Below are 123697 nucleotides of genomic sequence, written 5' to 3' on the forward strand. Positions count from 1 at the left end.
AGTAAGTCTCCAGGAAATTAATGTAAGTTAGTGTAATGGCCAATTCATGGAAACCAGTGTGTGTTTGTGTGTGTGTGTGTCAGGTAATACACATGCTGTGGGGACCACAATCTGTTTACACAGTCACATTATGGGGACTTGCTTTACTTATGGGGACAGAAAGCAAATGTGTTTGAAACATTATGTGCAAAGGCATGAGAGAAGCAAATATAACATGTGTGTGTTGAAAAGCAAACTATTCGTGTTTGTCTCTGGCTCTGTGCCTCCTCTGTATTGACAAAGGAAAAATAACCCAATGAACTGTGTGTATTGTTTGTTACTCGCAAATTTTGTTTGTTTCCCTCTGTATACACTATATGTCAGCAATAGGAAAACTGCAGGTGAGTCTCCATCTACATTCTATATACACATAGACTATGTATGATAACGCATGTTGTCTTCAAGTTGCAAGTTAAAACTCCACTCCTTTGTGCCATGTTTTATCATCTATTTTCATCTAAATAGCGACAACATTTAGAATTGATATGGTGTCCTATTGAAGAAGACCTAAAACTAATGATTGAGACCAATAACTCTTCAGGAAAATGTTTACTGTTATTAGTGAAAGGTATAGGCTAATTTACCATAGACTGCCATTCAAACATTTTTGCAACCAGTGGAGTCGCCCCCTGGTGGCAGATTGTAAATGTAGACGTTGCAGGTGCTCAGGGGCTGAAATCAGGAAAGAGGATGTACACGGTTCGTCATCCGTGGGTGCATGTGTGAGTCATGTTGGTTTCATTTTGTTTGTTGCTCGTCTTTTAACCTTTTGTATTGGTAATGCATCCAGAGTTTTAAGTGTTTTCAATACATGTAATTATAAAGTTTCATGGTGGATCCCCTCTTTTTTGCATCAGTGTACATTGGATGAGCTTTCAGGTTTTCGCCAAGTGGATCATTTTTGGTTGTTTGATGCGACAAAGACTACAACAACAATTATGGAATTAATTGATTGCTTAATATCTCCATTCAAACAAAAAGACTATACTGGTACAACTGACATTACACTGACATTATTGATGCAGTCATGCTAAAGATGGCAACAGGCTGACTTTATTTTGAAATGATCAAAACCTTTTTTGACATTTATGACTATATGTAGATATATTACCTTTAACTTATATTTTTAATGTCATATGCTTCTCTCTGGAGTTTCTTATCTTCCCCCCCGATGATTGCATTCATTCATTAGGACACTAACAGTAGAGACAAGTAGCTCCCAATTTTTTTTTTCTTTTTTAGAAAAGTTATATCTAACGTAAAAAGTTTGGGAAGCAGATTAAAAGCAAAACAAATTTCTGTTGCTTTGAAGTAATGAGCAAAAGACAGAGGGGAGCATTTCCCAGTCAGAAGCAAAAGATGTGACACATAAAATATTAAAGTCTCAAGAGAGTCACAAAGAAGTGTCTTTTTGCATTAGACCACAGGTCCTCAGATCCCGCTCTTACACGAAATGTCTGTGATTTAGGACGGGAAACAGTAAAGATGGACATGGAAATCATAGCTATCTATATGTCTATCTCATTTTTCATCATTTAATCGCCCTCAAACGACATTGGCAGTGGATTAAAACATTAACAATAGCCACAACACACATGCAGAATACAGGGAAGAGGGAAAACAGATGAGCAAAGAAACAGAAAAGCAGAAAAACTCCACAATACTTAGAGTTGTTGTTCATGGTGGAACCAAAACAATATCAAAGGAACCTGTGTTTTGAGGCCGTCTGTTTAGTTCTCCTCTGTGTCTATACATATTTCAGTGGGTCTCAACAAAGCGAGGCAGGAGCATATTTTATCACAAAGGCCTCTGAACACAGTCCCACGTGGATGCTGGACAACACACATGCACACATACAAAGCAGCTCAATTGTCCCGACACTGGGTGAGGGTGTAACAAGTTGAGGCTCAGCGTAAGTGCCCTTAGGTGAAAAAGAAGCTACAGAGCGAGCAAGAGAGCCCTCAATTGTCTCTCCAAGGAGAGGAAGACTTACAGAGAGAAAAAAAAAACCCAGAATGTTTTCATCAGAGAGATGACAATACGAAGGGCAAGTTTTTCAGATAATCCTCACATTTCTTTTCTATCACTTGCTGCGTCTTTCGAGCTAAAAAAGAAGAGGGAAAAAACAAAACTCTGCTGGACTTGAGCTTATGAATCCTGTTTCAAAGTGATGACACGTGTTTGTTTTGTGCACATATGTTCTGCTGCTGTTATTCCTCCCGATGAGTGTACGATTTTGAGAAATTGGAGGGGCAAATTGCAAATTCCCCTCCCCATATTTCTTTGAGAGGACCTGCTGGTTCACTGGTTACTGAGTGTGCTAACCTTGAGTCGCCTTCTTTCTTTGTGTGGTTCATTCAAAGGCTTCACTCTGTGCCTGCATTTGTGACTATAGACAGATGTGTGAGTGTGAAGGCAGGACCTTCAGGAAGACTTGAGCTGCATGGACCTAGACCCTGTTTGGCTCTCGTACCAAGGTTGAAATTCTGTTCAGCGGTCAAGATGAGCTAAACTGCCTCTACATTTAAAAGTATTGGCATTGTAATAATAGTGTGTGCATGATTGAACCTCTTCTTTGTCCACTTGAGGGCAGCAGATATAGGGTGTGTACACATTATTGTCCACATTTTCTAACCCTATGTAGAAACCTCATGAGCACAGTTTCTCACATTCACTTAAATGTGCAGTCTGTAATTAGTTTTTATTATAGCTGTTGAATTCATCTTCATGTCATCCGCTCGTCTGTATAACTCATAATACTGTACCTATAAATTAGGACCACTTGCAATGATTGTTCTGCGTACCTGTATGTCACTTACCTGCACACAACTTTCCCAAGCTCTAGCAGCACATTGGGTATTTTATTTGACAAAATACCCAATGTTGAGTTGCATCAGTTACATTCTGTCAAACGTGCTATTTCTTGCTTTTCAGATGCAAGGATCATCACCACCATCACTGATGGAGTTTTGTGTTACAGTCTTGTTCTCACTGTCCTTTAGCTTCTTTTTTACCAAGGGGAAAATCCTCCTCTTTAGCTGCCAAAAGCTATTAGCTGTAGGTGCTGATAATGATGTGATACATGAGAGTGAATCAAAATGGACTTTAGCTGCTTGGTAAAGCTGAGCGGAGCTGCAGGTGATATTCTAACAATAAGAATGTATTTACAATGTTTATTACACAACCAATTCACCACTTACCAGTTTTAATGCTTTGGCTGATTACTGTCATTTTGTCAAAGCACGGGGATTCCCTTTCAGTTTTGTGGCTTTGTGCATTCATGTCCAATATTGTGAATATAAAATTAACCACGTGATCAATAGCATTAGCGAAACAGTTTTATGTAATTCACTAGTTTAAGCAGTGATCAGTGTAAATTACAAGTATAAAATATACATCCTCACTTAAAGCTTCAACAGCCCTCAGCTGTAGTTCACTGTAAATGAAAAACACTGATCATGAGCGAGATGCTTGCCTTTATTCCATGCATAGCATACAATAATGGTAATTCTCTTTAAATAAAAGCAACTTAATATTCAAATTCATGAGTATTTTAAAATGATATTTTCCAGTAGGAAATATGTGTTTTACTTGATTAATGGCAAATTACGTTCAACAGCCATACGGTGCTGTTAAAGAAACAATTCATTCCACAACAGGACTAATATGTAGATTACGTCGCCATATGCTTCTGTAAAATAAAAAAAAAAATTAAATATCAATTGTGCCCTGACAATAAAGGTAGACAAATAACATACACACAGAAAACATGTATAATTTACTTTTAAATGGTTATCCGAAATAAAGTGGCAGCTGATTTAAAACATTAAAAAAAAGAGAGAGTTACAAGGAAATAAAGCACATACACTTTGGACATTTTACATTGTGAAATCAGACAGGAGCCTTTTTACTGTACGATCCACTGTTTTGATAAGTCAAAATGCAACAGAACAAAAAAAAAAATCTTCAATCTTCAAACAAAAACATTGCACAGTGGTAGCAAATAAAGTGTTTCATTCAGAACAGGTCTAGCATTCTCATGACGTCACCGACGCAGCACATTTATTTACGTCGTTCTGCGTCCGTTCACACTGACGACGCAGTTTCATTTCTTTAACCCAGAGTGACAAACAAATGGTCACTCAGAATGTTTTGCAATGTAATTGCTCTGTAGTCCTCTCCGTGTCACGACACATTACATGTACATGGTTGTGTCTCAGTGTCGAGTGTCCGGACCATCATACAAAGCTCTCCTCCATGTTGGAACACAGCAGGAAAGAGTCCACCAGCCGCGGTTTGATGAGCTGCTGGTGGTCGGCTGCCTCAATGCTGTCTGGACACCCTGCTGCCAGTCTCCTCAAGGCAGCCTAGAGACACACACACACACACACACACACACACACACACACACACGTGTGTTAAAACATGTGTGTGTATATTTTTACATACCAAGATATTGCAGTGCTGTGTGTACATGTTAATATAAATAACGCTTTATTTTAGCAGCAAAAGAGAACACTGAAAAACAAAAAACTATTTCATTTCAGTTCAACTACATCTGGGATCTCTGTAACACAACATAGCTTTTTGAAAAATGGGTGTAGTCTTTGTGACGTCTGCACCACGTTCATTCAGATTTTAGTGTCCAGCATTTACATTTAACATTACAAATGATCTGTGAAGGCTCCAGCGTCCTTTGAAGATACAAATCCAACACCTACAAACGCACCCCTTAACCCTAGGGCCAAAAGGATTAAATATAAACACTAATTTGAACAGACTGACGAGTGTGGTTACAGTGAAGAGGAGGAGGGCATTCCGCAGCAGCACAGCGAGGCAGTCCAATTAAGGCCCTGACCGTCATGCGGCTTTAATTTCTTCATCGGCCCTAAGATCTGGTTTTTAATAATAATGATGAGATTCAGATTCAGATAAAGTATGAGCAGGGAGATTATTCATGATATGTACATATTTAAACACGGGACATTTGATTCACGTCATTTGAGATGATGTGAATCAGTCCACTACTTAAACACGACTTATAGATAGAGGTGGAGCTATACACGCTCATGGACATGTATATATGTTCAGTTTCAAACGTTACCCTGTGGATGTAATTAAATCGGACAGTCATTTGCTGCACTCGTGCTACACATGCAGGCCTGTGGTAGAACATCCTGCGTTTGTTCTTTTGAAGTCCTATATAGTATGCACAACGGCACATTCTTGTGAAGTGAAATGGACAATTTGAATGCTCACATTACACATTTTGTATTCAGGACATGGACTAATTTACACATATGTGAAAGTGCACACACACACACACACACACACTTTACACCCACCAGGCAAGCGACCAGCACTGAGTCGCTGTTATTTCTCTCAGTAGGGGACCGACACAGTTCAATAAGAAGAGGAACAGCTAAGACAGGAGAGAAAAAAAGAAAATAGTTATATTATATGCTTGTCCCATTGTTAGATATTGATATCAAACACGTGCAAAACAGCTGCATTTGTGTACCGTATGCTTCCAGAGTAAACACACTGTTAAACTATAAATACTAGCATATTAAAAGTTATTATTTGCTTTCACATCCTTTTCTTTTACGAATACCAGAGTCAATTAGGGAAAAAATACACTTTTTCTTTACATGGCTTGTTATGGAGTGTCATAGACCAAAATGTGAGATTTTATAAAGTATTCATAAAGAGCTAATTCCCATGAGATAATGAGATATGCAGAAGTATGGAAATGCAAACATGCAGTATTTACGAGAAGAGTTTCCTCTGACCAGTGATCAGATACATGGTGGCATTATCACAGGGAAATAAGAAGTAAGAAAATATCAGGATCAATAATTAATATTAATATTCATGGTTCAATAGTATGTTGGACAAGGGAAATAAATTCAGTTGGTGATTAGTTTATTGACAATTTTAAGTCAGGCTGCTATGCGTCATTCAATACCCACCATTATTGTACATACTCTTCAGCTACATTTTAAAGGAACAGTTTATAATGAGTTCAACTTTACACATTCATTTTTTTTTTTTACAATTTCTTTTTAATCTATAAAATTGTAACAGAAGCCTTCAGATGTAAGACAGTCACTTCAATTCTTCATCATGAGAACAAATATTTTTTATTTGTGTGGGCGCCCTCTAGTGGTTGCAGGAACATACAAGAGGTCACATATGTTCCGGGGACTGTGGTGCTGGAATTTCCCAATATTTCTGCTGCTGAAACATTTGTACTTTAGGGACTTTGTGGTTTTTAATTTAACTGCTTTAAACAAATCAGACAGGGTGCGGCACCTTTTAGCTGGATAGCCGTTTGGGCAACATCAGGGTCTCTGCTCAGACGGGCCAGCGTGACCGCAGCTTTCTGCTGGACACGCTCACAAGCAGCTCCCTCTGATGGACTGGAAGAGGATGGCTTTTCTCCCAAAAAGAAGAGCAGTCGCTCTGTTCCTAAAACACAGGAAAATACAGTACCAGAAAAAATGAACACACGTGCAACAAACACCAGAGTCACGTCAGAAAACTGTAAAAGAAAATAAAGACATAACAATATATGACAGTCAAAAATATGTTTACCCAACACACAACAGATGAAGTTGACATCAGTCAGCCTGGCGGATTCTAGCTCTAAAACGATGATTTAGAATTATGATAAAAACACATACATCCACGTAAAATTGGTTTCAGAAATACAAACATGATGGACTGCAGACATAAAATGTCTATTGGGACCAGAAAATATGAAAATGATGAACATCGATCTCGCCCAATACTGCACAGAGATTACCTGGTGCTGCCATCATGAGGATTAAAGAAGAATTGCACTAATGTGTCATTGAATTGGCAAATGAATGCAAAGAGTCGTTGAGTGGTTTCTGACACCTACAGAGCTTAACACATGCATTAGACCACCAACCAAAGCCACAGCTGCACTGAATTAACAGCATCATGAATTATCAAAAATTATTTTTTATCTTTCTGTAATGGTTAATACACCAGTATGTAGAACCAAAAAAACATTTTTAATGCGAAAATCCACATTTTTATCAACATTTTTATGTCTTTTAATTGTTTTTTGTTGTTTTAGATGTATCTTATCAGCACGTGTGAGCTTCTATGTCTTTTATTTATTGTGTCTTTTATTTAATATTCTGTACAGCACTGAGGTTGTTTTAAAGTGCTTTACAAATGAAGTTGGATTAGATTGGATAAAATATGATTATTATTGTTATCCATGACTTTTCAAATTTACCGTTTTACAACAAATCAAGAGAAACAAATAGTAAAGCACATTATTATTTCTTGATTAAGATGTAAAATTATACTTAACGAACAGAGACATTTGTTCTCTATAATGAAGAATAATTGCATATAACATTCAGTGATAAACGATGTTTGAAAAACACAATAGATCACCTTGTTCCTGCAGGACTTCAGAGGCACACTGCTCTAAGACGGACAGGTTTGCCAAAATTGTCACCACCTGCGATTCAAACAAGAGACAATTAAACACACACATACGCACACTTTTCTAACTAGTATGTTCAGAGAGTGTCATTTGAAATGCAGTGTTTTGAAATTGATCAATTCAATTTTCACTTAGAATACAGTCCAAATCCTCTGCTGTAGAGCTGGAATCAAGCCCTAAGTCCAGGTCATTCCCACTGACCATCCCCACCACAAACAATGACAAACTGAGAGTGATAGAGCTGCACATGTGTACCTGGTCTTTGGAGTACGGTGTGTCCACTCTCTGGCGATCTCTGCAGGCCTGCAGCAGGATGTGGATGGCATTGAGCTGAAGGAGAATCTCACAGGCCATGCTGTCAAAGAAGGTGATGTTGGCCAAGGCTGCAGATGCGAGGAGGAATACTTCACCACAGGAGGCGCTCTCGCACAACTCTGAGGGAAGAAGGCGACATGTGCTTAGGAGAGTGGTTCAAAGGTCAGGGTCGGTATGAGCGTCATATCTACATACTGATGAGCGAAGTGACAATGTCATGCATGCTCTCCAGGAAGCTGGCGAGGTGCTGAGTGGACGTGTGGTGAGGCGAGGTGATCTGGGCCACAACTGCCGCCGCCTCGGCTCTGGCTGCTTCCACACTGCTTTCATCAGTCAAGATGTCTGCCAGACACAGGATCCCATCCACCTGCACATTAGGCGACACACAGTGTAAGTAGAATAACTCATCATGTCTTACTCTGTTGATAGTGTATGAATAGCCAACTGTTGTTGTTGACATTATGTGAACCTTGTTATACACTGAACAACAAATGTGTGTGAGTTATGTGGAAGTGATGACTTTAAATGACTAAAGGTAACATTACTAATGAGCACAAACAACATAAAGTCTGTTGTGTGAGTGTGACACACAATGCACCAATAAGAGGATCCTGTACACTCCAGTCAAGACTAACAGCTACTTCATGGTCACAACAATGTATTATTGATTTTTAGTCAGTACACTTAAATCCCTGAGCTCGCCCCACCACCAAGCCAATGGTAACTTCTGGCTGTAAGGATGATTGGAAATCAACCTAAATAAGACTGGACCATTTAATATAAGAGCATTTTCAAGGGAATACATCTCAAAATGAGTCATACTTTAATAGGCGTTTTTCCTTTAGGTAGACGTGTATATGAAAAATGTTGATATTCCCTGACAGTGGTAGATTTGGTATATTTTCAAATTATATCATTGAGATAAAACACATCTTTACTCACATATCTACACAGTTGTGAAATCAAATTTAACACTTTCTAGGATACAATTGCTGATCGAACATTATATGATCATCATACATCTGTAAATTCAACACTTTTACATCAAGGTCCAAAATGAAATCATTTTCACTTGATAACAATAATATTGCAGCCCAAAGTGCTTCACAATAAAATGCAAATCAAACAGAACACAAGGTGGAATAAAAAGGAGCTAGTTGAATGCTAGAGTAAAAAGATAGGTGTTAAGTCTTCTTTTAAAAATATCTAGTATTCTAGTGTATAAAATATTCTTTTATCACTTAATTGAGTCATTAATGAGCTACAGTACTGTGTTTCTGATCGGCTTCCACTGTGGAGAGGCTTTAAAATGTTGTAGGATGGGTTTTTATCCACTTGGGGGCAGTGTTGCTCAGTTTGTACATCTTAACATTAGCTGCTGGTGATGGCGATTGTTACTTCACCTGAATACAACTCCTGTCTGTGCAAGTGTTGATAATCACTACTCACTTCCATTTTAAATTCATTGTTAATACCTGCAGGACTATGATACCCAGGGTGGTGACGGACACGTAAAGCAGTCCTTTGCCTTTGATCACAGCCTCCTCTCACTGATGTCAATTAGGTAAGAAAAAAAGGAAATAAACCAAGTTTACAGGGTGACGTAGACAGTCAGCTCTCAGCCCTCCACACCTGTCAGTCTTTTGTGCTTACGGGCATCGGTGCACTAATCTTCGCAGGGTGAATCACTATTTTTGTCTTGCGGACGTCTGCAGCCGTGAGCCCGAGCCACCCAATGACGATGAACCTCCCAAAAATAAACTGCTCTCCAACGCTAGCGAATGCCATTCATTTTGATCTCAGGACCAACGATGAATAACTGTCAACATTCATAGCTAAAGTGTCACTGTTGCTTTCAACCATCTTGGACTGTGATGAGGTGAATTAATTGAATGTTTTTGAGAAAGAGGATTTGTCAATTGTGGACATGAATATAACGCTTCCCACTCCCAAAGTAGATGTCACCAAGAAGTCCTGCTGAAATCTAAAAAAAGAGTAGCAGGGTAACACTGCCAGGACATTGACAGCATCATCAGGAATCATATAGATTTTACTTTCGACACATGTAGTCTGTATGACATCATGTCAACTGAATCAACAATGTAGACCATGGAATCTATTTTACTCCACAGGAAAACAGAAAAAGTGTAAACCTGATGTATCAAGTAGGTGTTTTAGGGCTCAGTCTTACATTGAAAGAATTGTCAGCTTGACATTATGACAAAAGCTTATTTGATTAGCACCACAAATTTGCTTGCAGGGAAACCGAACAACTGGTGTATAATTAACTAGCAAAAAAAAAAAGCTTTTTGGAAATATATTTTTGCATTGACAGGAAATGGAATGAAATTGTGATTGTGTACCTTATTGTAAAATTTTATGGTGTAGATATGTGAACTAAAGCTGAGCACATGAATGTGATCAACTTGCAATCCCTCCATTTAACACTTATCAATGACGGTGTGTAGGATTTAGCAACATCTGTTGCAGCTGAATCTCTCTCTCTTCACCCTTCCCTTCCAAGCATGTATGAGAACCTATGGTAGCCTTCATTTATCATTAAAAATCAAAAAGTGTTGTATTGTATTGTAAAACCGTGGTGGTCCATAATGTAGAGCTGACACCACTCCTGATTTAAATATAAAAGGATCATTGTGATGTCACAATTGCACTAAATTAAGTATAATTATTTCATTTTGAATATCTGCCAAATGAAATGAAAATAACTACATTTTACACACTGGATCTTTAAAATACATCGTCCAACATGGTGGCCTCTGTGGAAATAAAAATGGCTCATTTTGTGGTAATAAAAAAATAAATAAAAATAGAATTCATACACTCAGGGGATTGCATTATAAAAAATAAATAAATGTATATCTTACATACTGGACCTTTAATGTGGATGTTATTTTACTTTGTGTGTAAAATGTTTCCCATTCACCGAGCTCTGATGGCATGATGTTTCTGTTGGGAGTGAAACTAAGAAGCATACTGTATATTCACCGGTGAGCAGTGTTGGTGCGTACCGGCCCCTTCTCTCAATCACCCTTCAACAGAGACAGTTGTGTTTCTCAAGCTTGAGCGGTCGCCGACAAGCGCTTGGTAGCGCACACTTGCCTGACAGCTTCTCCCCTGTGAGATGAGGATGCTAATCTGGGGCGGACTTTGGTTCCCGTTAAAAAGTTTTCACACTCAGATGATTCATGCCGTCCCAGCTGCTCCATACATGTGAGCACAGACACCACTGTGGCATCATTATTCGCCGGAATCAGGTTATATTTGTCTTCCTGTAAAGGCTCACTTGACACAGGTGCGTATGTTGTTTATTTTAGTTGAATCCACAAAAGGGAATAAACAAAAGAAAAGTTTTATCTCTCTCTTTCTCTTTTAAACACATATCAAATGATTTGACCTCTCAGCTCAGAGGTCAAAAGTTCCCATGTTACAATGTCTGTGCAGCATGGTAGAACCTGTATAATACTGAATCTGTTTCCTCAGTGCTCTCTCTGGCAATGCAGTCAAAATGTATTGCTTTAAAAAAAAGAATAAGTAAAGTAATAAACCTGTATGAGTCAGCGTTTGCCTCCGAAACAAATGAACGAGCTACATCAATTATTCATTAAGAGATATAAGTTGCAGTTAAGTTGAAAACTTATCTTTTAAGACAGGCTTTTACTTAGGGTTGATTATAATTTGTGTATGACAAATGTGCGTAGTATGTGCTCTCTTATTAGTAGTATTTTATTTGTGATTGTAGAGCACATTGGGATTTTTATCTGCGAAAAGTGCTATATAAATAAACATTACTTACTAAATTCTAGCTGGTGAGATCACCTTGGACATGTGTTGTCCTCAGTAAAGGTTAAATAAGGGAAGAAAACTCCTCAAAGCATAAGTGAGGTCTATATGTAGTGATAATGCAATGTATAAAATAATTATATTAACACACTTTAAAATAAAAGCAGTGTATTCATTACATTTTCCCAATAAAGAAAAAGTTGTGTGTTTTTTTTCTGCTAAAACCTTAATTCAGCTGTTGATCCTGAGTTCACAATGACACTTTATTACTGAGCCAGGCCTCCAGCTCCTTATGTCATTGTTGTACATTGGCCAGTGAAAACAAACTACAGCCATAACATGGACAGAGAGAGTGGAACTGAACGTGTGCTACAGACAGAATATACTGTGCTGCTGGAAAGAGGAACAACTGCCTGTCTGAGTTACAACGTTCAGCTGATTAGTGTATATATAATCTGTCTGTGCTGGCAGTAGCCAAGGGATTTTACTGGAAGTGCTGTATTTACTTACTTTTGATTAATGTTGAATAATGTCCCTCTATCTCTCTTGTATCATACACATCCAAATACCCTTTTTAATATTGCAAGAATGTTTGGATTAGTGCTCATACTGTATATTCCACCCCCCTTTTCATTGATTGGTTATATCTAGGCCTAATTAACAGAGCGAGGTTTGCCTTGACGCCGGTTCAAAACCCAGTTTGACCCTGTGTGGAGTGTGCATGTTCACCCCGTACATCAGTTTCATACCAGGGTCCAAAAGCATGCAGAGGTTCAATTGGACACTAAAATTGACTGTAGTTGTGAGTGTGAGAGCGAAGGGTTGATCATCTCTGTGTGTCGGCCCTGTGATGGACTGGTAATCTGTCCATGGTGTACCCTAAGTCCTGTCCTATGTCAGATGAGATTGGCTGAGAGGGCGAGTGAGCTTTGCCTTGAAGGCCAAAAGTTGCTCAGTGATGTACAATTACTATGTTTTCGGTATCTTGTGCTTCAGTTACTTTGAGACCGACCTTGTCCAGCTGGTTGATTCCCTCCTCCACACAGCAGATGGAGGCCACTGTTCTGAGAGCATGTGCGTAAAGGTCTTTAAAGCGGTCCTGCCTGCAGATCTTGAACAGGGCCACCACAGCTCCTTCCTGTCGAGGGAAAAAAAATTGACTTTATCTTTGAGCCTCTTGAAAGTACACAATGCATAATTGTGTTTCAATCCTTAATACAATAAAGGTATGCCATACATCACTATCAGAACTAAGAAAATCTGAGTTAACTCCCAGTTTGACTCAATTGAACAAGTAGTTAACAAGTAGCTAATAAGATAAGTGAGTGTTAATCATTTCCTGCTGTTTAACAGTCACAACCATGACTGTTAAACAGCATTTACGCCTGGTACCTCAGCTTGATACAACCTGGCTTTCAAAGCAGGTATGTTTAGGTAGACATGTACTATGCTCAGTTTTGTTTTTGTTTCCCTGTTCCAGACTGTTCCATCATATTTATTGTAATATAATATAAACAAAATGCCGTATTGTGAGGAGGACCTGAGAGATAAAGAGATTAGAGAGTACTTTGGTACAGTTAGTTCTCTTTTGGTCTTCAGCATTATTACTTAGGGCAGCGTATACAGGTGGATTGTTCGGGACTATACATATAATTCGGGACTATACATATAATTGTACACACGATCTATCATCATCTTTAGGTCTTGTCCTGACGCACATGGGACTGGTCAAAATGACCGAGCAGTGACCATCATCAGGTCCCATAGACCTAAGCTAATAGCAGGATGCTGCTCGTAGAAACCCGACGAGACCTGAAATGGCCAATGAATTTGGGCAGCTTTGCTCACTATGCCTGCCAAACCCAGAGCCAATCAAATGGCTCAAGCATTTTGTCACGTCTCCCAACAACAGCCAAAATATATGTATGTACACATTTCATGAATGGAAAACATTGCAGAGAACAAAAAAAAAGCCATAATAGCAGAGCATTTTCTGTTGGATTATGCTTGTAAACATACAAAAATAGCTCCTGTATTGGCTCCACGTCTACACTAAAGCACCGCACTGACAAAAAAAACAAAAAACATTTGCAGGTATTGAATTCTATTCACTGTGCAGATAGACAGAATTACCAGGAGGAAGACGTGGCCGATAACTACCGCCATTATCCTAATAAGGCCATTATACGAGGCTGGTATGTCTCATGCGCTGTTAAGGCCACGCTGCTGAGGTTTGGAGTGGCTAATCATTCTGCTCTCTAGCCTGACCGCTCCTCTCTGTTCTCTGCTACATAATATTGGTCCGTCATCTCTGGAGGAACTGCCAACACCGACAGACACTTTTCAGTAAACCTTTCAAAACTCCAGAGTGGCTCACCAGCTTATTTAAAGGCCACATAGACCGGAAGCTCCAATTAACGCTGCGTGTGTGTGTATCTGCGTCATTACCTCGTATATGAAACCCTAAAGTTTCAGAACAAACACTTCAGCCACTGCTGAGAAAATAGGGTTGTACTGTTTTCCTGGGCTCTGCGAAGCGGATCGGCACTTCCGTAATTTGATGTCGTCATCATTAGCGCCTCCTGGTGAGGGCACTAGTCCGGGCACATCCGGTTGCGTACATTCAACCGCAGAGGAAGAAGAACTACTCTTGTTGGAGCTGCTGAGATGCAGAGCATCCACCAAGCCAGAAGGGGGAACTTTTTCTGCGTATCTGAGAGCTGGCCTATCTATTACGTCACTTCCAGGTACCTGGCCAATCACAGGACAGTGGGAAAGCTCTCGTTGGCTGGCCAATCACAACACAGTCCACGTTCTGGGGGTGTGGTTTTGGTCTGAAACAGCGCGGCTGACGAGAGCGTCAGTGAGGAGATATTTTGATCGGCTCGTTTGCAGCGATTAGGAGGTTTTTAATCATGAAAACAAGTTAATATATGTAAGTAGACCTCCATAACTAACATATATGTGTGATACAAACATTCTATGTCACCTTTAATCTATGCTTGGGCGTCTGTGATGAAGAGGATGTTGAACCTGTTGTGTAATGTTGCTTTAGCTTTTTAAAAGAATGTGAAAGAATCTCAAAGTGGTCTGATGTTCTTTTAAAGCCTTAGCTCTTTGGTTCAAAATGATAATGATTCAATGATTTACTGAAAAATGTCTGTGGCAGAACTTGAATAAAAGGATCTTCTGACCAGGTGATGTCTTTGCCGTGCTAACACCATGTTGGTGTGTGCAACACTTTGGTCCAAACTAAAACATTTTAACGACTGTGGGATGGACGGCCATGAACTCCGCTCCAGATGGTGCACATGAGTCTTTACCCAGATCCTCTGACCTTTTCTCTACCTTCACCATAAGGTTCACATTTGTGGTTGTGAGTGAATTACCGACAACAGCTGTTTAAGGGATTGCCATAAAATACGGTCAACATTCTTGTCCCTCTTTGGATGAATTGTAATAATTTTTAGGATCGGTTGACTTCTCATCTAGAGCCAACATCTTAGCATTATGTTAGTATTTAGCACAAAAGCATAAGCAGGCTTACAGAGATACTAGCACACTAATTCTTAATTTAGCTGCAGCAGCATAAACTATTTGGATCTCAGTACTTGGGACTGGCACAAGGAGTACACTGGGGTCAATGTACAGTGTCTAATTAACAATAAGCAATGGGGATTTTGCTCAGGGGTTCCCTGCAGGGGACTACCCTTTCTACTACAGCACATCATAATAATTACCAAAGTTTCAAAATCCACTCCAAAAGACAGTGAGAGGAGAAACTAACCAGGAGAAAAAACAAAAACTACTACCAGACACTTGGAAAAAACAACAACAACAAGCCCAACGATTTGTGAAAATCAAACCACTTGCAGTTCCATTGTTTCCACTGACTTCATACTCATCCTTTATACAAAACCCATTCAACACATTTGTTCACACACTCTCACACCAATGACTTTTGGTACTTGTTGCAATAACATCATGCTTTAAAAGGTGACTGCTCATCTAAAAATGCCTCTCAATCTGTGTGCTTGCATGTGCAGGCCCATGCAGTGTGTAATTTATTTTATTTCTTTCCATCCCATCATTTTCTGCATCTTTGCTTTGGTCTGTTGTACTCGGAGTCGAAGTTGCGAGCGATTGCGGGCAGTTTATTTCTAACTGGTTAAGGGAAAAAAATATTTTACTGTGTTAAACAAAAGGTGGGTGGAGAGTCAAGTCCAAGCCAAACCATAAATGAATCCTTATTCTAAATATCTCCTCCCTCTCTGCCCATGTAATTTTGACGACATATTGACTGTAGCCAGACCTGAGTTACTGCCACATCATGCTCTCCCACACCCTGCAATCTAAAGCTCTCAGCGTGACAAGAGCTAGGACACACACAATGAGTCTGTCAACATGGACACATTTAGATCAGTATCCATCACTGTAGCAGCATGAGGCAGCAAACTGGTTTGCATGTCATGACGCAGTTGCTCTTTAATATTAAATATATTGACATGATTTATGAGGTGTCACATGTTTCTGTATTATGTCAGTTCATAATATTGTTCATGTGTTTATGCTTTTGTTTCCTCTCCCGCTCATAAAACATGCAAGACGGGGGAAATAAATGTGCGTCTATCAATCAGGAAAAGGAAATTCGGCTTGAATGACTTTGGTGGATTAAGGAACAAAACACTCTGTCTTTCAATATACAAAGTACTAGTTTTATCATCATTAAGTATATATACATATTTGTTTATACATATATATATATATACATATATACATATATATATATTTACATATATACATATACATATATATATACATATATATATATATACATATATATACATACATATATATACATATACATATATATATACATATATACATATATATATATATATATATAGGAAGGAAGCTCTTGCTCCGTGGCTGTCTTAGAGCAACCACTACTGTATACATGATACTTTTTTATTGACATTAAGCTCCACCCATAGAACTAAATCGACATAATAAACCTTAAAATCTATAAATACACAATGATCCACCTCTCTTTACCATGTCTGCTTCAGTGCCACACATTTAAACTATACCTCCCTCTCCTCCCCACACGCAGCACACCATTCACTAAACACCGTCTTTCAACAGCCAAGCTGGTAAAGAGATGGAGGAGACCGAAGTATCAGATCCCCACCCAACCATTTAAAAGGCTAATTGCTGTTATTCAAAACAAGTGCGTGCAGGCTGCAGAAAACGATAATGAGCAAATAGCTCGGATATGAGCCAGATGATACGCTGTACTGTAAATGTTGTGTGCGACTGACAGACTTGTGGAAGCTAATTAATTCAGATGGCAGGTGGATGATTGTTTTGTGTTGGGTATTCATTAGCAGCCATTGGCAGGATGGTTTCCCTCAGACAGTTCTCTGACAGTTTGATAAGCAAAGCTACAGAGAGAGTAAAGAATGTTGGAGCAGACTGAAAGTAAGTGATGCCTGAGCAACCTGCGTTTGTGATCAATGCTTACTCCTAATGGGAGCTGACAGAATTGATCTGATGATCTGTAAGCAAAGAGGTGTGTGTGTGTGCGGGCCAGTATGTGTGTGTGTGTGTGTGTTCTTGTATTTGCAGCTTTGTGAGGACCAAAAAGTGTATAAACCATATGGAGTGAGGACATTTTGGCTGGTCCTCACTTCTTTTTGGGGGTTAAGACCTGGATTTCAGATAAAGGTTAGGGTAAGGCATTTAGTTGTGATGGTTAAGGTTAGGGTAAGAGGCTAGGGAATGCATTATGTCTATGAGGGTCCTCATAATAATAGTAAATATATGAAATAATAGTCATGGTGACTAAAATCAGTGTGTGTGTGTTTGTGTGTGTGTGTGTGTGTGTGTGTTGTTTCACGTGTGAGCATCAGGAAGAGTCTCATCAAGATTATTCTGGACACAAGCAGTGACCTAATGGCCACCTGAGACGTACTGTCTGGTCTGTCTTATCGCACAATGAAATAGAGCAGCTTTTAGAAGCATGTACAAAGAGATAACTGCAGTTTTTCTCAGTAACGCAGAGGTACAAAGAAGCATGTCACTTCAGTCAAGGGCTCTTGCAGTGAGAAGAAGAATGTTCAGTTTGTCTCATTTTTGTACATTTCACAAGTTCAAATTTAACCTCCACATCATTTTGTTATGTATGCCCATCATGAACACAATTTCCAGTTTGTCAGTGTTTTTGCTCACTCGTGTGAATGATTCAAGTGTTTAATGTTGATTATCACACACATTTTATCTCAGAAATCCCATTAGAATTAAGATGGTAGTGTAATATTACCTCCAGATTACTAAATTATTGCCACACTACTACCAGCCCATGAGGTGCCACTGCTCCGACACCTGGCCCATGTGTGTTTTCATTACTAGAGTTCATATAGACTATCACTAAAATAACTAATTCTTCTACTTCCATGTTGTTAAGGCACTGTAATGTTAGGTGTTACCAATTTATTACTTTATTAAAAATGTGTCAAGAATTGACAAATTGCTCTCTGATGAATCTTGACTTGAGTTATAGTGAAAGGGAACCAGTTGCCTGGTCAACCAGCTCCATAATCACTCACTGGTGCAGAGAGAACAGGTATCTAATTCAACAACACTGTGCTAGAACACCGTATACATTCTGTTTGCTTGATGACACAGTGCATGATATATTCATTTCTGACATACAATCAGACCATTGTTAACAAAGCAACAATTGCAGTAAAATGTAAACATGGATCCTGTCCATGGCTCTTTCAGTCTCCTGTACATAGTAATGAGTAGCTAATATACAGCATGTTCATTAACATAAATATGTACTGTTAACAGATAAAATGAAAGTGATACAGTCATGCATGTCATCAGTTACGTGACGGCTTTGCAAATGTTAGGAATGGTTTGATAAATGTACTAAAGTGAATGAGAAAATCATTTCAAAACCTGAAAATCTCATTTAAAAGCATCAGCGGAGGAGTGTTCATCACAGACGCACTCATTTCAATGGATGTTCATAAACTCAATCTAAGAGTGAATATCCACTCAGATAAATCAAAGACTTAAGTTCAGCCTGTCTTCAGTACCTTGGCAATGATGCTGCAGAGCTGAGGTCCATCCTGCGTGAGGGACAACAGGTTGCTAATGGCACTGCCAATGATGTGAATGCTGTCCGACGATTCAATCTGTTTGATCAGGACCTGCAAAGAGATCTGTGTTTATTCTCATTTATCCAGGTCATAATTCTCCAAAAGAACCATTGACAGACAAATGCAGTGAAAACTACCAAGGCGACACTACTATTGTCAGTTTTACTACAACTACGCTACAGGTCCCTTTTATAGACTGTTTTTCCAGCATCAGCAACAACTGCTTATGCTACAAATAAACCTATACAGGACAGAGTCTGAGAGAGTTGGACAATCAACAAAAAAACTCCATTATCAGCAGAGAGTTTCAGACAAGGAGTGAAAGCTCGGGACAGAGAAGTGTGATCTCTTAGTGATTTAACAGCCTGTGGCTGAATTTGTTTCACTTTCCTGCCTACTACAGTTTTAAGATGATCTATAACATAATTTGGATGACTCAAATTTTCCAAAGCTTATTGGTCACATGATCACAGATGTTTCAGAGAAAACAAGTTGTGTTTATTTGTTAAGCGTCTCACAGTCTCATCAGTGCTTGTTTTTATACTTAGCTGGCAAAGTGCTGGCTATCTGATATGCAGTGCAATTTAATGTGAAGTGTGTGACCTTTAAATAATGAGAACATATATTTATAGTAAATTACTCCATGACATGAAATGTATTCATGCAGTCGTGGATTTATTATAATGACACGATCATTCTGTCATTCCTTTTATCTTGATTCCTTATTATACAAAGATGACGTAATCCTCCATTAGCACTGCTCACATAATGGTCACACAGCACTCGTGTTTACATTTCGACTCAACCGTTTATTGTTGAATGAACTGGGAAACAGCACTTTAATTGATTCGCTGAATAAACAGATCGAATTTTCAATTTTAACCCCAAAATAAACCAAGCGCTGGCACTAAAACAGAGCATAACTGTGGCGCATCATAACCTTCAAATAGAACAATACCATGATGGTGAAAGCAAACCACATATTACCCGGATCTCATTAGCTAAGGCCATGTCGATCATGTTGCTAAATGAATCGCTGACATCAGTGAGGATCTCATGGATGGCCTCCCTCATGGATTTAAGGAACAATTCGTCGTCGGTGTGAAGGCACCTGGAGGCGAGGCGGTGATTAACACGGCATTTAGCCACTATGCATCAATCCACGTGTGCTGCTTTTCTTATGGTTGCGTATCAGCCATTTACCTCTCTGTGATATTGGTCAGCTCCATGCACTTCTCCAGCAAAGATGTCTCATACTGCACAGGAGAAACACACAGACAAGAAACAGCATGAATGGTCGAGCATTATTGCCCCCTTTAAATACCCTGATAAATTCACAGTGTGGTTAAATAAAACAAAGTGATCTATATTATTCTTTAACTCATGTATCATGAAGTCTTTACTATATCCTTTCATTTATAATTTCAGCTGAAAATAATATATATGCTACTCAAGCATGTTTGTGATGTATAATCGGTTTAAAATTAAAATAGTTTGGCCTTTTACCAGCATCTTAGGGCAAGGGCCTTGTGTTATACATATACAAGATATACATCTTGTGCCACCATAGCCTGAATGCACATGATGTATTGTGTTTTGAAGCAGAGGCTCACTACACAAATGAACAGTGCAAAATGGCAGAAAGAGTGGGAGAGTTCACATCCTTTCTGGTATGTTAAGATCACCAGTTTCCTGATGCACTTGGCGTGTTAATCGTTACCTTCTGCATCTCAGGTGGTGTGCTCCGTGCAGCACTGTACTCGTGCACCAGTGAGCGAACGTGACAGTTAGCTCGTACAGCTGTGCTGTGGACCCTTTGCCAGCGTCCTTTCTCCAGCCGCTGGAACATCTTGCCGAGCTCTGTGCTGACCACCAGCGCTCGGCGGAGGAGTATCTGCAGGTTGTTCCTGGCCACATGGTCACCTGCGCCGACCCCGGTGCCTACAATCAGCTCGCCTTGCTGGGTGTCCTCCTCCACCCCAATGGGTTTGGCCTGGAGGACACACATACACTCCACCTCTGTCATATGCCGGAGATCCTCCATCCATCGCTGGACAGAGTCCACCTGAAGGGTTTGCATCCGGGTGCTGTGGGAGACAGGCACACTTACAAATAGCAGATGATTGCCATGCTCTTCATTCAGTGGTTACAGAATAACACAAATCCTTTGTGCCATAAATTGGGGTTATAGGGGATCAACGTAAGCACTGTTCAAACTGTTTAAACATCATAATGACATGTTTAAAAACAATACTCTTGTAATTGCTGGGTCGGATTCTTGCTGTTTGAGTCACTGACAATCAGTGTTCCTACCCACTCATTAAGCACTACATGGGTTCAGGGTGAAGAGTAAAATGAAAGAGGCAACATTACAAGTCAGTGACTCATCTAAATTACTTTTAGGCGATTATTTTAGGGTTAAAAAGTTTCTTAGGTTTCGGGCGGATTGCTGTTCCGTCAGTGCCCAGTTTGGCATGTACGCCAGGAGAAACTGACATTAGGAATGGCTGTGGTTTACTTCGGGCGGGTGTACCAATGTGTGCATGGATTTCCATGACTGCTCAAATTTCAACCGACAGTCCAAAGAAGTCAAATTAGGTCAGATGGGATGGAAACTAAACATGCCTTGAGTTGATTCACTCGCTGATTAATGTTCAATTCACAGCGAAAATTCAGTTTTCCTTCTTGTAAATTGATTGGCTAAAAGGAAATCAACACATATTATTGACTTGGTTTCTCAATAGTCACTTATTATTGGCAATGGACAAGTACAAATGACTACATTTGTATGACACAGACGTTGTATGTCTACTATGCAGAGTCCAGTGGAGATCTGGGGAGTCATCTGCACCAACTAATGCATTTACTTTATCACATTTGCTACCTGCACAATTAATAACATGATTAATCAGTAAAAAACTATCAGGATTGCTCTCTTTCATTTTCCCCAACAGCTCCAGGTTATAACACAAGATTGGCCTGATAAAACAAAACCACCATGCACAATGTGGGTTAACATTGTCATCTACAATCCCACAAAATGGTCACATCAGCCTTTAAACATACAAATAAAAGTAAAAGCCCATTAATGCCATGTTGTTTAGTGTTGATTCCCATTGGAAAGAAAAGCACCAAGGCATTCCTAAAATCAGTGCTGTGTACTCAAGGTCAATTAACCGCCAATAATTGCCATTTTCCACAGCTGTAAGTTTAACACATCATTTCCTCACAGCGTGAACGCAGATTCAACAATGGGCTCATCGAGCAAACACGACACCCCGCCCCGCCCCCACCATCATTAAACACTATGGCACTTCTAAGGCCCTTAAGCTGGGGTTATGAGGGCAATTCAAAGTCCTGCACCAATTACTGAAAGCTCCCTGAAAGTGGACAGGTCAATGGCTACAGCAGCTCTGCTCCGAGTCAACACATGGTAAAAGGTCTGCAGTGAAATATCAAATTTCCCTTTTGGCTCTCTACTATTTGCGGTTTATGGAAAAGGGCAGCTCACCAGAGACACAGGGATATTGCATGGGTATTGAAAATGGGTTCTTATGGTCTAATAGAAGCAATGTGGTTGTGTGTACGTACTCGAAATTATTGTTTATCGTTCAAACAGCAACAACCAACATATTAGCATGTTAAAGCTCAGTACTGGGTCAATCCAAACCCGGAGGAGCTGTTTTCTAAAGAAAATCAATATTTTTCTTTTATTAAGGCCTGAAAAGGGGCTCTCATTATCGGCTGAGAGGGATTAAACCATCTGACATGTGAAGACATATAAACCACTCTAAATGAGGACAGTAGGAAGGAAGCTAAATTGGAAAATAATGAAACAGGGCCTCCAGGAGGATAATACTATAGTTGACATAACATGTATTTGAAGTGAACCCTTTGTTCATCAGAATTCGGATCAGCATATGTATATAAACTGTACCATTGTTGTATTTTTCAGCTGAGAAAGTGTAGTAAAAAAACAACACATTTGCTGGATGCACAAGCTGACAAGTTCAAACCTTGTCACCAAATAAATCTCCTTCACTTGAGAAAGAGGATGAAGATGTAATTTGGAGTAAATGTGGAGTAACTGCACACAGTGCCACGCAGCGCAGTTATTATTAATGCAACGCTTGTTCGGGTAAGTGGAGTAAAAGGATTCATAGTGATCTCCATGACACCTGGAAATACATGAGATACGAGTTTTAGTTCAACGAAAAAGAAATTAATTTCCTCTAAATGCCCCTTGAAAAATAACAATAAAAAAGTCTGACTAAATCTGAGAGAGATAAGCTACAAAGCTTGATTACCAGTTAAATCCACAGCCAATACTACTACTACTACTACTACTACTAATAATAATAATAATAATAATAATGATGTACAATAATAAGTACAGTTTTTAGAAATATCACCTGAAACTAACCTATACATCATGTATTGCTCACACACGATTCTGTACATTCATAAGCAAACAACTAAATCTTAGGGTTCAGAATGTCCAACTTCTCTTCACGTCATTCCTAATGTGGTCATTTCAAACCATTTTCCACAGTTATATAACAGCATCACATAAGGATGAACCCATATTGAGTTACACGCCAAACAAGCCACAAAATGCTCCCCTCAACACCAGTGGAAAAAAAAAAAGATTATAATAATAGGTTTGTTTTCCAAAGGAGGGAAAGCGGTGCACTTCAGTTTGCAGGGAATGACAAATATTTACATGCAGGGCCAAGAGAGGGTCAGGCAACAGCGGCTCTATTATCCCAGACAGGGATCCTGTGGAGATGAATCATGAAGCATCAGCTCTACTTATCTGCCCGTGGCCGTCACTGAACCGAGGGTCAGTGGCAGCAACATAGGCAGGAGATGGTTAACAGGAGATAATGCTTGTTTTTGTTTTGTTTTTTAAACGCGCTAAAGCAAGAATTATAAGTTTTCTTATTGTTTCGGAGTTCAAACTTAGCAATTTACTCATTCATGAATTGACATGACTCATTTTCTTTAAAGGGATTAGTTACAATATCTGTGATTAAGAGTTTTTTTTGTTTTTTTTTTAAATGAAAAACAAAGTGTTAATAGATGTACTAAAAATAGCTTTTGACAGGAAGGAAAATCTACAATATCATCATCCTTAATCGTAATAAATGTGCTTGATTTAGTAGAATTCCAAGGATTCAAATTAAATAGTGGTAGGGTTGATGTTAATAGGGTTAACATAATAATTACATACATACATAAATGTAATCTAAATTTAGCAAGACATGTCTGCAGAAATGACATAACCTTTAATGGGAAGAGCCGCATGCAGACATCTGACTTTAGTGATCAGCATCAGAAACAGCTGAATCCCTTACAACCGTATAGGAAATGAGGATGTTTGTGTTGAGTTACTGTCACAGTGCAACACATCGACACTTCCTGTAACACAGCAGGTGGAAATGATAACTTGGGCTTTTAGATGATTCATTTTTTTCTTTACTTGTGCATCAAGTTGTTCTGCAGGATGAGTCACTGAGAGGCTGCCAGAGCGATGTGCGTGTGTGCGCGTGCGTGTGCTGCGTGTGTGTGCGTGTGTGAAGAGTTCAGGTCAGTTAAATCAAGGTTAACTGCTGTGGGATTAGGGGGGGAAGTAAATGCATTTATTATTATTTGTTGAGTAAATATTATATTTACAAACTGCTTTTTACAATTTGAGGTTGGACTGGATTATTTCACCCCCTCCTTCTGCATTTACTGCAGAAATAGCTCAACCAGCCATTTGTGCCACTTAGCACCGACTTTTTGGGGTTTATTGAATCAATAAAATGAATGAACTGAATCCAGATTCTGATCACTAACTAAATGTAGGGCCATAGTGTACATCCCCAGACACTTTCAACAATATCTGTCATTTATGTTTTGAGTTACGATGCAAGCAGACAGACAGAAATTGAGCTAAAAACAAGTAAAACAAATTATAGGCCATAAAAACCCTATTAACCATTACCTGTGAATTTGTTTGTGTGGTGCAACCTCTCTGACATTATGAAAAGCTGGATCCCGATTCAGAATATGAGGCTCATTGTGAAGTTTGAGAACAGATCTCTGAACTTGATATCATTTGTCACTCATATGAAATTATACAATCCCAGTAAGTTTTCGAAAACTTTTGTTCTGTCGCATCTGTTGAATCATCTGCTGACAGCAGTTCCGTGCTGAGGGAAACCCTCGCCGCGCAAAGAGGAAGAAAGCAGAAAAGCAGCATTTGATTTTATTGCACATGGGAACCTCTTACAAAATGTGTCATCACAGGGTGTGAGTCACTCCGTTTGATGCTAAAAACAGCAACTGTGCGTGTGCGGCAAACACACTGTGATCATGAATGTGTTCGCGTACACTGTCTGTGGATCGTTCACTAATCACATCATGGAAGTAACTCAATTAAATTACAATAAAAGTGGACTGTGAACCACAGTGACGGTCACATCTTTGCCCAGCACACTGTATCAGCAAGCGGGGAAGTAGTTGTTAGTGAGCAGCAAGCACACGTTACTGCACCTGTTGTCACTCAAGTATAGCAGTTACTGGACAGCAGGAACTCATTTGTTCTTCAAGGGTGGCTGCTTATTACTGGTTCATAACACTGGAGGCTTCATGTCAGTCGGGTACTTAATACGGCACTTCACACATTAGAATAATGTTTCTCTCATGCCACCATGATGTCAACCCCTTAAATTAAAGTGTAGAAACCCTGTGTGCCTAAGACTGGTTCAAGTTTAAATACAATTTAATTATTCTCTATGTACAGTTTTGCATTTTATGACCCAAAACATAACAAATAGCAGGAAGTTTTACATTTAACCCTTCTGTGACAGGATTCGGCATGCGTACTTCTCATTACCGTCACTCCTAGACCGTTTGGGATATCTAGAAAATTCAAAAACTATGGATTGGCGATCTGTCCAGGATGTACCCTGCCGTCCACCCTATGTCAGCTGAGATTGCCACAGCTCCCCACACGACCCTCATGTGGAGGATGAAGCAGTAGCAGACGGATGGATACCAGAAAGCAGAGAAATAGAGCCTCGAGGCCTGATACTTGTCATTACGGTAGCCCCCGGAACTTCCACGGAACGACTAGATTCACCAGCACATCACACATTTATGACGTCAGCTTATTCCTACACGGTTGAATAACTGCCAGATATCAAAAGTGAAACTTATCTTGGAAAATGGATGAGAAAGGGGCAGAAGCACTCACTTATTGAATATTTTTGGACAATACTACAGCCATAAAATCTATATAAATCCAGGTAGCCTAATTATTTTGATGGTCATAAGAGGCTTAAAAACCAGGATGATAGAATGTGAGCAAAGTGGATATAGAAAATCTTTTCACTTGAACTTGTCTCTTGGTCTGTTGGCGACAGGAACATAGTTTTCACAGAAAACTGACAACTAGATTTCAAGTCTGTTCGCTTGGTTCATTCCATTAAAAAAAATGGATTTGTGTCGTATTATTATGGCACAACACGAGAATTGTGTAAAAGTGCCCTGTCCTCACATTCATCCCGCTACTGCTGTGTCTTCATGAATAATACTTACTGGACCACTGTATTCTAATGTTGGCTATAATTGTGTTACTTCAAGAGCTCAATATCTTCTCAAGTGGTATTTGTTATAAAAGAGATCCACTGCACTAGTTTACTCGCCATAAACTGAATTAAAGGCCAACAATGTATGTGGTTTGACTCTATAGTAAAACTACGCGTATAAAATGATTTGCACAACTATTACTGTCAGACACTGATGTAACATAATGAAGAAATGGAAATATTTCTCAAATACAACAGCAAAACCACAGTGCACTTGGGCAGAGCCAATGGAAATGTGGGTAGAGCGAGCTGTGAGATTTGAAGACCAGACCATTGTGGCTTTGGCTTTAACTGACAAAGGAAACAAGGACACTCTTGTCCCGAAAGGAATTAAACATGCAGTCACACATACAAAAAGACCAAATAGGATATTAGTACATTCTTCTCCTGCTCAAGAACCAGAATATTGCTGCGCAGAACTCAGCTCAGAGTCTTAGATCCTCTAAAAACTAATATAATACTGGTTATCTAAATTCAGAGGTCTCATAAGTAAAATAATATGGCTTAGGGTACTTTTAAATGTTTAAAAGTCAGCCTTCATATTTGGGGAGCAGAAGCCTGTATTTTCCCGGCATAAATTGAGTGTGCACTCTTCCTGCAGTAGCATGTAAGGGGATATTGCGGCAACAGACGGGAACAGTTTAATCCTGGCAGCAGGGGCAGACATCTGATTTCCAGATGTTTCAGGCAGCCTCTCATGTGAAGCCAAGACCAGATTCACCTAAAACAGTACACACCACTCTCTAGTTCTCTGTCTCTAACTTGTCTATGCTTTTTGTTCTCTTTTTGTCTGATATGCACTCCTGTCATAGCACAAGCCTGGTTACGTGCACAACAGACATTGAAATACTGATACCTCAGGAATATGTGCAAGACATCATACTCTCTTTATCTTAAACTGCATTTCCAGCTGACTCTCACTTTCTTTGCCCTGCATCAGCGTGTTCACGCTTGTATAACTTTTCCATCAATGCTACAATGGTTAAATAGCAAATCGCTGCAACATGAAAAATAAACTTAAATCAAAGAATGACGCCACACAAAGCTGGAGGACCATGTGAGGGTTATGATTGCCCAGCTGTTTTCTGACTAACCCAAAGCCTAGATCGTCCAGACAATCCTTTCAGCAGCTGATTAATGGACATGTGCATGTATGCGTGTGTGTGTGTATGAGAGACAGACAAAGAAAGCAAACACACACTGTTTGCTTTCTTTGCTTGGCCATCTATGCCGTGATAGCTCTACTGATTTGATATCTGAGGGCATTCACTCTGCATGCTCTGCAACACTGTGTAAGTACTGTAAGCACAAAACTGTCAGAAGACATAGACAATCACAGCCACTGCAGCTGATGAAGAGGCTTTCCCACACCTGGCACGTTGGAAACAAGTATACAAATCTTCAGTTTTTGACTTGTGTGTCTGATATTTAGGACCATGAAGGTCTGAAAATGCAACGACACTTCACGATGACTTTTCTTTCTTGGTAAAAACAAGAGATGAAATCAATAAAGGCCTGTCCTCTGGCATGTCATATTCAGTGGTTCTGTTCAGGATTAGCCAGTGTCTGGTTTAGGTCAGCTGGCAGGTTTTTGCTCCCTCTGTTCTCAAACACACCCTCCTCTTTTTATATTAACCAAAGTCATGAAATCAATGTGTGTATGATGAAACCAGAGAATCAAATCTCAACTTTAAACAAAGACTATGACACTATAGTCCATGAGTATTAAGCAGCTATAATAGCAAGGTACTTCCCCAACACAGGTGTGTAATCTGTCCAGATTATATCTAAACATTTGAGGACAGTCCTGCTGTTGCACTCACGGGATTTCCTTGATTAGTGTTCATTGCCCGTGTTAATGTGTTTATATGAGTGTGTGACTGCGTGTCTGTCTGTATCTTCTGACTCATAACCTCCTGCTTTTTCCACACAGCTTTCTAATCTGTTGCCAAATAACTTTGTGCTTCATCACCACACACCTCTTCACCAACCGTGGACAATGAGTGGTGACACAACTAGAGCCCGTTACCGTCGTAAACCTCAATCTGTGCTCCTGTGAGAGCGGCCATGAAGTCAGTGTCTCTCACACCACCTCCATCATTACACTGCATTACCGAATCAAAAACGGAGGGCTATTTCTCTCCGTCGCGGTCATATACGCAGGGCTGCAAACCACAAGGAATGAGAGGGATAATACCTCATTTTACTGAAGTGAATGTACGTCATGAGCGTCAGTCTGTACGTCAGTCAAAATAAATGGAAGTGTTCTACGAAGAATAGCCGCGCAAACCTGTGTGTGTGTGTGTGCTCCAGGTATTTCTAATGCTGTGGGGATCTAAATCTGTTCATACAGTCACAGTCACATTATGAGGACGGTTAGGATGAGGTTAGAGTGAGGTTAAGGTTAGGATTAGGATTAGGCCAGTTGTAGTTATGATTAAGGTTAGAGTAAGTCTCCAGGAAGACAAAGTAATGTCCTGTAAACGTATTGAAAACAGACTCCGCCCTCTTTCTCTCTCCCTCTCTCTCTGTGTAGTCACACTATTGCCAGCACTTGCCTCATTGGAGATGAAGAGAGTGAGCTGCTCTGTCTGGAGCTGCTCAGAGGAGTTGCCATTCTGTCGGAGGCCATCTTACTTCAGCACAGCACCTGAAATAAAACACATAACATACACATGAATCAATCCATGTCACATGAATACGACCGCCTTTCTTTCTTTTTTTTGCTTTAGTTAAATGTGGAAAAATTATCAAATGTGGGGAAATGTTAACCCAAATAACCTGCATCCTTACACAGCAGCATCATTCACTATATGCTCCTTCACATGCTCCTGGCTGTGTTGCTTGCTGCCACAGTGTTATGCACTACAACAAATTTGTATTGATCCTCTGCCTCCAACCTTTCTATTCTTGTCTTTTTTTTCCCTACAAGTAATTCAATTATCAATAAAGCTCCCTGTTTTAAATAGCTGCAAGCCGCTGGTGTGCCAGTGGAATAATATTTCTTATCTTCTAATTTATTGGATGGCTGCCAGCCAGAGAGTCCCCTCCCTGCTTTGAGCCTGAGAAACAGGGCCTGACGCTCTTAAGTGCCCACAACTTTATTCCACTGTTTTATTGATGTATCCCATTTAGATTAGTCCATTTTCAATTGGGACAAGCCATGGATGCCCTCGTGCCTGAGCCACACTCTAATCCTTTTAGTTAATGATATCCTGTAGTGCTGCGGTTACAAATTTCATGTTTACTGTGGAGTATAATTAGCAGGTAGTTACAAAGTGAGATAATCTCTCTCACACCAACACAGATGCACACACCCTGTAAGTGTCATGGAGCAGGTTTCCGATGTGGTGTCCTGCTTTTTTACGAAGTGCTTCCAGCATGTTAAAGGATCGATAGATATAAACCGGAGGACTTGTAATAAAGCAAGTGGGACTAGAGGTGTGTGGGCTGCACACGAGATGATTCTCGTAACAGTCCCACGTCTGCCTCATGCTTTTTCTATCGTGCTGCGTGCAAGCTGAAATGCCACAATGACTGAACAACTGATCCATTTTTGTGGAGAGTGGAGATGGAAAGGATCAGACAGCGGCACATCAGAGGAATCACAGATTTGGTTTTACTGTTCGCTTCAACTGCTCCGAAACTCCATTGGTTACATAATTATGAGCAACAGGGGAACTATTTATTGATGGATGGATGTGGGTTTTTTTCCTTTGGGGCGGGGGAGGGGGGTTAGGGTGGTGAGTGAGTTAGTGACTTCGACAAGGAGATACCCAGATGGAGGCGAAGAAAAAGAAGAGGGAGAGAGTAAGAAGATGTAGCTGCAGAGAAGGAGAGAAAGGAAGATGGGAGGTCTTTTAACTGCAGTCTTGGCATGGCTCCTCTATGGCCATTTCCAGAGAGAGCATCACAGTGCATCAGAAATGATATCAGTACTGTGCCAGCACAACAGAGCTCTGGATGTCTGACAGTACAGGCAAAGCCGAGACAGCCCCAGCAGATCCCATTTACATGTGCCTACAGTGCTCTTCTGTGGATTACCATACAAATAGAGATGAGTTGTCCAATCAAGTAATTTGGTCCTGAGCACTTAAAATGTGCTGCTAAGTGCTGCGTTAAGGACCATTTCACTGCAAGTGATCTCTGTCAGTCTGGTGTGAGTGGCCACCAACTGCAGGGGGGAAGACAGTGAAAGGTGCCCTGCGATCCTGAGCTATTGTTTCTTCCAGAGCATCCTGGGTAAACTCTTTGTGGTGCAGATGTTGTGGCGTAAAAGCACATGAGATGCAACAATTAGGAGCTAAAGCTGTGCCTTCTAAAGACCATATTTTCATGAAGCTGCAGGCACAGAAGTTAAAACATCTCCATCTGTATTAAAGTTGCAAATGCTGCAGAAATAGGAGTTTCTTAAGCAGATGGTCAGCTTTGATCAGAACCTAACCCATATTCTTGCTGTGCTGGACATTTCTTTTCATGTCTGGGCTGAAACCTGAGTGGCCCGGTGGGTTTCCCAGTCCGGTCGCTGTGGAAAGTGTGTTGGTTGTAGGTAAGCCAAACAATGGACACCTCTGTTTCAGCCTCATGTCACATGCCGGGTAAAATAACAACCACTCAGTGACTTGTGTGTGTAAGGGAAATCACTGGGGTGTGCATTCCAGATTTACTGCAGCACTTGTATTTATTCTTTACATGTGTGCAGTGGGAGACTTAAATGTTGGCGTGTCTTTGTCAGCATGTTTCTGTCACTTTCAGTTTTCTAGTTACAGTTTGTTTTATGCCTGTACTTAGTTAGAGTCACGAGAAACTTTGCATTGGACACAAGCGTTATCTGGACTCTTTCTCATCTGAGAAAGGCTGTACCGCTCAAAAGCTAAACTGGAGCAAATAACAAAATGTCCAATGTAATAAACCAGTGTCTACAGATACAATAAGATAGAAAAAACACAAGCTCATTTGTGATATTAGAAGTTATACAACATCCAGGAACAACAGTATGACTCTTTGGACAGGAAATGGTAGTTGAGACTGTGATATCATCATTTCATTTTACTTTTCAGAGCATTGCTTTATTCATTTGGTGGAAGAAATGCAGCTGGCAAAACCTTTCCAGCTCAGCAGAGCAGCCACATAATGTGATTGATGGAAAAGTCTGAGGACTCAGTGTGGTTGTTTAATTACAGAGCTCGAAGAATGGGGATTAAAAATAATGCACACTGAGATTGTAATATGCCCATCAAACTTTGATCTTTGGGTGACATAGTGTTCATGTCTGGTCGATTGATATAGCAGCAGTGGAATATTCGGTTCAACGTGGTTCACATGTAGCTATAGCTGTAGCTGTAGCTATATACATCATTTCCAAGGGTAAAAAGGGGGATTATGTCTAACATATGTTGTTCAAGTTTTGTTATAATCAATAACATTTCTAACCCCAGTTGCAGATAGAAGAACTGTCTTTATCTTAAAATATTATCTGTAAACAACACGGGTTTGTTGTTATTTGTAGACGGGAAGATCTTATTATTTTGATTCCTCGACACCAACTACATCATATCTTTAAAATAAATGTCCACCAATACTGTGCCCGTAAATTGTGTGAGGTTGGTCCTAGAGAGGTTGGTCCCACTGTGTGCGATTTAGTGAAACATACGTGGGTGTTGCAGATTGCAACTAGCTGTAGACCATTTTTAGACATGAATTCTGGAAAATGTCTGGAGGAAATTGAGTTTGGACATTATGCAGAGTTTGTGGCGATTGTCTGGGTCAGACACATTCACAACAGCCGGGGAAAGTGCACCCATTGCCTGGATGAAGCCTGGTTAGAAGTTCAGTTTTCTGAGCTATTATAGAAACATGATGGCACAATATGTCTATGGAAGAGCTCCCTGAGGTAATGAAAACGTGAATTAAAAAATGAATTAGTTATTCATAATTTGAGATGATTATCAAAACATCAATCAAAACATAATTGTCATATTGTGTGCCTCTCAGTCATACACACTGAAAAAGAAATGCCCCCCACTTTTAGTTCCTCTATACTTCTTACTGATGTAACTTAACACTCACAGATACAATGAGCACATGTGCAAGCAGGGTGACGTTCTACCACATTGTCCACTCACTCTAACTGCACAGTCACTGGTTAAAACACAGTTCCAGAGCTTTTTATAAGACTCTGCGGTGAAGCAAAATGCTTTTTGCACATTCTGGATAAAAACCACCAAATGAATACAAAAACTGGTCTGCAGAAAACAAAGTACCACACCACTGTGGCTTGGCTTTGTTCTTGTGCCAAAAGCAATACATTTCTGTTTGTCAAAAACACAAAGAAATCTAACTGTGAGGAGAAACGGGCCAAGCCACTCACCATTTTGACAGGCCATACCCAGGATGCATCAGTGTGATGGAGCTCAGGATTGAGTCAAGCTATGTAGTCCAAGTTTAATATCCTTGTTGTTTCAGGAGTGATTCTTTATGGTTTGGCTTCATTTCAAAACTGCTGATTAAGGACTAAATGTTTTTCCTCCTGCTGCTGTCCAAACTCACGCAGACTAAAACGTTTTCTCTGGCCTTTAAATACAGTCCACACGCTCTGCTCCGACAACTCGATGGTGCCGTACTCCTCATGTTTTGTCAATGAGCTGGAAACTGGGTTCACAGGAGGAGCCAGTCTCACCACAGAACTGTTATGTGGAGGGAAAGGCAGAGCTGGATGGGTACTGCATGGGTGGCTGGGTGGGAACAAGTTGGAAGCAGGCTGTCCTGAACCCTGGACCCAACATTCCCATCCCACACACAGTGGGTTGGATTAATGTGGGCCCTTGTACTTGGACAGAGAGGCCGACACAGGCCGGTAGATCATGCCCTCTGTGAAGTGATACCGCTTGACTGTTCGGTGAGTCAGGTTAGGTTTCCATTACAACTGTTCCTGGTCTCTCTCTCTTCTAACCACACCTCTTTTCCCCACTCTCCCTCCCATTTTTCCCCAAACTTTCACCCCACCTCTTTTTTTCTCCCCAATTTTTCTCCTTTCACCTCAGCTGGCTAAGGCAGATGGCTGCACATCTCTGAGTCTGGTTCTGGTTTTCCCTCCACTGATGCCAAGTACTTGTGCATTGTGTGTGCATTGTTGGGTTTCTCTCTAATATTGTAAGGTTTTGGCCCTACTATGTAAATTGCTATGATTTGGCCTTAAACAAATAAAATTGACTGTGATTTGATAAATAAAAATATATTCTATGGTTATTAAAAACACACACACATCCTTAAACTTAACACAGGGGATATTTTACATCCCCTGTGTATGTTTAAATATTTGGCTTTTTTCACATGCTTCATAAATTACTGAATTGTGCATCAATGTGTTTCTTCTGCACTGGGCCAGATATTTAAGGACATGCTTTTCTTACCAACCACAACAGCCCATTATCTCAGTGTGTCTAAATGTAGAGCATTCCAAAGATAACATTGGCATGGCCAATTTATTTTAAGTTTGCAATTTGTTTTGCCAGATAGTCGGTGCTAAAATATTTGTGTAAGGTTTGTTGTAAACACAGTGAAACAAATTGCTTTTTCTTGGTTTCTTTGGTTTCTTTTATTTGTTGGACAGTAACGTTGATGACGTCCAACAGTAACGTCATTTTTTTTTCAAAAGATACAGAACTGAAGAAGGCTCATGGATGAGAGGTGAAACATCTTTCAAGTCCAGTTGCTGATTAAATGTTTTTGCATAACCATCTCCTTCCATCTCTCTACAGATGATTTACAGATATATATTCCCTTACTGTCTAACAGCTGCTAGACTGTCTCAAGGACATATGGAAATGGTTGGAGTTAAATTTTGTAACACTTACCAAAAAGAGAACTAATTATATTTTTTGGATAACCCAACCTTTTAGATGGTTATCACAGTGCCATTGGCAGGTTAAGCTCAGTCTGTCACACATCTGCAAGGAAGGAACAAACTTTATATTTACAATATTTTACCCATATACACACATAGCCATCAAACTAAGACACAAATCTGAAATTTAAAGAGAAGATGCATCACCTTTTAGCATTCCCTCTGCCTACACACCGGTCTTCCGGTCTGTCAAAATAATACATTTCCCTTCACTGATGTCTGACAATGAAGTCAAACAAAACCACCAGTGAAAACACTGACACCTCCTGCAGTTAACTCCACATTCCACAATCAACTGTGCATACGAAGACTCAGAAGATAAACCAGAATATTTCGTCTCCAGCTGTAAAGGTGGGATCAGTGTGCATCATAAACCTGGCTGTTGTAATTCTGTTTGAAACACTGGAACATGGATGTGCCTTTGAAGACACACATAACTTTATTCATACTGCTGTGTGGCTAATGATAGAGAAACAGTGTCAGTGTGTTGACGTGCCTCAGGGTGATGGTGACAGGGGCTTAAAGAGCATCACAAGTTTGAGAATGACACACTGCGATGTCAAGAATAAATATGTAGGCGAATGGAGAGGAAGCACTGTTGCTTTTTCAGCATGTTTTTACTACCAACAGTGGTTGGACCATGTTGGAAAAATATAGATAGAGTTGAAAAACCAACACATGATGGTACAAACACACTTTTTCATTAACCCATGTTCAAAATAGATGGTTTTTCACAATAAAAAAATCCTTCGGCACAAGTAGTTCATGGTGCAGTTAGTTACCTACTACACTTTGCAACAATGCAAGAAGCCCCACTTTTTTATTTTTGAATATTTCATATGATGCCATGCTGAGTGTTGTCCTTGTGGCTTTGGCATCTAAGATGCTGACATCCTTAGAGGCTGTAGCCTTCTACTCAAAAGTGAAATAAGACAGGCTGCTACCTCAACTTTCTTATCCCACAGAAAATCTGGTTTGCAAACAGCATCAAAATATATAGATCACAAGATTGCACATGACAGCTAACTTCAACTACAACAATTAGAGGCTTCTATAGACTGCAGTTGTGTGGAGCTTTTATCCTAAGTGCTTTATAATTTACCTCTTATTTGCAGCAGCCCTACTATGAACTGCACTAGCTCAAACATCGGGACTAGTTTAGTGTCCTGCTCAAGGACACTTTTCAGATATAATCCCATATATATGGCTACATGGAAAGTACAGATAATATTCCTGGTTTCACTACATAAAGAAGTTACAGCATTATTGGCGTAGCTCTGACAAGAGGGTTGACGGGATGGAGTGGGATGAATCAGTTCCATTATATCAAAGTAGGCTGGTATTGCTAGCTTTCACGGACTCAAGCTATAAGATTTCACCAAGAAAACATAATGGGAAAGAGAGGTGACATAAAGTTTTGATGACTGAAATTGTTCAACTTCTGAGAGTTGTGAGAGATTAAAAAAGTGTTGGCATAGGGACTGCAAAAGTATAAACGAGGATGGACTTGCTTGACATGTGGAATTTTCCCCCAACAGGACACCTGACAACTGAACCATAGTTTTGTTAAGTTAGAATTCTGTCATTTATAAATTTAGAGCAGGAACAGGGAAATCTTGGTCTGAAAGTCCTTGAACGTAACCCTACAGCTGTAACACACAGCCCTGCCCCTCTTTAGCTGCTTACCTGCAAGCCCACTTCTGGCTTCTGTCTGAAATAATGTAATCCTGACAATCATTGCACTACAGGCCACTGCTGCTTTACTGGTATTCTTCACCCACTTCATTGTTTTCTCTTTCTCTTCTCTCTGTACAACCCAGTAACAACAGAAACTGTGCATCATTGTCCAAGACTCATGGTGCACACCAAATGCAACGTACATTTTTCATTCAATGAGATTGCCAACAAAGTCAATGCAAAGACGTGTGCAGACACAAACTTTGCTTCAGTTGAGCCGAGATGATGCAAATAACATGAATACTATTATGCGGATTTAGCATCTTCATATGATTCATTAGCTCGATTTGCTCAAGTAAAATATTTAAATCCCTGCAGAGCAATGGGAGTTCTGAAAATACATGTGTCTCTTTATTCATGCTGTTGGTCAACACTGTCATTAGTTGGTTGTTAGCTCTAGTGCTGATTTCAATGATTTCACTCTTCCACATTTATGTTCTTTTGAGGGTATTTTATGAAAAAAAAAATTCCATTGCATCCACTAATGTATCTTAATATGACACGTCTTTAATTTCAAATTTGATCTCTGATGTGTTTCTTTATTGTGAATTTTATATTAGTTGAGCTAGTCTTCAACACAGTTGGACAGAGGGACAAACAGAAAACACACACTTCTCTACAAATAAAGTCCATTTCGGTTTTATCTTGCTTGTCTTAATTACCCTCGAGCGTTTGTGTGCAACAGTTTAAGATGTAAAACCTTCAAGTCCTTCCCCAAGGCACTTGATGAAATGTTTAATCTATTTAGGTCTGGATGCATTCTTTCCTTTGGCATAATGATATGGAGACTAAATGCCCAGCCCCCACGGGTTTTCTAGGCAACCAAACTAGCTTATGGATATGAGATCAGATGGAGTCAAGTTGTACTCCAAAATGCACAGAGACCTGTACCCCAAGCATAGATCAGCCACCCTGTTAAATGTCACACTAATAAAAGTGGACATTTTACTCCAAAACAGAGCAATTACACTTCAAGGCAGGAGTAATCACACCAGCTTCTGCTATATTCTCATTTTTCACCATTGGAGCCTGGGACACATTTTCCTCAAAACAGAGATTAATTTAGCTCCATAAATAACTATTCTGCTTTAACACAAGCCTGCTAAATGCACTGCTGCCTTGGTAAATTGTGGTCAACACACACACAATTCTCATTCAAAAAAAAAAAAAAAACAGCACCATACCTCCTCAGAGCTCAAATAGCCCCCAGTGTCTCGCCAAGAGAAATATCCAAATGCATCTTAAGCTTCCCAGCTCTGCAACAGTTAGCTGAATAAATAACTGGGAAATTAGCTGAGGAAGAGTCCAAAGTTGACTAAAGGTTTTGGAATGGCGTACAGGTTTCAGCAGCAGCTTTAACAGCTCATAGGGACTGGAAGTGGATCCTCCACAGTCTGAGTCAGTGAAGGGGATCGTGTGGGTATCTGACACCGGAGCAGTGGCAGCCAGCAAAACATCAAGAGCTGCTTAATAATGAATGAGTAAGGCCTGCAGAAAGGCACAAACACACACCACATGGCTAATAGGGAGTCGGACTGACATAATTGCATACAGGCTTACAGCATGGTCAGGTAAAAGTAGGATATATGACTATAATCAGTTGGAGCACCTTGACACATGTTGCCAACAACGTACTCTGTCATCACCCTGTAACTCACAAGTGTTGAGTTCTAGTTTATATAAGAAAAAGCTCTGATGTATTTTGTGTCACTAACTTTTATTGCGGTGACAAACAACAGTGGAAACTCAAACGTTAGAACCCATTGTGGTGTCGAAAATAAAAGGTCTGGTGGGTGTTGTCATGTATGACGTAAATCCAACCACACTGACCACACAAACAGAATTTGGTGGGGCACAATAAGCAAGATTCGTGAGAGGAGAACCAGAGATGAGCAGCTGCCAGCTCCAACTAACAAAAGCAGAAACCATTTTCCCCAAAGAAACATCGACTGAGTCACCTTGGACCCAAGAAAATAACAGCGTACTTTGTTTGAAAACCCATGGTTTTACAGACTGGCTCTTTGTCAAAACCTAGATATAGATCATGCAGAACGCCAAACCAAAATCAGCCTGAATGCATCACCAAACAGAACAACAATATAATGGTAAAAGTCTCTGTGGAAGGATCTGTGCAATGTTTCCGCTTTCAGTCATCTTACACGACACAGACAAAGTGGTGTTCATCCACTGAAGGAGTGTGCACAAGTCTCCTGATCTAAGACACCATGTGCTGATTTTGAGGAACCTGGATATATTAAGTAGAACACTTGAAACCAGTAAAAACCTCCAAGATTGTTTGCATTGTCTGATTGTGTAGGAATGAATGCAACATGCAGCCACACACATATGATTCAAAAACTAAACAGAAATGAATTATTTCACTGTTTCTCATGTACCATTTTTTTTCCTCTTAAATGACGTGATGCATCACACTTTTTACAAGATACTATATTCAGATGTCAGATGTCTGCGAATTTGCTGCTTAGTCAGCACTGTTTAGAACACTGTGTTCAAACTTTAAAAGTTAAAGGCGAATTCTCCTGAAATTGCTATTGTCAGCCTCCAGGTTGAGCTTCGGGCCAAATCCTTTGAAGCAGAATGCCGACAGCAGCAGGAGCCCTCAACCTCAGCATCATTGCCTGATCTTCTGTCAGTCATGTGGAGAATGACCTCATTGGCATTTATCTATGATGCTGCTCCTTTAGTTAGAAGGAGTGCCCTGGCAAAGGCATGTTACCAGTTACAGCCCATCTCTACATGCCTGCAAGACCTTAAGAGTTAAGCACAATCCATAGAGATAATTTATAGCCAGCCTCTATCCATCTCCACCCGCGGACACCTGCGATGTAAATTCAAGACATCACATCCATCGCCTCGATCATAAATAAGGCTTGAATGGATTCTTGATTTGGGTGCCATGTTTGGCCCTGTGACTGACCTGATATTAGGGGCCACCCTCAAAATGGAAAGCAGGGAGGGAAGTGTGTGTGTGTGGGGGGGTGTAATAGCAGCAATTCCTTGCAAGTTAATTCTACAGCTGTTTGACATTAGGAGGTGGGCGTAAATGAGGTGGGCTGGGTCCGTGTGTGTGTGGGTTTGGGAGTGTGTAAGAGAAAAAGAATCAGGGGTGGAGGATAGGTCCACTGCCCAGATCTAAGCTGAAGAACACAGGCAGCACTTCAGGGCAGAGTGGAATTTTTCAAGGCGTTGTCCTTTGACTGTTATTCATCTGCTGAACTAAGGCACAGGGTAAATGGGATACACATGGAGTTTGTGTGATAAGTTAATGTCTCCTACAGAGAAAAAAAAAGCCATTTCAATACTATTTTTTCCCATTCCAGACACAAAAAAGTAAACAGTCCACAAAGTCTTATTTGAGATGCAAAGAACATTTAATCAATTTAATGAGGAAATAGTACGCAAACACGCTGAATATTGTGTGCATGTGTGTTGTGTGACCAAACAGTTGGTCCACCCCAGCAATTAACTGCAGACTGGCTGATAATGGAGATATTCTGGCTTGTTTGCAACCACAAGCAGGCTGAGAGGGTGTAGACAAACTTACAACACTCACAGTCGTGGTTTTTATAAAGGAGTCGGGCCAGTTTGACTGATCAGTGAAGACAGTGTTGCATCATAAGCCTGACAGTGTCATATCAATACATAAATGCAGAATCTGAAGAGATTTCAGCCTGCAAATGGCAACAGTGAAATAATCTGTGTCTTAAAAAGGGATGAAATGGCATATATAGCATGCTGGATCTTGTCTGACGCACACCTGCTGTGTGTGACAGACAGGGTCATATATTTTGGGGGTTTTATATGGTGCTTAAAGCAGTTTGTGCTCCAAGAAAGTTAATGAACTGATGAAAAAAAGATGATTCTAGTCACACAGCATGAGGACAATTGACAGCAAACATGTATAAAATGCTTAAAATGTGTCTCACTTTGGTGATCAAATCTGCGTCATTGCAAGTGTCTTACATGTAACATGTAACATCAAAAAGCATGGGTCAAAAGTCAATGATCACCTGATACTCAGCCACTGCAAACACCCTCCCCCCCTTAATGCACATGCATCATTTGTACACATTTTGTCCACTAAACACAAGCACAAAAGAATATAGATGAAGACTCACATACAGAAAATAAAGCCCGGCCTGGGGTTTTACTGACACAGCCACACAAACTCCAAAATGTATTCAAGGTGGTGAATCACACAGTTACATTTTCACTGCAGGGTAATAACAAGAAAGGCGATAAATCTGCCACCACACAGGCAAGGGAAACTACAGAACATTATGAACAAGCTGTGGCACATTAGCTTCCTCTCTTTCTGTCCAGACACACACGTAAATAAACAAAAAAAAGTGTAAAAAGCATCACGATAACATCATCTAAAGGCGCACGATCCTGCAGTGATACAGTACATGTCCTGTGCTGTGGTTCACGGAAACATTTCTCTCTCTACACTCTCCTGTCTTTGGGCACTGGTGTGATAAGGCAGTGATGGGTTGTATTACTGCACTTGGGTTCTCCCTTGAGGGAATCCCCTGATGTGTGTGCGTGTGTGTGTGTGCGCACATGCATGCGTGTTTGTCCCCACAGAAACGGAAGAATGCCACCATTGAGCACCCTGCCATTGCGCCAGCAATCCTCTCGCCCGCACGCCCTCCCCTTCACATCCTCCTGCACTCTGACGTACAGTTGGAGCAGATTCGGTGACACGATGATAAAAGCCTTCCTCTGTTTCTCTCTTTCTCTTCTTTCCTTTTTTCTCCAGTGTCACCAGAGCGCTGAGTGCTGGTGCTTTGGCCGTACACATAGAGAGCTCATTCAAACTGACACAATCACTTTTCACTTCTGGTTTGTGATAAGACAGAGTTCAGTGTCTTGGTTCATTATGTCCACCATACAGGCAGCAGCTTTGTACAGAAAGCCTACAGATGCTACACCACTGTATACATGACAACAACTGTGAGAGCCAGCAGCCACTGAAACACTTCTTCCATTCTTAAAGGACATAACTTCCTCTGACATGAATCTGACAACGCTGACAGGCCTGCAGAGGTTTAACAGTTCAAGCCAAGCGACAGCAGACATTTAACCTGTCAAAGCATTTCTTTAGAGCTGTATAATTAGTTTTAAACAGAGACCAAAAACAAGCTCAAGAACAAAGAGAAATTATTTGATTTATAGAATTAAAATTGGGTAGCAGAAAGCAGTGATACTATAATTTGCTCCTCAAATTAGCCAAGGCCTTCATGTTGCCCGGCACAAACTGAAACAATAAAATGCTTGCATACAGCTCCTTTACATTATAGGGTGTAACAACAACTATGAAATCAATAGATGTATAATTTCAATCAGTGGTAAAGTCATAGTTTTAGGCATGAATGTGTGTCCAACAAATCATGGATGTTGATGATGTGAAGAGGGGGAGTGGTCAGACATTAGTGCAAAGATGTACTATGAATATCAGCTGGTGATCAGAAACTGGAGAATCATGTAAAAATATATAGAGAAATAACCCAAACAGTATAAAAATAAAGGTTTTGCATTTTTTAATATAAAAAAACATGTCACTTGTGTTTATCCATGTTGGATGAGATTTTAGCTTTAGCTGTCCACAATGAATGGGAGTCAGTTCTGACACCTTTGTGGCGTGTGTGTGTGTCCATGTGTGTGTGTGTGAGTCACCCGACACAACTTTGGGACGCACTTGATTACCCACATGTCCAATTCTATTAAAAGGGCACCCACCGTCATAATCTCTAATCACTTCCATGTCTGGCTGAATAACAGAGTCGGTTAATCTGGATTTACACGTCACCGCGGTGAGGTCACAGTGGAGGTGGCTGATAGCCTGGCTGTCCAGAGCGAGCGGGACACAGACAGGTAAAACACAAATAAGAAGACAAATAACAGGAATGAGTTATACAGATATTTATGTTTCAGGATCATTGACAAAAGGCCAAAAAAAAGGTCTCAGTTTTAAAGATGAATGACACAAATTCACCCTATATAACTGAGGTGAGTTATATCAGAGAACATAAATCATCTAATAGCAGTTGTGCTGATAACCCTGTGATGGACTGGTGATCTGTCCAGGGTGAACCCCGCCTTTCGCCCTATGTCAGCTGGGATTGGCACCACCACCCCCTGTGACTCTCATGTGGAGGACAAAGCATTAGAAGATAAATGAATGAATGAATGAATGAATGAAACACAAATATGAAAGACAACACCCCCATAGAAAAATGATCCTTTGAGACATTACTGCATTACCCCTGATGACCCAGATGTGAGCAAGAATATAAAACTTGTGATCCATGCCTATAGGATGTTTAACCCAGGGGGCGGGGAATTAATAAAAAAAAGGGGGTTGAATTGGGTCAGTGTAATATTATGTATCCTCTTTTTTAGATTTTCTCCAAAGAGGATACATGGACATCATCAAGAAACGCTGCATAGTGGTGAAAGTAAAGTTGACTCCACTACATTTCCTCTAACTATCTTTGTTACTCCTTACAACCAAATAAAAGCAGAAGAAGAAGAGTTTTACTATACTTTAGCACAGTAAATGTCATATACTTTAAGACTTTTACTTAAGTAAGATTATAAAAAGTGACTTGAGGTTGAGGTTGAGGTTACCAGAGTTACCAGAGTTTCTGGTAAGATACTTGTACTTTTACTCAAGTATCCCTTGAATAAGGTACCTAACTAACCTAAACTCAAGTGATGGACCAGAATATGCACCATGACCTGTGCATCTAGGATTACAATTTCACCAGTGCTCACTTCAGATAAAGAACCCGTACGTCTAGCACCTGTTTAAAGAGGAATGAAGCGTGTTAAGATAAATGAAATAAAGTGGAAATGTTAAGTTAATTGTTAATGAACTTATAGGCACAGGGGTGTCCTGAGCCTCTGGCAGACTCTGCTGTCATGTGATCAGAGTGCCCTGCAGCTGATCCTGGCACAGTGAGACCACATGGTCAAAGTCCCCCAGCATTAACGCTTCAGACAAACAAATGTAATACGTAAACAAACGCAACTGGAATGTTGAGTCTGCTGCACGTTTCTCTGTGTATGTCACCTCAAATGGCACATTAGGGATGTGTGTTCTGGTGGAGCAACAAGGCCTTTCTTTCCTTATACACACACGCTTCATTCATAGTGAGGACACTCACAGACATAATACATTCCCTAACCCCTTACCCTAACCTTAAAACCAGGTGTTAACCCCCTAAAAGTCCTTTAAAGGTGTGAGGGCAGCGACAATTTCCTCAGTCTGTATGGTGTATATGCTTGTTGGTCCTCACAAAGGGACAAATAGAAGAACACACACACAGGCGCAGATGAGAGGCTTTCCTTATCTGAAGTTGGGTGAGTATCTGTGTCAAGGTGTAACTCAGAGGAGGGATTTCCCCGGGAGGACGTGCAGATGAGTGCGACAAGCGTGCACGCTCAGCTTTCTTAACTTGTCCTGTTTAATGATTAAATACATTGAGCTCAGGTTTGTGGCCTGACCACATTGTTATTTGTTTCTCTTGCGATCGGCTCGGTCGCCCCAGGTCTGTGCGCGCAGCTGGTGAGAGACTCCACAAACCTGTTGCATCATGTGTCTGCCCGAAGAGGCGATGTTTTTGTTTTTTAAACTCCCCCACTTCTCCAGCCTTCTCCACGGACAGAGACGGGGGTGGACGTCCGTGGCAGTGTGACAGTGAGACTGATGCTATTGTGGAACGGGCTCCTGCTGTTACGTTTCTCATCAGCTGACAATAAAAAACTATCCTCTGCTAAAGCAACATGTTGACAGTGAATGTGCTGATTGTGGAGCCGTGGCTGCTTTCACGTGTCCGCGTGTCTCGGGTTGCCTTTACGAATGAAAACGGGGACACGGTTTGCGGCTAAAAATACCTGTCTACGACTATATTTGGCTTGGCTGGCTCACAATCGCAGCGCTAAAATAGTTGGGCCGTCGCAATGAATGGGTTCTCTGCTATCTCACTCTGCCTCCGCCCGCCAGATGCTAAATTTAGTAAAGCTTACGTCAATCACGAGCCTCAGTGCGTCAAGGCTCCCCCCGCCCTCCGGAGCTCGTCATTGGCCACAATTAGGACGTTGAGTGTTAAGTACGCGCCTCGTGATTGGCTGACTTAATGTTCTCGGCGGCTCCACAGGCGTTTTTCAATGTTTTGGTTGCTGTGCACGTTTACCTGTCTTTGACTGCCTGGTTGTGTTGTTCTCAAATGTGCCTGCAGTTATTTACTTACTTAATTGAAGTTAAAACGTCGTTTTTATTCGTTTTCGTGGGGAAGGCACAGGTGTTACTGATCACATAAACGATGTTCACTTCATATAAATATGGAAAGTGTGACACTGAACCGACATGCTCCTCAAAAGCAAGGATGCTAAATGGAACTCAGCCATCATTCATGTGGTTATTTACACCTATGATTTCAACTACTGTGACCTGTTAAAATGCAGCGTTGTAATGTAACAAAGTACAAATACTTTGTTACTGTACTGTAAGTACAAAATTTACCAAAGTTTACTTTTAATCCACTACATTTCCTCTCACTATCTTTGTTACTCGTTACTACTAAATATAATCAGAAAAAGTTGAGTTGGTAATGGTCTGTATTTATATAGAACTTTTCTAGTCTTGATGAGCTGCTTTACATTACAGTCTTGACATTCACCCATCTTTCTTACCCATTCACACACTCCAACATGGGGTTAAGTGTCTTGCTCAAGGACACATATAGACTAGCAGAGCCAGGAATTAAACCAACAACCTTCCAGTAATAAGAGAACTCACACTACCAGTGAGCCACCATGGCTCTATCCTAACTCTTCATTTAGGTACTTTATGGAAGACTGTTAAAATCCATTACAGTGGACATCAACTGATTTAAAACTGCCTTTTGTTGTTAATATTATTCTGACTCTGTTTGGTCTTAATGTAAAATAATATACACAATGAAATGGTCTGTTAAGCAATACTATCAGATCAGACTGAGGGAGTTTTTGAGTGAAAACAGAGGCAGTTTAGCAATTATCCTATCATACTGCCATATGAGCAGGGTTTTTGACATCTGAAACTTTTCATGGGTGCTTTTTTTGTTTTTTCAGTCATAGCACAATGTTACTCTTACCTCGGTCTGTCTTGATATAAAATAAATTACTTCCTGTGTGCAGCGTAGGAATGTCACTGGGGAACACAAGATCTACACAGAGAGAGAGAGTCATGTGGAGCTGATTGGCATCATCAGCATTATGTGAAATCGTGTTAATATTTAGAGGTTTACAGTATTAAAGTAGCTTTATTTTCAGAGGAAAAGAATATGTAACATTCACAGTCAGCTTTAAGAAACTATTGAGTTGAGTTTGCCATTATTAGGCCTGACACATTAAAACCCTGGTCTATCTTGGGTTTTCATTGCTGTGTAGTTAGATGAAGAAAGCTGAGTCAGCTCCTAATACAGTGTATCATCATACCAGACATAATGTGGCCCAAGAACAAGAACATTACAGTTAACACACAAACTGCTTTGAATCCTCTCTCTGTGTCTGTCATGTGGATTGCTGTTTATTTTAGGTACCAATCAAATAGAATTCTGCTTTGGGCCCAAAATGATGATAACATTTTACTGGACTTTCTGGGTTAAAGAAGGTCACAAAATAAGCCTCAGAGAAGCAGCTCATATTATTGTTTCTTTTGTATTTAATGAAACAACTACTCAGCAGTCTGTGTGACAACAAAATAATATGACAAAGTCTTATAGTATATAGTAAAACAAACCTACAAGTTGAATTTTCATTTTTAAATTAATAAAAAGTTAAAATGCAAATATACACAGACACAAATACCCTCTGTTTTGATAAAAGCAGACTTTAAACTATGTGTGTCACATACAGTACAGCTTGAGTTCTGTGTCTGATAAATGGTGAGCGCTCGCCTGCTGGATTCCCCCTCAGCTTCCTCCCATACAACCATCAAACCAACCTCTCGCTCTCTCACTCACTTTCTCGGTACAGTACCGGACACATAAGCCCCGCGCGCTGTGCCAGAGAGCGAGAGAGAGAGAGAGAGGGAAAGGGGGAGGCTCTATTCGAGTGACGTCACCTCTCCCATGGCGTCACATTGACGTAGCGCATACCAGCCTCTCTATGTGGAGGCAGAGCCACATAAATGCACTATTTGACTTTCTCCGCTCAGACGGCGCGCATAAACAAACTCGCGTTACAACTCCACACTTTTACAAAGCACCGTCATCAGCACTGACACACTCAGCTGACGGGGACGGACGCAGACACACTCCTAACACTCGGGAGGTTTTCATTTTTTCTTTTTTAAATGTAATATTTTATGGTTGTTTTTCTACTTTAGTGTATTACTTTAGAAAACGTAAGAGGAAGAAAAAACTTTTTTGTTTTGTTTTTTACAATCCTGTATACGCTACCATTTATCACTAAGAGTTTTTATATGTATATATACATTTATTATATGTAATGTATATCTATATATAAAATTGTCCTCCTCACGTCGACACTGGGTGATTATTCTGGATGGACATAGGATACTTCATACGAGGTTATTACCACATGTAAAGACGGAACCGCTACAGCAAACCAGTAAGTAGTGAATGAATGAATCACTGATCTTCTGTCTTATATAGATCGCACTTGTAATATAGTGAATATTCACTCCGAACAAAGCTGTGTGTGTGCGTGTGTGCTTTAGTTTACAGTACCTGTGCCATGTTAACTGTAATAACACCACCATGTGTCTGCTCTCTTCAACTTTACCCGCGTAACCTGTTGATATGTCAAGCTCGTGTGTCTCTGTGTAAATCACATTTCATTTTTCATTTGAGCTGTGAAGATATCATATCCTGTATGGTTGTCATGGAAATTAGATGCGTCTCGCTCGCACAATGGACGGACTCAGTCTCACTATAATGGTGCGTGTGTGAGTGGAGAAAGGGATAAATTCAGAGCTAAGAAAGACGAACACTTTCTTTTTTATTTCACGCATCGTGTGGGATTTTGGGATTTTATGACACTGTGTGTTGCGTTCGAGTGCGTCTGTGTGTGTGGGACAGTGGTGTTTTGTGTTTATGATTCACATTGACTCTGCTCGAATTAAAGCAACACATGAAAGTGGTGGTTTGATTCATTTTAGTCTGAGCTGTCATCTGACTGGCGGCCAACTGTGAATCTTCGCATTCACACTGTCTTTTGTGAAACAATTTCATCTCATTGATTCACTGGAATAAAAAAAAATATATATATATCATTTTTATAAAGTTATAAAGAATTTGTATTAACTTCTATAATTCGTATTGTGCCAACAGGACATTCGCTGTCATGCCATGTATTATTTTAAAAACACCAGTGCTGAGTCAATGTCCTTCAATAATCTGCTGATTTTGCACTTCTTTCTCTGTCACACTGAAGTTTACGCATACACTCAGGCTCGTCTGACACTTTCCCTCTCAGAGCTGATTTACAGTACTCACATACTTCTTCTGTCTCTTCTTTATGTCCTCTCCTTTCTTTGCCTCTGTTTGCTGGAAGCCTCGCGCTGTCCGGCGTTATTGGAGCAAGGGGGCTACCGGGGGCTACCGGGGGCTACCAGCACTCCGGGGCGCGTGCTTTGCAGCTCTGATGTCGTTCTCTTGGTTACTGGTGCGCGTAGGGCCAGAGCCTCCATGCACCAGCCGACTCAGCCTGAGAGGAAAAACGAGAGGGAAAGCAGTTTGTTCTAATAAAACACAGACTAAATGTCTCACCCTGCACCTATGTCTCTTTTCCGTGTTCATAGCGTAAATATGACACCTACCTCGAACCCTTCACACGCGTAAGAGCACCTTTACGCACTCGTGCGCTCGTGAGGATATTTTCACTTTCAACAAAGAATCATGCCAAACGTTTGTTTGAATTATTTTCGTCATAGCTAAAGTGGCTCCACGCATGCAGAACTAAATAATAGGTTAACGTTTCCAAATCAGCCATAATCAGATAAATGAACACAGCAGTTTTCTGCTCCGGGTTCTTTATTAAATCACGAATTTGCAGCCAATGTTGTTCTGACCAAAGAATTATTGAAACATATACATTTAACACAGATGGGGCTTGTGTATACAGACAGAAATTATATCCCGGATTGACCACATCCTAGAGGGTCCGTGTGTGTGTGTGTGTGTGTGTGTTGCAAAAAAGACACTGTGTGTTTATAAGGGAGTGTGTGACAGGGAGGGGGCGCTCTGGGCCTTGAAATCCAAAGGACGCTGCGCGCCCTGCTTCAGTTGAGTGAGTTGGAGGTGCACGGCGCACAGGAGTCTGCTGGTTTGGTTTCGGGTCCGACTCTCCAAAGTTTCCACGTTTCTCTCTCCCTCTGGATGAACCCTGAGCGCGCGAACACGGCGGTGATCAGTGGGAGGAAAAGCGATGGCCTGCAGGGCGAACTGGCACAGACTGCTTTTATCAAAGTTATCACTTTTGTAGGTCTGTATTTTTTGGAGAAGCTGTGCAGTTCTTCACCTGGGTGAATATGGCTTTTGCAACACAAAATGACAAATAGAATAATAACGGAATAATGCTTTGTATTAAAGAATGAAACCAATCACCCACGTAAGTGCAAGTCTTGAAATGAGCAAAACATCCTCAGTTGTGGTTCTTAATATTCTCTTTGTAGCACGAATTCAAACCTATGTTTGATGTCAGAATTGTTATTTTAAAAGAAATGTGTCTCTTGTGACATGTATGTATTTTACTGCAGTGGTACGGGTTTTCTGTTTTTGCATCTTTACATCCGATGTACTAACTCAACAGATTTTTTTTTTCTCCGAAAAACATTTTTTGAAATTTACTTTGTTGCTTATTTACTTTGAATTGTGACAACGTTTCTCTGGGCCAAGATGGTTTTGAGGGAATTGGTGATCTGTCTTGTAAAGTGCCACCGCAAATAGAATTGTCTCAGTAAAGTCATGTAAAGATGAATTTCAGGAAAAAGAAAAAAAAAATCAGTAAGTTTCATTGGTTTTCACTCAGCCTAGTTGTGATCCAGTCATTTCTGCTCCAGACACAGGTTCGGAAGAGCGCGCCCAGCTCAGCTCTGAGACCCAGCGACAGGTCACTTCTTCTGCGACGCCTGCTGAGTCCTCCCCGCTCCAGCAGCCTTGTCCCGGCCGTAGGCACGCCGACACACAACCCCGGACACCCAGCACCATTCAGCGCGTAGCTCCTTTGCCAGGTACATTATACAGAGAGAGGCATCAGCCCTCTAGTTTCTTTCTTTCTTTCTTTCTTTCTGTCTGTCTTTCTTTCTTTCTTTCTTTCTTTCTTTCTTTCTTTCTGTCTGTCTTTCTTTCTTTTGATGTTAAGAAAAACGGGTCTCTTTTTATTTTTCGGTGTGATGGATGATTTAAAAAATCCCATCATGGTCAATTAAAAAAAATTAAAAAGGAGCTAAACTTAAAGAACTGTCTTTGTTTTACCTCTTTTTAAATATATCTTTTAAACAAACGCTTTTCGAACACACGCTGTGCTGTTCTGTTCTGTTCTGTTATGTTCCCTGTGTGAGTTGACATTTCAAAACTGTCAGAAATAAGAGGCACGCCCAAATATAGACGGTGACAGATCTTTACTCGCAGGTGTACAAGTGTGAAAACCACTGAATTAACTACAGGCTGAAAAGAAAGAAAAAAGAAGAAAAATGCAAAAATGTGTACTTGTATTTATGTCTGCAACTTGATGTTTTTATTTATTAGATCTATGGCATTGTGACAATGAACAAGCGCGCTCAGTTATTGGAACAGCTGCAGTTTGTCCAGTTGAAATGCACACCTCGAGGTTAGAGCCTGTTTCCCTTCGCCTCACTATTGCTGCTGCTGCTGCTGCTGCTGCTGCACCACCTGTGCGTCTGGCTGCTTGGGTTGTTGTCTGTCCTTTTGCTTACACACACACTCTCTCTCTGACACACACACACACACACACACCTGCTCGCATGCAAGTGTAACAAAAGGCAGCCTGGTATATGCGGTGTAGCAGTGGCCATAGCCTTCCATAAGTGGCATAACAATTAAGTTGCTCCACTGACCTTGTCAGGACCAGGAGTACTCATGGAGACCAAAACCTGGTCATAATGAGATAGAACCGCTGATATTTGAACTGGCGTTATAGGTTAAGATTAGGATTTGGCGCTAAATTGTTGTGGTTAAAGTAAGGGATAACACTTTGTTTAGTCTGTCCAAATTAATAGAAGTCTATGCAGTGTCCCGAGAAGACTAGCTACACAAACTTGTGTGTGTGTGACTGAGCGAACGCGCCATCAAGTCACCTCATGTGAAGGATCGAAAAGGATGAAGAGACACTTCAGTGGATTTACAGGTTCTTCTCGGGATAAGGGTGTGTGTTATTGGCAGAAAGAACATATGCTGGTTAGTGTTTACATCATGAAACTGATGTAAGGCGTGTGTGCGTTCTTGCGCTTGATCCAAGGCGTCTTTCCTCACCCATATACACACTCAAATATCATAATCCGGACGGTGCGCGCAAACTGCTGTTTGTAAAGTTGTTCTACAACGTTTGCCTCCCTGTGTCATCGCACACACACACACACACAGACACGCATTCATCACTGCCAGTGATCTGAGGCTCGACCTATAGTGACATGACACATGCAGAGAAATCGTCAGATGAGGTCTGATCAACAGTATATATAAAGACAGACTGTAACCCATAAAGGTCCCGTGACGCCCATAATGCCGCTCGCGTGTGTATGTGTGTGTTTTTCCACGTGGGTTGAAGAGCTGGTCACTTGTGGCAGAAACAAACTTCATGACGTCAAACAGACGTAGGCCTGCAGCTTGACTCACATCCTCGATTAAAAAAAAAAAATCAAAAAAAAAATCTAACAACTCAATATCCCTGCTGCACTTGTACTGAATTATTAGACAAGAGTTTAAAGTTGAACTTGAAATGAACCAGTAGAGTTTTTTGTTTTATTAATTATATAATTATTATTATCATTATTATTATTACTATTATTATTATTATTATTATTATTATTATAATGAGTTATTTTTGCACATACACCAGTTGGTGATAGTGAATTTGACCTCTACATAGTGAACTCACATAGGCCGGGCGCGGGAGCAGTGGGCAGCACTCATGCGCTCATGGAGCAATGTGGTGCCTTGCCCAGGGGCACAACAGCCCGGGATTTGAACCGGCGACCCTCCGGTTACAACCTCAATTAATTTCCTCTTGTCCTCCACTCTTGTCTTTGTAATGTGTCAGCTGGATGCCTCAGACCTGGAGAAACGGGGAATAAATAAAGGGCAGGGACAGTGAATGAGTGAGATTATGAAGGGGTGAAGACGCGTGTCCCACATATAGGACTGTTTTTATTTGATTTAATTACCGCTTTGATTCTTCCTTTTGTGTTTTCATCCCCCCACAGCCAAACAGACACTGCTCCTCAGGAAGCTATGATTAAATTGTGTCAGTGCGTCTCAAATTAATGTGTCACTTCCTGATTTCCGCTGTGGGTGACATGCGTGCACTTTATTGTCCAAGTATGACCACAGAGCAAAACGTGGTGAAATTCTATTCTTATTAGCGTATTAGTATGTGGGGTTTTTAATGAGGTTACAGGCCTTTATTTGGTTCAGTCTCTCTGTGTTTGGATGGAGGTATTTGTGAGTGCTTTAACAGCCTGTATTTGACTAGACAAACATGACGCGCGGGGAAACAGGGGCGATTACGGCAGCGCGCGCGCACATGCTGGGCGTCAATGGCAGCAGCGCAGTGTTGACAGTTCAGGAGCGACGAGCAAACACCAAAACCCTGACTACGCCGATAATCATGACCGATTATAGCCCCACACACTCATCCCACACGCACACACACACACAAAGCATACACACGCACGCGAATGCAGGCGGGGTGAATTACGTAAGAAGTTTGATAAGACAAGACCATATACAGAGATGATGATGATGACGATGTCTAGTCTGTTACTATGACAGAATTAAATCACAAAGGGAAATTGAAGACATGCTGACTGGTGTCTGCTCTCTCTCTCTCTCCCTCTCCCTCCCTCTCTTTCTCTCTCCGTGTGTGTGTGTGTGTGTGTGTATGATGCTGTGAGGAGCATTTTTTATTCAAAGCCATCTTTTTTGACCTTGTGCCGGTCCTCACAAAGTTGTAAGGGTTAGAACAAGTTTAGGTCAGGATTGGGTTAGTTGTGATGTTTAAGGTTAGGGTTAAGGGGGGGCAAAAAGAATGCTGTATAAACAGTGTGTGCCTGTGTGGCATCCAGCCCCCCATGGGGTTTCCATTATTATTTAATGTTATCTCATCTGCTTTGCCATCGCACTAATCAGAGTACACACACACACACACACACACACACACACACACACACACACTTGGACTGGATCTGTGCTTTGACCGCTCTGCCACAGAATTTGCACTCATGATGAATTACAGCCTCTCTAACTAATCTAAACTAACTGCGGGAGAATCTGCCACATTTTGTGGTTGTGTGTGTTTGACTGCTCCAAAAATTTCAGCTGTTCTCAATTAAGTACAATGATTTTGGCTGTAAAGCAGCAAATGGTGTAAAGGGCAGGAAATGGGTAAAAAGCGTTTTTTTATATATCATTTGAAAGGCGCATTCAGAAATCTTTGACATAATTGTGTCAAGTCAAGTCTCTGACACCTCACGAGCTGAAAAACTGGCTGTTCCAATTGAGCTGTGCTTTGTCATTCACTGTTAAATTGTTGCCCCTGTTTAGCGTTTTTACCTTTATAGTGCATGTGCTACTACTGGAGTTTAAATCGCTTAGATTTACAGTCGGATGTTTCTGAACTGTGCATCTTCTCACTTTCAAATCATTGTTGAATTAATACTTAATTACACTTTCCTCTCTTCCTAATGGTTGTTGCTGTACAGCTATTCTCTACTAACACCAGACCAATGCTTTTTGACAGAATAATGTCTGGGATACATGTTTTCTGATGTGCCACTCTAACCTGTGCGTGTGCTCTGTTTCCCTGATAGACATGCCCTGTGTGCAGGCTCAGTACGGGCCGGCCCCTCCAGGCTCTGCCTACTCTGGCCAGTCCTTCAGTTACCAGGGCGACAGTTACAGCTCTGACCTAATGACCCCTGACTACACCAAGCTGGACCTGGGTGGGAGTGAAATCTCCGCTGCTGCCACCACTTCCCTCCCCAGCTTCAATGTCTTTGTGGAGGGAAGCTACGAGCCCAAGTCTTCTTGTCTCTACCAGATGCCTACACACAGGCCCACCATTAAAAAAGAGGAGGACAGCTACCCGACGGCTCCACCACTGGACGCCCTGTCCTCCTCTACTATGTACTTTAAACAGTCTCCCCCCTCCACTCCCACGACACCATCTCTGCCTCCCCAGCCTGGCTCCTCTTTTCTGTGGGAGGAGCACTCCCTGCCTCCACCGTCACATCCCCACTCACTGGGCTCTAGCCTGGAGACGGGGCCCCTCAAGTCTCCCCGTTTTTCTCACTTCTACCAGCATTCGCCACCACACAGTGGAGGCAGCGTCAGCGGCTATGAAAGTCTGGGAGGAGGCCTGGTGCGAACCTCCTCTTCTTCCTCCTCCTCTTCATCCTCAATCTCTCATCCTCATGGTCCACCTCTGGAGCAGCCCATGTACCAGCTGCACCGTGGGGCCGGGGGCAGCAGCCTGGCCTTCCGCTCCCTGGCTCTCGGGCCCTGTGGCCCCCTACTAGGAGACAACCTGCCCTCTCCCCCTCCACGTGGCCCTCAAGGAGAAGGCACCTGTGCAGTGTGTGGGGACAATGCTGCCTGCCAGCACTACGGTGTACGCACTTGTGAGGGCTGCAAAGGCTTCTTTAAGGTAAAAGCACTTTAAAGTCATATCACAATTTTACTCCTAACAGTCCAAACAGTGCAAACAAATATAAATATTTTATATCACTCAAATTTGTCTTGGTTCTTGTCTTGGAGTATCAAACTTCAATTATTTTGTGGTATCAAACTTCCTTTGTATCACATAATGTTAACAATATGTCATCTGATATTAAATTTTGGTACCTGAGAAGTTTATAATATCAGCTTCAGTGAGCAGCATGAGATCTAACGTGCATGGAATAAATTTGAGAGCAGAAAAGTGCTCCATGTTTGACAGAAAATTTAATTTTTGTGAAAGCAGATTTTTATAAACTTAGTAGAGAAAAAAAAACATTATTCCTGAATCGATATATATGATATGCATCCACATTTTTTTAATCAGCACCCAGTCCTACTCCAACACAATGCTCCTTTTATTTCAAAACTGACTTTCCACCCTAAAAATAGACAAGACAAGCTGTAAATTCCCTGTCGTGTGTTGATTTGAGACAGTTGCATCACTTCCACTCTAGACTCTTAATCTAAATCACCTTTAATGTCAGTACAAAAGCACAACCCAACCACAGCAGTGCATGGGCTCACGCCTGTGACTGCTCGTGTTGTGTGAGAACACACAGGATGATAAACGCGCATGTAGTCTCTCAAACAACCAAGGTTCACCTACTCAGAAATAAAGCATGATGACATTGTCGTGGAAAAGGAATCCGCCTTGAAATCAAAATTTCCTCTCAGCGTCTGTGTAGTGACTCACTGGCCGCAGAGTTGCCCACAGTTCACTGACATAATACTCAGGATGATCTGAGTCAGTTTGAGATCGGGTCAGTCAGATTCAGTCATCTTAGTGTCTCACATCACATTCTACAGCACACGTGTGCAACTCACAGTTTAACATAAACAACTATCTTAGTGAATCTTCTCTGTGTCAGTCGTATAACATGACAACACACTTCTCTGACAAATGCTGCGATGTGTCAGTCGTGTTATACGCTCACCTCCAAAACCACAGTCAAGACATTTTCCTGCATTGCTTTTGAATTATAATGTTTCCCAGCACACTTGTTAAGCCTCCTATTGCTTGCATGAGACAAGGGAGTGAAATTAAGAGACAGCAAGAAGGAGGGTGCAAGCGCAGTGGTAATTGAATAATGCCTCTGGTAGGTGGAAATGAATTATCCTTCTTTTCAATTAGTTTCACAATTTGTTTTTATTTAGTAATTAATGAAAGCAGTGTCTGGTGGCAGTAGGCCGTAGGCTGTCTGCTCGCTGCAGCTCTCCACAGCCACACAAACCTGTCAGACCTCACTATGTTTCCTTTACACACGTGCAGATGCAGCCAACCATACACTCACAACATATGCACACAACCACACAGTCACATACAGAAAAACATGTTTATTCATACGGCATCACGTGCATATTTCTCAAGCTATTACCCTCCTGAATACAGGATGTTAACAGCAGAGACACTCACTTTTTTTTTCCATATTCATATTCTCACGTACATAAAGTCCATTACCCTGATAGCTTTATTGTCCCTTTAAATTATTTCCCTGATTATATTTAATTATTCTTGAGCAGTTATTACACATAAAACCGCAGCAGAGGTTCGCTGTGAATTATTTTTATCTCATTAGTCCGATTTGAAACACATTTTCATTGTGAATTAGGGTTAGCTCTTAAACAACAAGTCCAGTTTTTTTCCTGTTTGTTATTTTTGGCAGAATAATGCATTCCATTCACTGGTTTCCATTAAATTAGTGAACCTATTCAGATTGATTTTTTTGTTAAAAGAAAAAACTCCATGTCAGCTTTTAGCACAAGCCAAGCATTGTGTCAAAAATAAAAAATAAACCAATATTATGAAAAGTGGCCTCATCAGCTGTGGTTTTATCAGTCAGAATAGAGTTCATTTTATTTTTATTTTTAATTACATGCACATCATAAATAGTTAATTCTGAAAAAAACACACACATTCAGTACATATACTAATGTTTCTATCCGCTTGTAAAAAGCAATTAATTAATTCCATAAGTAAAACAATAAAACCAGATCCCTACTATCGATTTTTATAGTAACCACCCTTGCACTTTCCAGGAGTGAGTGTGATTGTGCCTGATTAAGCAGCAGAAGAGTGAAGGGGATAGACGAGACAGCAGGAGGAGGAAGGAGAGCAAAAGTCCCTAAAGGCTTTTAATTTAAGCCAAGGCCATTAGCACGTGTTACATGTCAAGAATCTGCCTCTGCGCTCTGTCCAGCCCCAATGACACCTGCAGAGCTTCTGGAGGCCAGTCTTCATGTGATGCTAGTGCATCTAAATCTCCCTTAAATTCTGACATGTCATTTCAATTAAGTCGTTTGCATCAGACAAACATTGCTCTGCTTCTGGTTAGTATCTGGTGGGTTCCACAGTGTTGTGTATGTAGTGTTTCTCTTTTTAGCTTTTGAGATGCCCATGCCCATCCACATTGTTTATTTACAAAGTAAATTCACACGCACACACACACTCTGCACTACAGCAGTGCAGAGAGACAGGAGACAGCAGGAGACACAGCAGCACTCACTCATGAGAGCTTAATTCATCCCTAATTGATCTTTCAAACTCAGGCTTTTCTTGGAACCAACTATCTTATAAATTAGGCCCTCAGGTCAAGAGAAGCACCTCCTTGAACAACCATCAGGGTCAAACTCAGCCTGCACTCCCTTTTGTGAACCCTCTGTGTGCTGAAGGAAATAAAACACCAACCACAAAAGATGGAGTTGAGAAAAAGAGTTGAGATGGCTTGTTTTTTTTTTTTTAATCAAAGCCTCAAGGAATCTCTCCAGAAAAGAGTGACATAACTTTTCATTTTGATTTAGCTACTTATGACATAAGTGTTACATCTTTAAACTCTGTGTTTGCCTGACTTGTACAGGTGTAAATAAAATGCTTGCATGTTGAGTCTTTGTGCTTGACCCTGCCTCTCATGCATGCCCCGACGTTGAGTTCGGATTCCCGCTAAACGGATGCTATTTGTTTTCCCTCAACCCATTAATGACTAAAACTAACTTATCCCCGCGATCACGGGTCACTGGCCATTGAAGAGATGAGCGAGAGACATCCACGGTGATCTGCGATGCCATGGCAACCACTCTCATCCGGCGCTGGCGACCATTACGCGCCAGTTCCGCACTCGCGCCGGAGCATATGAAATAATTGGTGTGTTATTGGTCTCCCGGGGGCGCGGGCATGTGTGGCGCGAGGGGTTCCTAATTGGATTTATTTGTTTTGATGTGTTTTAGAGGCGCTAAAGAAGAGAGGAAGCCGCGACACTCAGACTTATGTTTGTTTAGTTGATTATTACCTCTCTGCCCTCTGCCCCCAAATATGTGTATGTGTGTGTGTGTGTGAGAGAGAGAGAGAGAGAGAGAGAGAGAGAGAGATTAGAGTGTTTGATCCCGAGGCAAAGGTGTGTCAATGAGAGTTCTAAAGAAAGACAGTTTGGCACCATGCTCCAGGTGCACGCGCGTATGCTATGTTGGTGCATACAGTATTTAGAATAATTACCTCACTTGCTTTAAATAGACTCGTCCTGCATTCACACCCACTGCTCTAGAAACATGATTGTGGCTTATTGTCCTCGGGGAAGTTTTTCATTGAGTGACTATGCGCGGGAACGCGCAGCCATTCACCAGCAGCATCTCTGTCATTATTGCCTTTCATCCGCGCGAGGAGCGCACCCGGCTCCCACGTGGCCCGTTTCTGATTTCATTTTAATAAGGTCAGTCATAATCGCGCGCAAGCCAGTCGAGGAGAAAACAGCTCCCGCGGGGCCCATTGAGAGAGGCGCGATGCGCGAGGCACCGGGGATGCCACGAGCTGACCCGCCAGCTTCACAAACAATGTGATCACGCAGCTCTTGCGGCCGCACTCCCTCCTGTCTCGCGGGACCCGCCTCGGCACGCCACGCGCGCGGTCCCCATTGTCATCTCGGGCGCTAATAAAATTGTCCCTCCTGCAGGCGAGTCTTGTTGGAAAATTAATTTTATCTAATTATACTGATGTCACCGCCGCCTTTCAGTGCGTAATTAAAATCTGACCTGCGAGTCTCCGCTTTCATTCTTTGATGGGAGGGGGGAAAAAAACTGAAATTGAATTAAACAAATCACATATTAGTTGGATGATTGTGTTTGGAGGCTGACTATCGCTGTGTCTGTTTCTTGTCTTTGCAGCGCACCGTGCAGAAAAACGCCAAGTATGTGTGTTTGGCCAGTAAGAACTGTCCTGTGGACAAGAGGAGACGCAACCGCTGCCAGTACTGCCGCTTCCAGAAGTGTCTCAGTGTGGGCATGGTGAAGGAAGGTAAGACACCTGATTTCAAACCTGCAGCCATAAAGTTTGCCTCTGCAATTATAGTTTAACAGTCTCTCCTGTGATTACCTGGACTGTGGCAGCATCACACACACCTTCATGCTGATATATAATTCCCTTCTCCAGTGGAGGAAGCAAAGTTTTTCACACATTTTTCTTTCCATCTTGAGTCATCAGGTGTGATATAATCGACTTCATGTTTTGGCATGAGTGCATAATCAGTAGGACACTTGTACTTTCCTCTGTCGCCTTGTCCTGTAACCCCCACCTCCACCCCCAACTCACTCACAAACACTTTCCCATTAACACTCCCCAGTCCAGGGAACAGCTTCACTGCCATCTGCTGGTTAGTTGCCTCTAATGTACAGGATGTGTGAAAGTTTGGGGTCCTCCTCTCAAGCCTAAAGGTGTAGTTGGCAGGTTTTACTGATCATCGTTATTGATTCAGGATAAAGTAAATGAAGTACTTTAGGAGAGGAGAAACATAAAGACGGCCATATCGGTCCCGTCATGGGAGGCTTTGTCACACACACATAATCACAGAGAGCAGGTGCTCCCTGTTGGCTCATCTGCTCTGCATACAGGTCCCTTTGGTGAAAATGGCTCCTCCATTACCAGCAATAATTGCCTACACTACAGGAAACCTTTAAAAAGAGCCAAGAGCGAGTTGGACAATAAATGCAATAAAACAAGTGTCAGTATTAGCAGAGATGAAGAGATTGCCTTATGAAACTCAACTATTTTTCTAGTTATTCACCACTGACTGCCTCACTGTCAGTGAGAGAATAGCCTGGAGTCCTTTGTGTGCATGTAAGCACAAATATTAGTTATCAGCTCCAGCTGAAGGACCATGTCATTAATGCTGCTCGACGTCTCTTCTCTGGTCCACAGTGGTGCGCACTGACAGCTTGAAGGGGCGCAGAGGTCGTCTTCCTTCCAAACCAAAGAGCCCACTGCAGACAGAAGCATCTCCACCTTCTCCACCTCTTACCCTGCTCTCCGCTCTGCTCAGGGCGTACTCCCACTGCACACCCCGTGACTTCGACTACAGCCAGGTGCTCCACCACACTCCTGACTCCTTTCATTTCAGTTTCGGAAATGCCCAAATTGCTTGAGAACTATGTAGTGTACGGTGTTTGTAAGTCATTTATTTTCTGCCTCTACAGTTCAGTGCTGCCGACCCTCCCTCCTCCACTTCAGACGCTGAGCACATCCAGCTCTTCTACAGGCTGCTCACCATCTCAATGGAGACCACGCGGTGCTGGGCAGAGCGGCTGCCCGGCTTCTCCGAACTCCATCGCGAAGATCAGAACCTGCTCATAGACTCTGCCTTTCTGGAGCTGTTCGTCCTGCGACTTGCTCACAGGTAAGAGGGCAGTGATGGAATTAGTCTTGCAACAGAAATAAAAGCACAGTGACGTCTACTTTTACAAATTGCATGCAAGACTCAAAGGTTTTGGATCACTTCCCTCATAACATTTCTAAAACTATGACATTACCAGCAACAATTTGCCATCTCTTAGGAACCATAGGCAGTTGATATCCTTTACCATAACGGTACAGTGTGTAACTGTGCAGGCAAAGCTGTTTGCTGCTGTGTTGGTGTATCTTCAGAGTAGGAGTGGAGCCGACTGAGTAATCGCCATATGAAGCAAATTATGAATGGAGTCTGTAGCTATGACAGCAGCTACACCCACAGAGTTCCGCTCTGCTAGTCTGATATCTGACGCACGGAGAGCTCTGTGTGCGTTCTGTTGGCTAAAACTGTGCTGACATTGTGAACTGTGAATTGACAGGATCAATTCCTCCTGAAATGTGGTCAGCTGAGCCACTGAAAAGAGCTGTTATGGAAGGAAATAAATATTAAATTCAGCGAAAGAAAAAGACAAAAGGAATCACCTCAATTTACCTTATGTGTCCAAGGATGTATGTGTGAGAAAGCATGTATGTGTGTGTCTCCCTCGTGGACACCTGTGGTGCCTTTATGACTGTCCCAGCCCATCTCTGGTTCAGAATTGCCCTGGGTTACTGGTTTGCTCTGGAAAGGCATGTAGCTGGTTAAATTTATAGGCAGGAGGGGGGGTCAGCTACAAGCTCATCCCTTTGTCTGCACTGTCGTTAAAGGCAGAAACCAACACAGTCAGAGACATACAAGTGCACTTACTCACACACACACACACACACACAGTGACAATGTCGAACGCTAACTTTCTCTCCTCCTCCCAGCATTGGTCCAGGTGCAGGGTGGGTAGAGGATGGGTGGTGGCATCACAGTCCCAGCAGGAGCAGGATCAGGCTGGGACTGTGACTCACGATAAACGGTGGATTCATAGAGGCCCTTATCAAACACACACAAGCTCTCTCTCTCTCTCTCTCTCGCTTTCTCTCTCACACGCACACACACACTGCTCATCTTCCCACCAGCCAAACTCCCACGGCACAAACACACACAAACACGGCTCTGTCTGACTTTCTCCCTGTTCCGTGAGAGCACAAGACGGGGTCCACACTCTGATCTTGCTGTTGATGCAGCCCTGTAATGACCCCATGATGAACTCAGATGCCTCGCAGAACCCCCACCGCCCCCCACCCCCCACTCTCCTCCACAAGCGTGTGCTTGTATGCTTGCGAGTGTGTGTGTGCTCAGTTTGTGTAGAGTAAATTTGCTCCACTCTTCTGGACCGACATTGCTGTAAGCACCCCGTTACCAAACAGTTTCTGTGGTTATTGGTTGATTACCGTGGTGACAGTGTAGTCAAGGGTGAGAGGAATGTGTGGCAGTCATCCAACAGTGTGTGTGTGCGCGTGCATGCCTGACATCTGCCTGACTGCTTGTCTGCCAGCCTGTCTCTGCAGCTTTGCTCATAAACAGACATGGGTCAAATGATAATAATACGTTTTTGTTTTTTGTTGTTTTTTTTAAACTTGCATAATTTATGTAATTTAAATGTAATCGGGACAATGCAGACATTGTCATTTCAGAATCACCTACAGTGAAATATTTGCATTTTCTCTTCCCTGACAAGATTTACAGTATTTCAGACAGTTTAACCGTCTCTCAATACTAATAAAACTCCACTGCTTTATTTGCAGTAGAAGATAAATATAACCCTCTTTGTGGTGTTAATCTGTCAATCTATCATTCATAACACTGCACGTAATAAAATGTTAATATCAGCGGGAAATGTGTTAAAAATGCAAAAGACTAATATGAATTTTTTTACGCAAAAAATAATGATGCAGCCATAAAACCAATGCCCTTCTTGATTTAAACTTTGTCCAATACACAGTGCATTAAAGCAAAGGGGTGATGCAGAATGCAATAAACCTTTGAGGCTTTACAACAACAAACAAAGGACAAATTAAGGGGCATGTTTGCAGGGTTCATACTGTATGCAGTCTGACTACATATATGGACTATAAACCTACATATACACAGAAATGTCATGAATCGTGTAGCTCAGCCTAGAGAAGACGTTATGAAGAGTAAAATAAAAAAAGAAATTCAGTCTTTTTTAGTAACAGATGACGACTGAATTCCTCCCTCGTGCATCCAGTCCTGCACGAACTTTTATTTATTTTCCTCCCACTGACTTTATATCTTCCACACCTGCCAATAGTTTTTGAATTAGAATTTTGGTTCAGATAGTCACTTCTAATTTGTTGTTGTTGTTCTTATCAGTCAGAAGACAGAATTAATGATGTGCGAGTGAACGTGCACATGCTTTCTGCCGAGTGTGAGAGGAGTAGCTCTTTTTAAACCGTTGTAACGATAATTGGACACAAATGGCATTTCATCTTCTCCTCGTAACTGCTAAACCGATGTTTGTGCAGGGTGTAATTTGAGGCTCCCATTTCACATCCTTTCTCACCATCAGCTGTTTTCCAGTCACCCTCTTCAGCCTGTCTTCCTTTGTCCTGCATATTCAATCTGTCTTAGCTTCGTGCCGGCCTTTGTTGTCTTCTTGAGATCTACCAGTGAAACACTGTAGCAGCTCTCTGAGGATAGCCATGTACTTTTCTTTTAGGCTCTAATAAAGACCAGTCATAACCCTCCCTCATTCACTGCTTGTTTTATCCTCCTTCCCTGCTTGATGGTGAAGGAGTGGGATGTTGTGTGTCGTGAGTAACTGATGGTTAAATGCATCTGAGAAGCCTTTTCATTTCCTCATTAAGGGTTTGTGTTTCCACTGCACACCACAGCCTGGGCACATTAAAGCTGTAACAGTTTACCTATCGGCAAATACACACACACACACACATATATAGAGCAGCCCTCTACCCTAACCCTTCACCCCACCCTGCTAAAAGGAAACAGGAAAGTTTTAAAATGCTATAATTTGGAAAACACAACTTGAATCAGCTGCATGCCTGTGTTTGATGTGTGTGAGTGCATATACTGCCAGGTTTTCACATTGTTTTTATTGTAATTGTTTCCTTGCCCCAGTATCTCAAGCCATATTTACAATACATGAGGGGAAAATACAGCATTTCTTTGGAAGCAAGTTCTAATAAGTAACGACTCTCCATTTCCCCCTTTTTTTTTCTTCTCTCCATTTCCCAGGTCAGTGTTGTCAGAGGACAAACTAGTGTTCTGTAACGGCTTGGTGCTGCACAGGTTCCAGTGCCTTCGCGGGTTCGGAGAGTGGCTGGATTCCATCCGGGATTTCTCCACTCATCTCCAGAGCCTAAACCTGGACACCTCTGCCTTCGCCTGCTTGGCTGCCCTCGTTCTGCTCACAGGTAAAAACACAAGTCAATAATTACACCATCAGGGGAAAGTAAAGGGATGAAGAGCAGTTTTCACAGTCTTAAACTCACACCTGTCCCCATCCTACTATTCACATACACACACTGTCAGTCATTCAAGCCGTTTTCACGTGAATTTACACATGCAAATCTACACATGCACACACCTCCTTTTATTTTTCTCAGAGCTTTGTCTGTCGCTGATTCAGTGTGACAGTGATCAGGTGGACACGTCCACCAACATCACACATACGCTCAAAAACACATGTGTGCATGTGTGTTGTCACACACTCCTGCCTGAAACCAGAACCCGATACCCAGAAGCACCTGCTGCACCTGCCACACACCTGGCCCACTCTCTAATCAGTGTGCATGTGTGAAAAATGGAGGGAGAGTTGCAGCTTTCTCTGTGAAAGCACATGCGATATGCAAAGGAAGAGACAAGAGTTGTCAGTATAGTAGATTAGAAATGCATTAGAAATAGTCTATTACCTGTGTCGCCCAAGGTGACTGTGGACACTTGTGCAATTAAGTGTTCACATTTAATCTTTTTTTTTTACACCTTCACATCGGAGTAAATGTCTAATGGGTAGAATACCCCTCCCCCTATACTCACATCCTCTTCCTCCACTTCCTCTCCCCATGTCTAAGCCTCCAACCCCATCCTTTCTCTCTGGGGGAGCACTTAACTCTGTGCCTGATCGACCAGCCCACTGTGGAGCACAGCTCCGGAATGGCGTCTGCGCTGTTCTCAGTGGCACTCTGCCACCTCGGCAAAGCACACAGCACACTACCACAACAGAGCCGTCGGAGCCACCAGGCAATCGACTGCTTCAGAGTGGCCTGTGTAGAAAGGCAGTCATCGATCCCTCCCCAGGAGCTCGCACACACAGAGAAAGAAGGGATAGGGAGAGCAAAGAGAGGGAAAGCGAGAGTGTAAGAGAGGGCCTGAAAGCTGCGGTGAAAAGAGGGCTGGGGTGACTCTGCACCTGCAAACACAGAAACAAACAAAAGAATCACATAAACAAACAATAAATAAGCTTCAGATAATGGAGACCTCAAAGTGAGACTGGTCCAAGAGACAGCCTCCCAGCAGCAGGGACCAGCGTGTGTGTGTCTTGGGGGGGTGGGGGTGCGGCGTGGCGGCTGAACACCCTGTTCTCTGCAGAATGAGTTAGTGTCACATTAAGCTTGGTACGGGTGCCACTGGAGTTGCTATGGGCAGCAGTGTATGTGCGTATGTGTGTGTGTGTGACTCTAATTTCATTTGGCTGCTCACAGGGTCGAATAATCAGCTAATTGTTGAGCGCTGCTGTTTCTGCCAGTGTCTTAAACTGCAGGGACTATCTGTGTGTTTGTTATATATGTATGGTGTAGCGTGCATGTGCATGTGTGTGTGTGTGTGTGTGTGTGTACGGGGGCTTATTAGGTTAGACCATGTATTGATCTGAAGTGAGTGAGACAGGTTAAGGCCTGTTAAGAACATGAGCCATACAGGCTAATGACGTGGAATTCAATTTTAAAGAAGATGTAGCTAACGCTCTTTCAGCTCATTGAATGTGTATGTGTGTGTGTGTGTGTTCCCTTTTTTCCCATGACTTATCCTTGTAACATCTCTGTCTTTCTGCAGAGCAAGTCCCGGGTCTGAAGGACTCAAAGCGGGTTGAGGAGCTGCAGAATAAGGTGATTTCTTGTCTCAGAGACCATCTGGGTTGCGGCCCCTCTTCCTCTTCGTCTAAGGCTGCACCCCCTCTGAGTTGTATTCTGGGTTTAAGGGCAGAGCTTCGTTCCCAGAGAACCCAGGGCCTTCAACGAATCTTCTACTTGAAGCTGGAGGATCTGGTTCCACCTCCGCCGCTGATCGACAGATTCCTGGATACTTTGCCCTACTGACAGCCCAGTATGACCACACAGAGGAAAACCCACATATTGTCCTGTTCAGGCCATTTTCCCCGCCCTGAGGAGCATGCACACTTATCCAGATGAGAGACTCATTCCCCTCTGACTGATGCAGATCAGAGAGAGCCAATCAGATGCTTTTTGCTCTTCAGGACAACCAATCGAGAGCTTCTTTTCACGCAGACAAACAGCCAACCAAATGCTTTTCACTGGTAAAAGACAATTACTCACATTTTATTATATCCTCCTGTTTTTTCTCACATGGGGGAGGACGACCTTGTTGAGATGGACAATGGTAAAAATGACTTTTATTTTCCTCTCTGTATCTGAGTGGCAGCTCATCTGTTTATGAGAACTGTTTATCTGAGCTGTGGCCTGGTTCGACCACTCTGAGGACTTTTTTTTGGGTAAAGATCATATGTGACCAATGTGACCATGTGATCAACGTTGAAGATGTCCCAGTGAAACACAACTTGCGGTGCATTCTACTTCCTTCTGAAAGGAGGAGTAGGTCGTTTTACACACTGAAATGTACTAAAACAGGTCAGACATTGTGAACGTAGACATGCAGAAACATCATAAAGCAAGACGCAGATATTTCATGAACGCGTGGAAGTAACTGTTGAGTAGAGCTCTTGATTCCAAGTGCAATTTCATAAGTGCTATCTCACCACGAAAGGAAGAGACAGAGAAGGAATGGTTCAAATTCAAACTCTAAATTATTTTAATACAAAGACTTGTCCTGTACTGTCTGTAGCTAAAAGAAAAGATGAGACAGTCTCCTTGCAACTTTAGAGGGCAGAAGAGATACTGTGCACTAACAATTGATGACTAAGTCACTCAGACTTTAACTTGTTTTTTTTTTTTATATCAATTCATTTTGAACTCATAGGTCAAGTAGGAGTGTGGAGGAATAAACATGGAGAGAAATTGGCTTTTGAAGCACTTACACCCTGAGAAGAGCTAAAGGCACAGACACACACCCTACCTGCTCACCTGGAGGACGGTGGAGAGAGCAGGAGAGAGAAGGGTGCTCGACAGATAGCTGTACGTCAAGGGGTGGAACATTCCGCAGTCATGCTCTTTTTTTCTATTTGTTTCTATTGATGAGCTCTTGTGAGAGCAATGAGGATACGGTTGCATACTGTCTTTGTTTGTATACGCTTAGAAAAGCCAGGATCATATGCATGGTGTGTTAAAAGCTGTCAAGAGCTGCCATAGCTTGGTGAAACAGCTCGACCTGTGTTTGTGTATCAGACTGCGGCTCAACGGGGATCTCCCCCCAGGCCTCCACAACCTACTCACACACTCACAGCAGCAGTTTGACATATGAAAAAAAAGCAAATTATATAGATATAAATATATAAATATATACAAATCTAATATTTTGAAGTGTTTTTAGCTTTTTCAAATATTGTGGTACAAGTTGTGCATTGTTTTTTGAAGAAGAGAAACAAAAAAGAAAAAAAGTTGCTGTTTTTTCAATGTCCCTCTTTGGTTTGAGTTTCCTGTTTGTTCTCTCTCTTTGGTTCACTGGATTTTATGTTCAGCACTTTGAAATCATAAACTAGTTCTGATTAATCTGAATGACTGTGTGCTGTGTTTTGATTCTTGAAAACAACTGTTTCATGCAAATGATTCTTTTGAAGAGAGCAAAGTACCAGAGTTGATATTCACGGTGCTTGCATGTGTGCATGTGTGTGGCCAGACACAAAAGCCTCTTGGCAGGTAAAAGGCTTCATCGCTCTCCCAAGGGACCGCTGGGCTCTCACAGAGAGTGGGGGATTAAGAGGCAGAGTCGGGCGAGGAAGAGAAGAGATTCATGTTAGCATGAGGTCCAGATCAGCCTCCAGCCTCGTTAAACACCATCGATCGCCATGGTGACATTTCACAGCACATGCCATCCATACTGTCACTGCCATCACTCACTTGCCCTCCCGCGCAACAGCATGAGCACTAACACATACACACTCTCTCTCTAAGACAGCCAGGTGATTGATAGTAACTGTGGTAGTGAAATTGTCAACTATCTGTTTCTGTCCTGTGTGTGTGTGTGAGAGAGAGAGAGAGAGAGAGAGAGAGAGAGAGAAAGAGAGAGGGAGAGAGGAGTGTACCAAAATAAAGAGTGCACCATGCTGATTCTGTGTGTGTTTATGTGATCATATGACAGACAAAGATCTTCCAAAATCCTCATGCTCATTTTGGGGATTGGTGTGCGTGTGTTCGCACATTCACGCCACTTTTGAATGCGTGTGTGTGCGCACGTGTGTATTGTGTATGCGTATCATCTGTCTTTACAGCAGCATTTTTGAGTGACAGGTAAAATAGCTTGACCACAAAGCAGGGAGTTGTGCTTGAAGACGGAAAACACACATTAAACGTGCATGTGCTCACGCACACACACACACACATTGAACTTTCAGTCTTCTTGCCAATCGATCAGCACTGACAGATAGCAGATAGACCAAGAGTCTTAATTAGAGGTCCCATTAGACCATACACACACACACACACACACACATACACATTTAAAAAAGCCCTTTTCTGGCTGTGGATTCATTCATGAATTATTTTAATCCATTTCAGAAATTATTACTAAAAAAACATCACAGCAAAAAAAAGTGTTTAGTTGATCTTGTTCACTTCTGCCAAATGTTTATATCATTTCCTTACAATGAAGACAATTTCAGAGCCCAGTTGATGAATGAAATGAATGATGGTTGAATTCCATTTTGCTGCTTTAGTTTCAGGGATACTGGGGAGACCGTTGTAGGACAAAACCACAATCGGCACCATAACAGTGGTAAGACCTCTGCTTTTCTTGCGATGACAAGTCCAAATGAGTTGTGAGGTCATACCTAACTTAAAAACAGTGAGATGCAAAAGGTTAGAAGAGAGAAGTGGTCTCTGCTGACAAACATCATGGGTTAGATTGAAATCATAGACTCCTGAGACTTGAGAGCACACACACACATTTGCACAGCATATACAGCAGAACGGGAAGTCCCCTATAGCTGTGTAGACTGTGTTTCACCGTGGCCCCTGGCATGGTGCATCCGCAAAGGGAAGAGTGTGTGGGGGGTGGCCTAAATGTCAAAGGTAAAAGGTGGTGTAGAAGAGAAATGGAAACATGCAATAGACCCACTCACATAGGCCGATCATAGAGTAGAGGAGGGGGAATCCCAGTTCTCTTTTTTCTTTTCCAAACAAAACACAGATTTTAAAAAAATATATCATATTTGACGTTTCTTTCCATAGGATTAATTCTATTTATACATGCTGCTAACTGTTCACGGCTAAATTGAAATGATAAAATATATCACAGATTAAAATCATATCCTGCCCGCCCTTGCTCTAACCTGAAGCCAGTAATCAAAGCTGTTCAAAGTCATATTTGTTATTTAATAATGTTGCATAAAGGGATGTTTTTGATGCTTTTGTCACAGTTTGAATTTTTACCATGGTCAGGTTATTTTTACAGTGTAGCTTTTTTTGCTTGTTTTTTTTAAATAATTATGACTGATAGTGACTTTGCAGTCACTTTCATGGCTTCTACCAAAATAATTATCACCCACAACAGACCTGGAGCAACAGTTCTAGGAAAGTCAAACTGCAATAAATTTGTTTAATTTAATATGTTTAAAAAAGGCGTATGATTTTGTTTGATGATTTAACTATCGTATTTGCTCATGTATCTACTGCTGGTGTGTTATATCATTTGTATTGTAATAAGTCTAATAGATAAATCTATTACTTTATTATGAAACTATTAATTTATTTAGTATTTCTCTGATAACAGGGACAATTAGGAATACATACTAGATACTCGAGATGAACGCCCAGATGTTGTGATAAAACTCAGCTAAATTACAATCTCACCGTCCTCACTTGCATGGCTACTGTCATGTGACTTATGTGTGTTATAAATAAGGTGACATTCTATAGTTTTGCGACTATATAAATGAGTGATTTAAAATGTAGGATTACCAATAAATGTAATCTTTGTTTTTTAAATGCACACCGGTTTGTGTAAGCAATTTCTTTATGTAGATTATTTACTTAACTACATATTTGCTTCGTATTTCCTGTATTTCTATTATATTTTAGTTTGAGTTTCACGAGCTTTGATGTGACAGTACTGTGGGACACTGTGATGAGGAACTCATTGTGATGCGGGTGCTGGTGTAGGTCGGAACCTTTTCGTTGATGCACTAGGAAGAGAGTTGTATACAAATACAAAACAAAACCGAAAGTTTTGCCAGAAAATTGACGAATGCAGCGGAATTATGAAGAATTATTAAAGGATACAATGAATATATAAAATACCGCTGAATTATATTTTCACTGGTAAGTACACGTCATCGTTTACTTCAATGATGGTAAGCAGTAGATTTGTGTTTCGACATTAAACAGCTCATATAACTGTTCAACCTGAGCAACACAAGACATTTTTACGAAAAAAAACAATATAATCTGTTTATGTGTCTTCCTCTACTTTCTGAAAGCTTTATAGTATTATTTATTAAATGTATGAGCTAATAAAAAAACTTTACCTACCCTACAGCTCAGTATGTATGACATTGCAGTCATTACCATATTCATTACAATTACTCATCAGTTGCAGTAATTACTATTCTGTAATTCTACTCTTGATTTAGCTACGTATCACTTAACCTAGTCTAGGAAATATATATATATATATACACTACATAATTCCCCTTCATACCCATTAAATAAAAATGAAGAAACTTATCCTTCACTGAATAATTGTCTAAGAGTTGATATTACTGTTGATATCAGTATAATTAAATCATTTTTTTCCCTGAGAGGATAGAGGTGATAAAAAAAAGTATCTGTCTCATAGCGGTGCCAATTTCAGATGTGTAGGCAGGTTCAGAGTTTATTTATCTGATTTATGAATTTCATGACAATCAAACTCTGCTGATTTTTCTGTGTCTGTGGGGGCAGGTAGATAAAGCTGAGCAGGTGCAGTGTCTGAAGTTACACAGAGGTGTTGGCCGTGGGCCGTCAGTGAGGCACATGGCAGATGAAAGCAACAAGCTGACACTGCGGCGCCTGGAGGCTCCAATCCACAAGTTCATTAAAGTGGCTCTGCCCACGGACCTGGAGAGACTTCAGAAACACCACAATAACATACTGAAGGTGATGGCAGAAATCTGGCTTGACACATGATCTCACCCTCACATCCACACTCTTCTTATTCCTGGTCAACAGATGGACAACTGACACTTTCTCTTATAATTCCACAGTATCAACAGAGCCAGCAATGGGACCGCCTGCATCAGGAGCACATCAACGCCAGCAGAACTGTTCAGGTATATTAATAGAAAGCGGTAACCGGCATACCACCTTTTTTTACGGGCTATTAACATACAGTATTTGATATTTTACAGGTTCCTCGTAACACTAAACTACACATCCAAAACAACCAGTGTCCTTCTCATCACAGCCGCACTAACAGTACATATATATTTTTAAATCTTGTGCCGGCAGATATTTATTCTGAGGATTGTTTTTAGATGAGTGATGCTGTTCACGATCTCTTGAAATTCCTGACCAAGCCTAACCTTGCAACAGAACAGCCTGTTATTTCTGTCTGAAAATGCCTGGACAATTTGCAGCCCATTAGAAAAAATATGTAGGTTTTGCTTAACTGTGAAGTAGAGACTAGTGCTGGTAGGACAACAAATGGACAGTGTTCATCATGACGCTGCCTTAGTGAAGGGAATGTATGCTAGTCATCTGTTTTAGAGCAACCATGAAACACAATGAACAAAGTGAATATTGTATTGGATGGAACGTCCACCTGTTATTACATTATCATGTCACGTGATAAATAGGATATTAACTTTATTACAACCAAACAACTACAGCTGCTGAGAAATGCCATGAGATGTGGTTGAAAATATTCTGTGTAACTCTCGTAATCTGAAAAAATGACTGAATACTTTTTAAGAATGACCAAGACTTACAGAAATGTCTATTTATTCTAACAAAAATCTAGACGAGAAAAGAGGAAACCTTGCAAGAACCATCTCTTGTGTGTAAGTACTTGTGTACTTGTTGACATGGTGAAGGTGAAATGCCTTGGGGGATGTTGTTGCCTGGAAGCAACCATGTCTCTGAAGGTGAAGTAATTCAAAAGAGACACACACCTATCCTCTCACCATTACCCTACAAGTCCCAGGGAAACACACACAGAGTGCTTTCTCATGTCTTCATGGTGTTAATACAGAGTATTGGGGTTAGTCTACTCTGCTTTAGATGTGTACTGTATACGTGTGTGTGTGTGTGTGTGTGTGTGTTTGTGTGCATTTGTGCTTATGTTCAATAGATAAAGTAAATATATAGAAATAAAGTGGCTGAGTGTGTTTTTCTGTTGGATTAGGCTGCCCTTCTTTCTTTGTTTGTGTCCTCTGTCCCTCCCTGTAGAACGACAGTCTGCAGTCTCTCACTTAACTGATGATTGACATGCACGCCCACTAGCCTAGCACCAAGCTAACCTCAAGAGGAAAGCACAGGCAGACCCCCATGTTTGCCACAGCACCTTCAGCTGACACTGCACAACAGGAGAAATTAGTCAATACTTTTGTATCATTGTATCATCTACGATTGAGTATGTCGTCGTTTGTCTGTGCATCTTGGAACTACTTACAGTCATTTGCAAACTGACAGACAGGTGTCTGACCTGCTGTTTAATCAGAGTGTTTTTCAGCTTCATGCGTGTGAGAACAAGTGTATGCATGTATGTTTATTCATGTTGTGTAATTAGCAGAATGTGTTATCGGCAGCCTGTTGACCCCCTGAGCCTGGGTCGTGCGGCGGCCTGGAGGGCTGATGGCTGGGATGTAATCCTCCTGTCACCCTCAGGGCACGGCAGGATGAGGGGGTTTGTTTTCTCCAGCCTCATAGCTGAACCTCATCAAACCCCCACCAAATCTCACACACACACACACACACACACACACACGCACACACACACACACACACACACACTACCCCATCACCCATGACCAGATTAATCTTTCCTACTGGGGCAACAGACAAAATTAACATGTAATTTTTTGAAGGAGGATTTTGAAGTTATGTAAAGTATATAATGGCTTAGAAGAGCAGATCTGATATCAGATTAAAAAAAGACTAATACCAGGTTTGTTCCAAAAATCCTAAAATTCACAAAAAGGCTTCAAAAAGCACAAACTGTAAAAATGTGGGCTGTATTTATTATAGGTGGAGCATTATGTTTTTGCTTGTTATAGCTGGGCTCTAAATGCATCATCACAAATGTGTTGTTAACTTGGTAGTTTAAATGTAAAAAAACGACTACATTAGACTGATATTGGTATTTGTTGATGCTAAAGGTTATGACATCGGTATCCAAAAAAAAAGTGGTATGAATCTGTCCAGAGTTTATGCTATTGTATCGTTTTTGTATAGATTGTTTACATGATTGTGTTTAGAGTTCTTTGTGAATATCTGAACAAAGATTAATAACTTTGTCATCAATTGCCCACTGTATAATGTGCTTTTGTACCAGGTTTGTTTGTCTGTGTGACGCCTCACCTAGGATCCCTGTACATTTTACTCACCAAGTTTCACTGAGAAACCATTTTCTCCTCTGTCCCCCTGCAGCAGCTCAGGGCTAACATCAGAGAGATGGAGAAGCTCTGTGCCCGGGTCCGTGCCGAAGACGCCGAAGCTCTGGAAGCTCTTGTCAAGCCAGTCAGAGAGCAAGCATCGACCGCCGCACATGACTTTTTGCTTTTGCATTCTAACCCTGTGCTTCAGCCCACACCACCATCACCACCACCTGCCGCTCAGTCATCCAGCTGTGTGTCCAGTAGTTGCCATGCTGACGACCATGAGGCCAAGGAGCTGATGTCTGACAGGCAAATACAACTCCGCCTTCCAGAAATTCCTGCAGATCAGAGTGCTGCTGAATCCTGGGATAACCTGGAGGAGGTAGAGTACATTAACATGTCATCTAGCAGTCATGCTATATTTTACAGTCATTTTATACTTTGTTATGATTAGATTGGTTCTTCTGTTTAGAAGGTAAGTGCAGGATATACATTTCACCCTCCAGCATCTGTCAAAGGGAAGTGAAAGCATTGCTTCTTCCCACCACATTATCGTCTGCTTTTATATTGTAAGCAAAATGGATGTGTCAACTATGCAGACTGTTATTATTCTAATCTCTATATCTAATATCTGGTATTTGACTTCTGATGATGATTAAAAATCCAAAATAGATACAAATAGTAATTAAAGTTTCTTTAACTCTAGTGTGTGACTTTTAAATATCAACAAATGCCTGTTCATCATTATCAAATGAACATGTTATAGCTCCACACAACTCTCTCTGTTTCTCAGTATAGGGGTGTTTAGATCTCATGTTGCACATGGGAAGTGATTAGTTGTATGTCAAGACAGACGGTATGACTTAAAACAACAAGAAGCAACCATGAAAATGTCAGTGGAAGTGGAAAAAGGGTGAATTTTACTGCTTGAAAAATCGGGTCGTCCAGTAGTTTGATGAGATGAATGCTTCTTGTCCCCGCCTGCTCCTGCGCTGCCGCTGAATATACACAAACGCTCCCTCAGGCTGGTCTGGTTGTATTGCTTGACACAACTTGTTTTCTGATGAAGAATGCAGCAAACAAATGTTACAGGGGCAGAAACAGGTGAAAACCGGGCTTAACAATTGCCCATTTTTTTAAGTTTACTGACAGTGTAAAATCACTGTAACCCTTAAACTGGACATTTTCATTCACTTTCCTACACTGAATTAAAATTAAAGCACTTAACAAAAGGTAATTTAAAGTACAGACACTGTCAAGCCATTGTCTATACTACGTGTCGCATGGACATATGATTACTCATCACTGCTGTAAAACCAGTGTAAACATTGCACAATCTCGCTAGACGATGCATTTGTCAGTCTCCAACACTGACAGCACTAGAAATAACTATGACAATAAAGTAAATTATGTGTGATAAGCATCATAATGGAATAAATAAAGTTGTTTTTTTTCTTCCCAGGATCTGAAGAAACTGTGTGGTTTGGTGACAGAGTTCTCTCTGCTCGTCCATGTGAGTACAAACATTCAGCTCTGCCTTACATGTCAGCGCTGTGTGCATTTCTCGATCTACATGTGTGCACAGCTACGCCTGTGAACAAAAACAATGTGACGGAGACTGTTGGCCTACAGCGTTTCCAGGACGTAGTGTGTATTTGAGCAAGTGTGCTTGTGTTGCCTGGTAAGGATCCTCTGAGAGAAGGTTACACAGATCAGCTCAGGACTACTGCTGGGGCCCCAGAGGCCCTTCACCCAAACAAGAGGAGAGGTAGAGGAGTAGACGGAGGAAAGAGGGAGGATTTGGGGGAGGGCAGGAGGTTGTCCATGGGGAGTAAGGAGAGCAACAAGGGATCCAAGCAGGTGGAGAACAGACGGCTCAGATTATCACTCTATCCTCAGGGATGGAGGGAGAGAAGAGAGGGAGAGAGATTAACAGAAAAAAATTGAGTGAGAGTGAAGATGTACCAAAACAGAGAGAGGAATGGAGGGGGGGACAGAAAGAGCGTAGACATGTTGTTGTGATGTCTCTGGGGTGAAAGATGCCGTTGGGGGAGTAATATTCAAGCGCTCAGCCACAGTGGAAACACTGAGTGTGTCTGAGTGTGTGGTCGTGTCTGTGTCTGTACATGCGTCATGTTAGTAGCTGTTCCAGTGTCTGTGCTTATGTGCGTGTGCTTTTCTTTGTTTGTCTTCTGGGACCTTCAATTAGCCAGCAACAGGTCATTACAGCTCTAGCTTCTACAAAAAAAAAAGTTTTTAACTTCATTTTCTCGGCCTTCTGCTAAACTGACCACTAGGTCCATTTAGTGGCTCCCTTGGAGCTTTTCATTGTTTCACATTTTTGTTTTTGTTATTATTTGGTGCAATTTGACACCTTCATGAGAATACAGTAGAGCTGAATGATCTGGGGAAAATACCTAATTGTGATTTTTCTGGATGGATATTGTTAATGCGATTTGATATGTGATCTGATTTCTTTTTAAATAAAGCTGCAGGTTAATATTCACTGTGTTATCAATTTTAAACACGATGGAATGTTTCCATGAGATACTATTAAAATACTAACTTTTATTTTGTAATGCAAGCATTGAAGAAATTGGAGATAGGAATTGTTGTTTTTTTATTTGGCATAACACATAGAACAATGGAAAATAGAATGATTAAAATGCAACCTTTGCCAATTGTGTTGTTGTAGGTTTGATTTGTAAATGATGAATTATTCAGGCCTAGATTGAGATAGTGAAAACATTGGTTCTGAACAATAAAGCAACAACAACAATTCTTCATTAGCAATATTAATAAAGATCAACATATATATCACTATGCTTTTACATCAAGAAGTACAAAACACTGTTCATTGGTTTCTTCAACCTTCACGTATTTAGTTATGTGATTTTAATCTAGGTGTAATTGATACTGACTGATTTTAGCCATTGTATTGTGATAACATTTCCAGGTAGTTCTGAGAATCTGCTGCTTGTCACTTTCTTACGTCATTGTAAACAACTACACATTTGAAGGTTTCATTCTGAGCTGTCACTCCTCTCTGACATTCAAATGATCAACTGACACATCAATAAGCAGATTGATCAGATATGAAAATAGTGACAGCTCTTGTATCATTAAGTCCTGAATAGTGTGGCTCCAATAAATGATGGGCCTGTGAAACACTAGTCACTAGACTGGAAACTGTCATCCTCAATGAGATTAGGTTTAAAATCTCTGAAACATAAATGCAGGAAGCTAAAGATAAATGATAAAAGTTGTTTTCTAGGAGGAAATGTGAGAAAGACGAGGAGGAAGAAAAGGGTGCAAAGATTGTTGTTTGTTCACTGTGTCTATCTGGGCCCCACTTGGAGAGAGACAGCTGCCACTCTGAATATTTCATTAGATCCACACACACACACACACAGGTTCGTGCAGCTATTCTTCTTCAGTCACTGCATTGACTTCCATTCATTTGGACAGTCGAAACGAAGCGTTATCCCTAACCTTAACCATCACTAGTTAACACCTAACCCAAACCTTAAACTAACCACAATTTTAAATGCTAGCCCTGAGGTTTGACCTCTTATAAGGACCAGGTTTTGGTCTCCATGGGAACTATGGTCCTGACAAGGTCAATGAACAGCTTCTAGAGGTAATAATACACACACACACACACACACACCCATACAAACATAGTCCATAACAGGTGGCTGCTCTTTTACATACTGTATGTATATTTATTATATGTATCTATGTGTGTGTGTGTGTGTGTACTTGTGTTTGTTACCTCTTTAGGACCTTGTCATGGGGACCAAAACCTGGTCCCAATGAAGCAGAGCATAATTTCTGGGGAACTGGTAAAGTGTAGGGCAAGATTTGAATTGTGGTCAGGTTAAGGTTAGGCAAGGACTTTGATTAGGCTGTCAAAAGCATAGCTGTGCAAACCTGTGTGTGTCTGTGTGTATGTTAATTTGTGTCTCTCTTCTATATCAGTCCCAGCAGGAGAAGATTGACAGCATTGAGGACAACATCAACACGGCCACTGCCAACGTGGTAGAGGGGACCAGGAGCCTGGGGAAGGTGTGTGTGTGTGTGTGTGTGTGTGTGTGTGTGTGGTGTTTGGGAGATAGGGAGATCGATGGCACTTTGCCTCCCAGCTATTCCACAGCGTTTGTCCCTATTGATCTGTTCGAATACGGAGGAAAGCTGCAATTAAGGAAATAGAGAGAAGAGAGGAGTGGAGGGGAGGAAGAGTGATAGAGAGGTAGGATGAGAGGTTGACAAGAGCAGGTCTATGTGTTAGTGTGTGTGTGTTGCATTAAGGAGGGCTTTGAATGACTGTTTAATAGTTTTTCAGGAGCAGCATTGAAGCGTCCACTGTCAATGCGATACACTGAGTGTAACTGGGAAGCCCTTCACACGTATTACACACTTGAAATGTTGAAATCTTGTCTGTAAACGACAGAATGAATCACTTGTTTTTCTCAGTCTACAATAAGACACACACAAGCACACAGAGCTGTGAAAGCAATTTTCTGCCATAATTTCGAGAAAAGAAAATCCAGTATTTCATTTGGGATTAAATGAAAGGGGAGAGATGTTAATCTGTCAGAGGAATTCATTTGTTCTGATGTTTTTGCTCACACTTTCATAATGGTGGTATGGAGTAATACGACTTATTGTCGGGGAAGATAATTGAGGTGTGATTCTCAGTATTATGAGGAAAAACCTGTAATATGTAACACTGAGGAATTGAAATTAAGAAAACAGCTGTGTGTCTTTTGTTCAATTCATACACATGACAACAAAATATATAAGGGAATAATGTCATTTACTAGTGTGAGCGGCACAATCCAAGTATCGCTCCCTTGTCCTAGAGCTGCAGCAGGAGTCTCAGACATAAGGATGCATAATAATTTAAGCTTGCCTCGATCATATATGTTTTTTGTTTGTTTTTTTAAACACAATGTCAATGTACTAACAACGTTTATGAAGTAATTGCTTTTAAATTCACCCAGTGGGTGAGACAGGGAGAGGTTGACCTCTGTGAGGTAGATGTAGTGGGCTACACATTAGGTGAGGTGGTGGGGGTGGAGGAGAGATAAAGCAGATGAGAGGGATGTCAGATGTTTTCATGTGTTTGAAAGCTTGTAATCTGTCATCAGGACAAATGGAAAACACACACACACAGACACACATGTTCAGTCGCCCACATCTTCCACAACCTGTGCCCAGAGTCCTTTTAACTCGACTCCGATGAAATTAAAATTTCCCTCCACTGCCACAGGGTTAGGGACAAGCAATGCAAGCTTTTTGAACTAGATTAATTTAATGCTGAAGTGTTAATCAAGTGTGTGTCCCCGTGTGCACATGCACGTGTGTGAGGACGGTCAGAGAATCAGTCATTAATTGCCATCAGCAAAGAGCACCTTCCACTCTGATGATAACAGCTGTAATAACACACAGGCCACATCTCTCTGATTTCTCCTAAACGAAGATAAAGAGAAGGACTTTGATGCAGCGGTGGACGTGTCGGTTTACATTTGCACATGCAGCCTTGTTTGTGCTGGGGTTTTTTCTTCTTCTTCTTCCTTCTGTGGGTTGATGTGTGATCATGAAAGGTCTTGAAGCCACAAAGTACAAATACCTCTAAAAGATGCGTGTCTGTGGCTGCGTGTTGAATTAACTAAACTAGGACACACTTCTCTCCCTCCTGTCTCTCCAGGCAGTGGGCTACAAGTTGGCAGTGCTGCCAGTTGCCGGGGCGCTGCTTGGTGGAGTATTAGGAGGTCCACTTGGCCTGCTGGCGGGGTTCAAAGTTGCCGGAGTGGCTGCTGCTCTGGGAGGAGGCGCCCTGGGGTTCGCAGGTGGCCGCCTGGTCCAGAAACACCACAAAGCTCAAGTAGATCTACAGATGAAACAACTGACAGCACCACCACCACCAGATGAGCCTCCAGAGTCCAGCAAGGACAAATAATGTGGTTATTCCTCTGACCTCAGCTGGTGGTTAATCACTGAATCTCCTGTGTTGACTGACCAATCGAAAGGACAAATTAAACCCAGAGATTCGGTATTTGACTTAGCTTTGTCCAGTTGTATTCCTGGTTCCAGGCACTGCTGCAATACAGTGATGTTTTAACAGCCAAATGCCATAATGCACAACACAGCAAAGCAGTTTACACTACAGCTGATGGGTATGTTTGGGTCAGCCTCATAAAGCCTCTTAGCAAGTCCTTGGCACCAAGTAAGTTCTGTCAGTTGTTTGCCATTTGAACTATAATTCTTAACGTCATCATTGTGCCTGTTTGGTCTTTGAGAACAGGAACTATGTAAAGTTATTAGTATGCCGTCTTTCATCTGACACTGGGCTCTAAAGCAATACTGATCTGAGTGTTTGTTAGTACACAGTGGCAGCGCAGGTGTGGGTGGGGGCAAAAAGGATTTGTCCCATCAAACCTTCAAGTGAAATTCACTTCTGAAACTTTTCGTGGGCACTTCAGTCATACTCCGACCTGTCTGCAGCCGTCTCACTTTAGTGTAACGTTGCTGTTGCCTCCGTCTGTCTTGACTTACAACTAAGCACTTCCCGTGTGCGCAGTCGCTGGGTAACGCAGGATGTAAACACCACTATACTAAGAGCATTTACAGGGGCTGGTAGGTTTAATGTAAACTATAATCATGTCTCAGTAATCATGTATGCAGCAAACAAGGTGCCAATATGAACTGTACTACTGATATGTGGGTATTTTTTTCTGTCAAATATTGTTATATTAATAATGCAAATTAAAGTGGCACAGCTTCAGAGTTTATGTAAATCATGTGGTAAATATTTCCTTTTAATATTAGAAGGTACTGATGTTCATATACGCTGACATAAGAAGCATCAGACAACATCTTGTAAAATGATTTTTAATTTACTTTTTCATTTTTTCATCGGCTTCCCCTTCTGAGATGACTGGTTCAGAAATGGCATCACACTACCTGATGATGCTCTCCTGTATGTGGGCTGATATGTCACTAAGCAGGCATCTGTTGGCCTCAATGGAAGAGCAGGATGCTGACAGTACCAACTTAGCAATGGTTCCCCTTACTCTTTAATGTGGCCTCCACTTTAGGATTCCATTCAGTGGATCTCAGATGTAGACTTGTACCAAAAACCTCAAAGACAGTAAAAGAGACAAGGCTAGTTTTAAGAGGACTTGTATAAAGTGACAGACTGTTCATTACGTGGGTTTTCCCCTGTTGTCTACTCTTTTTTTTAACTCTTTTGTTCCCCAGCATGATGACACATTTGACAACAGGTAACAGCAAAAAAAAAGCCATTTCATAAATTCACCATCATGTTAAAGTACACCATTTCAAACGTTTTTCATCGTTTTTGATTCCCAGGAACACAATTGATGTTATGCAAATATTGTGCCTATGAAAAGTAGCCATTTCCCTTTGACCTTTTTACATTTTATCATTTCATAGCAGTGGATGTAAACTGATTTGGGGAATGACATCGACAAGCAGAAAAGATTATTTTCATGTCAAATATAATTTTGTCCAGATTTGTGACGGAAGGATCTATTTTACAAATTTACTTTTAGGTACGGTCAACATTGTTGGTTTTGTTGTTGCTCTTTTTCAGCGTTAATTTGACTTGTATGTATGAGGTTCATGTCACTTCTCTTTGCCGCTTCCCTTTGGTTTTTTCCACTATCACAAGCCTCCAGAAGCTGCTGCAAAGAAACCTTGACACAACATCATGCTGCCACCAGCAGGCTTCATGGTGGGGATGGTGTATTTTTTACTAATTTGTCAAGGATAAAAAAAACAACAACAACCTTGTTACATCCACTCTGTTGCAGTGCTGTAAGAAGGTAAAATATAAAAAGATTCAAGGGGATGAACATTTTCTACAGGCACTTTAAGAGACATCATAATCTATTACCATTTAGTACCAGAGGAGAGAAAGGGTGCATCTCAATAGGCTGGTGTAGCTCTGTCTCAATCTCCTGTTACTGAAATTATGTTAAGCCTACCAAGTTATTCAGTATATGTTTCTATTCCTTCAGAACGCTGTGTGTATGTGTGTGGCGAAGATATGGAGATACAGGTACTTCAAACAGGCATTTTTTTTTTAACTTGTGCTATACAAATTATCATACTACAAGTTGGTCATATTGAGATGCAGCCATGAGGTCGGCGAGACTAAATAATAGTCTCCGATCAGAGTGAACTGGATGACCCACAGATACGAACCATACAACTGGAGTAAAGGGTTTTTTTTTTTGGGGTTCCTGTCAGAAAGCATGTTGAAAAATAAAAATAAAATTAAGAATACTCTGCATTTAATTTAGACCAACAATGAGATTCCCATGTAGCACAAACATATTTACAAGCTCAAAAAAAAAAAGAAAGTAAAAACACTTCTATTGATGCTGAAATGTCCCAAACCCCCTGCCCACACATTTCTATTTAACCTACCCTTCTTTCATTCCTTTTAATCCAAAATAAAAACTGTACGTGAAAGACGTATGAAAATATAGGTTATTCCAACATGGTTGTGTCATGGGCCGTGCTCCTCTCATCTCCTCTATTTCTCCTTCTTCATCAACATCGTCCTCTTCTCCATCTCTCCCTCATTTCTCAGTAAGGGTGTTGGGTGTTGCTGATCTGTCCCGCTGGCCTGTCCCAACACAAAAACCCCTCCCAGACCCCAGGGCATGGCATTGAGTCACAGGATCACTGAAAGACTGTACAGCTCACAGCTCATCACGGTCCCTTGTGAGGATGGTGTATCGAGTCTCGCTGGGTGCGAGCTTTAGAAAGGAGCTATTGGGAGGACTGCTGGCAACTTCTACCCCCGTCTCCTCCTGATATCAAATTAGAAGCAAATGATTACATTTCACATGATGAAACAAACCCAACTTCCAGTGCCTTGACTGTGTGTGTGTGTGTGTGTGTGAGCTGCAGTTTAACCTGTCCAGGTGTGCTGTCAGTGGGGTCAGGACCATGGTGAAACTCCCGGTGAAGCTTTCCAGAGTGAAGGTCCAGCACAAACTGTCTCAACTTGCCAGGGATACTGTTAAAAAATAAATAAATACAAATTTAAGTTAGGGTTTTACGTTTGTACGTACTAGCTGATTATTCTATAAATCGCTCATTTCAGCAGGAGTGCTACCATTTCACAATTATGTACAAATCTGCAGGGCTGCAAATAATAATTACTTACATAATACTCTGTTGATTAGGTTCTCGATTAGTTGTATGGTCAATAAAATGTTGATCATTACTGTTTTCCAACCCTTAAATGATGATGTTCTCAAATGTCTTGTTATGTCCACAGACCAAAGTTAAATCAGTTTTAATGATTACTTATTTACATGAAGCAAAGAAACCAGATAATATTCACATTCATAAAGCTGGAAAAGAAATGTATTAATTATCACAAAACTTTCAAACCGACGAAGTAACTATTAATTGATCACCCAAGACTAAAGGACACATGTCTAGTCAACTGAGTTTCATGCTGGGAATCAGCACATGAAGAAGACAGAGGGACAGGCAGTGGTTTGACATGGTGGATCCTCCTGCATACAGTAGGTCCACGTTCATACGTGTCCACAGAGGTTCCCGAGGGTTCCGAGGGTTCACGTCAAATTTCATCACTCACCCATTTCCGCAGTGGTCCATGTGGACCCTAAACACAAGCACACCTCCAGTTTAAGTCCGTTTGGACACATGTTAATCCTAAACTTCTATCAACCGTGCATGTTACCAACACGTCCAAGAGCCAGAGATCAAATCCACAAAAGTGGAAATGAGCCTCACCCAGAGCCTCAAAAATCTGAATATGAAACCATCTTACTAAAGCCATGTTACCACCTATTGGAACGATGCGGCTCTGAACATATTTTGTTTGGTACCAAAATAACTGGCCCCGTTCTTCACTACCCTTCCCATGGTGTACCAGAGTTACTCCCCAGTTAGCCCTAATGACTTTGTATGAGTCTATTCTCATACAAAGGTCTTGTAAGCAGGGAAAAGCAAGCTGCTGGATGTCCTCCATTGTTGTCCCTTGTGTTGGGTTCAATGCCGTTGCACCGCTACAACATCACGCTATGCATCTCACTGACACGGCCATCAGGCACAGCACACGCGGGCCTACCAAACAGTCGAAATGTACCATGATGAAAACATGGCTTAAAGCAAAGTAGTACAGGAGGTGGACCAGAAAAATGTGATGATCAGAGAGATGCAGCAGGACATTAACTGTTCCATTACATCAGGTGTTTTAATGAGCATGAGGAGGATGCATTTGGATGTGGTTTGGAGAATTTTAGTACTGAAGTACTGAAACATATGTCATCACAGCAAAACAAATAAAAAAAAAATGATGAAGAACCAAGTCACATGAATACATGAATACAGTTTTGCATTAGGGTTTTGTTTTTTGTTTTTTTAAATGATCTATTCTTAGGCAAAATATTTAAACTTTTATCTTTTTAACTCCTTGCTTTTCCTTAAAAGTGAATGTGTTTGTTAGAGTGGTTCCGACATAAAGCACATCACATCAGACAAAAGCATTCCTCTACAGCAAGTCCAACAATAAAGACAGACCTGCTGGAATTACAGAGCAGGTCCGACTTTCACTGTTGATACGAGACAAAGGAGCTCATGACGCGAGTCCCTGCGGACGCATCATGAAGCCACATTAATCCACATCAATGTTGCTCTGTGACGTGTGCTCATTAACGACAGGTCATGAGCTGCTGTCATTTCACAGACAGAGCTGGTTCTCGGACACAGCTAACCATGCGTGTCTGAACAACATGCAGACACACAAATGCGTGTATATAACATACACTGCACTAATATAATTACAAGCTGTGCGCCACACGCAGTGGTGGTGATGTGATGAAATTAGGTTGTGGAGGCTGGTCAGTCCTCAGGGCTTCTGTCTATCTGATCAGACTCTGATTGGGGACCAGGGGCAGGCAGAGAGGTGGGGTGGGGCAGAATAAATGAGATTGAATTAGATTAGACTGGATTAGTTTAGCACTTATTGCACGTGCCAAATCATGTCACATTAGCTCTGGTGTCCTGGCCCGTTCATAAAGGACAGATTTTAAGAGGTGTGACATTTCTCTGGTGTTCAGTGCGTACTGGACTTTGGTGTGTGATTCTGTCCCAATGTGTGTGTAACGAAATTAACTTTTTTTCAATAGAGCCTGTTATGAACAATTTCACATGAGGGTAAATGATATCATTTAGCTCATGAGGGTCAGGCAATAACTATTCAAAAGTGTCCAAAAATGCTAAACATATCACACGTTCAGTGTTTGACAAGTAGAAGATTTATGTCTTAATTACAGGTGCAGCTGTAGTACATTTTCATTTATTTTATGGCCTTTCTTTGCATTTAAGTTTTCATTACCACTAACCCATAACTTCAAATGTTTGAGACATACACACAACAAATTAAACCACACTCAACAGCTATTATATCAAGAAACTATATGACAGAAATTCAGTGCATTTAGGGATGTAGAAATGGCCTGGTAAAGATGACCTGCTGAAGCTAAAACTGAACATCAGAAGGAGCAAGAAAGGTGATTTAAGTGACTTTTAAGATATGGTTGGTCAAGCCAGACGGACTGGTCTAAGTTTTTCAGAAACTGTTGATCTACTGGATCTACTGGAACACACACACCCATATCTGGTAATTACAGAGAATGGTTCAAAAATGAGAGAGTATCCAGTGAGCAGAAAATACCTTGCTGATAACAGCGGTCAAGGGAGAATTGAAAGAAAGGCAAAAAAAAACCCTCAACAAGTCAAATAAACAACAGAACTTTCTAAACTATTCCGTCTCTGAATGCACAACACATCGACCCTTGAAGCACATGGGCTACAGCAGCAGAAGACCACACTCAATGCTATGACCATGCACTCAATACATAATTATTAATAATAATTTTAAGTAATACATTTCAGCAACCACATAGACAATGTATCCACATGCAGAACAACATCATTTCATAGACAAACTGTGAGAGGAGGAACTTACTTGAGGTCTTTAAAGTCTGGAAAGACATACATGTGTCTGAATGAGTCAATAGCTATGACGGGGCAGTCAGCTGGAGTTTTCTGAATATGGAGCAGAGGATGGCGGAACTTATCACAATCTGCATGAAGGAAGTTTATAGACCCTGAGGAGAACAGAGGAAACATTAAGGATGGCTTGAAACCACTTTTTTACCTCCACTATACTGACATCAGAGTCTTTTACCTCTCATAAACAACTAAGCTGTTAATGAGACATTAATGCTAACGAATTTATCACAAGCCACTTCAGAAATGATAATGCTACAACTGCATGGAAAACATTTACCACCTCACTCACATGACGTGATGGTGGACATCTCTCTTTTGAGCAATCTGCCTGTGTTTGGTGAAGCATTTAGCTCATATTTGGGATTTACAGATCTTTTTGAATTTAAATTTCCTTTTTTCGACTATTTGAACCAATGACTTTGGCAAATATTAGACAATACAGATAGCGATTGCCTGACAGGTAAAGACAATGTACTCACCTTTCTCACTGATGAGCTGACGAGCCACTTCATGTTGGAATTTCTCTAAGCTCTCTGTGTCGTCTTTCAAATGGAACAAAATTAAGAACGGGATTCCCTCCTCAGTAAGCTCCTGGAATAAGAACAAACACATAGAGTGTCAAAAACCGATGAAGTCCAAGCTCATGACGCTCAGCAGATTGACTTCCCACAGACTCCAGGCAGTGTATCTACATATCCATATTTATAGATCTATTTTGACTACATCTATATGACTATTATCATGTCATGCTGTCAATGCCTTTAATTCAAAAAGCAGACAAACCTCTCCATTTTCAAACGTGATCTCCCTGACCAGAGGCACACACTTGTCCTGGGTCCAAGCATAAGTCAGGTCAAAGTTGGAGAGTGAGCCGAGGTAGATCATGTCAGGAGCGTTTTCGCCCTGTGGTTTGTAGATCACATTGTCTCCACTGAAGCGCTCGGCCTCAGAGACAGCACTAAAGGAAAAGCAGTTGAGAGAGGTTTAGGATTGACAAATATATAAAACAGAAGAATATCAAAACATTGGTTTACATGGAACCTATGACTCACCCAAAGGCAGCCGAGAATGTGCAGTCATCTCGCAGAATATTGGCAACTTTTTCATATGAGTGGTAACCATCAGAGTCCTTTGTTTCAAAGTAACCTATGATATTTCTTTTTGACTTCTATTTAAGAAAACAAAAAAGTTATGAATAGATGATATATTGTTATGATGAGAAAATCGTTTTATAGCCTGTATGTGTGTATTTGCCACTTACATCCAGAGTTTTAATCTCATCCAGTGAGTTCAGCTCTTTCACGGGGTCGACCTGCTGCTGCCGGATGAAGTCAGCAATGGCTACCACTGACCTCTGACCCCTGTATTCCCTCTTCATCATCATCCCATTGCGGAACAGTTTCAATGTTGGGTACTTGGTGATGCGGTACCGCTGAGCAATGTCCGCTGTACAAAGAGGCAAAGAAAGTACATAAAGAAAGACAAATCAATTGATGAAGAGGAGGAAGCAGAGTAAAAACACATGGGGATGGGTGGATAAGGAGCAGAGCAATGATAGAGTTGGCAGTTAAACCACATTCTGAAAAAAAGACACTGCCTTCAGAAAGCTTGCAGCTCTGATCTCCCACATGAAAGCTGCCCCCCCTGCTTAGAGTAAATATTCTCTCTGCACACAGTGAATGAGAGCATGTGCGCTTGTGTGTGTGTCTGTGTGGCAGGTGTCAATCTCTCTGCGGGGTGTCTTTAAGCCTCCAGTCTTCACAGGATGCAGCAGTTTTGTCATTAGTCTTCAAACAGTTTGCAGGTCATCAATAATTCTCTTTAATTTGCTTTATCTCAAAAGGCTGAGGCTGGTGGTTTGTGTGTCTGTGCTTTGGTGTGTTGGGCATCTATGTGTACATATGTCTATCAAATATAGAGTGTGTAGAGTGTGAATGTGCATTTTTGTATTACTTACATATATACAACTAGGGTGCCCTAGCAGTTTAGGCATTAAAAACAACCACCACATGAGCATTTCTTTTATTTTGGATAACATATACAACACATCATTTATGTTAACTGTAATATCCGCCCCAACATAACTAATAATTATTTGACTATGTTCCACATCCCTATAAAACAAATGCTATCTTTTGTTTTTCACTTTTTTGAGTTAAAAATAATCAATGGATGTCATGACTTCATCTTTACGCAGCTGGTACTTTTCTTGACAATGTTAGAAAGAAAACAAAACACTCACAATGTTGGTCACAGTCAACGCGAGCAAACACCACCTGCTTTGTGTCCGGGAACTCCTCCCGCACGGAGTTCGATGATTCCTCAAAAATTGGATGGAGCATTTGACTGAACCTACACCTGCAGGGTTGAAGTTGGAGTGATGTGAGCTCAAAAAGGCTTTCAGAAAAATAAATCATAAAAATCTCCACCACAAATGACACCAATCTAATCATATTCATGGAACCATGAAGCAATGACAGGAAATGTTATCAATACAAGCAAAATTTTAATTTAAACAAGGACATCACTTTATAAAGAGATCAGGTGATTGTGAGAGAGAAACAACACACTTACCAGTCGGCGTAAAAATTCACCAATGCTACCCCAGCATTATCTACAAGAAACAAATAGGAAATAAATATAAATTACTGAATAAAATCAATGTTTATTTTGTGACTACAATGAAATAAAGGACCATCTATGCACAAACATTCGACATTAATAACAGTGCACCAAACATAATATAAGTAAGCTACTTTACAGTTAATTTGAATATCATAATAACCTAGATGTGATGAGATATGTGATGGTAAAGATACTGACATGTTTAGAAATTATAAGGAAATGATTGGTAAAATGTCTCTGTACACACTAACATACAATTACATAATGGCCCAAATTTCACTCCAGTCTGTTGACTGGACTGACTTCATAATAGCCTCATACCAAAGAGGTAAAGATGGAAAATATGCATCTCTTAAGGACATTTGCCAAAGAATTATAATGACAATGGGAATGTCTGCTTATTTACTTTTTTTTTAGAAAGAAAAACATACAAGTATCAAGCTAAGCCAAACAGCTGTTGTCTATAGCATTACATGATGATGGTGTCTTCTCAAGTAACTTTCAGCAAGCATTTTTCTTTAATACACGTTTGAGTAGTTAAGTTGTACATCTTACTTAAGATATCATCAATGTTGCCCGAGTCCAGACTGATGATTTCTGCTACACCAGCACTTGAAAGGCCTATCACCTGCAGACAGAAAATGGATTAGCATAAAACCATGAAAAGCAAATATGCAGTTAGCACAGCAGCATGGCGGAAAGAAAAAAGACAGAATGTAGTTGACTCTGGACAAACTGGACAAACTGGACGAACAGGTCTGTCAGCAAACAGTCAGCATATATTATTAGCATGTTACAAATTCTGCTAAAGCTCAGAATTAAGTTATCAGCCAAAATCTCATGGACAAATGTTATTGCTTAATAGAAAACAATTTTAATCCTTTGAATATGCTCTCTTTCAGTCAGGCGGTTTCTTTGTCATCTTATCTTACACATGGGCTACAACCATAAAAATGGGATTCCAGACAAATTGAAATATGCACCTTAGGCATGGTTGAAAATGGCTTTTCCAAGGTCTATTTACAATGACTTTATTAAAGTGAACTGAGCTTTGGTCTTAAACAGAGCATGGTCCTAAATCTGCTTGATCTCATGCTTTGTATGTAGTGGGAAAAATACACCACATACATTAAGAGCATGTTGATGATATTTATTGTCATATATCACTGATGAAACAATAACTGTTGTGCTGTTGGGATGTTTATCTTTTGCGAGGGAAATTAAATTAAAAACGTGTTTCTTCTTCACTGTTTGTGACTCTAGCTCCATATACCTTCCATACAGCTCCAGTTGTATAAAAAATACACACAGAGGTAATTTGAGGCCTAAAATTACATTGACTGAGGGGTGATGGGGTGAATAACTGCCATGCAAAAACAATTGAAGCCTAAACAAATGCAAAAGCCAATGTTTATCAATGCAGACATCAAGACAGAAGAACACACGATCACTTCACAATCAAAATATTTCAGCAAGACTATAGCTTTAAACGTACTTATCGACAAATGTATGTAATAATTCTTAATCACAGTTCTGTTTTGAGCACAGTCCTTCAACACAGTCCAAAGACCTTCAAAGAAGAGGGTCTTCGAACTGTGACTGGGAAGCCTTAACTGCGGAAGGCAGCACCACGCCCCCCAATGCACAGCCCTCCAGCAACTCTTCTCCTAATTATTTCTGGCAGGTTGTACAGTAAGAAGTGCAATGCTGCATTGTTACATTAATTAAGTTTAACCAAAGTTAGGCAAAATAGAAAATCCTATGCATGTGAACTCATCTTAAGTCTTCAGTGAATAAGCCATAACATTCAAGCTGTTAAATGGTTAAATTTGGGGGTTTTCAATGTGAAAGATCTACAAATCTAGATTTAGATTTTGCAATAATGCCTCACAGCCATGAAGAGAAAGCACAATGTAGCATTTAAATGCATTCACCCAGTTTGGTTACAAGGCCAGTCTCCGCCTGTTTTGGTTTCACTTACAATTAGTTCGATACTGCATTATAAAGAAAGGCAGCAAAACCCTCACATTTCAGAGCTGGGATTGGTGAATATTTAGTGTGCAGCTTGAATATTAGCCTTTACTGTAAGTTGACTTGTCATTTATTTTAAACAAATATTTTAACTGACTAACCTGTTGACTATTTACCCAAAAAGTTAGTTGTAAATTAATGTTCAAGCTGCTGGGAAAAATACTGCACCATCCCAAAGCCCAAGCTGACATCATAAAATGTCAATTTAGTTTTTATCAGAAAACACAACACAATCCACAACACAAACATATTCAACTTAAAAAAACACATAATGCCCACAGTCTAAAATCATTTGGTTATCAAAAGAGCTGCTTATAAATATATTGTTTCCTGTTCTTTTTCTAACTTCGTTCGGTGTTTCACTATGGGATATCGCCTTGGCATGACCAACCAGGGAAGCTCCAATGGCACCACGTCTGTCAGTGACAGACAGGTCGAGCTGTGCTGGGGCACCGCCCCCTTCATACTATCACAGCCGACCCGCCCCTCAAAATCATTCTCGCTTTCTTCCCGTGAAGAAACTGTGTGGAAGCTCCCTCAGCTATTCGGGCTAGCTTGGTGTTGCTAAACTGTTCGCAGACGCGCCGTTAAGGTCCTCGTCGCCGAACGCAGTCCCTGGCTTACGTCCTTTATTTGCTGAGTAAGTTCTTCGCAAGAAGTTTTCCACTTGATCTTGGTGTAGTGTCCGCGTCAAGGCGAGCTGCTCCACCGACCACCCTGTATTATCTACCGGGGGTCGGTTAACTGTAGATCAGTTACCCACAGACTAACGCGTTGCGGCGAGTCAGCGTGGATACGGTTGACATTTGTTTGTTAACTGTGTGTTTACCGGGAGCGGAGCTAACGTGTCGCGGCGAGCTAACTCTTAGGTGTTTCGTTAGCTAGGACCTTAAACTCCGGGTGCTAACGCTAATTACCGAGCAGGGCTTAGCATCACAGCTAATCTGCCGGGTGCACGGTGTCTTAGCCGACAAGCTACATCAGTCACCGAGAGTAAAGCTAACGCATTACGGCGAGCTGACTTTACGGTGCTTGGTGAGCGATCTCCGTGCGCGACGAAATGTCTCTCTCTTCGCCCGCTGCCATGTCCTCGACCGCAACCCCCGCCAAAGGGCCGGTTTCGAAGGTCAAAGAGGCTGCATCCCGCCTGTGTCCCGCGTCATGCGGCTCATCCATCTCAGGCAGGGACCCTCATCCCATGTGTATTACGTGCATGGGTGCTAAACACGCACAGGCGTCTCTGGCTGACCCGCAGTCGTGTCCACACTGCGCGGATATGCCAGAGAAAATTTTGGAGAGGAGACTGAGAGTGGCGGTCGCTAATTCTCAGGACCCATGTCTGTCGGGAGAAACCGCTGTGGCTAAAACTCCCCATGTACCGCGAGCTACCACGAGCTGGGCGGATATGATGGAGGAGGAATACACAGACATGCCGCCACTCTTTGAGGAGCTCCCTGGCGTAGAGCCAGAGGAGGATGCTGAGGGCTATGCCAACTCAGACATTCTCAACTTGGATGATATGGAGGAGGACGAGGACGATGCCACTTTTCCAGTGCCTTCTCGCCCCTCCAGTGCATCTGATGTCGCTCCTCCAGCTGACAGCAGCCTTTACGAGGTCTGTAAACGAGCTGCTTCTAAGCTGGGCATACAGTGGCCTGCAGTTCAGGACGCAGGTGGCACTGAGAGGGACCTTTATGATGGTAAGAGGCTTCCACCAGCTCAACCACCAGCCAAACAGCTCCTTCCAGCCGTGCCTGCGTGCATGAGGGAAATGAGCCGTTTTTGGTCCTGTCCCTTTAAGAACAAGCTCCCCACCAAAGGATGTTCTAAACTGGAGATCCATGGGATGAAGGAACTGGGGCTGTCCGAACCCCCAGTGGTGGAGTCTTCAGTAGCCCACCACCTTCACCCTGATCGCCGCTCTGTCTCGGCCTCCTCTAACATCGCTCTGCCTAGTAAGATGGAACGCGTCACATCTTCCATCTTCCAGAGGATGTATAAATATGCAGCTCAGTCAGTCTGTTCTCTGAATGCAGTTACACTGCTGTCTGCGTACCTGGCTGAGATTTTGGAGGAGATGGGCCGCCAATTGGACTCTGGAGCACCAAACCCAGCTCTTTGGGACGAGATCTGTGTGGTGAATGATCTCATCCTGCGCTCCTCACGGGGAGCAGTGCAGGGCAGTGGCCGAGTTATGGGCCTCGCTGTCTCAGGAGAGAGGGCCCTGTGGCTGAACCACTCGAGCCTGAGTGATGCACAGAAGGCGGATGTGATGGATGCCGCATACGACCCCACCAAAGGTCTGTTTGGCCCAGCTCTGGAGAGGATGAGGGAAACCAGCACCCTCAGAAAGCAGGAGGGAGAAGCCTTTGATCTCTGTCTGCCCAGGAGACAAGCCCCTCGCCCCCCTCAGGCCGCCAAGCCCACCTTTGCAGCCTCAGCTGCCGCAGTGAGGAGACGTCAGAGCAGTGCCCGCCCTCAGAGGCAGACTGGTCAGCAGGGCAACCAGCAGCCCAGGTCTGACGCCCAGAGACCGTGGGGCAAACACTCCTTTGCAGCGGTCGCAGCAAAGAACCGCCCGTCTCACCCCACTGACGGAAAGAAGAAGCGGGCGTCCTAACAACCCCAGCTTCTCCATCTCCCCCTCCGGTCAAGTTAAGAGTCATGGAGGGGGACCACCAGGACCCCGTCATGTGTGGTTCAGGAACCCTGGCTGTTGTTTGTTCTCCAGGGCTCCTTGTTCAGTCTCCCATGTGGCAGGCCCACGGGGAGAAGACACAGGGGTTCTCCAAGTTAATGTGTCACCAAACACTTCCACCCTGTCCAAACCTGTTGCAAATAAAAACAGCATTTTCGCAGCCAGGCACAAAGCCAAGGGCGAGATGCAAAATAAAAAACACAAAAATAAATCAATGTCATGCACCCCCCTCGCCACCAGAGGGAGCTCACGCTCCACTGGCGAGACACGATTCTCACCGAGTCGTGGGGGTGACGTCACCACAGCTCGACACAGGACCTCTCTCTGTCAGAGCGGACGGGTGGCGCGCATGCGCAGTTCACCCATGGATTCTATCCACTGTATCTCACGGATACAGACTTCAATTTGCCATGAAACCACCCAGGTTCAACGGTGTGTTAGTTTCAGTGGCCAAGGGGGACGCTGCACGGGTTTTGGAAGACGAAATAACGTCTTTACTGAGCAAACGAGCTATCAGAGCTGTCACGGCCGCGGAGTCACAACAGGGTTTCTACTCCCGGTACTTCCTCATTCCCAAGAAGGCAAGCACAGCCCTTCGCCCCATCCTAGATCTCCGTGTGCTAAACAAACACCTACGGAAATACACATTCAGGATGTTGACACACAAAGTGCTCTGTCGCTCTATCCGTCAGAGAGATTGGTTTGTAACGATCGACCTCTCGGACGCGTATTTTCACATCGCCATTCACCCTGCACACAGAAAATATCTCAGGTTCGCTTTCCAAGGCAAAACCTACGAGTATCAAACTGTCCCATTCGGGCTGTCGTTAGCTCCGAGGGTATTCAGCAAGTGTGTGGAGGGGGCTCTGTCTCCATTACGGAGCAAAGGCATCAGAATTTTTTCGTACATAGACGATTATCTGATATGCGCTGGCTCGCACGAGCAGGCGGTCATGGATTCTGCTGTGGTGATAAATCATCTCAGGGATCTTGGGTTCAGTATAAACTGGACGAAAAGTCAGATAGAGCCCGTACAGTGTGCGGAGTATCTGGGTCTGAAAATAAACTCCCTGTCATATCGCGTCACGCTATCAGACGGGAGAATAAAATCTCTCACACAGTGTCTCTCCCTCTTTCAGATGGGGAGAGTCGTGTCGTTTCGACTATGCCTACGTCTGCTCGGCCTGATGGCATCAGTGATAGCTGTAGTGCATTTAGGTCTGTTGATGATGAGAGATTTTCAGCGGTGGGTTGCGGCTTTGCACCTGTGCCCGCGCCGTCACCTCAACCGCAGAGTGAAAGTGACTCGGACCTGTGTGAAGTCTCTCCGTCAGTGGAGGAACGCAGGGGCGTTCACCACGGGGGTCCCGCTGGGGACGGTGACGTCCAGGGTTACCATGACAACGGACGCTTCCCTGTCAGGGTGGGGAGCAACGATGTCAGGCAGAGCGGTGAATGGCTCCTGGGGTCCAGAAATGGCCCAGATTCACATAAATGTTTTGGAGCTCTGGGCAGTGTTTCTAGCGCTGAAACACTTCCTGCAATTTCTCCGAGGCCGTCATGTTCTGGTGAAAACAGACAACTCCACTGTGGTAGCCTATGTCAACCGTCAGGGAGGCACTCGCTCACTACGGTTACACAAGTTGGCTCGGGAGATGATACTGTGGAGCAGCACCAGGCTCCTCTCACTCAGGGCGACACATGTGCCGGGAGTTCTGAACAGAGGGGCGGACTTGATGTCTCGTGGGAATCCTCTGTACGGGGAATGGTCTCTGCACCCGCAGGTTGTGGACCAGATTTGGAAGAGATACGGCCGAGCCGCCGTAGATCTCTTCGCCTCGCAGGAAAACGCCCGCTGTCCGCTGTTTTTCTCCCTGTCGGACATCACTGCACCTCTCGGTGTGGATGCTCTGGCTCACCCGTGGCCAAACGTGCTGCTCTACGCATTCCCTCCCCTCAGTCTGATTTCCCCCACCCTGGCCAGGGTGAGGGAGCAGAATCTGTCTCTCATACTGGTGGCGCCAAGATGGCCGTCCAAACACTGGGTGGCGGAAATAGTTCAGATGTTGGCGGGCGACCCCTGGCCTCTGCCCATACGCAGAGACCTCCTGTCCCAGGCACGCGGGGAGATTTACCACCCCCACCCAGACCGCGTGGCGCTCTGGGCCTGGCCCGTGAGAGGTTTAATTTGGACGCAGCAGGACTGCCTCCGCAGGTTATAGACACCATTCAGAGTGCAAGGGCTTCCTCCACCCGTGCTTTGTACGGCTGTAAATGGCGGGTTTTCGAGGAATGGTGTGAGTCTAGACTCACAGTCCCTTTTCAGTGTTCAGTTGTGGACCTGTTGTGTTTTCTACAGGAGCTGGTGGATAAAGGAAGAGCTTTTTCCACAGTAAAAGTGTACCTCGCTGCCATCTCAGCATGTCACGTGGGTTTTGGTGATAAACCGGTGGGACAGCACCCCCTGGTTTGTCGCTTTATGAAAGGTGCACGTCGAAAGCTCCCAGTTTCTAGGCACCTGGTTCCACTGTGGGACCTTCTGGTGGTGCTGGATGCCCTTTCTCAGCATCCCTTTGAGCCTTTGGAGGCTGTGGGGATGAAGTTTGTGTCTCTGAAAACGGTTCTGCTTTTGGCTTTGTCTACGGCGAAGCGCGTGAGCGACCTTCAGGCGTTGTCTATCCGCCCTTCCTGTCTACAGTTCGGTCCGGGACTCTCCAAGGTTTGCTTGCGGCCCAATCCGGCTTTTGTGCCTAAGGTGGTGGAGTCGGCTTACAGGTGTCCCACAGTAGAGTTGCTGGCTTTTCACCCGCCTCCATTCTCCTCGACGGAGGAGCAGAGGCTTAACACTTTGTGTCCGGTGAGGGCTCTGCAGTCCTACGTGAGTAGGACGGCAGATTTCAGGCGTACTGACCAGCTGTTTGTTTCCTGGTCCACTACCCATAAGGGCAAGCCATTGTCCCGCCAGAGGCTGTCTCACTGGATTGTGGAGGCCATTTCTGTGGCGTACAGTTGCAAAGGTTTGCTGCCGCCCCAGGGTTTGCGTGCTCATTCCACCAGGAGTATAGCTGCTTCCTGGGCTCTGTTTAGAGGGGTGTCTGTTCAGGATATTTGTGCTGCGGCGAGCTGGGCTACGCCTCACACCTTTGTCAAGTTTTACAGGCTAGATGTCTCTGGTCCTTCTTTGGCCCAAGTGGTGCTCGGTGCCGGTGCTCCGGGGTTGGAGTGATGTTGTCACTCAACCTTTTGTGGTAGTTAGGCTTCGGGAGTCATATGCAATCCGGGAGTGGTCTATATCTCCCATAGTGAAACACCGAACGAAGTTAGAAAAAGAACGAAGGGTTACTCAACGTAACCCCGGTTCTTTGATAACAGAGTGAGGTGTTTCACTATGGGATATCGCCTTGGCATGACCAACCAGGGAAGCTCCAATGGCACCACGTCTGTCAGTGACAGACAGGTCGAGCTGTGCTGGGGCACCGCCCCCTTCATACTATCACAGCCGACCCGCCCCTCAAAATCATTCAAGACCGGTTTCTTTCCGTGCCTAATGCAAGAAGGGGCGTGTGGTGAAACACCTCACTCTGTTATCAAAGAACCGGGGTTACGTTGAGTAACCCTTCGTTTCTCTGACAGTTGAACCAACACAACAATGAGGATCAAAACCCTGTGGACTTCCTGTTCACCACACAGAGTGACAAAGCTGTTAACTGTTGAGAAATACCACAGTTAGACCACTTTAACATTTGTAAAGATACTTCTGTGCAGCTCAGATGTAACTTTTCAGTTTCCTTTATAGGCCCTGACTGCGCTCTCTCCAGTTCCGGCTTTTCAGCCAATAAGAATGAGCCACAACAGAGGAATTCACCAATCGGTGAGCGTCAATCAGAGACACTAATATATCCTATCAATAACTTCGTGCATCTGTATAGCAGCAAATATTAAGTCCAAGTGAATAAATCAGACCAAACATTACATTAAATGTCTAAACTAACCGTGCTTTAGCATTAGCATCCACCTCCCAGCTGTCAGTAAGTGGCAACATTCAATACTAGCTGACCGCTCGACTTCTCAACAAACTTAGTCAAACTTCAACTCGTGTGTTTTCCACCTACACTGAGAGGGTACACTGTCTTAGAAAAGAATCACTGACTTATATGAGATGGACTATGGCTGGTTAGAACACCACTGGTCGTGGTATTTCACACTACCGGCTAAGTTGACACCGCAGCTGAATAAGTCGATTAAATATAAAGAGGAACAGAGGGTGTAACGCAGTTCAGCCTGGTAGATAGACGCAGCTTTGGAGCAGAGAGAGTTTTGTTACCCTCAGCACTTAATAGCCACGTATCATGCCAGCAGAGACTCATCGGTTAGCTAGCAGCTAACTAACCTTAGCTTAAAGCGGCTACTAGTTAAGAGTGAATTGCAAAGCTGCGACACGGAGGCTTACCAGCAGTATAACCGTGACGTAGCGGATTTCCAGAGAGGAAGATGCTGCTAACAGTTTCATTGTACAGTGGAGTTATTTCTGAGGTGGTGGTGGTGGTGGTGGTAGTACTCTTCAGTCTTCCCAGTCTGTTACGACGCCGCTATTCTCACCGCAGCAGGAAACTGGCGGCGAACCGATTTCACTGTGACCACGGATGCGAAGTGGCGTTTCCTTATTTTTCTTTGGCTTTGTGGGTAATGTAGTTTTTAAAGTCAATGCACAAGTTTATCTGGTAAGTGAAGAAAACACCAAACATGGCGGCGCGTTGCTGTGTGACAGTGGTGGGAGTTGTAGTATCTTTGTAATCCAGACGGTAAAGACTGAACGGGACGTCTTGGAAGAAAACTTTCCAGGTTTTCATCTGATAGGAAAAGAGAGCCAAAAGGTAAATAAAACACCGACGACGAGTATGATTAAGGAACACTGATTTCCAAGACAATGACGTTAACGTTACACTTTGTTTTGTTGATGCAACGATGTGTAATTCTTCAGCATGTTTATGAATAACTGATTTCTCTTGAACAAGGATAGTTGCATCATTGTGACTTTTTGTAATACTCTCTCCATCCTGTTTTTCTCTACCAATGTGCTGTAGTGTTAAAAATCGAAAATACTACACTACTGAAGTACAAAACTAAGGTTGGGAAACGTTGAGGTGTTGTGATACTGCACATCTATCCAAAGTCCACTGTAACTCAAAATCCAGAACAGTTTTGTTTATTTTCAGAGGAGTACTTGAGAGTTACTTGAGCCCTTTACCTAGGTGAAAGCAGCAAAAGTTCACTGTGCAAATAGTATTTTAAGAGTAAAGTATTCCAAATAAAAGTTAAATGCGCAATAACACCTTTTAGAGAGCAGTTATAGATCCTCCAAGATCCTGAAATTGTTACAAAATCATATGCACATTATTAAAAATCAAGAACGCACAAAGGCCACTCAGTGTTGTCCCACAGTGTCAAGTACACTCAAAAAGGTGATCCATATTGAAATTGCCACCAAAATCCAGTAATTTCCTTGGTACATAACTTCAAAATGTCAAAAGGTTAGTTTTGTTGCGGGACAAATGACAACTTTATCATTCTATTTCTAATTAAGTTCTTAATCTGCAGTTCAAAGTTCTTCAACACAGTTCTTCACCACTGTTCAAAATCAACAAAATATTCACAAGCACCACAAAAAACATCAGCTATAAATGCCAAGAGGGCTCTTCTACTAATTACAATAACATTCTGGTTATTGTCATCAGATTAAAACAGCTGAGAGTTTCTTGCATCAAAACCATTCAACGCAACCATTCTTGAAAGTTTGAGCCTGTCTACTTTTTTTGTGCTTTGCATTAACTGATTCATTTCATTTTCAAATGTCGTGCACCACAATAAAGGAAAAACTGGAGCTGTTGAAATGTCTCACACAAACTGAGACAAATTGAACGCTTTATAGTCAAAGAGGTATTTCTGTTTACATTCATCTTGAGTCTATATTTCTGATATGCTGGACAAAAAACAAAAAAATAAATGTATTTTATATAGGTCAGGGGCAGGATCCCACTTCTTAGCTGAGCACAAACAGATCTGTGAGCTCTGTGAACTCAGGTTTAGGATGAAACACTGCTCTGGATGGTAAATATTCTTGATCCGACAGTATGTTCTCAGTTTAGCTTTGCACAAGACACCCTCAGGCCATTTCTGAGGATTTGTTTTGATTTGGCAGACATGTTAAGATACTTTATTTGAATATATGTATCGCAAACCTACTTTACAAAATGCTTTTGAAAGCTCTCATCACCAGGAAGAGATATTTGATAAATCTCAACAGAAAATATGTTTGGTTAGTCTGTTATCAGGCATGTTAATGAATTTATTCCACAGTCACACTAATGCCTTACTTCATATGCATAAGAGCTTTTAATCTTAGATGGTCAGAGATCCACACTGATCTCTGACCTCCTGAACTCGCTTTGCCTCGACACAATCGTAGCACAATGAAGCCACTTCAAGGTAGAAACTTCCCAGTCTAGGACATCGTGGTCCTCCACACACTTTGCACATCTCCCTTTTCCCCTACAGGAAATTGGTGTATTCCCACGCCTTTGGCATTTAAATTAGCGTAGTGGTCCTCTTTGATACATCCTGACTTGGAATGCTAAGTATCTTATGAACACCTCAGAGAGAAGAACATTTCCCTCAAACGTTCACAAGGTCCAATCACACCTGTGTAGAACATAATAGAATCGAAGAGAATAGAATCGTTTGGTCCATAAAATATCAGAAAGTGTTAAAAAATGTTGATCAGCGTTTGTCAAATCTGGAAATGATGATTTTCTTGAATGTCTTTTATCAAAGAAATGAAGGAAATATTCACATTTAAGAAGCACCTTTAATCATGAAAAAAGCGTCAAACCTATTAATCGATTATCAAAATAGTTGACGATTAATTTAGTAATCAATTAATAATCGATTAATCAAGTAACTGTTACAGATCACAACTTAAACCAAACAGTATTATTCAAACAAAGGATTGTTCCACTCCACTGGATCAGATTATAACAATCCTTTAGTCTGTGTGTGATCAGGACAGTAGCAGTTTATTGCTGGCAGGTATTTGTGGGAACAGGTGGGCTGGTCTCAGTATGTGAGTGATCCTCTTCTACTCCTGGCAGGAGCCAGGATCAGGGCAGGTAGGGGACCTGGACATGCATACACACCCACCAATGATGCACTGAACTGGGAAACATCTGCCGAAGTGTGCCCTTCAACAAGCTATGGTAAGAATCCATCACACACAGTGCAGATCCCAGAAGAGTTTGTTTTTTTCTGAATTGCAGAGTGGTTAAATTACTGTCTCACCTGCACAAGTCATTTGTAATTCTCTCTTAAGAGTCAAAACCATTGGGACTATGTGTAACAAGCATAATTGTGTTTGCTGTTACTGCCTAATTGTTAAGAAGATTAAGGTGTAATGTTGAATTGAATCCCTGCATTAATATTTTATGGGCTAAAGCTGTTCATAGGGGGGTTCACAGTGTGTGTGCCACTCACAGATGGAGTCAGAGGAGGATTCCTCTCTCTCTATCTCTTTCTCTCTCTCTCTCCTGGTCTGAATATCAGTGAGGGAAAGACACAAGAGCAGGATGTCCTTATTCAGCTGTGTAATGCTTGGAAATGATCTTTTGTAGAGTTTAGTTTATTTTGAATGTATAAAACAAAGTTGTATCACTCCACTAAAATGCAGAGCAGAGGAAAGAAAAGTGAAGGAGTAAATGCAGAGTTATATTATATTAACATTGTGTTTGTGCTTTAAGTTTAATAGATGGGGGAAAATTGAGTCAGTGTGAGACAGTAAAAGTAATATGGTCCCAGGCTTATAATCCTTGTTAGTGATGTATTGTGACCACAGTTTCCCTCAGTTTGTTTTTTACCATCTTGATTCCACTGTGCTGGCAGTGATGTGTGAAGATAGTAAAGGCACTAAAGTAAAGTTGTCGTGTGTCGTTTTCCCCCAGTTCTTTATTTGTTTTATTTTTTCCAGACCATGAGGCAGGGCTTTAGTGAGCTCGCTCTGTGCCAGGATGAAAGATTCTGTGTGCTTGTGTTTGTCCTGCTGCTTATATTCATGTGTGTGTGTGTGTTTGAAATGTTACCTTTGAACTTCCTGCAAGCGTTGTTGTTCCTGAATGTGCCTGGCTCCCCCAGAACATTTGGTGACTGTATGTTAATTGCACATGTGTGCATTGCTTTGTGGGTATGTTTGAAGCCAGATGGCACGCACCACACACACACACACACACATACACGCACACACACGCACTAAACTCACAACTCATGCCCTCCCTCCCCCTGCTCTTGATGCCAGCCCCATACTAACAGATGAAGTGTGTATGTGTTAATAGTACATATGCATGTAACCAAGTAAAGATGTGAGCTGTCTGCCCCCTAGTGGATTCTCTCCTCTCCTCTCCTCTCCTCTCCTCTCCTCTCCTCCCCTCTTCCCCTGAGCAGAGCTACATTCTGTCCAAGTCTGTCACTTTTTGTTACTCTGTCATTGTGGATGTAATTGAAGCAACAGGACTGCCAAAGGATTCGTGAGGCCCGCACCTGTAATTAACGTCAGACTAAGTGACTGCAGTAAGAGAAAGCACTGCTGTGAACAAACTCTGTCGACTGAAGACAGTCATTCTCGATATGCAGCAGCAAACCCTGGAATACTGAAGCCAAGGAATGATTACATTTCCCCCCCTGAAACACTTTGGATTCTTTTCAAAGATGGCACTTTGTGAATGTAAAATGAGTCCTCAGTGCGAAGGGAATATACAGCACATCTGTGCAGCCCAGTATAGTTTCCTTCAGGAAGGAGCCAGAGGAGGGAAATGTCTCCATTCTTTTTTTCTTTTTCTTTTTTGTTTAATGTGGAGTGTTTTATTAGCCCGATTTCTTTACATTTTATTTTGCTCATTCATCCGTCGATAAGCTTATTTCAACTGTGTTTAGTCAGCATATTCGGTGCCAGGTAGCCAATCAGGAATGAAAAAGTGTGCTCCATTTAGAAAAAGTTGTACCTCAGCAACTACGTAAGGTCACTCTTGATCTGCGGCAAGAGTAGAAGAGAAGAAAGAAAACAAATTGCTTCGAAAGTCCACTTTGCATCAGTGGTTGCATTCAGTAGCTTTGTGTGTTTGAGTGAGTGAGTGAACTCCAGCAGTATCAGTATCATAGTAAAAAAAAAAAAATCAATAATTGATTCATACAAATAAGATTTGGACTGAAATAAGTGGACATGATGTTCTATTCATTTGATGATAGGTGTGTACACCTTAACCTATAATATGAAAGTATTAAATACATGACATGACAGTGAATATTCTGTTTAACATGGAGACGTGCGCATGTGGTCAAAGTACAATCTAACATTTTTAAAATTACCATAGGCATACAGGAACGTATATAATGATATATAAAATAGGCCAATAGTAGCCGCCGTCTAAATAAATTATGGATATATATATAAATTAACATGTTAGAAATATAGAATAGAATAGGATGCCCTTTATTGTCATTATACAGTGTACAACGAGATATGGAGAGCTTCTCCTTTTCAGTGCAGAAATTTCAAAACAGTTGAGAAAGTGCAAATATACTCTATATAACACAGGATAATATTTAAATATAAACGTAGAAAAAACAACAACAATTCACATCCATCAAATTGCATGTTTAAATTGGCATAGAACACAGAACAATCCTAAATAAAATGACAACGTTGAAAGACAACTCACTCCACCACTGAGCTACTGTCGCTCCAAATTGTGTTTCAATCTGAAAGTCAATCAATTGTGCATCTGAAGTCAAAATAAGAATAATTATTAGAATAAGGTTTGTTTTTTTACTTTTTAAAGTTCAGAATAAAAAAGTGCTTCACATTCACAAGGTCCGACGATTCTTTTTCTCTTCTGGAGTGGCCTCAAGAGTGTGAATGCTCATCTGTGTCATGTCTGAATTCGGACAAACCACAGCTCTTTGTTTGGTGGATTTTAGTTCACACACAAAAACGAAAAAGAGGGTCAGGGATCCAGGCTAAAAGAACTCATTCCTGGTACTGAGACGTACAACTGTCTGACTCATCCTCTTGTAACTGATTGGTGTGAAGTTGGCTTTTATTGCACTGCGATCAGGGAGAACCCTGGAAATTCACGACAAAAGATTCTCGCTGCTCTCTTTAGACATACGCTCACCTGTTTCTAACTCTCTCAGCTCCCATTGTTCACGGCGTTGCGGCGTCTATGACCTCTCTGGGTCATTGTTCCCTCCTCTCCTGCTCAGGGAATACGATTAATGCAAGGAGGACCTAATGAAAAAAGATTATTGGCGAGAGCAAGGCAGTGAACGAGGGAACAAGGAACGTAAGAAAAGGTGAAGAAAGTTTGAATAGAGAAATCCAAAAGTTTTTTTTGTTCTCACTGATGATGAGTGCAGATGTATATTATGAAGACAAAGGAACAAGTCATCCCTGTGACAGTAAATTACCAGGAAGAGGAGAGAAGACTAGCACAGGGGGTGGACAGGAGAGAGGGAAGAGCTCTGGAAAGCACAATGCTGAAGATGGGAGGGAAACAAAAGGCAGCAGAAGTGGTGGAGCCGAGGCGAGAGGGGAGAAAAGGGATGGGTGGGGGGAGGGGGGGGAGATGGAGTGATGTGGGGAGAAGCCACTCTCATGTAATTAAAGTGGCCTAGTTGAAAGGCTGCACCTTGCCCCCACTCCCCTCCTGCACTACCCCTCCCATTCACTCCAAGCCTCCACATACACTGTACAGTGGCAGGTTTATGAGTTTATGAAGACAGCGTAAAAGCACCGCGAGACGCCGACACCATTGTAGAGTTAGGTTATTAATGCGCAACACAAGTGCGTCTATGTGCTAGAGATGGGTATTTCAAGCAAAAGTGCATTTTGACAGTCACTGGGGATTATACCATGAATATTCGTATTGCCCGTCAAAAGCGTCAGTGCTCCAGCCAAACCTACACGACAGACTTTAAATTGCTCTTGTACATCAGGCATCATTTCTTTTAGAGGGCATTGCTTCACTCTAAGTAAACAAACAAGCCCAGTGCATGAGAGCTAGTCAGAGTAATGCTGGGTCCATGTAATGTTGGCAGCGCAGACTCCATCTGCCACAGTCACTGAACTAAAACAGAGCTGAGCGTGTTGTGATTGGCTCACAATCAGCAGTGCTGTCGCTAAATACACCAGGCTCCTCTGTCAAATATCGAGACTTTAGAAATGTCTTTGCTAAATGTTGGCGATTAACGCATGTTTTCAGGATTTTTAAGTCTTTTTACCTGATCTGCTGTTCGGCGTTGTTCGATTTGATTCTTGTGTCGGACGTCATGCTCATTTCTCGTGCTAGCAGGTACCAAAGAAAAGCACCGGGTACTATCGCTAATGGAAAAGCAAACCTAGAACTGTATTTGTGGGGCAGATTTTCAGTGACCCTGGTCATTTTCTTCACTTCAGTTTACAGGAAGAGGTTCAAGATGCATTCAGGAAACCTTGTAAATGTCATCACTTCTGCAAAAGCATATGTAATGCACTAATCAAATGCCTGCCTGCACCACAAACTTTCCATTATAATCATGAATAATCATATTAGTATCATAAAAACCCATTTTCATGCTCAGCACTACTATGCGCAGACCTTTTATTCACACTCATGTGTCAGAGGACTTGATGACGAGCCCTGCAGCAGGTCTTAAGACCTAAAGTTTTTGTATGAAATCAAACGAGCAAGAAGAGGGAAGTAACACTGCTAATTATTCTGTCAAGTCTTGACAACACAGGAGCATTGATGATTATCTTTGATCATGACAGTTCAATCGACCCAGGCGTGATGGAGTTCATGTAGTGTAACAGATTCTTATGAAAGCCATGACATAAATCTCACTGTGTGGAATTTATTTCATTTACCTTCATGTACAGTATACTGTACTTTACTGTGTGTAGCAGTAGATTTCTGTCCTATATTTTAAAGTGCACAAAAATGTTATATATACAATTTAAAATAGAAAGACCTTATTGTTTTTCCTTCTTCTTTTCATATTCCATAATAACAACATCTGGCTCTGGCTCACACAGATGAAATTTGCTGTTGTGCTGATGTGCACATAGGAAATACAACTCTGTGAGAGACTCTTTTCATTTTTCTTTTCTTTTTGAATCAAAATCATTGTTATAGTGTGACCTCCCTTACCCTGTTGTTGCATGTGATGGACACATTTTCTCTTTGTACCATATTCATGGACAACAAACTACACGTAATTAGCCAGAACAAAACAATGCTGAACTTAATCACACACACCAAGGGTTAGGGGGTTCACACACACACACACACACACACACACACACACACAGAGAGAATCCCTCTCCTCTGACAGAAACTGCTTCAGTGTCTTTTTTTTCCCTGTTTTTTTTCTGCTGTCTTTTCATCTCTTGTGCAATTTTGAGCAGGCTTTCAGGCCTCTCTTGCTAATATAGGCTCCCATTGTTAGTGTTACAGCATTATGAGCTTCTTTTGTGTGTGAAACTCTGCTCCCAGAAGCCCGCACTGAAACATGATAGGCAGCATGGGGTGGCAGTGGTGAGATCTCTTTATTGGTGCTTTTCTTTTACTGGGTAATTATGGAAATAATTCTTCTTTGTCCGGGCCTTTCTCTGCTGACGGTCCAGTTCTTAATTAATTGGCAGCGTGAAGGACCGGCCAATTTTAAATCACATGGGAGGAGTCGAGGGGAGCTTGTTTTATTGGCTGATGCCAGGTCGGGGCAGCGGGCGGGTGGAGCATCTGATTAGATTAGATTTAATTAAGGCATGGGGCCCCTGGATACACGTTGGTACATAAATGGGCTGTATGCCAGGCTGGTCGTTGTTGGGAGTTGAATAATATGTGCTCACACATGTCGCTGAGTACGCCATGAGGCCTTGAAGGTCAGGTACATGGGGGAAAACACGAGGCGTGGCTTCAGGAGGAAACAGAGGAGGGGCTGGAAAACACTCCTCCCTCTGATGAGAGCCTGCTGGCATGTCCACATAAATGGTTTGACATATACTTTTATAGTACGTCTAACTCCCAGCAGCTGGTTAGAGTAGCTTAGCCAATGAGCACAGGTCTGACACTATGTTCAGTCAGATTTTCAGGCAGACTGTCAGCACGGTTTGATCTGACAAGCGATCAAATCGAGTGTGTGTGTGTGTGTGTGTGTGTGTTGACACAAGCAACCTGTTTGCATGGGTTGCTTTGGTATCAATGTGATGGAACACCTCTATGAGATTTCCTTTTGTCCCATAAAACCAGTGTGACTAGGAGCTTCATTAGGGAGAGAGTGCCCTGGAGTATTCTTTAATCCGTTATTTGAAAGGTTCAGTTCGTTTGACTAAAGTGTGAAACAAACTCGGACCGGCTGAACGTTGCAACCCCCAATTGTCCCCAATCGTACGGAGTCAAGCCGACTGTTAGGTGTGAAAACGACCTATGTCTACTCTGCACCCAGGAAGCACTCTCACACAAAGAGTAGAGTAGGTGGCAAGGCTTTCAACCATAGATGCAGGGAAAATGTCCCCACTTACAAAAAACAATCTGCAATCTAAACAAGGCCTTAGGCTGAATAATCACCTTACTTGATTCTATTTACATCTGAGAGAGAGATAGACTTTCCTCTAATAGGCATTTGGACGCAGTAACTTTCTTCAACACAGAGACTATTCACGCTTTTGTCTGCCGTGTTGTGCAACTTCAGCTTCATTCTCTCTGGCTTGCACAGGTGGAGGGAATCTCTTGCCTGCGCTAAACACAGTATATCCCCAGGAGCTTGTCAGTCTATAAGCCTGGAATACATTAAAAAAGCACCGAAAGGGCTTCATGTGGGAGATGGAATCCTTACGGATACACAGAAGCATTTTCAGACTATTGATTCAACCTCAGGCTACATCACCATGTAATGGTCATTTTCTGGCGAGCGTGTCCTCAGCTGTCACGCCTGCATGATTGCTAGTGAAATTCACAAAGATGTGAATTCTGTTGGGTATTAGGCTTTAATACACACAGTCCATTCATCTTCAATACAAAAAAAAAACCTCAAACAAAGAACATTGAAAGTGTTCCAGTGAGTGTTTTGAACCTTTTTAGGAGGAACACGGAGGTTTAATGTTTAGTCCAGCCCCCCAGCCCCCAGCCCCCAGAGGCATTAGCGTAATTTGAACTGAAACAGGCACTGTAAAAGACTTTTATGTAACCCATTCCTCATTAGCACAGTCTCGCTGCACATCCATAATAAATAGGTCCCCTTCCATCCTCCCTCCCTCTTCAGTACAACAGCACTGTCTGCTGTAAGCAGCTGAAATGCCATTTACACGACTCTCACTCCAAGTGCCTGATTGAAACTCTCACTTTGCGTGAATGGTGAAGTGATATTCCCTCATCCCATCTCAAATAATAAGCCGCAGTGCTTTGTTGTCAGTACAGTAGACCCTTTACTTATCACAAGCCAGCGAGTTGGCTGCTGCGTGTTTCCTACTGCTGGCCCCAGCTCTCATTGCGAACATTGCCCAGACTACTAAGTAGTTTATAGACTCTCCTTTTTCCCCCTGCAACAAACCTGGTAATCTGTGACAGTCCCCGGTGTCCTCTCTGTCTCCTCATATCTTCAACACTGAGCAAAAAAGGGTTCCTTTTTTTGAATCTAAAACTGCTGGTAACTGTTGTGCCCTCACAAAGCCTTGTTCAGCCTCTGTATTTGCTCTGCCTTTATAACAAAGAGTACGGTCTCTAATTTAAACTGAGTCCTCACTTTTCAGAAGTACCCTCCACGCTGAGTACGATGCTGCATTTGTTCGCCTTGTCTCTGGGAGCTCTGGTGGAGATTCTGACTGCTGTCATGCTTATTATTTTGCACTCTCATCTCCGAGAGAGGCCGCCTCCATTGAATCATGTAGAGACTCCTTTTCAAAATGAAACCAGAAAACAATTTGCTGCTTGATATTCACAGCCATTCACTTCACCCCTCCTCTTTATTCCCCTGGCTCTGCAACTCCAGTAGACATCGTACCATTTACTCAACCTTCTATTCCCCTAAATTGTTTACCTCTTAACCATCCTTCCTTCCTTCCTTCCTTCCTTCCTTCATTCATTCCCCTCAGCGTCTCCCACACCACCATTTACTCTCTCATTTCCCCAACCTCGTCAATGTTCTCTTCATCTCTTCTGGGGATGGCTCAGTATTACTTTTTTTATGTCACATACTGGTCCAGATAGATACTGATATCAGTCCAATACGTTCTCAAAATGACACTCGTCCGCCTTTTTGTTCCTGATATCTTTTATCATAAAGTTCTAACTAAACTAAACTTCTTAACCCCCACACCTCAGGTGAACTTTCTAAAAGCATGACTTTGGGTCCATATTTCAACATTCATTTCTGTATCTTTACTATCTTACTGCCTCTTACTGTTGTTAAGGCATACTGGTATATTCCGCAGTAGCACGTAGCATCTCGCGGACCCTGGTATACTCTATAGTATCTCGCTTGGGCGGTACATGTCTGGACGCGGGGAAGTGGACACATTCCTGCCAAAGAAGAAGAGAGCGATGCTACAGCTACGGCTTAATACTCCACCTACCGGTGGGGCGGAGCTTCAGTTCGCACATGCGCTGTCCAGACACACCCCATCTTTGTGTGTGGTTCCAAAATCTGGGCGACACGCGCTGCTCTGCTCGTTGTGTGTTGATGACGCAGTTAGCATTGGGTCCGCGTGTGCTGTGCACAGAAGTATACCAGGGCCGTCAATTCTCTAACCTAAAGTTACCTAAAGTTACCCTAAAGCAGTGGTTCTCTATTATTTTCTGTCATGTCACCCCCCCCCCCAGAGGCCACTCCCTGAATTGAAATACTATTGAGAACCTGATCATTTTTATTTATTTATCCGTATAAACCACTGTATGAGTTGTCCTGCCCCGCCTCTCATGCCTCCCCAGGGGGGCCCGCCCCACTATTTGAGAAGTACTGCCCTAAAGTAACCTAATGTTGCGGTCTCTCTTCACTTTAGCTGTTATTCTTCACCACAAACATGGCAACAAAACACTGCTGATCCTCAGAAACACAGAGAGCGTCATGTGTGGAGCTTGATCGGCTTAATCAGTGTTACACACTAGAGCTTTAATATGTCCTCATACACGATCCCTGCAGGACGGCGGACATGTGCGTTCCTAGCTCACACTCTGAGTTAAGCGATGCCTTGTGTCTCATGACGTTGGTGGAGCACAGCTGTCTCTCTCTCTCTCTCTCTCTTTGTCTCTCTTTACTGCCTGTGCTTAGTGAAGCATTTATGGGATGTTTTTGTGAACAAAACAACTCTTTATGTGCTCATGCTGACACACAAATACATTCTAAAGCAAGTAGTACGCCACTAATACATCACGTACCAAAAATATGCATCAGCGTGACACTAAGAGCCGCAGCGGCACATCCTCACATAAAACAAAGGGAACAGGATGGTTCTGACGCACAAAATGACAGCTGTGATCTATTCATTTTTGGACTTTATTGGATTTTCTTTTTTTCTCTTTCCGATATTGGACTCGCACAATAATAAATAACGTAGTGGCTCATCCCTCACCTTGTCCCTCTCTACCACAGAAGCCCCTGGCCAGGACTTTGTGACACTTGACTACCGCCTGCGCTACTATCCCAGCATTACCTACGCGGTCATCGGCAGTGCTGTCATCTTCGTCCTGGTGGTGGCGCTGTTGGCCTTGGTGGTCCACCACCAGAGGAAGCGAAGCGTCCTGTTGCCCAGGGGAGTCAGAGGGGGCTCACACCACCACCACCACCACCAGCCCCTGCTGCTGTCCCGCCTGGTCATCTTGGACCGAGGCCACGTCCATCCCGGTGGTCCTGGTCTCTCACCCAGCTCCTCCCTCACAACAGGCCAGTACAGCTCAACAACTCAGGCGCTGCAGCTGCTGTCTGGGACCCTGTATCCCTCTGGACTCTCCGTGGACTCACCCCCGTCATACTCACAAGCTGTTCTGGATGTCAGGTAAAAATGAAGCCAACAGTTGTTTGGGAATGTGTCATAAAAGTAAAACCATAAAAAGATGCTTTTGATAGTTTCAAATCCCTGATTTAGTGTTAATGCCACTTAATCTAAGTGTCTTTTCATTTACGTGTCCGCTAATATACTTTTCACACATATACGATATTTTGAATGATTCACTTTACTCCCACAAACATTTAAGCCTCGTATCCAACAAGTGGTCCAGTTCAGTTCATTACAGTACGGTATTATATAAGGAAGTACCAAAATACAGTTTTTGTCATCCCTGTGTTGTGGCACCAAGCACAGTGGTCACAGGGTGGAGCAGGACAGAGACTCATCACTCGGCCTGCAGCCTTTTCTCAAATAAAGCTCGTCTTCCTCGGGTGATAAAATGAGAAGAAAGAACATGGAATGCTTGATGTCCTCCATTGTTGCTCTCTGTTTACTGTGTCGCCTTCTTCTTTGTGGAATTAATTGGCGAGCCGCACTGTGCTACACGCTCTGGTATGACGATGCGCTTTTCATGTCGCTATGTTATCTACGTATCCGGCCCACTCACCCCGTGTCAGATCCAAACTGCGCCGTGCCGAACTAAACTCCACTGCTTTGAAAAAGCTCATTGTCAAGTCTAGCAATGTGTTAGTGAAGGATCTCAGTCATCCAGGTCACGGTACCCACCTCAAGAAACGGTGAAGTACAAAGAATAAGCTCAGGTGAGAGGTTAAAAAAATGTCCTCCAAGTAAACTCAAGCGGGTCCTAACTTTACACTCCTGAGGAGACTAAACTGTCGCAGGACAAATGAAAGCATTTGCTTCAATAATATTCACATTTAAAACGGAACTCATTTGCAAAGTCATTCATACTATGGCCTTAAAGGTCACGTTTATACAGTGAATAATGAGCATGAAATACTTATGGGTTACAGGTTTCCTTAATCAGGACAAGCTCTTTCATAATTGCCTTAGGGGAGTGGGAGGTTGGCGGTTCAAACCCCGGCCTGCATGTTACTTAAGACATGAAAACGTGTACCTACAGCCTCTGTGTTCACCACTCAGTGTAAATGGAGATGAAGGGAAGGTAAACTGTGAGGGTCTATTTGTTTAATCCTATGGAAATCCAATTACCACTTACATTATCACATTGTGACATCACATTCTTTCTCTATCACCCCCACCCCGCTTGTCCCTAGTCGGCCTCCCTGGTTCGATCTCCCTCCTCCTCCATACCTCCCCGATAGAGACCTTCCATCGGCAGACGAGCTGCCTGAGTACGAGGCCACACAAGACCCTTTGAACCACCATCCAGCCTGTCCCACTGCGCCTTCCACACAGCGAACTGTGGCCTCGGGCTCACAGCTGAGCTCCGGCACCAGAGAGGAGTCGGAGCAGCATTAGCCCCTTTATTCTACTTAAACTGACAATTGGTGGAACTTAGAGACTAAAGGACCAGGCTGCTGGGTTACTTGAGGCGAGCACAGTCCACTACAAGGACCTGCTGAGGATATTCATCCAGGACTGAGAGACTAAACAGCAAAGACCCGCTTCCTGAGCCACACTGCTCCTGTATGCTGGCTCACCCTGCTGGAGTCATGGCTGCACTACACCTTCATGTTCAGTGATTTGGCCTTTATTCATTGTGCTCCCGTGTGAGTACTGTAAGTATTTTGTTTGATCAGATAACAGTGGCTGCAGTCTGTGAGTAAACTGTCTTTCATTAACATAACAAGGGAAGCACCTTAAAAGGTCACTTTGTTATTCATTTCAGAGGTTACGTGTCATGCGCACAAGACCTTACATTTCACATCTGCAGTGTTTTTTTCTGGTTAAGATGCCATTTTGGTTAAACTCTTTGGTTTACAGTATATGTTTTTATCATTCCTCTGAAAAAAAAAAGAATCAATTGTGCCGGCAAAGAAATGTTGTTAAATTTCCATCATTTCAACATTTCTCGGTCTTATTCTTCCATTTGTGCCTTTATATATGAAATGTTTTCATATCTAGTTTTAAGCCTCAAAGTACAACAACCCCTTATGTGCGATTTAACAGCGAGTTCCCACAATAGCAAACATTTAAGATTCTTAAAATTGTGTATTGTTCAAATTCCGCCTGACGACAGTAAATGTATAGACTCGAGAGAATCGCGCTGAGAAGTATTAACGAGTGACACCTGAAGGATCTGTGTTCAACACGTTTGTGTTCATTTCAAAACGCTCTGTATGACACTGTACATATAAGATGGCAGAAAATATATATATTTAGAAGTAGAAAAATACTTTAAAGCTTAAAGGTACAGTGTGTAAAATGTATATAAAAGACATTTTCTGGGTAATGGTCATACAATCAGGTGAAGTATAATTATTTTATCTTCAATTTCTGCCAAAAAGAAAAAAACAAAATTGTACACACTGGACCTTTAAAGTGAGAGACGAATGTGTAGTAAAATGTACATAGTGTATGTTGTTGAATCTTGTTTTTTCAGCGGTTAAAATACAGACACAAGCCGAACAATCAAACCAAAGATAATCATGATTGATCCTCTTTTTTTTTTTTTTTTTTAGGGTATTATTATCCATCCAAAGGAATGATTGTGTCACAAATGTTTGTATCCTTATTCTATTAAAACATCCATTCTGTCCAATTGTGCATTTTTGAGTCAAACTGAAGTACTACTCAGGAGAAACAAAATCATTCCATCGTATTAAGTTTGATATGGACAGATTTGTAATGTTGTAGTCTTTATATTTAAAAGTTATTTACAAGTCTGACTCAACGTTCATGTGCATGGGTCTTAATAGACGTGACGTATCATCAAAATGTGTTCATTGGAAATGTAGCTGCATGAAATGGATCACCCAGGTAGAGAAAGCACAGAACCTCACAGAGAGCAAATGACTTTCCCACAGTGTCAACGATCACACAAGGTTAATAAGTGTTTTAATTTAAAAAAGAAAAGCTGAATCTGGATCCACATCACCATCCTTGGGTCATTAACTATATTGTTTCCAGACCATTTCATCACATTTTGTCCTTGTACTTTTTGAGTTCGGCATAAACAGACAAAACAAACATAAGAATTGTTTTTGCTGTTTTGTAAAAAGCACATTAAATTATCTCTTTATGCACAGTGTCAGCTGAGCAGAGCCCTGCAGTTCTACTTTTTCACCAATAGATGGCCCCGTGGCTCCATCAGAGCAGCCTCACACACAGTGTAGAAAACTACAGCTCCTCATTTCTGTCCTGCCTCAGTGGCATAAACCTCCAATTGTGGTTTGGCCATGTAGCCACACATCGGATTCTATACCTATTGTATGATCATCTCATTTAAATTATCACATATATATGTGTATATATATATACACACATATATATATATATATATATATGTATGTATATATATATATATATATATATATATATATATACATATATATATATATATATACATATTTATTATTTTTACTTTCAGCTTTACTCTCGCCTTGCAGCGAGAAGACCCGGGTTCGAGCCCCGGTTGGAACAAGGGCCTTTCTGCATGGAGTTTGCATGTTCTCCCCGTGTGTGTGTGGGTTCTCTCCGGGTTCTCCGGCTTCCTCCCACAGTCCAAAAACATGCAATGTGGGGATTAGGTGAATTGGACACTCTAAATTGACCGTAGGAGTGAGTGTGAGAGTGAATGGTTGTTTGTCTCTAGCTGTGTGTGGCCCTGCGATGGACTGGCGAACTGTCCAGGGTGTACCCCGCCTATCGCCCGATGTAGCTGAGATTGGCACAGCACCCCCCGCGACCCTCTGGTGGAGGATAAAGCGGTTAGATGATGACTGACTTTCAGCTTTTCCCTTTCTAGACACCACAGTGATTTGGCCATCTCTGATTTGGCAGAGAGTTTTATGTCAGATGCCCTTCCTGAAGCAACCCTCCCATTTATCCAGGCTCAGGACTAGGAGAACACAGGATGTGGGTCCCCCTCTAAATTGACATGGGTCAATTTAGAGTTGTGTGTAAAAATGCAGACAAGCTTAATTCTGCATAATGTATGTTAGAAATCCCAGCAACTATCTGTCCTTCACATTTTAATAAAAACAACAAGGGGACCAGAGGGCTGCACCGAAAATCGAGAAAAATATGAAACTAAAACGCAGTCATTTAGAAACAATAAGACAGACAGTCGCCTCGCTATCTCCACACTGGATTAAGAGACCTAAAAGATTAGATCTTTAATATTTCAAAGTTTCTTGGAGGGTATCATTTTGATGTGGTGGGTATAGATCATTTCATAATTTGTGAGCCGCTGATGAAAGATGAGGCCACTCCAGGTTTTTAACTCTAGTTTTTGGGTCGACAAGATCAGACTCAAGTTAACGTGCCGTCGCGTATATTTAACACATTAAAAACAAAAGAAATGAATTCTAAAATGAATGTTTTCTGTAATTAATGAAGTGTTTAGATGCACGACATCCCTGAGCAACTTGTTTTGATTCCATGTGGATCATCTCACCCGTGTGCCCCCCCCCCACAAGTTTAACTGTAATTTCCCTTTAAACTCTGCCTCTCATCTCACCCCTCCCATCCCAATATCCGCATCACATAATGATACATTAGATAATGTGTGATAAAATCTCTGACAGCATCACCCATCACTCTACCTGCTCCCTCGCTTCCTAATGGCCCTTTCCCCTCCGAGGCTATTCATCTTTTATCTCCTCACGCTTATACGTCTCTCACTCCATTCTCCCCCTCATTCAGTGTCAGGACGCTTCTTTTTCCCTTTCATCGCACCACCAGTGTTCTTTAGCTCATCTTAAACGCTGTTTCTGGAGGCCCATGTTTGCTTAGCCCACGCTCTTAACTATGCCTGCTTTAATTAAAAGCCTGCACACTTCTCTGTCACTGTCTGTCCCCGTCTCTCTGAGCCCGGGCAGCTGCTTAGTTGTCAGACAGGAATTTCTACTGAAATAGTGTGCTGTCACTTCTGAAGGTGCTCTCTGTATTTGTGCTCCACGAGAGATGAGACCAGTTACCCTTAACGGTCCAGTCCAGAACTCCAAAACTTCAGATTCCAACAAACAGAGGACACCTCTGCTCACACCTCCCTTTCCCACGCATGTCAGGGAACTACTGTGGCCTTTTAATGCCATAAAAAGATGTTCTTCAAAACGTGCAACACATACTCTGGCTGCTCTTGCGTTCAGGTTATCGTAGAAACATGACGGCCTCTGTAGAACAAGCTTCCCTTCCCTAAAGTACATACAGAGGTGCTTTGCTCTAAGACAGAAAGGGACGCTCGGCTTCCTCTAAAATGTCATAAAAGAAAAGGTCAAAAATGTTCTGTTGTATTTACATTTCATCAGTAAAGGCATGACTAGTTGATACAGAATCATGTCTTTATCACAGATCTTCTGACACGAATTTCTTCTCCTACAGTCTTGCAGCAGCACAGTGCACTAAAAGCTCGGCTGCAATTGATCTCTATGAGACAGCACAGAATTGTGTTATGTCACGGTTATTGGATAACCCTTAGTGCTCACATGGCACAGTTCCATGCCGCAGGTGCACGCTTGGTAAATTGCAGCGAGAATAATACACAACTCCTCATATGGACATCCTGGAGTGTGTGTTTATAGGTCACATCTTCACGCTTTACAAAATGCATTTTCTTGTCTTCTCATGTGTTGTTGAGTCAAAGTTATGATTATTATTATGTTGCATGTTTTTTTAAAAAAAGGAGTAGCGATAATTGAGTTAAGTTTTTATTTTATTTTTGTTCATAAACACGGGCCAAACAAACTTTGAACTGTAACTATGACGTATTTCCAAATTTCACAAAGTCAATCCAATTTTTAAAAAAAAAATGTGAATTGTGTTCATTAGATTGCCTAGGTTGTGTTGAACAAAAAAGAGATGTAAGACATATTGCACATCATTATAGCCTCTGTTTTTTACATATTAAAAAAGCCTAAATGCTCTGTGTTATAAGGGATAAAATGGAATCTCTTCCAGGGAAGCTCGGCTTCTCTGGGAGTCAATGGACTGGTGGGCGAGCACAGACGCTGGGCTGATGTATGATGATCAGAGCAACTGCCTGCACCCACTTTTTGATTGACAGTGTTGTAGAAACATACACGACACTGCAGTGTATGTTGTGTATGTTCATCAGTCCCATGATGACTTTTCCGAGTGAAGTCTAGAAACAAATTGCAGCCCGTTGTGTGTTTTTTGCTCGCCCCTTTTTCGTTACAGCAGTACATGTAGTACATATTATACACTGAAAATAAAAACACTATCATAGCATTTCCTTGTTTAGGATTTACATAATAATTATCACGTTTCCATGGCAGAATAACTGGACCTGAAATGAGCTTCCCCTGTTTTATAGACCATCAACTGCCAAAAGCATACAAATAGGCAGTATATTCAATTTCTGCCAATAAAACATCCTAAATGTCACACACTGGACCTTTAAGACAGTTCTGACCTTAAATGAATGCTCTTTAAAAAAGAAAAGAAAGAAGAAAGGCTATGTTGAGATGAGATGAGAATTATTGGCGATACTCCAAAGGGATAGAGCAGAGACACTAGGTTTTAATTATCGGATACGCTGATAAAGCTGGCTAATATCCCACTTAGCATAAATTTAATTCTTTCAACTAGTGCCAAACAATACTGCACAGTATGTCTAATGTGCTCCTCGAGCTCTTTCTCACACTGCGTCTTTACTGGAAAAAGGAATAGAAATTCAAGTATGGACATTAATACAGATTTAGCCGCAGAAGTGTTTCACTGTTCACTTTTACTTGTGCAGCTCTCTCGAGGCCACTTCCACTCACACATATACTGACGCGCACACACTCACTTGGCCGCTGTGCCATAGCTCCAGTGAACTGGAGATAAGACCCCGGCGTTTTCACATGTAAATGGTGTGTGCTTGGAGAGGAAGGTGGGTGCTTTGTTTGCATGGAGCAGCTCCACGAGGGCCTCTGAGGAACTCACTGAGGGTTTGGCCACTGCGGTCCTTATCAGATGAAGAGCAGGCCTCCGAGGGAAGGAGGGGTCGGCGAGGGACGAGGGCTGGGTAGGTTTGTGGGGGCCAAAGAGGAGAATAGAACAGCTGGCGGAGTCACGCGTGCAACCCCAAAAACACACAGAGCCCAGACACGCTGAGCACGGTGGGAATCTCCTCGGCTAAGAGATCCACAAACACATGGCCTCTTGTGTTATTATCAGCCACCAGCCAGCAAGTCTGAGCACATAATCACACACAGCAGCAGCAGCAGCAGCAGCAAAAAGGAGAGTATTTTACACAATCACAAACACACAACAACACAATCACTGAGGGGGAATCACAAATACACATTTCCATGCAGGAGTCTTTACACATCATTAGGTTAACAACACACACAGAGAGAGACAAAAAGAAAGACTGTGGCACACACACACACACACACACACACTTACACGGCTATATCACCATTCAGAAATTAGTTAGATTCATGAATGAGAACGTCGACGTCACCTTTCACCAGTGATTCCTATCATAAAATCTCAAAATACGCTTAAATTCTCTACGTATTTTTGTTCCAAAATCAGTGCAGGTCATAGTCTGATAAGCACTAAATGTCCAGTGCATCAATTCAAGTATGTCCGCCTCAATTTAAGCAATTTCAGGTTTACTTATTGCGTCACAGATCAAAATAACTCAAACTGGCGGCTAGTTAGTTGTACGACGAGCACCATTCAGAATCCTCGTACCATCCATGAACTTAAATTAAAATATTCAGGTATTTGAGTTGGCAGAAAAGCCTGAATTTCACTATGTTTTCCTCAATGTTTATCTTGTGTACAGACTTCTTCTTTTATTTCTGGGTGAGAAGTGAGGAACAAACACAAGACACCTCGATCAGGTCCAATTGAACATATGCATCCAATAGTAATTTGACATTTGTCTGGGTGTTCAAAATGCAATTCAGTAGAATTGAACCCGTGTTTGTGTGTATTTTAAAAATATGGTTTAAGTCAGACTCAAGTCAAGAACATGTTCTTGCCTCACCATTTTAGATTTTCTTTTGAAAATGTTAAAGATAACTCGATATTAAACAGCCCGCATACGTTTCACGTAATTCACCTCCCACTGCGTCGCTCGGATGAGGGGAGCCGTCATTAAATCCGTGGACATACCGATGGTAACAAAAATTCCTCTCATATATATGCATGTATGCGTATATATGCATAAGTCAGAGCGGCATTAGCAGCTGAAACAGTAACACTTCCCTGCTTAAGAATAGGCCGGGGTGCTGGCTCTTGTCCCCTCCATTCAGGCCAGTGTTAAACACACAGACTAGCATGCTAATGGGTAATCCCTGAGGACCGGCCACCTTTGTCCCAGCCCTAAGAGGATGTCTCTCTCTGGGCACTGGGTGACAACCACCAGGCTGCAGCTACTGGACGACCAGCATGTTGCCAGATACTGATCTCAGTCTTCCACAGGGATGCCAGCAGGTTGCCAGGTCTTGATTGGTATATGATGGGCGGAAGATTGGCGTCGGTGCTGGTTTCCTTTTTTTTGTTGTTTTTGTGTGTGTGTGTGTGTGTGTGTGTTTTATCCTGTCTGTAATGCACCAGGAGGAGGTTTGCTGTCTTTCCTGGTGTGAGGATAGTGAAAGTGTGGCGTAGGGGCGCTGTGTCGTACAGCAGGTGGTCTGTGTGTAGAAACAAAGACCTGCAGTTCATCTAGAGGTCTACAGTGTGACTGCGATGAGGTTGCTACTTACTGTTACTGTTTGTCTTAAAGCGCCATTCACTGACCCGCAACAATGATCCGAGGCATTTCAAACACAAATGTCTGATTAACAAGTAAAATAAACACGTCTTGTAACCGATCGCAATCAATTTTTTGGGCAGTTATTTGTCAAATAACAAGAAGTCCCGGATTTGAATGGTGTCATGCGGTTGAATTGTTTGATTTTCTTAATGCAAATGGGTGAAAAAGTAGCCCTGTGGTTACGAGCACTGGCTCATGTATTTCTATGGATTTGTGCATTCCACAATGCAAGGTGGACAGTAGGAGAGGGAAGCGAGTTGAGCGGCAGGCTGTCACTGATCTGACGCGAGGACATTCCACAGTGCAAGGTGCAGCTGAGGGAACTATAAGAGGAGGTTGATCCCCTGAGAATACCGGTGTTTTCAATCCCTTATGATTTAAAGAGGAAGACGTTGCGTTGATAAGAAAAGAAACACGAGAGGGGAAGAGCTGAGTGAGGCCTCACAATTGATGGCAACACCATGCACCGTGTGTGTGGTATTATATGTTGTCGGGGAAAGGATAGCCTTATGATGATTATTTTGAACAATTCATCCAGCCCTGGTTCTATACTGTCTGTGATGAAATATTGTGGCCTCATCCCAACTCTGTACCCTCATCTGTCTTTTCACCCCCAGAGAATGGAGCTCCATATACAGCAGCACCCAGTACGTGTGCGCGCACACACTCATGTTACCCAGAACAATGCACACCATCAGTGGTGCTTAAAATATATATATTTTTTTTATCTTAAAGAAGTTTATACTGTAGGTAAACAGTAACATTTTAAAGTAACACGGAACATGTCATGGAGTGTCAGGAGTCGCACCTGGTGTGGTCTTCTGCTGCTGTAGCACATCTGCTTCAAGGTTTGATGTGTGTCGTGGTCTGCTTCTGCCTCTTTATTATGACAAGTGGTTATTTGACCTACTGTTGCTTTTTTTGTTATCATTATGAACCGTATGATGTCTGGCATCATTTTTGCCCAGAGAACTGTGGCTTACTAGATATGTTCCCCTTTTTTTGGACCGTCCTCTGTGTAAGCCTCAGGTTGTGCATGAAAACCCCAGTGCTGTTGTCAAGTCAGTGAGCGGAGTTTCACTTACCTGGAACCCGAGTTCCAGTCTGTGTCAAGTCCAAGTTGAGTCCCCATCACCCGAGTCAGCGTACAAGTGGAATCAAGTGCCAAGATCCACTTAAAGCTGACATATGCACTGTAAAACCTTACTTTAAATTCTTTACAATTCAAACATTTACAGTTTAAAGTTTATTTGCTGCGTAACTTGAGTCCACTTTAGATTTGGGGCTTCACTTTCGGCTCAACACTACCAGTGAGCACGGCACACTGAAACACAGGTTCATGAATTGTAAAGCATGGGTTGCTAATATCACCATATTTTAATCTCAAATAGAACAAATTATTATGGTCACAAAAAGTCTGTCATCACCCTTGACTTAAAAATCTAAATGTAAATGAGTGTGTTACATTTACGAGGGTTTATTAGCAGACATTTAACAAACTACCCAAAAGTACTACATGTTTGCATGAATTTGTAATCACTTTTAAAATGATAATAATTAGATTTTCATACACTAAGAATGAGCCATTTATTCAGAGGTCGCCATCTTACACCACCAGAGGCTTAATGTGCAAACTAAGGAGAAGAAGGACATCATTTGTGGATCGTGAAGGCGATCAGGGTAGTTCCCTGACACACTTGGGAAAGGGAGGGGTGAGAGTGGAGGAGTTCTACAGATGTAACTTCCTGCAGTCTCACCATTAGATGTCACAAATTCTTACACACTGAACCAGGTCCTGGAATTGAGGATTGTGGCTGAGACCTGAGCATGACAACACAACTGTCCTCAACCAGATGTCCCGCACGAACCGTCTCATCATTCGCTCACACTTTTCACCGCGGCCTGCGCCCTCCCCCTATTTCCTTCAAGAATGAAACACGCTCAGAATAGAAAATTATAACCCCGCTGGCCCGAGTACGCCTACCACCCAGGGCCACCCCATGCCTCGCACGTTCCTCTCAGACAGGGAGCACGACACTGGGCCCCTGTGGCCCTCCACCCCCAGCTTGTCCACGTACCCCCCCCTCCCAGTTCCATCCATCATATCTGCCCCCCCCCTGGCCTCCATCACTTCTCCACAAAAGCAGCTAACCCAAAGAAAAGAAAAGGCAAAAAAAGAAGGGAGAAGAATACAGCCGCTACCATGCAGAACAGTGCTGGCCCAAGGACCGTCTTTTGTCCCGGGCCCTGCCTTTCCTCGCCTGGTCTCTCCTGCAAACACACCCTCTTCTCTGGGGGAACAACAGCCCGGAGGCTTGGGGGATGGAACCGGGGTGTGGTTCTATCTAAAGCGGTATAGTGCAGCCCCTTCGATGGCCCCTGGTCACCAGCAGACCCTATGTGTTGTGCTGTCAAACGGGGCCACCCTGCCCCTCCCCTTGCATCCACGGGCACTCCCTCTGGGGGGCAGTAGGGACTCTGAACACCCGAGTCAGGGGCCCACGAGCCAAGGCTGACTGTGCTCTGCTGACCTGCACCACAGAAACTCTGTGAAGTGGAACAGTAAAGCTCAGGTGAGGAGGGGCGGAGAGAGTGCACATCTGCAGGCCGCTTTTACAGAAAGACGAATAGAGGATTTACATAGGTTGACATCAAAGTTACTTTTGACTTTTGTGGTGAGATGTTCACTCAGCTGTAAGGATTGTAGAGTAACCTCTTTTATAGAGGTGCCTTTGGTGAAAGAAAAGGAGACAGAAACCAAAAATAAAAGGAGCTAAGACTGAGGAGGGGAGTCTATAAGTGAATGGGCAGCATCCATTACATGCAAACAAAAGCCGGTGCCTTTCTGCTGGTGCTGATGTTCTGTTCCAGGCCATCCTGCCTTTGTGGCCTCAAAGGAGAGAGGGAAGTTCCCGCTTGGTCACGTTCACACCCTCTGGTGATAGAGCACCTCTCACTGTTGGTCATGGAGGTTAGAAAACCCTGCAGCTGTATGAGCTCAAATGGAGGAGACAGGGGTGAAGACTGTCAAGCCAGAGACGCAGACACACAGCGAGTGATGATGCAGAAGAGAGAAAGATGGAGGACAAGAATGATGTTCAAACTATTTTCGTTTGAATGTGCAGCTCAGAGGAAAGGAATGGAGCGCTCCGCCGAAAATATAAATGTCCACGTAAAGAACAAATGCAGCAAAACTGGCAAAGCTTTGAGGAAAAGGTTAATGTGGAAAAGGTTAGAAGACGCGGAGATTATTAATGAAGAGAAAGTCCTGATCAGGGGAAACAAAGCACATCATGTTGGATTGTCCAAATTCAGTGTGCTACTTTATGAGACCCCAGAGACTCGCGAGGCACCGAGGAGACTGGTGGAACGAGAGGGGGCTGCAGGGGTGGAGAGAGGGAACGAATGGGGTTATACGTATATGTGGCACTGCTATTGTTAATTAGGGCCTCTCACCAGTATGCAGAGAGGTGGAGGCCGTCGCGTCTCAGTTCTGCCGGGAGCATAGAGGTAATGACAGTATTTATTTACTTTAAATAAACAATTTATTTACTTTCAACCATATAAATAAAAATTTCCCATTCCCACTGGTCGGAACACACATTTGAAGGTTATGTTTAAATGACATTTTCACCAGTGGGGAATGTGTTTAATTGGCATTCACTGCCAGGTCAAATGACTCTGCAACGTAGGCAGATTTTTATCAGCTCAGAGAGAATCTAAGACCATGCAAATGTCTTCCTCGTATGCTCTACTTTTGTCGTCACCGTAGCATTTCTGCTGCGTGTGTTTTTTCGATTTTAGGACCTTTATTTCATCAATTGGATGATCTAACAATTGATTTAAAGAGAGGCCAGTGGTAAAGATGCAAAATATGAACCACCGTAACATTATCACTGAGAGGTAGAGTTGGTTTTTCATCATTTCTGGCACATCCAGGTGGTGATGGGAATGATGTGAATCGGCTTTTTTTTTAAAGTGGGTTCACCTGGGTTCAAAAAAATCACAGGTATGCTCGGAAATGTTAGTGACAGAGAGGTTAAGGAGTGTAATGTGATACTGGAGCACAAAATTAGACACATGCTCACACCCACGCCAGTCCTCAAGCACACAACTCACCCTAATGGGACCGTGACTGACCACGTTCCAGCTCTATTCACTTAAAGGACAATAGTGTGCTGAGGCTGCAAAAACCCAGTTGAATGTGTCTGTGTGTGTGTGTGTGTGTGTGTCTTCACAGGCCTGTGCTCAATGCACAGATTGTGATTTTCCCAGGTGAACAGTGCCATACGGAGCGTTGCATCTTCAAGCTCATTAAAGACCATTCGGAGCTATTAGAAAGCTTTCAGCAGGGTGTACATTCCCCCAGACTCTGGCTGTCAGGGCACAGAGCCATGCCCGAAGGCCCCGGGGTGGGGACCCATGGTAAACGGGCCGAGGGAAACGCACCAGAAGGAGCTGATCCTTTTTTTTCTTCAGTGAACACTGGTTGCTGGAGATGGATGGTGGGAGGGGTGTGGGTGGATGTGTGTGTAACAGCTTGTTGAGTTCCCTTACTTGAGGAATTTCAAAGTAACTGTTGAATAGGGCGAAGGATGGTTTTCTCAACGGATATTTCTTACCAGACAAAAAAAAAACAAAACAAAACAATGTTAAAGAATCATCAAAAATGCAACTTTCTCCGCTTTGTGTTGGACATCTGGATAAACACAAGACAACATAGCTCTGTCATCATGATGATAGACCAGTGAAGACAAACAGTCCCCCTTGTGGACAGCAGCCAGATCCTCAAGCATCAGACGTCCATTGATTCAGCTGACTATAGAGTTGGACCAGTAATGCCTTCCACTGCTGATCGTTGCTAGGTAGAGTGCACAAGTCCATAGTTTGTCTGTGTGTGAGTGAGTGAGAGAGAGAGAGGGAGAGGGAGAAATATTTACTGAAATTAAACTTGATCTACATTTACAATAATTTTAGTAAACCCAACAATAGTAATCACAACCAAACAACAAAGAATATATATATATATATATTTATATTGTTACACCTCCCAAAGTAACTTCACAATCTATTAAGGAGAAAATTAAACCCTTTAAAATTCCACTTTTTTTTTTTTTTAAACCAAATCCATGTATATTCATAGTTTTGATATATTAAACTTATGCTGAAAAAATGCATGCTCTTACAGGAGTGCACCAGTTTCCACATGAATATACAGTATGTGTGTGTATGCTGTATGTGTGAGAGAGACAGAGCTTGAGAGAGCGAGAGCTGAGTGTTTGGACAATTCATTCAAATAAAAATGTATCTACATTTGCAATTATATCAGCAAAAATATTATCACAACCTAAAAAAAAAGGATAAAACCAAAACTAAATAAATGACTAAATTAATACATTTGCCAAAGTAACCTCAAAATCCTTCAAGTAGAAAAACAAACCTTTAAGAGCCCACACATCCTCTATATTAACCATTTTGGCATAATATATAAACTCTAACAAAACTCCATGGTTTGTGTGTGTGTTAAAGCTCCAATGTGGACTCTCTATTGCCCCCAGTGGACATCTAAGTAATCACCCAAACACTGTGGTCTCTATGGAATACTGCTCTAACTCACCCTCCCACATACAGAGAGAGAAGAGAAAGCAATGGTGCTGTCCTCTGCTGTGTGTATCTATGCTACTTTAGTAAGTGATGTGTTGTATATATGCCATAATAAAAATAAACCATAACATTTCCAG

General features: G+C 42.1%; 5 protein-coding genes across 8 annotated transcripts; 3 read left to right on the forward strand and 2 right to left on the reverse strand.

Annotated features, from left to right (window-relative positions):
* Nucleotides 1-3495: 3495 nt before the first annotated feature.
* Nucleotides 3496-37301, reverse strand: LOC122775519 (protein inscuteable homolog). Of its 2 annotated transcripts, none has more exons than XM_044035427.1 (13): nt 37278-37301; nt 29009-29100; nt 20534-20900; nt 20017-20069; nt 19801-19924; nt 18751-18864; nt 12657-12782; nt 8039-8210; nt 7784-7962; nt 7477-7543; nt 6355-6510; nt 5385-5461; nt 3496-4406 (listed from the first exon to the last, which is right to left on the reverse strand). In XM_044035427.1, exons 2-13 carry the CDS (start codon nt 29080-29082, stop codon nt 4278-4280), a joined length of 1638 nt encoding a protein of 545 aa, XP_043891362.1. In that variant the 5' UTR covers nt 29083-29100; nt 37278-37301; the 3' UTR covers nt 3496-4277. The 2 variants fall into 2 exon arrangements, with proteins under 2 accessions (XP_043891362.1, XP_043891361.1); XM_044035426.1 differs by lacking the exon at nt 37278-37301 and adding an exon at nt 32821-33098.
* Nucleotides 37302-46312: 9011 nt separating this feature from the next.
* nr4a3 (nuclear receptor subfamily 4, group A, member 3) lies at nt 46313-66609 on the forward strand. 3 transcript variants are annotated; one of them, XM_044036859.1, is made up of 9 exons: nt 46313-46737; nt 49190-49360; nt 49878-49959; nt 53177-54012; nt 58236-58365; nt 59266-59429; nt 59541-59740; nt 62939-63117; nt 64754-66609. In XM_044036859.1, the coding sequence occupies exons 3-9, from the start codon at nt 49896-49898 to the stop codon at nt 65014-65016; spliced, it is 1836 nt and encodes a 611-aa protein (XP_043892794.1). In that variant the 5' UTR covers nt 46313-46737; nt 49190-49360; nt 49878-49895; the 3' UTR covers nt 65017-66609. The 3 variants fall into 3 exon arrangements, with proteins under 3 accessions (XP_043892794.1, XP_043892795.1, XP_043892793.1); XM_044036860.1 differs by lacking the exon at nt 49878-49959; XM_044036858.1 differs by lacking the exons at nt 46313-46737; nt 49878-49959 and adding an exon at nt 48364-48612.
* A 2607-nt stretch (nt 66610-69216) lies between these two features.
* Nucleotides 69217-79426, forward strand: stx17 (syntaxin 17). Its single transcript, XM_044035629.1, has 7 exons — nt 69217-69369; nt 69991-70185; nt 70293-70358; nt 72676-73005; nt 74086-74136; nt 76605-76691; nt 78337-79426. Exons 2-7 carry the CDS (start codon nt 70063-70065, stop codon nt 78586-78588), a joined length of 909 nt encoding a protein of 302 aa, XP_043891564.1. The 5' UTR covers nt 69217-69369; nt 69991-70062; the 3' UTR covers nt 78589-79426.
* A 78-nt stretch (nt 79427-79504) lies between these two features.
* On the reverse strand, nt 79505-96682 carry erp44 (endoplasmic reticulum protein 44). Its single transcript, XM_044035628.1, has 11 exons — nt 96521-96682; nt 87897-87969; nt 87291-87330; nt 86959-87074; nt 85978-86162; nt 85769-85884; nt 85500-85674; nt 85196-85307; nt 84670-84811; nt 81579-81681; nt 79505-81472 (listed from the first exon to the last, which is right to left on the reverse strand). The coding sequence occupies exons 1-11, from the start codon at nt 96578-96580 to the stop codon at nt 81362-81364; spliced, it is 1233 nt and encodes a 410-aa protein (XP_043891563.1). The 5' UTR covers nt 96581-96682; the 3' UTR covers nt 79505-81361.
* A 12016-nt stretch (nt 96683-108698) lies between these two features.
* LOC122775525 (low-density lipoprotein receptor class A domain-containing protein 3-like) lies at nt 108699-111433 on the forward strand (the record flags this gene model as incomplete). The annotated part of the gene is made up of 2 exons (XM_044035432.1): nt 108699-109141; nt 110332-111433. Coding segments are annotated over 2 exons (648 nt in total), but the record flags the coding sequence as incomplete, so codon positions are not given.
* Nucleotides 111434-123697: the final 12264 nt, after the last annotated feature.

Source organism: Solea senegalensis, linkage group LG10, assembly GCF_019176455.1.
Source record: "Solea senegalensis isolate Sse05_10M linkage group LG10, IFAPA_SoseM_1, whole genome shotgun sequence".
NCBI lineage: Eukaryota > Metazoa > Chordata > Actinopteri > Pleuronectiformes > Soleidae > Solea > Solea senegalensis.

Coding starts and splice junctions, on each gene's coding strand:
- erp44 (XM_044035628.1), bottom strand. CDS start 96,580: ATGAAACTGTTAGCAGCATCTTCCTCTCTGGAAATCCGCTACGTCACG. Junction 87,075..87,290: donor GTGAATTTTTACGCCGACTG/GTAAGTGTGTTG, acceptor TCAACCCTGCAG/GTGTAGGTTCAGTCAAATGC. Junction 81,682..84,669: donor CCAGACTTTAAAGACCTCAA/GTAAGTTCCTCC, acceptor ATTTTTTAACAG/TATCCCTGGCAAGTTGAGAC.
- LOC122775519 (XM_044035427.1), bottom strand. CDS start 29,082: ATGGCCTCCGACAGAATGGCAACTCCTCTGAGCAGCTCCAGACAGAGC. Junction 20,901..29,008: donor CTCTCTTCATCTCCAATGAG/GCAAGTGCTGGC, acceptor TGTCTCCCACAG/CACCCGGATGCAAACCCTTC. Junction 19,925..20,016: donor CTGACCAATATCACAGAGAG/GTAAATGGCTGA, acceptor CCTCGCCTCCAG/GTGCCTTCACACCGACGACG.
- stx17 (XM_044035629.1), top strand. CDS start 70,063: ATGGCAGATGAAAGCAACAAGCTGACACTGCGGCGCCTGGAGGCTCCA. Junction 70,359..72,675: donor ACGCCAGCAGAACTGTTCAG/GTATATTAATAG, acceptor GTCCCCCTGCAG/CAGCTCAGGGCTAACATCAG. Junction 76,692..78,336: donor GGACCAGGAGCCTGGGGAAG/GTGTGTGTGTGT, acceptor CTGTCTCTCCAG/GCAGTGGGCTACAAGTTGGC.
- nr4a3 (XM_044036858.1), top strand. CDS start 48,507: ATGAACCCTGAGCGCGCGAACACGGCGGTGATCAGTGGGAGGAAAAGC. Junction 48,613..49,189: donor CAAAGTTATCACTTTTGTAG/GTCTGTATTTTT, acceptor TTTCTGCTCCAG/ACACAGGTTCGGAAGAGCGC. Junction 49,361..53,176: donor GCGCGTAGCTCCTTTGCCAG/GTACATTATACA, acceptor TTTCCCTGATAG/ACATGCCCTGTGTGCAGGCT.